The sequence below is a fragment of the Rhinatrema bivittatum genome, chromosome 13 (assembly GCF_901001135.1).
Source record: "Rhinatrema bivittatum chromosome 13, aRhiBiv1.1, whole genome shotgun sequence".
In the NCBI taxonomy this organism is placed as follows: domain Eukaryota; kingdom Metazoa; phylum Chordata; class Amphibia; order Gymnophiona; family Rhinatrematidae; genus Rhinatrema; species Rhinatrema bivittatum.
In genome coordinates this window covers 10401227-10536500 of record NC_042627.1, presented here as the reverse complement: position 1 = coordinate 10536500, position 135274 = coordinate 10401227, and the positions used below count along the sequence as shown (strand labels likewise).

Sequence of the window (135274 nt, the reverse complement as noted above, 5' to 3'; positions counted from 1 at the left end):
AGTGCTGCGTTTTATGGGCCTGATTTTAAAAAGCATTTACTCGAGTAAAAACCAGGTTTACTGGAGTAAATTCACTTTACTTGAGTAAGTGGGTTTTTGAAAATTGCTACAATATATGCCATTGACTTGTCTATAGGATTTACTCACATAAGTGCACTTTACTTGAGTAAATGGCTTTTGAAAATTGCTACAATAGTAGCTACATTTACGCATGTAACTCTTTTTGAAAATTACCCCCTATAGGTATAAAATACACAGCGATGTCTATCAGCCTATGGATTATCACTTACGGAGTTTGTCATATTAAAATAAAATGAACTAAACCTATGTTAACTTGATCCCTTTCCAACCAAATTAAGGGCCCCCCTTGCTTAAGCCAGATGTTTGCAGCAATCTTCTGATAGTCCTTTGTCCTGTCAATCTTTCCATCCTCAGGGGGAATTGGAAGTAACTGCCACTCCATGCAGATTACTCCCACACAGAAATGTTACATCTAAAATTAACATAGGTTACCCCTTTTATTCATTGCCAATCACGTTGACTCTTTAGGCATTAGCAATGTTTATCCCATGCTATTTTAAATTCATTTACAGTTCTCCTCCTCACCACCTCTTTCAGGAGGTCATCCCAAACATTTCCTGAGGATGGTTCTGAGTCATCCCCTCTGGAGGTCATCCCAAATATTTCCTGAGGATGGTTCTGAGTCATCCCCCCTGGAGTTTCATATTATGACTCCTAGTTGTACAGTATCCTTTCCAATGAAAAAGTTTTGATGTTTGTGTATCATTAATACCTTTCAGGTATCTGAACATCTATATCATATCTCCCCCTACTCCTCCTTTCCTTCAAGATATTCATATCTAGATTCTTCTGAAACTGACCCATTATTTTGGTCAACTTCCTCTGGTTATCTCGCCTCTGCTCTGAGATCAAGGGGTGATCTCCAGTTCCCAGCCCTCTCTGTTGAGGTCCTGGGAGGGATCTCTAGCTCCTTCCTCCTAGCTTCTTCAGCTGTACCTATCCCTCTATCTATTGAGCATTCTCCAAAATATTTTATACCCCCTTGAAGCCTATCCACCCCCAAAAGGTGGGGCTCTGGCAAGGGGCGGATTCAAAATGCAAACTCACTTCCACTGCCCATAGCTATAAAAATCTGGGGATTATATTTAGTGTTGGACATAGCACCCATCACAGATCTCTGGTGCTCAGGTGGGCATCCATTTGTGAGCTCCCTCATGAGTTCCATCACCCCTGGAAGGCATCCACAGTCCCTCTACTTTTACAGATACTGCAGCAGGAATACTCCAGCCTACATCTAGCAGATTAAAATCTCCATCAAGCAACACTTCTTCCTTCCTTCCCCACTTTTTCGATGTTTTTGGACAGATCTCTGTCCAATTCCTTTGCCTGAGTCGGGGGCCTGTAGACCACCCCAGTGTAAGTGGATGTGTCATCATCTCTTTTTAAGCCAGCACTTCCTCCTTACCTCACGCCCCCTTTTCTTCAGTTACTAGGATATAGTTTTTGACATAAAGAAATACTCCTTCTCCTTTTCTGTCCTTTCTATTCTTCCACAACAGGTTACAGCCTGGGTGGCCGCATCCCATTCATAGGACTCGCTGAACCAGGTCTCTGTAACAGCAACGATATCCAAGTCTGCTTCCACCGTTAGGGCCTGCAGATCTGGAGCTTTATTGCTCAGATTACGAGTATTTTTGTACCTAGCTTTCCAGCTTTTCTCACTTGCCTTGCTGCTCTTCCTGGAAATCTTTTCTGCTCTTTTGCTTAAGAGTGGACTCATTTTGGTTTTTTTCTCCACCCATTTCCTGTATTTGTAAGTGTCAGGGTTGACATTCCAGTGCTATTGATGTTCTTCTGTTGCCCGCATCCTCTAGTTTAAATGCCTGATGACACATGGTCTCAGTTTCTCACTTAGGAGTCTTTTTCCTGCCACAGACAGATATAGGCCATCTTTACCCCATAGTCTTTTATTATTCCATAGATGGCCCTAGCCCCCAGGGCATCCAAATCCTCCTTTACACCAGGTTTTGAGCCAGGTGTTAAAGTTGTCTATATAACTTGGTCTTTCTCTTCCCTTTCTGGGAACAGGTAACATTTCTGCAAAGGTAACCTGTGCCCAAGCTGCTTTCCCAGAGTCTGGAAATCTCTTTGTATTGTTTGCATACTGTTTCTAGCAAGGTTATTGCTCCCAGATGGATGACTTCAATTTTATAGTCCTTACATTCTTCCTTAATGGTATTAGGGTGGATAGGTTTAGGGGTTGGGGGAGATGCTGGAGGGTGTCTTAGTGGGTGGGAGGCATCATGGTTAGAGAACCTGAGTGGGGGGGGGGGGCATTAATGGGTAGGGAGCTATCTGGCTTTAAGGTTCCTGGGTTAAAGGCTATGGCCGAGGGGGGCTCTGGGACAGGAGAACTGAACCAAGGTTTCTGGGGCAGAGGATCTGTGACCTGGAAGTCATGGGCAGAGGGACTGGAGGTCCTGGCTTTGGCTTGCATCCTGGTCAGTCTGATCCAAAGGTTTCAGGGTAGTGGCCCTTTGGCCCAGGGACTCTGATGTAAGAGGTCTCTGTCTTGGTGGTCCCAGGTTGAAGGGTCTTGGTCCCGGGTATCCCAGGCCAGAAGATTTCATGCCTTAGGGTTCAAGGCTGGAGTTCTTCAGGCCCCTGGCTAGACTCTGTGTGCTACAGGTAAGGTAATCCTGGAGCAAACACTCCCAGGCCTGGGGAGTTGATCCCAGGACTCCCAGGCTGAGTGTTCTGATTACAAGGTTCCTAGGGCCAGGGGTGTTGGTTCTGGATCTCCTAAGCCCAAGAACCCAGTAACCAGGTACCAGTACCCACAGGCTCTAACTGTTAATGAGAGTCAATGGGAAGAACAGATACAAAATGTAGGCAAACTCCTGGGACCAAGACTGCTAGACCTTTGACCCTACAAGCCCCGACCTCGTACCACCGGGCCTGAGAGTCCTTGACACTGGATTCTGAGACCCAAAAGCCTCTGATCCAGAACCCTCAGACCCAAGAGGTACCTATTAACCTGTCCATGGACTCCTATTTTACAAAAAAGTGCTTTTGTTTAAACGTGTTTATAAAACAATCCAGCATAAACCACTCAAGGCAATGTGCATTTGGTTTCTGAAATGCATTTTCCATTGTAAACAAGTTAAGGCACATGCATTTTTTTCCCCATCTATCCAGATGAGCAAATCCAACTCAAAACCTTCACTAAAGAAATCGCCAGGCTATCTTCACCCACCCCCCTTTAGCCTAGCTCCATATTTATCTCAGTAGAATTGCACACTTCCAGGTACAGTGGTCTTAAGCCTAATTACAACCATGCATAAAGTAAAATCTGTAAGAATCATTCTTTCATGGGCAATTGAGTATTTCAATCCATGTAAATAGTTGTGATTTTGCTGATTTTGCTGTATCTATTTATTGATATCACGGACGCTGCGCAGCATAGTCAGCTCTATACCCTATCCCAGTTTTAACCTCCTTGTTCTCAGTTACATGTAAGGGCCCTGCCCAAAAGTTAACCTGTTTTTTCAATGTTATATGTAAGGGTTCTGCCCATTTGTTCCTTTTTAACTGTAAACCGATGCGATGTGTAAACGGTCATCGGTATAAAAGAAACTTTAAATAAATAAAATAAATAAAAATGCTCTATGTGGATGCATTTGTATCTACAAATCCCAAGTGTCATGGAAAGCCATCTTTCGCCTAAGGACGCTCCGTTTACCGTATTTTCCATCTGAATAGCACTGATAACACTGTGGAACATATTTCTCCACTGCCAATGGGACTCGCATCCCTTCAACAAATACGATTCACTTCTGCTGCAACTAAGAATGCCAACCCAAGCCTTTAACATTCAGCAACGATCTATCAAATGAGATCCTGTCCACAGAGAACTTTTTATGTTGGTCTAGAACCATGCTCAGGTATCTTATGATCTTGAACTAGAAATTTTGCAGATGAGGGCAGATCCAAAAAGATTGGCGTAAGGTGCCTGTCCCAGCATTCTTCTTTATACACCTAGAAAAAGTGCTTTAAAGTTTAACTTCACCTCCGAAAGCGAAGTTAAAGTTTCAGTGTTAAAACATCTGCATTCATTTAAACACGCTTTAACACACTTTACCTAATTTCAGTGCTTTTTTACTACTGTTTTACCATACATTTTGAGCACAAAAACTAGTATCAAAATTGGCAGTTACTTTATCACACAAAAGTGTGCTAAACAGTAGTAAAACGTGTGCTACATTTATCGCATTTTATTACATCATTCTCAAAATGGCAAAAATATATCAGAACTTTAGAAACATTTTTGAATACAATAAAAAAAGGTTACGTTTTACTGAGAAACTTGAGTTGGATGTCCAGATAGGTAAGAATTTGCTTTGTCCATGTGTAAATAAAGTTTCTTCTTTGGAATGCAATGCTAATTTGTGGCAGCGTTTCAATGTCCTACATCCCTCCAGTAGCCTTCTGGTACGAATTTAATCCTCAGAGAGCTTGATAGAGAAGGTAATGATTAGAAGAGAGGGTTTTTCTCTCCTTAGCTTTCTTTGCTTCACCATTTCAGCAAAATGAACTTTGGTCCAGTAAGGGGCAAGGAATGCCTTGTATGAATAACTTGTGACTAGGGACCTGTTATGTCTGTGGTCCCTTGGGCCGAGGCAAGATTGACGCAACCTGCAGGGAGGAGCCCTGGGTAGGTTCTCACCATCAACAGGCAGACCCAGGCAAAGCAGAGACCAGTCGGGACATTCACCTATACCAGCCCACATTCCCCTTGGGTTGAGCCTTTAGTCGCCAGGGCCAGCAAGACTTAGGTGGGATCTCTGCTGTTGGCAGAAGGTCAGTAGTTAGCTAGGGTCATAGGCAGGCAGTGGTCAGGTGTATCTGGGTTCTAGGTGGCGGTCAGGCATAGCCGGGATACAGGCAGTGGTCAGAGGCAGGCAGTGATCAGGCATACCCAGAGTCTAGGCCTAGGTCAAAATCAGATATCTATCTGAAGGAGGAGAACAGGGATGGATAGGCAGGGCAAGCAGACAAGGGCAAGGACAAGCAGGACTAACACAGAAGACAAAGTGAACAAGGATTGAAGACAAGCTGGACAAAACTGAAGACAAGTTGGATGCTGGGAAGCAACACACACTACTGAAGAGTAGCTGGACCTGATGCTGAGGCGAGCTGCTTCTGGGGAGCTGCCCTTATATAGGGCAGTACTGATGATGTCATCTTTAGGGGCCGCAAGGACTTTCCAGCCATGGTCCCTTTAAATCCCACAGCACGTGACGACACCGCTCTCCCTGGCAGCGTCTCAGGGAGAGCGGTGTCGTCCCACATGGCCTGGCTGGCAGCATTCGCCGCGTCAACGAACAGCGAGGTTGGCCCGGACCAGGGAGGTGAGTGCGGCAGTTCAATGGAGCAGCCTGCAGATTGCCAAACGCAACACTTGTATTGTGTTTTGCAAATATCTAGACCAGAAGATAGCAATCTTTTATGATCCAGTGCCAAAAAACAGCAACCGTGCTATTTAGCTCTGTTGCCATCCCATGGATGGAGGTGGGAAGATGTTCCCCCTCCAGTCTTGACTGCTGTGAGGGTTGCTGTTGCTGCTCTCTGCCCTAGTTTGGTCCGTGCTTGGAAGAGCTGTGCTAAACATTGCCCATCCCTATGTCAGAGCCTTTGGGAAAGCTGTTGATGTTTGCTGAAATATATTAGAATTTGCAGACTGTTTTGAAGATATTGACATTTGATTATTACAAAAAAGCCCCATTTATTAAAGAAATGCCCTATAATGTTTCTCAAACTGGCCTTGGCGTATCCTCTAGCCAGTAGGGGTTTCAGAATTTCCATAATGAATATGCATGGGATAGATTTGCGTGCAGCGGAGGCAGTGCAGTCAGAATTTATTTCATGTATGTTCACTGGGGCTATCTTGAAAACCAAACTGGCTAGGGGGTACTCTATTTCTGCCTTGAGAAACACTGAGAAAATAAGATATGGTTGCATTTCATTAAATAGAAACTGGTGGCATGACTATACTTCGCTTAATTACACTATGTCTTAAAAATAGTGTGACCTATAATCGCACTACTTTACCATACATTATGTAAACAGATGTGATACCCCAGGGTGAATGTCGGCATATAAAAACAAATAAATAAATAAAATAAAATAATATCAAACACGGGGCCATCCTGTGTCTATGTGAAGAAAGTTTAATAATTTGGCCCATAGTAAAACAGCTTGATCTTCACCTGGAACTGGAAAGAAGCAGCGATGTAAGTGCTGCAATCATTAGACCCGCCCCCCCCCATGACGTCACTAACATCGGACAGTTAAGACAGCCTCAACACCAGGCGTCGTGCGCCGGGCGTCGCACGCCGAAGGGGCGCGACAAAGGGGCGCGACAAAGGGGATCTCCCCTTTGTGCACCCCTTCGTGCAAACCTTTGTGTATATGTAAAAATGTATTTCTATGTTTCCTTTGTTAACTAAGCTGTTTCATTGTATTCGACTAAGGAATTTTTTTTCTGCTTTTTCTGTTTCACTGTAAACCGGCATGATTTGCATTTAATGCAAGAATGTCGGTATATAAAAGTTAAAAATAAATAAATAAATAAATAGTAACATATATAGTAGATGACAACAGATAAAGACCAATTGGACCAATCATTTTTCCCAGTTATTATTGTTATGCTTGCAGGCTTGCGGCCGCTCACCCGACACCACTTCGGGCCTGCCCCCGGTCTCTTCGTTGCTGCAGGGAGCCACTGCCTCTGCTGCTGTTAACCGCAGCTGACCATCTCCTTCCTTCTGCTGCTCCCCTCCTTAGGAGCTGCCGCCATCCCGTCGCTGCTTCCTAGGCACGCGCGCACACCCCTCCTTGATATTTAAAGGGCCCGTGGTGGGAAAGTGCCGGCGGGCCCCACGGATGATGTCACTATTCTTTAATCATTCTTCCCAGTTATTATTCTGGCACTTTTTAAGGCGAGTTCCTACCTGCAGGATCACGCTCCTGTGATCTGTGTGTTGCTCCTGCTTGTCTTTGGTTATGACTTCGGACCGGACTTGACTACGAGCTATGCCATCTGCCACGACCCTTGTCTGGATACCAACTATGAGCTACACTGCCTACCTCTCTTCTGGACTTTCGTTGTCGCAGAGGCCCCACATAAGTCCAGCCGGCCCCGGCACCCAAGGGCTCAACCTGAGGGAACCACGGGCCGGTAGTGGTGAAGCTCCAGCAGGGTGTCTGCTTGTCATCTGCCTCACCAACTGATGGTGGGATCTGTGGGGCTCCTCCCCACAGGTGGCATCAACTCCCCCTCGGTCCAAGGGTCCACCAGTCTAACATTATGATCTACACTGCTAAAGATGTAGCCCAACTACCATCCATAGAAGTTTGACCCCTTGAAGGCTATCGTTCCTTATCTAATTCAATCTTTTTGTCTTCCTCTTTGGTTCTCTACTATCCTGGGCAGATGAGCATACAAGTTCCTATACTTAATCCAACATCCAGCCCTGCTTCCACTCTATCTAACCACCAAGCTTAGATAATCAAAATGCCTATCAAAATTGGTGAGGCTGTTGACTGAATATCCAGCCACCTGGAACCCTGGCTCTTTGCTGGATGGTACCCGGCCACCACAGGCCTGCCAGCATCAACATGGTTAGTTTCTGTGGAGTGGTAGCCTTCTGGTTCCAATTCAGCTACTCCACAACCTGTGGTGTCAGTAGATTATGCTTTCTGCCTTAGGCAGTTAGGCACCTAAATGAGCCTCTTGAAAAGCTGACTAGATCTGGGCACCTATATTTAGATCCCTAATGAGTGAGCTGGAAAGAGGCAAAGCTGTGGCAGGGAAATGGTTAGGGACAGCATAGCACAGATTTTCAGCACCAGGTAGCAAACTAAGGGGGTCATTTATCAAAGGCTTATCGCAAGCGATAAGGGCCTTTTCGCATGCAATAGAATGAAAATTAGGGGGAGGGGAGGAGTTGGGTGGGGAAGGGCGGAGTCGGCGGTGTCTTTGCTGCCGGTGATAATGTTACTAACATTATCGTCGGCAGTAGCGCGCCAACTAGCACCACCTTTCACGGTGGCGCTATTCGGTGTGATAGCTGGCAGTTGGCGCACCGCCGTGGTGCGAAGGCTGCGGGCTTTTGCAGGCCTGCCCCACCACTTCCCGTTTTTGCAGGATTCATCATTCTGCGAGGAATGATGAAGCCAGGGTTAAGGCTTGTAAATGTAAACAAATAAATTGCACGGCTAAATTTAGACCCCTAAATCTTAGGTAAGTTTGCAACTGACAATGTAGGGGCCTAAATCTGACTGATAGGCTCCCTAAATGTGGTCATCTAAAACTTCAGAAACAAATTTAGGCACTGAGCACTTTTTGAAATTTTGTACCAGGTTTCATGACATGTCCATGGTTAAAACTAACAAGGTCATGATTAGGAAGCACTAAGTCACCACTAATCCAGAGCAAGAAATACCGGGAATAATCTACCCTAATACAAATCAAAATAACCCGGACTAGTTACCCTATACATGGGAATAAGCATCAGAATATTCTAAGGTCTCCTGAGAATAATCTGCAGGCTTTTGCCTGCAATGGGCTTCAACCAGCATTGGGCAATCTGAAAACGTGGGATTTTCAGCAAGGACTTGAATATGGTCAAAGAAGGGGCATTTGCTGGCATTTGCTGGCATCTAAAGACGGATATTTTCTCATAAGCTGATTGTGTCCCATATCCTCAGATCCTGAGGAAATATTTGTAAGCACAATATTGTTATTAAGTAATCAGATAATACATAAAAGTAATGAATGTAGAGCATATAGAAAGACATGGTTTAATGGGACACAGTCAACATGGATTTACCCAAGGGAAGTCTTGTCTAACAAATCTGCTTCATTTTTTTGAAGGGGTTAATAAACATGTGGATAAAGGTGAACCGGTAGATGTAGTGTATTTGGATTTTCAGAAGGCGTTTGACAAAGTCCCTCATGAGAGGCTTCTACGAAAACTAAAAAGTCATGGGATAGGAGGCGATGTCCTTTCGTGGATTACAAACTGGTTAAAAGACAGGAAACAGAGAGTAGGACTAAATGGTTAATTTTCTCAGTGGAAAAGGGTAAACAGTGGAGTGCCTCAGGGATCTGTACTTGGACCGGTGCTTTTCAATATATATATCAATGATCTGGAAAGGAATACGATGAGTGACATTATCAAATTTGCGGATGATACAAAATTATTCAGAGTAGTTAAATCACAAGCAGACTGTGATACATTACAGGAGGACCTTGCAAGACTGGAAGATTGGGCATCCAATGGCAGATGAAATTTAATGTGGACAAGTGCAAGGTGTTGTATATAGGGAAAAATAACCCTTGCTGTAGTTACACGATGTTAGGTTCCATATTAGGAGCTACCACCCAAGAAAGAGATCTAGGCGTCATAGTAGATAATACATTGAAATCGTCGGCTCAGTGTGCTGGAGCAGTCAAAAAAGCAAATAAAATATTAGGAATTATTAGGAAGGGAATGGTTAATAAAACGGAAAATGTCATAATGCCTCTATATCGCTCCATGATGAGACCACACCTTGAATACTGTGTACAATTCTGGTCGCCGTATCTCAAAAAAGATATAGTTGCAATGGAGAAGGTACAGAGAAGGGCAACCAAAATGATAAAGGGGATGGAACAGCTCCCCTATGAGGAAAGGCTGAAGAGGTTAGGGCTTTTCAGCTTGGAGAAGAGACGGCTGAGGGGGGATATCATAGAGGTCTTTAAGATCATGAGAGGTCTTGAACGAGTAGATGTGACTCGGTTATTTACACTTTCGAATAATAGAAGGACTAGGGGGCATTCCATGAAGTTAGCAAGTAGCACATTTAAGACTAATCGGAGAAAATTCTTTTTCACTCAACGCACAATAAATCTCTGGAATTTGTTGCCAGAGGATGTGGTTAGTGCAGTTAGTGTAGCTGGGTTCAAAAAAGGTTTGGATAAGTTCTTGGAAGAGAAGTCCATTAACTGCTATTAATCAATTTTACTTAGGGAATAGCCACTGCTATTAATTGCATCAGTAGCATGGGATCTTCTAGGTGTTTGGGTAATTGCCAGGTTCTTGTGGCCTGGTTTGGCCTCTGTTGGAAACAGGATGCTGGGCTTGATGGACCCTTGGTCTGACCCAGCATGGCAATTTCTTATGTTCTTATGTTCTTATGAATTAGAATTCCAGGAACCACTGAATCATCAAGAACTGTAAAGGATGGGCCATTGCATTTTCCATTCCAGTGACTGGAATGGTTAATTATTCAATGCTTTATAATTAGACGATATCACTTAATAGCTCAGTTATCTCCCAGTTGATAAGTGCCCAGGAGAGGGACAAAAGGGCACGAGGTAAAACAGATTACCCTTCCAAAGGCAGCAGTTTCTAAGAGATGCCTGCTTCATTAATTAATATTGTTGTTGTAAATATGAGCTGAAAGCAGCAGCATGACAAGGGATGGGCAAGAAGGGCTCATCCAGGGTTGTGGCCTGGGACGTGATGACTTCTGTGAACCAAAAAACAGACTGACAAAAACAATACTGCTTTTATTATTCCAGGAACCCAGGCTGCATTAAGAAGCTGTGCCTAAAGGTTAAACACCTACACAAGTGCAAATATCCAGAATTAGTATGAACAGTTTTCAGTTACATTCTAACCTTAGAATAAGTAATCATGGATAATGTTAGTTTTGAATTACTGGTATCAAGACCTGGTATACCTTTAAATTATCAGTGAGCTCACTTTCAGGCCAATGTCATATCGGCACACGAAAAACGGGTGCTCATGATTAAGTGCTCGCTTTTCTAATGCGGGCCCATCTTCCTCTCCTGGGCGTGATGCAGTAGGAAAATGAGCCGCCGCGTTAAAATGGAGGCACTAGGGGGAAAGTGTGCATCTGGCACCCGGCGCCCAGGAGAAGTGGCTGTGTGGGTTAGGAAAAAGGACGCTCAATTGCTAGAGGATACTACCTATCCAATATTCATACAAAAAATGTCTGAAGCTATACCATTCAGTCTTCAAGAAGAGGTAGAGAATATCACTAAACTGAAAGGCATTCTTCAATGCATACAACCACTAAAGCATTAAGCGCTATTGATATCCAGAAAAAATGATGGAAAACACCCTTTTCCATAATACTAATGCAAAGAATGTGAATATCAACCACAGAAATGTCCATGACATGAAGTTCAATTACCTCATGATTCCCTATTGTCAAATCAGCCATGAAGAAAGTCAAAAAGGCCAAGATGTATTCAAAAACCTCTTCTGTTAAAGACTCAAGAATCCTTGACACAATAGGCAAGAGAGTATTCCAAGGAATAACATTGCAATCTAGAATTGAAGCCTACCAGTTGCAAATGATCCAATATCTCTTCAACAATCTGCAAAAGCTAAAGAATCATGCAGATTAATTACCAGAAAGAGTTCAAACAATTCACTGAATCATGAAAAATACAGAAGTCTATGAAAAACATTTCATGCACTCCAATTACAACATTTTTGACACATCATCTAGAGTTTCAACAGCAGGCATAGTAGCTGAAAGGTTGACGTGGCTGCAAGTATCTGGATTCAGGCAGGAACTCCATGAGAAGTTAGTGGACATCCCATGTAGAGGTGGCAAATTATTTAGAGACAAGATTAACAAAACGGTGGAGTCAATTAAGACTTAAAGTTCCACCAGTCATTATCTGCATCACAGATGGATACTTCTTCACAGAGAAGATGAAGACACGACACATTCAAAAGTTCCTTATTACTACTCACAAATGAGATAAACCCATATTCATATTACAGATATTGTCCTTTAGTAGTGCAACGGTTTCAGCAACCACAGCAGCACATGCAACAACCACAATCAATACAAAGAGGTCATGTCTGACTACAACAAAAACACCAAAAAGTGCAAAAAATCTCTACTCGTAGGGTTAAACACTTTAACATGAATACAAAAAAAATTTTTAACCCACTAAATATAATAACAAACTCTGAATTGCTTCTTCAAGCTTTGGGGGACACCAGCAGTAGACCTCTTTCCCATCACCACTCAATATCACCACGCAATCAGAAACTACAATAGTATTGTTACAATAAACCAACCGACCAAGTACCAGCAATGGATGGTTTTAAGTTACCGTGGAGCAAAGGCCTACTATATACATTCCCTCCAATTTCCTTAATAGCAAAGACAATTCTTAAATTAAAGAAAGATAAGGAACAATTATTCTAGTAGCCCCATTTTGACAATGCTAAATTGGTTTACATGGCTGCACAGACTTGAAATAGTTATACCTATCAGATTGCCCTTAATATCATACCACCTTAGTATGGAGAAATATTTCTCCAGCCCAACCTCCACACTCTAGCGTGAACAGCCTGAATGTTGAAAGTGAGCTAATTAAAAGACTTCAGCTGCCCAAAGTAGCATTATTAGATCAATTTTGAATCAGTCATTGTTAGGAGGGTGTTTGCCAGCACCACTGAAAGAGGCAACAATTAAGCCAATACAAAAGGAAGCTAGCAAAGACATTAGTGATCTTACCAATTATTGTTTAGTCTCCAGTTTGCTCACCTTGACAAAGATTATTGAGAAGGCAATATTGATACACTTGGATGATTTTATTGAAGAACATGAATTACTCGATGAAAACCAATTTGGATGTCGTAGAGGATATAATACGGAGTTATTACAATAAAGGAGTGCTACTTCAAATTTCAGGTGTTAAAAAGACTAAGACCCCTCCTTCATTTTCAAGACTTCAGATCGGTCTTGCAAGCGATCATCTTTTCTAAAATTGATTACTGTAATGCACTACTTCACGGCCTTCCAGAAAACTCCATTAAACCTCTCCAGTTGCTTCAGAATGCAACAGCAAGGATACTTAAAAAATCTAACAAAAGGGACCACATTACACCGATCCTTAAGAAGCTCCACTGGCTCCCAGTCAAATTCAGAATCCTCTACAAGCTATTATCAATCACCCACAAAGCCATTCTTAACATCTCTTCGCTGGAACTCTCGACCCCCTGCAACTTCATACTTCAGCCCGGCCTCTGAGATTAGCGCAAAGAGGCACTCTTAGAACACCCACAATCAAAACCTCCTTAAGTAAAAGAGCTTTTTCCACCGCAGGCCCCAAACAGTGGAATCTGCTCCCACCTGACCTTAGGCTGGAACAATGCCCAAGTACATTCAAGAAAAGACTCAAGACGCTACTTTTCAGACAAGCCTTCCCATAATTACACGTCCCTGCTACATCCTTCCATGGACTTTTCTCATCCCAAGCTCAGAAGCCCAAGCACATTTCATTCAGCTGACTAAGCTATCTAATTTATGCATATGAGTTTCATTAAATCTATGGTAACCCTCCATCCTCCCCCCCCCCCTTTCCGACCCCCCTTCCAACCCTCCATCCCTCCTTCCTACCCCCTCCTTAGATTACCTTTTCACCCTATAAGCCAATTCTCTTCAGTTCTTACCAGTTTGATACGTTACTTCCCCTTGTTTAAGTTATATCCAAGTTCTCTCCCCTCCTGTTCTATGTAAGACAACAATTTTGTCAGTGTCTGTTTATGGTTGCAATGTAAACCGGAGTGATAATTAACTCTGTTATTTGAACTTCGGTATAGAAAAAGTTATAAATGAATAAATAAATATTGTCTTTGATGAATACTTTAATGTGTTGTCGGGACTAGGGTAGAGTAGGTAATTGATCCAACTTGATGCGTCAAGTGCTTTTGACGCATCAAGTGCTGTGGACCGAATGTTGAAACTGAATGGTATTCACTGATTTAGTTTCTTCTGATATAGATACTTCTGACATCATTTCAACAATATTGTGATGGTGATGTGCGCAACCATTTTAACTAAAAAAATTTAAAATAAGAGATGTAAGCACTTCTGGAGCCAGAATTAAACCTGGCGCCAAACTTTCAGGTTGAAATGAAATGGGTATGGGTAACTGCATATTGAGCTATGAGATGACTGTGCAATATGTTAACACATCTTTTTCTCTTAGAGTCTATAAAGTAATAAGGAAGAATGAATTGATTCCCGTGATGCAGATTTGAACTTGAATCATGGCCCATGTCAGGATTATGGATTGTGGACTATGGAATTACAGGGATGAATGAATAAGTAAATAAGATAAGCAAACTTTAAGGATTTTATTTGCATACCAAAATCAAAAGAATTTTGGAACTGAATTTGAACCGACGATTATTGAAAAAGCAAAGAAGATTGTATAACCAGTAGTGCTTAGTAGTGTAGTGGGTAGGAAAATTGGTGACTATTTTGTTATAGATTACCCAACACACTTATTTATAAGCATAGAAGTTTTACTTATAAGTCTGATAATAAGCAATAAAAGCATACAAGTTTAGAGTTTGCATTAAAGAATATATACACAAAAATACTTTACAGTTTCCAATGTGATATATTTTTGGAGATCCATGAACACAGCATGCCGGGAAACCAGCAACAGCTCATCAGGCACTTCATTAACCACTGGTAATGTCCAAAGCTATTCTTCTGAGTTGTTCTGTCTGATTTCAAACAGCTTGTCTCATGTTGCTCTTTTGAAGTTAATTCTTCTGAGCTTTACTGTAGTTTCTTCTCTGGGCTACTCCCATGTGTTCTTGAGGCCCCAACTGTCTGCTCTTAGCACATTAGCAAGCAGATAGGTATGGCTAAGAGGTTATTGTCCTGTTTTCCTCTGATATCTGCACAGTTAGCCTCCTGAATAACTGCTCTTTAATATATCTGATCATGACTTATTTTTGTTACAAACAGGCTAAGAAAAATGGCATATTTATTCTCAGTACTTATAGGCCTTATATCAAATAATTACACTAATAATATCTCTCTACTTCATTACTTTCTATCATGGTACAATATTCTTCTGCAAGCTAACTCCTTAAAATAATTTTCCAAAGTATGATGGTCCACTAATTATTTATTGATTGTATGAACAGTAACTTGGTGGTGGCTGTTTTGGTAAATAAATATTTCCATGTTAATAAAATCAAGTAGTGTTATAAACAATCCAGAACCAGTATCCTAAATTTGTAAGTGCTGTTAAATGAGAGAGAGTATATTCATATACATGAGATATCTTGATTTTTGCTTGCCCCATATTGAGCATTTCAATATACTCATAGAGCTAGTGAACAATTAATCATGGGGAGAAATACAGTCTTCAATGAATAGATACCCCTTCCTTATGAGTCAAAATAAATTGCTAAGAGACTTATTCACCAAAATAAATCCAACATGTTGTCATTGTTCATTCACCACAGAATGCATGGTCTGTCCTCTTATAGAGAGGGTCAAATCAGATCACTCCAATCGTCAAGGTCTGACCTCCAATGCACAGAGCAACCAATAGGATTGCATTAAATTGTAGCATAGTGAATGTTGGCAAAAAAAGACTAAATGGTTCATCCAGTCTATCCAGAAAGTTGCTCGTGGTAGTAACTGCTACTCTATACAGGTTACCCCCAAGCCATTATTAGCCTACCACTGCCGAAATTCCACCGATTTGGTCACAAGCATTGGATATATCTTGATATTTCCTCTGTTGAAAAAACTCCAGTCAGATTCCTCTTCTTCTTGGATCCTTGATGCCCTATGCCAGCAATATTATAAATCATGAAAAGTGGTGTTAAAATGTTAAATGGCTCAATCCAAACAATGCACAAATTAATAATCAAACATGAGATGTTCTGATTGCAATAGTGCTACACAAAGGCAATGGTCTTGCAAGAGTTGATTTTCTCTTTGATACCATAATCAATAAATATTCAATAAGCTCTATTATATATTTACTCGCATTTATTCCATCCTGCTAGTTTTTTGTTCATTTGACAGTTTTTCTAATAATTAGCTTAGTTCCACCCCCGTGTTCCTAGTTCTATGTAACCCCTGTTCTATGTAATGCTTTTTGCAATGTTTCTGTTTCACTGTAAACCGATATGATATGAAATTCTCCACATGAATGTCGGTATATAAAAGTTCAAAATAAACAAATAAATAAATAAATGTTATAATTCCTTCATTTCTATTATTTTGTCAAATGTTATTGCAAAACATGTTTTTCTATATTTCTTCATGTAAATGGACACATACATCCCTGCTTCTTCTTAAAGGCGTGATCCTTCTTGTGAGCAATAATATTTTCCATAAAATGACCAATAAATTCATTGCTTGTTATTGTAAACAGGGTGTCTTCATGTTTACTATTATTAATGCTTGGATGGAAGAGAATCATTTATGTTTACATTTAAAGAAAACTGAGATTGTGTGTTTTTCCTGTAAACCGGGGCTTCTTTATAATTTTAATAATTGTTCCTCTTCTGGTCAATGGAACTAAATTTCCAGAAAAACACCCAATCTCAGATATCATTAAATGTAAACATAAATGATTCTCTTCCATCCAAGCATTAATAATTCCATAGTCAGGAATTTGGGGGGTCTTATTTTATTGTTATTTAGAGGTGAATTTCAAAAGGCCGGCATGTACCAAAATCGTGAGATATGCACACAAGTCAAGCTCATGCGCGCCCAACAAATTTTAAAAGCTGTCCGAATGCACACGTATCTCCCACAGTGTGCACATCTCAAAAGCTTTCAAAAGGGGTGGGGCATAGATGTGGTCTGGGTGGGGCATGAGCCTTTCAGGGCGTGGCCAAGAGATGCGCATGTAAATACTCATGCGCCTGGGCGTATGCTTACTTCTGCTAGGGAGGAAGTATAAGTTAAAAACTAAAAAGAAAGAGCCTTTTCTCAGGAGTTTAAAGGGTCTGGGGCAACGGGGAAGTGCAGACTATCAAACCAAGGAGGTTTGGAGGACCTAGCTGTTAACTGGGCAAACTGGTAGACAAACTGGTGAAACTGGCAATGGCGCGTGGATGCGTGTGCCTTTTAAAATTTCCCAGCTTACATGGTAGAAGTGGGATTTATGCGCATAGGCTCTTTCCCACTTAAAATCTGGCAGACATGCATACAGTCAGGCTATTTTATCATATGTGTGTGAGTTATGAAATGACTGGGTCCCTGGGCATGCACTGACGCACGTGCGCCAATGTATGCCCACGTGCTGGTATGAAGGTTACGGTCTTAACTTTTGAACCACAAATCCCAGCTATTTTGAAATCAGGTTTTTTTAAATTATGAACTTTGCGTCAATCACGTTACATTTTTGGCTAAAAAAGTTTTTTGACTATTGTAATAGTCTGGATATTGGCCTCCCAAATTCCTATCTTCCAGTTTTGCAAGCGTTACAGAAATCGACGTGACATGATCCCGTTGGGATGCTGCGTGAATTACATTGGCTGCCCCCACAGCAACAGCATACTGAATTTAAAATGTTCTTGTTAATGTTTAAATCCATTACAGGGAACAGTCCTAGATATTTAGCAAAACTGTGAAAAGTTTACATTCCTCTTGGGTTACCTTGAAATTCCATCTTTTAAAGCTGTTCATTTGCCAGAAGTTACGAATCGAGTGTTTTCCGTAGGAGGACCAGTGATGTGGAATTTTGTAGCTTCTTTCTCGCGGGCTATTTCAGAGTTAAGATCTTCAGAAAACAGCCGAAAGCTTATTTGTTTCAGGCAGCATTTGGTGATGTAGTCTGTAGCTGATGGAAAGTGTAATGTATTTTAGTTGTGTTTTTTATATTATGTAATTCTATACATTTTTATGTAATGTTTTCATGTATTGTAACCTACTTAGCACAACAGGGTTGGTATAAGTGGACTATAAATGTTTTTAAATAAATAACAGAAAATATTGTTACCCTATATTCTGTCATTTTTCCTATTTTAAATTACTTTAGAGCACCTGAGGAGAAAGTCTACTGTGCATGTGAAAAATATGTATACCATCTATACATTTAACTGCAAAGGCTCAGCCGATGATCATCTGATATTCCCCCAAATAAAATATATAATTAATCAGCATTCAGTCCTTGTGGGGATGTGAACTGCAATTTAGGGGGTCATTTTCAAAAAGATTTCCGGGCTTAAACTTCGGTTTCCATATGCAATTGGGCTTTTAAAAAATTACCTGCATAACTCGATTTCTCACGTACGTTTCTCCCACGGGAGGCATTTCAAGGGATGCAGTTGGGGCAGGAAACACATTTTTCGAAAGGATGAACATAAATGTACCTGTAGAAAGTGTTGTGCGCCCTGTCCACGCCCAGCCCTGCTCACCTCGCTAGTTCCTCTGCAGGTCACGGGTCGGCCTCCCCAGTGGCAGCCGCGAGCACCTCTAGGCCTCGGCGTCCTGCAGTAGCAGTCGCCGGGCCTTCCACTGCGCACCAGGCCTCACGCTGGAGTTCGGCGTCCTGAGTGGCATTGGCCACGCCCCTACGCACGGGCACGCGGACCGCCCAGCCTCTTGTAGGGCCAGGGGCGGGTCCTAGCTCCGCGGCACGCCCTGATTGAAGGTACGATATAAGGAAGTCCCTGCCTGCACTTCCTTGCCTTGGCAATTGGGTCAGCACTGTAAGTGAAGTAGTTTGCCTCCGCGTTCACAGTCTTGTTCCAGTCTTGTTCCAGTGTCCTACTATTCCAGCGTCCTACTGTTCCAGCATCCTTCTGTTCCAGCGTCTGTCCTGTCTCCCCAGATAGTACCCTTGGACTGTCTCTCTGGTACTGACCTCGGCCTGCTCCTTGACCATCCTGCTCGCTGCCTGCATCCTGACCTCTGCCTGCCTTGTGACCTTGTCTGATCTCTGGGACCTGACCCCTGCTTCATTGACTACTCCTCGGACTGATCCTCAGATTCTGACCCCGGCTGCCATTGACCATGTCTCCTGATTCTGGCTTCTCCCTTGCCTTGTCATCGCCTACGCTGTACTGGCCTTCCTTGGTTCTCCAGACCTACAGCCTAGTGACTGACTGCGCTCCCTTGCTGTTCATGGGCACGCCTCTCTACTACCTCTCTGGGAGACCCTGTGAGGCCCACCTAAGTCCAAGCGGTTCAGGTCCCTATGGGCTCCACCCGGAGGGGAATGCAGGCTTCCAGTGGGGAAGCTCATCCTAGCCTCTGTCTCCTCCTGTGCTCCGCCCCCTGGGGGCAGGTGCTTCCTGGTCCCTACCAGGGAGCCGTTCCATACTGCTCCAGGACAAGGGTCCACCTCCAAGTGCAACAGAAAGTTACCCCATTTTCAGAGCAGGGATAATTTCCCGCCCATGTGTCTGCACGGATATTGGGACAACCTGCACATTTTCAAAATGGACTTTGAAAATTTGGGCTAAAGTCTGCCCACAGACTTTAGCCTTCTGTAGGCTAATGGAAAATTGACCTCTTAACTATCCATCAGTGTTGTAGTTTAGAGATCATGCAGCTTCCCTGTTCCTTTCACACCGTTCCATGTTAATCTTCTGAATGGCACAAAACAGAAATCTTCAGATGTTTGCTCATTCTCCTGAATTCTTATGGAGACTGAAACCTCCATGTTTAGCCCTCTGGAGACTTCAAATGAGCCACTGCCAAAAGTCTACCATGGTACAACCCAATGGTGTCATAGACGGGGCATATGGTCATTGGATCAGGTATTACATTGTGTTCAACTGGTAGTGAACCACTTAGATCCACAACAAATTGTATAGGGGGTTTATAAGAACTTTAAAATAAATAATAATAAATAAATAAATAGTGCTACAGAAATTTAAAAACCTCAGACCGTACCCACTGTCCTGTTTAGCAAACACTATCAACCAATGCAGAACAGTATAGTATTAGCAATGATAGTACATAAGTCCTTTAATAGCCACTTACGTGGTACATACATTTAAATTTTAATCATTGAGCCAATTATCATACTTCAAAGCTAATATTGTATTGAAATGAAAACCCAAAGCCCAAACATCATATTCTCACTCATTCACGCTCACCACCTACAGTCACTCACATCTCATGTGTCAAAACCCCAAAGAGAAATCCCATACAAAATCAAGAAACCTCATTAAAATAGTTCTAAATATACAAAATTGATAAATTCCACAACACAGAAAACAAAAATCACAGTCTCTTCCCACTCTCTCTCAGACAGGGAGGGTATCCTCTTCCACTCTGGGCCCTCCCAGTGCTTGTTTGGCAATGTAAACATTTCCTCCAATGCCCCTTTTTCTTCCTCGCATGCTATTCTAGAGTCTCTGGCTGATGAGGGATGAATCAGTCTGCGACACTGATTACTTTCCTAGGCAAGTTACCCTTCTCCTGGCACCTGATCCACCAAACTGCAAGACATTCTTCTCTTTTTCTCCAACAATTCCCAGGAATTCCTCTCTTGGAATTCCTCTCCTCCTCTCCAACCTTTCAGGATCCCCTCAGTGAGAGAGGGCATGAAGACTACTAGGACTCCTGGGCTTGGAATTCTCACTCCTCATCACAATCCATCCTTGCTGACTCCTCCCACTCAGCCAAGGGAAGCCAATGGAGCTATCAGCTGAGTCTGCAGGAAATCTCATCATGTTTCACATTTTAAACCTAGAAGACTTGTGGATCTCCCCAGGCAATGTTGAGACCAAGTGATTTTCCTTTGCTTCTGCCACCTCACTGTAAGACCATGTGAACACATGGAAAACTGCATGGTCACATGAAAAAATCATGTGGGTTGGCAGCTATGTCTAAACTGATTTAAGACAGTGAGGCAGAAATTAGAGGTAAGAACATAAGAAAATAAGAACATAAGAAAATGCCATACTGGGTCAGACCAAGGGTCCATCAAGCCCAGCATCCTGTTTACAACAGTGGCCAATCCAGGCATTAAGAACCTGGCAAGTACCCAAAAACTAAGTCTATTCCATGTTACTGTTGCTAGTAATAGCAGTGGCTATTTTCTAATTCAACTTAATTAATAGCAGGTAATGGACTTCTCCTCCAAGAACTTATCCAATCCTTTTTTTAAACACAGCTATACTAACTGCACTAACCATATCCTCTGGCAACAAATTCCAGAGTCTAATTGTGCGTTGAGTGAAAAAGAACCTTCTCCGATTAGTTTAAAATGTGCCACATGTTAACTTCATGGAGTGCCCCCTAGTCTTTCTATTATCTGAAAGAGTAAATAACCGATTCACATCTACCCGTTCTAGACCTCTCATGATATTAAAGACCTCTATCATATCCCCCCTCAGCCGTCTCTTCTCCAAGCTGAAAAGTCCTAACCTCTTTAGTCTTTCCTCATAGGGGAGCTGTTCCATTCCCCTTATCATTTTGGTAGCCCTTCTCTGTACCTTCTCCATTGCAAGTATATCTTTTTTGAGATGCGGCAACCAGAACTGTACACAGTATTCAAGGTGGGGTCTCACCATAGAGCGATACAGAGGCATTATGACATTTTCCGTTTTATTCACCATTCCCTTTCTAATAATTCCCAACATTCTGTTTGCTTTTTTGACTGCCGCAGCACACTGAACCGACAATTTCAATGTGTTATCCACTATGACGCCTAGATCTCTTTCTTGGGTGGTAGCACCTAATATGGAACCTAACATTTTGAACTATAGCATAGGTTATTTTTCCCTATTTGCATCACCTTGCCCTTATCCATATTAAATTTCATCTGCCATTTGGATGCCCAATTTTCCAGTCTCACAATGTCTTCCTGCAATTTATCACAATCTGCTTGTGATTTAACAACTCTGAACAATTTTGTATCATCTGCAAATTTGATTACCTCACTCATTGTAATGTCTCTTGGGTATGGTTAAAAGGTTATATTTGGAAGATAAGGGAGTTTTGCTAAATAACTTTATGAAAATAAAGTATTTCAACAGGTGGAGTATAGCTGGACAGAATCACTTTGTAAGGAATTGGTGGGACATACCTTAAGAAGAGGCAGAGAAAAGGGTCAAGTGTAAAAAATGATCATTGTGAAGCCTCCATCAGCAGGCCCAGGATTTACCAAGCTCTATGTGGATGACGAGAGTTTCGTCTTGCTCCATTGACTGCTACCAATTTGGATATAAATCTGCTGATTTTTATAATTTCCTTCAAAGATTTTCATTGGCCCTTAAATTATATATATCCACAGAAGTGTTTTATGGCCTTACTCATGCTGACATTTTTATTAGCCCATAAATTCAAACTCTGCCTTTTCTCATTAGAAATATAATAAATAACTCAATCCTTGAAAGAAAAATGTAACCATGTGTGCAAAGAGCCCATGTAAAATCATGCCTTCTGGCCTTTAATCTGCAAAATTCAAAGATGTGCAAAACATTATGAGCAGGAGTAAATCTCTGCAAGTCAGAGTCAAATATCCCCCTGGTTGGCCTGAATGTCTCTTTCATAGTGTGAGAACAATTGCTGCGGGATAAAGATCTCAAGCTGTTCGGCTAGTTCTAGGGCTTAGGAATTATTCAGTATATGGAGGCCATAATGTTGCTGATAGGAATCATCATGCTTGCACGTGTCTTTTTCTAAATTGTTTGCAGCTGGATAACTTTAAGGTTTGCCATCTAAGAAACATCATGCAGACTCTTGAAAAGCCATCAGACGGGTGTCCAGACCTACCCTGCACAGGAAATTGAAACCAGGAAGCCAACGCTCTCGAATGCCGCTAGTGATTTCACTCGTGTTCTCATAGAGGCAGGAAGGCCAAGTAACATCGGACACTCAACGCAAGAGCAAATTACTGAATAGTCTGTTCGGTCAATGAAAGATCTTGAGATACTCGAGAGAAATAATGCTGTCTTCTTTCGCAGCACATCCTGGGGAGGCAGTGCCCTGAGATATAACTTCAAACCATAGCTCTGCACACTGACATCGTAGGTAACTCTAAATTAGCTGTTCTTCTCCTGTGCCTCCATGTAACCTCAGATAACTGAGTAATAATGTATTATGATATCTGCACTGAACAGTGAGTCATTTTATTCCCATCATTTTCCAGTCTCGTTTGTCACATGATCCTTCATGATGGAGAACGGTCAGTTCTAAGCTGTTTATGTCACAGAGGGATTATGCTTACCTGTCTTCCTCATTCTTGCCTTGATCCTAATTCTCTCTGAGGCAGCTCTTGGCTCTGTCCTATGGCATTTTCTGTATGGGTCCTATTAGTGATATCCATGGCAAAAAAAAAAATTGGTTCAGTTCATTCATTCAGTTTGTTTGGCTCGGCAATTCGTTTCATTTGGTTTGGGGCCAAAAATTTTTTTTTTCATATCATTCAGTCATTCATTGTCCATTAAAGTTAATGGGGGAAGCAATGCATCCTATTTTTGGTCTTTACAATCCAAGTTTAGTGAAACTTGCAGGCAGATCAGCAGCAGAGGGAAGAGCATTCCAAGACACCAAGAGTGGGCAAAGTAGCATTAAACATGGCATGAATAACCCAAGGCACCATGATAGGGCAAGAACTCTACAAGGCACTAAAAGAGAGTCAAAAGGTACCATGAACAGTGGCATGAAAACCCTAAGGCACCAGACGGGGAAAGAACAGCAATAACAGTGGCATAACACCTCAATACACCAAAAGAACATCAAAGCAACCTCAATAGTGGCACGAACACTACAAGGCACTAAAGGAGGGACAAAGGGCACCATCAACAGGGGCGAGAGGACCCCAGGCATTAATAGAGGGGGAAAGGGCACCATCAACAGGGGCAAGAGGACCCCAGGCATTAATAGAGGGGGAAAGGGCACCATCAACAGGGGCAAGAGGACCCCAGGCATTAATAGAGGGGGAAAGGGCACCATCAACAGGGGCAAGAGGACCCCAGGCATTAATAGAGGGGGAAAGGGCACCATCAACAGGGGCAAGATCACCTCAAAGCAAAACAGTGCCAGAAGGGGCAGGAGTTCCTCACGGCACCATGAGCGGGCCAGAAGCAGGTCAGGTAGTAACAGTGGAAGAACACCATAGGGAGAAGGGGTTTATTTTGGAGGGGTACGGGACCAAATACCCCAGTAGATCCAAAGGAAAGGCAGGGTGAGAGGAGCCTGCAGGGCAGCAACAGTGGTGCAATAGCAGAGCAAGGAGCTATAGAAAGAGAGAAGAAGGGCACAAGGGGTGGGCCAGTCAGCCAAGGCAAGAATAGCAAAAACTGTGGGCATTAGTTGACTGCAGCTGTGCACTCAGTCCTCCCGCCACTCACATGCAGTAGAAATTCAAGAAAGACAACAAGAACAACAAAAAAAAAAAGAGATGTATTCTCTACCACATTTAAAAACTAATCAATTGTCTGTCTCACAGGACCTCCCGAAACAGGGTCAGCTGAAGTAAGTAGGGCTATCTTTGACTAAAAAGGGATATAAGAATTGCCATACTGGGTCAGACCAGGGCCCATCAAGCCCAGTATCCTGTTTCCAACAGTGGCCAAACCAGGTTACAAGTACCTGGCAAGTACCCAAATGTTAAATAAATCCCATGCTACTGATGCCAGCAACAAGCAGTGGCTATTCCCTAAGTCAACATGATTAATAGCAGTTTATGGACTTCTCCAGGAACTTGTCCAAATCTTTTTTAAACCCAGCAATGTTAACTTCCTTTACCACATCCTCTGGCAATGAATTTCACAGCTTAATGTTTTAAATGTGCTACTTGCCAACTTTATGGAGTGCTCCCTAGTCCTTCTATTATCCAAAAGAGTAAATAACCGATTCACATCTACCCGTTCTAGTCCTCTCATGATTTTATAGACTTCTATCATATCCCCTCTCAGCTCTCTCTGTTCCAAGCTGAACAGCCCTAACCTCTTCAGCCTTTCCTCATAAGGGAGCCATTCCTTCCCCTTTATCATTTTGGTTGCCCTTCTCTGCATCTTTTCTAGTGAAACTATATATTTTTGAGACTAAGTGACCAGAATTGCACACAGTACTCAAGGCGCGGTCTCATCATGTAGCATTACAAAGGCATTATGACATTCTCCATTTTATTCACCATTCCTTTCCTAATAATTCCTATAAAATGTATTTATCACTTGCAGTTATATAAGGTCCAAATAATATAAGGTCCATAAAAAATATAGCATTTTTTTTAGTCAGTGGAGCTTTATATTGGTATTTTACAAAACACATTTAATTTGCATCTATAAAATTTAAAAATTGGACTGGAGAAACAATAGCGGATAATGACAATTGGTGGTTTCTCTCTAGTTCGAAGCCAGTTGAGTCTCATGTTGAATACGTTTTTCTATTAGGCACGTGCAGAGGCAAATTTTTCATTACGGTTTGTTAATTTGTTTTGTAGGTCACTTCCATTTGTTTGGTTCATTTCAAACAAAAACATTTTTCATTTGTTCATTTTAATTTGTTCATTCATTTACCATTAAAGACAAAGGGGGAAGCACTGTAGTCTAATTTGGGCTCCAAAACTGGGGTTTCCTAATCAATTCTAATAAAACTCGTGGAAAGACATCAATCAGAAGGGGGAAAGAACTCCAAATCACAAAAAGGGGCACAAATTAAATATCCTAAAGCAATTAAAAAGGGGCAGAGGGGCACCAGCAGTGGCAAAGACACCGTGAGAGGAGCAAAGAAGCAACAGGAACAGGAAAGACGCCCCAAGGCTGTAACTGTAGCATAAACCCTGGAGGGCAGCACAAGTGGCAAAGTAGCACCAAGAGTGCCATCAGCATCCGAAGGCACCTTGAAGGGGGAATGAAGCAGAGAAGGCGTCAGGGATAAAACCCAGGGCACCAATAAAGAGACAAAGCAGCACATTCAGGCCGATACGAGAAATCAGCGCAGAAAACGGGTGCTCAGGTTTTGAGCGCCTGTTTTCCTACTAATGCGCGCCCAGCCACCTCTCCCAGGTGCGTGATGTAATATTTAAATGAGGGGCCGCGCTAAAAAGGAGGCACTAGGGACAGTAGCGCACCCCCCTAGCACCTCCTTGGCGGCGGACGCCCAGGAGAGGTGGCTGTCAGCGGGTTAGGAAAAGGGACGCTCAATTTTACGCGCGTCCCTTTACCTAACCTGACCGCCGGCACACTTTTTTTTTTTTTTTTAACCTTTTGGTTCCTCCGATTTAATATCACCACGATATTAAGTCGGAGGATGTACAGAAAAGCAGTATTTTCTGCTTTTCTGTGCACTTTTTTGGGCTGCTCAGAAATGTAACGCCTGCTCTGGGATGGCATTAATTTCTGAGCGTTAAGATGTGCGGATTGGGTGCACATTTTTCTTTTTGTATCTGGGGCAAATAGCTAATAGCCTCATCAATATGCATTTGCATGTGATGAGCGCTATAGGTTTTGGGGAGGGGGGTGGGGGTTGGATGCCCGTTTTGGACACGCTAAACCCCTTATGGTATACGGAGTTGTGGACCCGCGTTCAAAACGCACGTCCAACCGTGAGTTAAACCGTGCGCTCAGCTGAGTGCACTGTATTAGTGGCATCAACACACCAAGACTCATAAGAGTTGCAAAGCAGCCCCAAGAACTCCCCAAGGTGTATGACAGGAAGGCAGAATGACATCAAGACCCTCTTAACCACTCCTTTAAACATTTAGAAGACCCGCTATATGAATAAAGGAGCGGCTAAGAGCCTGGATGAAGGATTATTTTAATTGGATTAATGCAAAGAAGAGCGCTTGATATATAAAATAAACAAAATAATTTAAGCAGACCACTGAAGTTATATCTTTCAGATACGATGTTTCAAAATAAGTAATTTATTGCTCATTAAAGGTTTTAGGAGACATGGGAATTAATGGCTATGTTTGTGATCATATATAGGATAGAATTGTGAGTTACATTGTAACATTGTTATAGTGATTTTGTAAAAACAAAGACTGATACATTGTGCTTTTAATGGTGTGTATGAATGAGTGAGTGAATGTGGTATAGGGTTTGTAGTGAGATAGGTAATTTTTAATGTGTATAGGTAGAATATTTGATAAATGAGTCTTGTGAATATAGATTTGTAAGCTGGTCCACTACCTTTCCTCTACCGATGGCTTTCCATCAGTGGTTGTACTCTGAAAAACACTGGTCCTCCAGAACTGTCTCCATACCTCTCAAGACAACACCAGAAGGAATATCATCCGAGATGAGATGGCACTCAGCAAATCCCTCAATGACATCTATTACTAGCTGTAAGGAAGCACTGAAAGGAGCAGGGAGAGTATCTGCTGCACACCACAAAGCAGCAGCCGGAGGGTAGGACAATTGTTACCCCACATCCCTGCCTGGGACCTGGTGCACTTGTGATAATACCAGACAGTGGCATCACTAGGCACTGTCCCTGTTTCTGTGTTCGCTCCCGATGACACTGCCCTCGCATGGGCTCACAATCTCTTGTGCATTAATCTTTTAGATCCTGCTCATTGAAGGAATTATTTCCTGATGCCCCTTTTTACATATGTTAGTTTACTAGACCCAAATATGGTATAAAAAATTTGCAAGTAATTAAAAGTATATGAAAAAATGTTCCACTTGTGGAACGTTGGTACCTAAAAGGTTAAGGGGCAGGGAACTGCTCCAAAACCTGCATTGCATTTTCATAGGGCCCCTCCCTCACTCCTACCTGCACATCAGAGGGGGGGGGGGGGGCTCACACTCCCACTTCCATGCTTTGAATCAAATAAGCAGTGAGCAACCCCCTCTGATGCCAGAATAAAAGTGCCAGATGGGTGCTGAATCTCTTCATCTGTGGAAAAAAAGTGCCCTGAGCAGGTAGAGGATTAGCAGCAGTGCAAACAGACCCATCCCACTGCAGTAGATCCTGGTGCTGGCACCTACCAAGTGCTTTCATGTGTGCCTGAAAGCACGGACAGTCCGTTTACCCCCCCACCAGAGACGCACACGCCTAATAAATTATCCCTCACTCACTCACGAACCCAAGGGGTGAGCAAAACACAACATTCCCAGATGTGCTGCCAGGGAAGAAATGACCACTCCGGGCAACTTACGGGGAGGAAACAAAAAGGAATGAGCGCTCGGGCTCCTGCTTAACTTCTCGTAAGTGAGAATGCAGTCAGCAGGAAAACAATCAAGAATGGGGACTGGAGGTGGGCGGGGGAAAGGCAGGAGAAGTCTCAGAGATGATTGCAGCCGCTAAAAAAAAAAATAAAAGTGCTCGGTGCAGCCGTCCCAGGGACACTTTGGACCTTGCTCCCCCTTCACGACGTGTGCCATGGACTGCACAGACCGGCGAGGAGCCTGAATCTTCACCTGGAGGAAGTCGGACTGGACAGAGCCTGCCAGACCTAAGAGAAGACTCGCGATGAGTAAGAAAACATTATTCTGCTTTGCAAAAAACCGGAGGGGGCTACATTTTCAAAGGCAAAAACAGCGCGTTTAAAAGGGAATCCGGGCGCAAGATCTTGGGCAGTTTTTCAGTTATTAGACATTTAACACTCCATCGGGTGTTAGATTGGACACCTCTGTAAGACAGATGAGACATCTAATTGTTAGGTGTGCTAAACTCTGGGCACCCTCCCACAATATATTAAAAATGATCCCTGCTATGTTTATTTATGTGTAAAGATTCGGTTCAGAGCTTTGGGGTGGTTATTGACTCTAAGATGCACATGGAGAATCAGAGCATGAATATTGTTCTGAAGGCCATTTCCCCACTTTGCTGTGTACTACACTGTCTCTGTAATTATGTTAATAATTCTGATTTTGCTAAAGCCTTTGATGGCTAAGATTTTATAAGGGTCCGTATTTTATAGCTTTGTTTCAATCTGATGTTTCAGATTTTAATATACTTGATTATTAAGGTTTTAATATTGATAGTTCTATCATTATTTGATAGTTTTGATCATTAGTTTGTTTTGTTATTCCTTATCTTTTGTTTAATTATGGTTCTATTTTGACATGTATTTGATTACTGTTTTATTATATTATCTTGTTTTATTTATCTCCTGTACCTCAACTTGAGCACCTAATGGAAAGACTTGCAATATAGAAACATAGCAAATAATACGGTGGAGAGGAGGCGTGGTATGTACACTGGGGACAAACCATATGTCAATGGTATGAGATCCTTGCAAAAATGATCACATCAAAAGTTCAGTAAGGATGTTGCCAAGTATTTCCAACTTTTATTCAATGGTGTAGTAGATTTCGGTTCCCTACTAGTTGCATAGCCTCAAGGAAAGTTTTCAGTCACGACGGCTCCAAACTCGTGCGAAGGAAATGCAAGTCATATCCCAAACAGCCCTTGCAATAGTGTCTCTGATAGTGAAGGATGAGTGATGTGGATTTTTATGTGTGAGTTATGTGTTTTTATTATTTATAGTGGCCGTACGTAAACCTGGAACAAACAGCATTATTGCATCAAGAAGTTTAATCTGGGGCACTTGTCAGAGCTAATCTAGAAACATGACAGCAGAAAAATACTGTATGGCCTATCCAGTCTGTCCATCCATCCAATTAATTTAGCATTATAATTCCCATCATTTCCTTAGAGATCCCCTGTATTTATCCCATGCTTTCTTGAATTCAGATACAGTTTTTGTCTCCACCACCACCACCACTGGGAGGCTGCTCCATACATCTCTCTCCCTCTCTGTAAAGAAATATTTCCTGAGTCTATATCTCCCCTATCTCACCTTTCCTCTAAGATGTACTTGTCTAGATATTTAAGTCTATCCCCATATGCTTTAAAACGAAGACCACAGACCATTTTAGTAGCCACCCTCTGGACCAGCTTCATCCTTTTATGTCCTTTTGATGCTGTGGTCTCCAGAATTGCGCACAGTATTCCAAGTGTGATCTCATCAAGGACCTAAACAGGGGCAATATCACCTCCTCTTTTTCTTCTGACCATTCCTTTCCCTAGGCAGCCAAGCATCTTTCTGGCTTTTACTGTCATTTTATCCATTAGTTGGCCACTGTAGGATCATCAGATACAATTACCCCCAGATCCGGCTCTTCCTTTGTGCTTGGAAGAATTTCATCTCCGATACTGTTCCTTTCCCTTGGGCTTTTGTATCCTAAATGCATTACTCTGCATTGTTTTTAGCATTAAATCTTAGCTGCCAGACCTTTAGACCATTCCTCGACCTTTGCTAGATCCCTCCTGATGTTTTCCACTCCTTCCTGGTGTTACATCGGCTGGCTGCGGAGACCGCGACTGGTCCCCCCCTCTCCCAGTGTCGTGCCGCCGTAGCAGGAGCGGGTCCCGGATCCCCGGCGATGAAGGCGAAATGTCCCCGACACGGCTTCCTGTCCCATGGCCCTGCTTGCCGCTGGCGCTCTTCAAAGCACGACGGAGACGCCGCCGCCATTTGCTTCCTGCATCTTGGCCCTCTAGGCGCGCGCACGTGTGCCTCCCTAGTTTATTTAAAGGGCCCGCGGCAGGAAAGGGCTGCCGGCCCTTCCTGATGATGTCATTGGTCTGGGACTATTTAAGGCAAGCTCTGACAGGTTCGGCCGAATCACAACTCTAATATTTGATTTGTCTTGTAGACACAATGACAAGAATAAGCCTCACTCTTAAGCCAGGGTATGTTGGATAAGATCTCAGTCTCTTATATTTACTGCTAGTGCTCTGCTTAATACTTGCATTGTGCCAAACAGCTTCTTCCTGGAGCTTGTGCGGTGTAATACATTCAGGCAACATATCAAGGTGAGTTGGAAGTTCTTTTAATCAGACGAGCGGTGCCCAAGCTTTAGGACTATTTTTGCATCTTTAGGTCACATCTTTTTGGTTTCTGATTCCATCTCTTTGTACTCTGTCCTTCTCTCTCTCCATACATAATAGTCGCTTGGTACTGACATTTCTATTACTAATGCTCTTTTTGTTGTTTTCTCCTTTACCACTGTTTCTAGTTTTCTAGCATCAAGCTCTGTTTTGGTTAAGTCTGGAAATGTCCCATGTGAATGAATAATCCCACGCTTTATGATTTGTGTATGACTGACTGTAAGCGTAAAGGATGAAATTGGCAGTGGCAGCTGGGGGGGGGGGGGGGGGGGGGGGGGCGGAGCTGTGGGCGAAGCTTGGTTGATTTGCTTGTATCTCCCCTCCACCACCACCATCCCCCCCACCCCAACCAAAGAAAGAAAGGGGCTGTCCCTTCCCCTTTGTATCTCTCTGCTGTCTCTCCCTTCTTTGTATCCGCTTCATGATCCTATAGAGGAACTTGGGTCTACGTCTGTCCATCGCTAAAGAGAAACTTGGCTCTTGGCCCCCTTCCCCTTTTTCCCCAGCACCTGGGTGAAGCTGAGAGCAGCTCATGTTGGACTTTCACACCTGCAAAGTTTCAGGCGCTCGCTGGGTGCGTTGAAGCAGATCGGCTTTTCATTCTAATGCGTCAGTAATGGAGCCAGTGTTTGAATTCTTTTTGTGCCGGGATTGATTAACTTCTGTATTCTCTTTATTTTTTTTTTCCAGCTGGGAGGAGCACACTTAGGGTCTCATTTACTAAGCATTGGAAGAAAGGAGAATACATTGGTTTTAAACTCTGATAAAACAGAGATTTTGTATTTAGGGAATGGAAAGGTTGATTTTCCTCTGAAACTGATGGGTGTGGAGGTTTCCCCAGAAGAAAGAAGTGAGATCTTTAGGAGTTCAGTTGGATTCAACATTGAGCATGAAGAAACACATATTATGCATTTAGTAAAAAATAGCTGTGAGGATTAAAATGCTAAGGCAAATTAGATCTCTTTTGGATTCTGTGATGCTGAGATCTGTGGTTTATGCCTTGGTCCTCTCGTACGTGGATTATTGTAACGCTTTATTTTTGGGACTCCCAGCAAAACGTCTGCAGAAAGTACAATTGATTCAGAATACAGCGGCCCGTACTGTGACTGGGAGTCCTAGGAGGATTCAGCTGGTCCTCCAGTAATGGATCTTCACTGGCTCCCAAGAAATGCCAGACGTAAATTGAAAAATATTTCTCTGGCATTTAAAACACTAAGAGTAGTAGGTTCAAAGCAGCTGGAAAATTGTTTGAGCTGGTATCGGCCCAGTAGAAATTTGAGATCAATGAAGGGACAGTTATTGATGGAACAGGCTGTTAAAGCTTTCCATCACTCTCGCCTGAAAGCTAGATCCTATTCTGGGATGGCTCCTCAGTTTTGAGAGAGGAGATGGATTTGTTTAAATTCAGGAAGCCTTTAAAAACTTGCTTTATGAGTAGTTTGTAGAAGGAAAGATTGTTTTATATGGTGGATATGTATTTAAACTTAAGTAATTGTGTATTACTGAACTATGCTGTATTACCAAAGTTTGTTGTACATGGCTTAGAAAGATTTTATTAGTTATGCGATTAACAAATGTTTCTAAATAAATAAGTAAATAAAAATATAAATAAATACACACATTTTCCCCTTAGAGACAGAATGGGAGAAAAGCCTTAGTAAATTGGGTCCTTGATCTTAGGCAGTTCCCTTATTTCATACATTCTTATAATATAGATGGTGTGCATTTCAGGCAAAAGAAAGGGAGAGGTTGACCATGTCTTTTTATATATGTATACGTATGAGTGTCTATTCACACTTGAAGAGATCCCTAAATATTGTAGGAGAATGGTTAATAAAACTTATTGAGTCACCTTATCTCTCACATTCATTCTGCATTCAAACTATCTTTAAATTTGTTTCATATATATGCTACCAGTTAGTTTCATGGAGTGCACCTTAATTCAAAGAGTAAATGACTATTCCCTATTGACATCTTCCACCCCACTCGTGATTTCATAAACCTCTGTCATAGCCCCCTCTTAACCATCTTCAAGAGAAGGCACCCTAAGCTGCTTAGTCTTTCTTCATAAAGGAGCTGATCCATCCCCTTCAACATTTTTTATCGACCTCCTCTGTACCTTTTCTAGTTCCGCTCTTTCTTGAGATGGGGCGACCAGAACTGTCCACAGTACTTAAGGGGCAGTTGCACCATGGCTTGATATAGACGCGATATGATAGTTTCCATTTTATTCTCCATCCTTTTCAATTCATCCCTAACCTTCTATTTGCTTTTTTGACCACCACTGCACACCAAGCTGAGGATTTCAAAGTCTTGTCCACAAGGTCCTTTTCCTAGGTGGTAACTCCTAATGTGAAGCTCGGGATCATGTACATGGGGAAGACGGTTTTCAATGCCATTCACATGGGTACATAGCAATTTAACAGCATTAAATGGCCATCTGAAAATTGCCCTCCCTCATGTATGCATGCTGCTCCACGTCACGAGTACTTTTAGCTACATTTAGAGGTGTCACGTTCTGGCTGGAGGGGCAGAGGGCTGCTTAGGTGCTGAAAGAAAATAACGCACGCAGTGTACATTTTCAATTCACATCCTCATGTTCATGGAAAAATTGCTCACATGAAAAGCAGGTGCAAATATCCACAAGTATTTTGTAGCCATGGCAAGTTTCAAAGTGAAAGGAAGTGAGTTCTTTCCCTTTGAAACTTGGTGCAAAGTCTGCAGGTGAAAAGGACACACAGACTTTGTCCCCAGGACAGTTTGGAAAATGTCTGTAGAGACATTTGTTTCAGTTCATTTTGTTTTTCATTTCATGGTTTCGTTTTTTGTTTCATTTATTTCTTTGTTTATTTAACATGGCAAAATAAAACAAAAGGCAAACAAAATACAAAAAAATCCAGAGAAAAGTAAACTAAAACAAAAATGTAAAACATGTCTGGTCCAGAGCCAAACAACTCCTCGTTCCCAGGTCTTTCCTCTCTCCCAGACACTCTTGCCTTGCCAATGCGTCTATTACAAATGGCGCAGGCAGATTGAGGCCAGTACCCTTCTAGATTTTTGCTCTACAAATTGATGCTGGGCTGGAGTCAATACAGAACTCTGGAACACTCCACTACCTGTCTCCCTCCACTGGAAAAAAATGATCATTTAGTTGTATCCTATCCTTCATCCAGTTACCAATCCATAATAAAACATTGCCTCCTATCCCATGAGTGACATTATCAAATATTATTATTATTATTAATTTGCTTTTGATTACCAACATTTGTTGGGGTACATCACATCAGTTCTGAAAATCCAGATACACTATATTGACTAGATCGGTCCTATCCACATGCTCATTTACACTTTCAAATAATTTTAATAAATTAGCAAGGCATGAATTCCCTTCACTAAATCTATGCAGGGTTTTCCTCATTAAGCCATGTTTATCCAGGAACCCAATAATTCTGTTCTTAACACAGCTTCCCACCATTCCTATTGACTAGACTTAAATCAACCTACCTTGGAGAGAAGCTTGTTCAACCACCATCCGTCAGCTCCCCTTCTACTTAGAACAACTTCTTCTCTATTTCCCGCTACTCATATTCCTTTCCAAGGCTCCAAATTCTAGGAATGACTCTCACTTGAGGGATCTAATAGCTCTACTTTCATTCTTTCCCCAGAAACGACTCTCCTTGCTTAGTTCCTCATTCCATCACCCCACCACCTCACCGCATACCAGCTCCCTTTTGCGGCAGCCCTTCACATCATGACTACCATGGCACCTATCTTTCCGCTCAGCTCCTGGCACCAGAATTGCTGTCCTTTCTTGGTGTTAAAACAGTGGTTCTTATAAAACTGTGAGAGAGCCTACTCCTTCTCTCGGGGTCAGGCCCAGACAATCTACCGCCCCCCTAAGCCTGCCTAGTCGGGACAGCTGTCAGTCAATTCCAATGGCTCTCTACAATATTGATAAGTGAAACAGAAAACCTAAAACAAGTTTTACATCTACCACGCAGCTGACACCAGTAACTTGCCATAGCTTCTTGCAGAAATAAGTGGATCTGGTAGAAAGTGATTAATGTATTTGATTTCTGATTAGCTTATACAGTTCTTGTGACCCATAATTAAGTTTTAGTGGTAACTAGGGATATGCATTCATTGAAATAAATGGTAAAATGCATAAATTGACCATTTTTTATTCATTCGTGGACCCCCTCCTCTCCCCCCCCCCAAAAAAAAAAAACAAATGCAGGGTGCTCATGAATTAAACAAAAGTTTTTGTTTCATTGGTGTATGTTTCCCATTCAAATTTTTGGCCCATTGAAAAGTGGTGCAGTGTAACAAATAAGTATAGTAACCAAGAAATTCCTGACTGAGGGAATAGCCAGGTAGGAAAAGAGGGCAAGTAGACAGGACGGAGGACCAATCAAAGCTGTCCTGCTCCTGACGATACACCTTAGGGGTCTTGCTACCATTGGGCCTTGCTGCCATACCCCATGCTCTATACATTAGAGGTCTTGCTGCCGTTTGCTACACATGGTAGTCTTGTTGCCACTCTGCCTTGCTACTAAACCTTGGGGGTCTTGCAACCACTCGGCCTTGCTGCCATACCCCAGACTTTACACCTTAGGGGTCTAGCTACCATTGAGCCTTGCTACTCTGCACCTCACACTACGCCTTGGAAATCTTGCTGCCACTCTGCTTTGCTGCTTTACACCTGCTACACCTGCAGGTCCTTCTGCCATGCTTCTATACTCCTTATACTATATTTTGGGGGCTTTTCTGCCACGCTGCCTCGCTCCCATATCCCATATTCTACACCTTGGGGCATTCTTCTCACTCTGGGTGCTTTGCACCTCTCATTGTGTCTTGGGGTCTGCAGGCCATTCTTTGTGCTGCTTTGATACTCTGTCAGTGCCTGGATTGGTTTTTGTGGGGTTTTTTGCACCTTTCTGTGTTGTTCTCCCTTCATGGTGCCTTAGTGTTCACGCCACTTTACCCTTTTCTGCTGCCTTTGTGGTTCATGCCACTGTTATCCGTGCCCTCTTTTGAAGCCTTGGGTTGTTCTTGACACTCTGACTGTGGATTGGAGAACTGCCACTGGTGGTACCCTTTTACCCCTTTATGGCATCTTAGGTATTATTCATACCATTTTTGGTGCCACTTTGCACACAGTATTAGTGTTGTGGAGTTCTCTACCCACATTTCATTAGAATTGATTATAAAACTTCAATTTTGAAGCTCAAAATAGGCTGCATTGCTTCCTCCATTTACTTTAATAGAAAACAAATGAAATAAATAAACACACCTTTTTTTTTTAATTTGAAATTAATGAAACTAATTTTGCCTCTGCTCATCGCTAGTGATAACTATTATGATAAATTATTACTCCATTTTCTCTCGCTATTTAACAATAACCCACTCAACATATTGGGGCAGATTTTTAATCCTACGCACGCAGGGTACATTTGTGCGTGCTACCCGGCGCATAAGTTACACGCGTAACCCTTTGAAAATCTACCCCGTTTTGTTTCAGTCATAGGTTCCCATACAAAATGTATACAACACACAAACCTGCCGAATTGAGACCTGCAATATCCAATTAACGTCACACAACATGTTGTGTTGATATGCAGGGTTAACATGCTCCATTCATCACCTTTCTACACCTAAACTCAGCTACGTTTGCAAAATGAAGCCAAAATAAATAATGCACAGTTCTGATATATCACAAATACCGAGGCAGGCCAAATGTTATCAGGTGAATTTGCAAAGCTCTACGTGCGCTAAAGCCTGGAGATACGCGAGTATCACGGGCCGGCCCATGTTGGGTGGATTTTAAGACGTGCCGGAGTGCACGCATATCTCCTGGTACATGGATATCTCCCGGTACACGCATATCTCCTGGTACATGCATATCTCCTGGTACACGCATATCTCCTGGTACATGCATATCTCCCGGTACACGCATATCTCCTGGTACATGCATATCTCCCGGTACACGCATATCTCCCGGTACACGCATATCTCCCAGTACACACACAAATGAGAAAGGCAAAAAAGGGGGGCAGAGTGAGGGCAGGGTCTGGGCGAGGCTTGGGCGAGACATGAGCAGTCCGGGCCTGTAACATGAAACGTGCGTGCGAGTATTAATGCACACAGGTGCGCGCCAGGGTCCCCTACCACGTAACTTTACTTCTGCTATGGATGGCGCGAAAGTAATGAAAACAAAAATATGAGGCTCCTTAGCAGGGTTTTAAGGGTTGGGGGTAACAGGGAGGCTTATTAACTAGGGGGGGGGGGGTGTTTTAGGAAGTCCTATCCTTGACCTGGCAAACTGGAACGAACCAGGGGACTGGTAATTGCCACGGTGCCCGTATCTAATAAAATCCTCCCACTTACACGGTAGAGCTGGCATTTGTGCACCATGTACACATGTACAGCCAATTTTATATCATGCGCACATATACGCGCGTCTTTTATAAAATGGCTGCATCCATTGGCATGATCCGGCATACGCACGTACATGTGCACCCACGTGGCTGTTTATTTATCTATCTATCTATTTATTTATTTATTTATTTATTTTAAGTCTTTTCTATACCGTCGTTTGGTGGGGACCGTCACAACGGTTTACATTAAGGCACATAAAAGTAATGATACTACAATTTGTCCGTTTACATAGGTGCCATAAGGTTTGGTAACATAGTTTGTTATCAATGTTCATTGTTAAATGTGATTAATCATGTCCATGTCTTTCCTTCTCAGTTTTAAGTACAGAACTAATTTTACAAATGCAAGTTATCCATTAGTAATGGTGCGCTATATCTTAAAAACTACACACTTAGTGAATTTCTGCAGTGTGTATGGTTGTTTAATTGTCCGTGCTTTGCCCATCCCTGGCTTCTATTCTCCCTTCTCTTTCTGGAAAGCTTGTTTAAATAGCCAGGTTTTTAAACTTTTTCTAAAGGTTTTGCTGTCTCTTTGTAGCCTTAAATCCAAGGGCATGGAGTTCCATAGTATGGGTCCTGCCAATGATAGCGCCCTCTCTCTTACTTGTGTTAGTCTTGCTGTTTTGACTGATGGTAGAGTCAGGAGAGCTTTGTTTGCTGACCTTAGGTTTCTGTTAGGGACGTGTACTCGGAGGGCTGTATTTAACCAGTCTGCGTTTTCGTTATGTATTAACTTATGTATGGTGCACAGTGTTTTGTATTCTGGATGCTTTTCTTCTCTTATTTCTTCTTGTTTATAGATTTCAACGATTTATTCAGGAAAACAAAATGGGGTAGATTTTCAGAGGTACGCAAGGGCGTCCATGTGTGCGCGCTCCCCGGCGCGCACACATGGACGCCCGATTTTATAACATGCGCAGGTGCGCGCATGTTATAAAATCGGAGGTCGGTGCGCGCAAGGGGGTGCACACTAGTGCATTCTGCGCGCGCCGACACCCGAGGCCTTCCCCGTTCCCTCCCCCTAATCTAAACTTCCCACCCCTTCCCCTAACCCTTCCACCCCCTAGCTCTATTCTAACCCCCCCCCCCCCCGACCTCTGTCTTACCTTTTGCACCTCTGGCCCCACCCCACCCTGCGACCGCTCATTTTTTGAAGCCCCGGGACGTAGACGAGACGCCAGGGCTTTACGCGCGTCTCCGGGCCTTTATAAAATAGGCCCGGCGCACGCAGAGCTTTTAAAATCCGGCCCAACATTTCCTGCCAGACAAAATATATCCATCATGGCTAGAAATACATTTTTCAAAAGAAACAAAATAATGTTTCTTCTCTTTGCCTTACATTTGACTTTAATTTTCCTTTGGAGCACAATTAATTGCCACAAACAGTGCAGAATGAGGTAAGAGATTTCCAGGAAATCGTGGCTAGAAAGCTACCGAATAAGGTAGAAGATGCCAGTAAATGACATCCTGTACTGGTCTAGAAGCAGGAGTGTTGAAATGGATATGGTTTCAAATTTGGGGAAGTGAATATGAAAGCTAACAACGTTCACTTTTAAATACTGTAACTGTAAAGAGTAGATGGAAGGATTTTATGTAAATCCATATTAATATTTTTATTTGGTCCAGGTGTTTAGCGACTGGATTACTGTCTGTAAAGTTTATAACGTAACCCAGGGTAGTTTTGTGAGGAATTCTTGAAACTTGCTGGGCAGAGAGAGGTTAATTACCTACCTAATCATGTGAAATCCTATCAAGCATATCAAAGGTCTTTGTCTTTCTAAGGATATTATAAATCACCAGAGGGTGTTGACTCAGTCAGGTCATTGGATTGGCTGAACATTTCATACCCTCTTATTCTGGGTACAGCACGCTTTCGTTCAGAGAAACAGCAAAATAATATAAAGTATTGGTGAATGACATTTGCAGGTATTTATAATAAGTCAGTAGGTGCTGTAATGTCTCCTTCTGGGGGGGTCTTCCTATTTATGGGCAAAGAGCAAGGCAGAGACAGACCTCAAGCCAAGTCTTGCTTTGCTTCCTCCACTTAAAATATCATGGAGAGTAGACCAGCCTGCTGGTTCAGTGGCAGCACTATGCACTGCCATGAGGTGGGACCTGGATTGACTTCTGGCTCATAGGCTCAGGTCTTCCACTCTCTGGGTCGACAGTGGCTGCAAAGGCTGCATACACACTCAGTCCCCTGGGGAGTAGGGGAACCATAGTCAATGCACAATGGCAACACCTAGTGGCAGTATTTAGGTACCATTATTGTGGGGGTTTCTGAAGGAGCCCTGCCACATGATCCTCAGCTGAGGACTATCACTGCAATTAAAGTAAATATGGAGGAGAAGGGAAAAAAATCTATGCATGCAATGGGACAAAACCAGGACTGTATCAACCAGTTCAATTGACTTGGGGTCAAGTGGCACCCATAGATGGTGTTTTTAATACCACAAATGACATCACTAGAGTTGCTACCTTATCCAGGTCAACTCAAATAGGGTTTCCAGACCTGGTTTGCCCCAGGCATGCATGGACACATAGTCCTACTTCTTTTCTTACAGAAACCAACTACGACTCCATGCATGCCATGGGAAAAATTAGGAATGGATCAGCCTTTGGGTTGACCTGGGTAAGATAGCAACCCTAGACATCACTTTTAGAACCTAGCTATATATTTGAATTTGATAGTCACATGTTTTATAGTCTTTTTAAAATTAAAAACTCAAACTTCCTAATTCCTATGCAGTTGCACAACCAGAGCACATGTTGTATAGCAGGGGTGGCCAACTCTGGTCTTCAAGGACCACAAACAGGCCTCATGTTCAGGATATCCATAATGAATATTGTGACAAACTTCTTCTCTTAAGGAAGAGGCCACACTGATTTTATGCTTAAATCCTGACAAATTTAGGTAGCACTTCCTCAGGCGAGTTAACTTTGCAATAACCAAGATAAAGAATTGAAAAGCCACATATTACAGTTCTTATTTAATCACAGTAAGATCCATACAAGATTTCTCAAAGTTTCCAGGTCTAAGTTTTCTTGACAGGAGACTGAATTAGCAAGGAAAACTTCTTGCAAGCTTGTATTTCAGGTTAAATCACAATCTAAGTCAAACACTTCTCTTAGAACAAACCCACAAAAGTGTTCATTCTGCACCTGCAATGTCTTATCTGGAAAAATTACTTTGAACAGTTCTGCTAGTATATGATTATTCTTCAGCTTTCATCAGCTTTTAAACTAGGCACTCTATTGAACACCTCCACCTTCAGCAGTCGCAAAAGACATGCTGACTACCAACCTCCCACACGATGGTTGTATCTTTTATTTCTCAGAACCGAGTTCTCCCTCTCCTTTAATACTGCAAGGCTGACAGGCCCTCAGTGTATTCCATGTTTTATACCCCTACCTGGGAAGGCACATCTTGAAACTCTTTCCATATTTCCCTGCTTCTCTAGCAGCTCTGCTCCAGTCCTCTACTCTGTGATTGACTCTCCTATCTCCACCCAACACCAGCTCTCCTCTACCTTCAGATGATCATTAGTCCGATATATTTTAAATTGTCAAAAATTGTTAGGGCCACGATACAATACCAATTCCCCCGATTTATCGTCAAAAAATCGTAAATCGGGGGAAGGGGGAGGGCAGGAAAACCGGCAGGAGATCGACTGCAGGAGGTCGTTCAGCGGGGGTTCTGGACCCCGCTGAACGACCTCCTGCAGTCGATCTGCCGGCGCCATTTTCCGTACGGAAAACGATTCGCGGCAGGAAATCGCTCCCGGACCCCCGCTGGACCCCCAGGGACTTTTGGCCAGCTTGGGGGGGCCTCCTGACCCCCACAAGACTTGCCAAAAGTCCAGCGGGGGTCCGGAATGACCTCCTGCAGTCGAATCGTGTTGGTCTATGGCCGCCGCCATTTTGCGCCGCCATTTTGCAAAATGGCGGTGCAGAATGGCGCCGGCTGAAGACAACACGATTCAATTGCAGGAGACCGTTCCGGACCACCGCTGGACCCCCAGGTAATTTAAGGCATTTGGGGGGGGGGGTTCAGGAGGGTGGGGGATTTAATTTAAAGGGTCAGGGGTGGGTTTTAGGGTGTTTTAGTGTGCCGGTTTTCCTGCCCTTCCCCTTCCCCCGATTTAGCTACGGACCACCGCTGGACCCCCAGGTAATTTAAGGCATTTGGGGGGGGTGGGTTCGGGAGGGTGGGGGATTTAATTCAAAGGGTCGGGGATGGGTTTTAGGGTGTTTTAGTGTGCCGGTTTTCCTGCCCTCCCCCTTCCCCCGATTTAGCTACGGACTGCCGCTGGACCCCCAGGTAATTTAAGGCATTTGGGGGGGGGGGTTCGGGAGGGTGGGGGATTTAATTTAAAGGGTCGGGGGTGGGTTTTAGGGGGTTTTAGTGTGCCGGTTCACGATTTTAACGATTTTCACGATACTCTAAACACCCAAACGGCGACGATACGATTCCCTCCCCCTCCCAGCCGAAATCGATCGTTAAGACGATCGAGGACACGATTCACATCTCTAGTATGAGGTACTGTAGAAGATCGGCCCGGTGGATTATAAAGTGATCCAACCCGAAAAACGGAACAAGGCCCAGATCTTCCACGTGAACCTACTAAAAAAATGGGTTGCTCCAGCCTGCAGTCTGGTCCAAGAAGAAGACTGGTCCAGATGTTTCACAACATCTTCCGGGCCCCAGATGATCCCATATGGGGACTAACTCTCCACAACGCAGAAAGTGGACCTAGATAAACTGGTGACTTGGAATAAAGATGTCTTCTCAACTATGCCCGGGAGAACTCACTTAACTTGTCAAGACATTATTACAATCCCAGGAGTAATAGTTAAACAACGGCCCTACTGGATTCCCAAAGCCAGGAGGCAGGTTGTAGAAGCTGAGGTGAAAGAAATGCTTCGACTTGGAGTAATAGCGGAATCCAATAGTGATTGGTCCTCGCCCATTGTACTAGTACCTAAACTGGATGGTAGCATCCGGTTCTGTATTGACTTCCAAAAGGTCAATGAGGCTTCGAAGCTGGATGCATACCTGATGCCCCACGTGGATGAACTTATTGAACGCTTGGGAACTGCCCAGTTCATCTCCACGCTTGATTTAACAAAGGGATACTGGCAAGTTCCCCTGGTGCCAACTGCAAAGGAAAAGACAGCTTTCTCAACACCAGAAGGACACTTCCAGTTAATGGTCCTGCCATTCGGACTTCATGGGGCTCCAGCTACCTTCCAGCACTTGGTAGACCGCTTGCTACGCCCACAACAGGGTTATGCAGCGGCCTATCTTGACAACATCGTCATTTATAGTGGAGACTGGGAGACACATCTAAGGCAATTACAGGCTGTACTTACAAGTCTACAAAGGGCTGGACTGACTGCCAACCCCAAGAAATGTAAATTAGGGGGTCAAGAAGTACAATATCTGGGATACTCCCTTGGGAGAGGAAAAGTCCACCAGCAGGTGCAGAAAATAGAAGCAATTACCTGAGTCCCAGTTCCATAGACAAAGAGTAAGGTGAGAGTCTTTTTAGGTCTCATCGGTTACTATCGACAGTTCATACCAAACTTTTCAGAGAAAGCAGAGCCCCTCACATGCCTATTACAAAAGAAAGCCCCAGAGAAGGTTAGATGGTCTGCAGAGGTGGAAGAAGCCTTCAAGGGTTTAAAGAAAGACATATGCTTGGAACCTGTTCTGCTAAGTCTGGACTTTACTAAGCACTTTATAGTACAGACAGACACATCAGAGGTGGGGTTAGGAGTCATCCTCATAGAAGAGAAAGAAGACGAAGAACACCCAGTAGCTTTCATTAGCAGGAAGCTACTACCCCGAGAGAGAGACACTATTCAACGATAGAGAAAGAGGCCTTAGCTATCAAATGGGCCTTGGAGGCTTTTTGCTATTATCTACTGGGCTGCCAGTTCACACTGGTAACAGATCACCAACCCCTTGTCTGGGTCGCTCGTAATAAGGAGTCCAATGGACAAGTAATGAGGTGGTTTCTGGCACTGAAATCATTTGACTTTACAGTTCAACACAGAGCAGGGAAGTTGAATATAAATGCAGACTTCTTTTCTAGGGAAGTCTCCCTTGTACAGGCAGGTGCTCAACTAAGGAAGATTGAGCTGAGGGAGAGGGAATGTGATAGAGCATATGATAGAAAGCTTCAGACTGCCTTAACGGACCGGTTCCAGCTATCTGGCCCAGTCCACCTTAAGATAGACAGGAAAGGGATCCTCGGGTGGGGGCGTTTCCCTGAGGTAAGGGATACAAAGGTGAGGCCCTGAGAGAGTTAGAGAGGTCCCAGGGAGAAGAAGGAAGCTGTAATCCAGTGCTGTGTTTGTTCTGGACATTTTATTTGCATGTCAGTCTGCTGAGGTAAGCAGCCATTTGCTTCTCTTCTGTTATGTGATTTTGAAAATAAAGTGATGAAAAGCAGACCATTCACCAGCCTGGTCTGTTCTGCGGCCTACTCTAGCCATAGACCGCTCCAAGGGCATCATAGGCCTGTAATGGGAAGGATGGTGAGAGAAGGTCGTGGATAGAGAGTTCTGCGCGGTTTATAATGCTGAGTTCAGGACATGACGGGAAGAGTTGGAGGGAACTCACCTGGGTTCACCTGGAGCGGCCTCTCTTCTGAGAATTCCCCTCAAGGGGAATGGCCCGAGGTGGAGAGGTATTTCTCTTTAATGGGACGTAGCCAGGGCACCTGACCTGAGTCCAGGAGGTTTGAGGAGAATCTGGAGGTCCCACAATCGATCAGGAAGAAGCCTCAGAAGGGTGATTGCCAGAAGCACCAGGGAAATCCCTTGCTATTGCTTGGATGGATGTTGGGAACCAAATACTGAATGGTTACAGAATTTCCTGTTGGAACTGAAGAGGACTACTGTGTGTCCAGTGAGTGAGTACTAATGCATCTTAAGTGGTATAATTTGCAATCTGAGAAGCATGGGCTACTAACAGAAATTGTCTGTCTGAAGTGAGGAAATTTAGTTTACTGTGTTGGCTTTAAACTACTGAAATGGAGTGTGGAGAATTATTTGCAAATAGCTCTCTTAAACCAAGGGGAAGGGGTACATAATTGTTAAGAAGCGAGTAGGTTAACCTTTACTGTCGTCTTGCAACTGCTGCAGCCTATGAACCCTGATCAAATCAGTGACTTTCAGTTCTATTATTATACACTCTGACTGCGGGTAACCCCAGAAAATAAAAGTTCTGTTTGTGGGACTATATATATCTTTGGAGTGAGTCTCTAATTCATTGTCTGTAGTGATATTGCTGGGGACAAAGGAGGAGAAGGCAGTCATAGAGGGGAAACCCATGTGGTGGAGGACCCTGTCCAGCCAGAGAACACGAAAATCTAACCCTTGCCTCTGGTCCCAGGTGCACTCTTTGATTCAAATTGCAATTGAATGCCCACTCAGGAGTCCGATCCTCTCTCATTTCATGTGCCTTTCTGTGGAGGGCAACTTAGGCCAGGCATTCAGTCGAAAGCAATGCAAAGTGGTTTACAAAATGAAACATTCGTAATTATAAACACACAACACAAATTAATGGGGTTTTTTTTCAAGCTAAAGAGGCTTGACTGAGTTGGATCCAGTAAGTAAAAGATGGGTCCATGTTATTATCAGGAGCCAACGTTAAAGCTTCGTGGTTCATGGATTACGGCAGCGGTTCCCAACCCCACGCTAGCGCATGCAAATTTTCTCTCATGCATATTCAATGTGGATATCCTGAAAACCCGACTGGGCTGGTGGGGCCCCCAGGACAGGGTTGGGGACCACTGGATTACGGGTATTGACTCCAGTCACATTCAAAGCAGAGAGGCCATTGGCTCAGCAGCCCCTAGCGAGGTCACTTCACGCCGCCCCTTGAAAGAGCCGAGCGTTCTTTTCCCGGTTAATTTCTTGGAGGCAGCGTCTCAATACAAAACAAGTTTGTTCACGAAGATGTAGCTTTCAAAGTCTCTTTTCTGAAGAAAACCAATGAATTTTCACACCTGTCCCTGGAAGGAGTGCATGGGGTATTAACATTCAAAGAATTGTTCTCCTTTGGCTTATTTCCCTTGTGGTTGCCCAGATTTCGGATAAGAAGGGTTTTTGCTTTTATGTTTGAAATTATAAATACATAAATAAATAAATGCATAACCCAAGACAGCAAGCGAAGGGGCTCCGGGGGGACCCCTTAATATCTCTTTCTCTTGTTGGTGGGCCATCTCCCGGAGAATAAAGAAAGGCTGCAGGCAATACCTTTTGGTTCCAAACAAAAAGTCTGTTCACTTACAACAGAGAAGTCGTTATACAGTCTAATCCCCAGGGAATTCCTGTTCCTTCAAGGTGTTAAGGCAGTAGCAGCCATTACCTCCCAACAAGGTGTTTATTTTTTTTATTTTTTTGAGTGCAGCTTTGCAGTATTCAGACTCAGAGTCTGCTCAGGCATAGTTACAGCCCTGCAGGTGGAAGTCCCTTCCACCATGAGCTGATGAGTTTACTCCCTGGATTCTTTAAGGTCTCAGAAATTGTTTAACTTTTTTTTTGGTTTGGTTAAAAAAAAAATCCCAAAATAAAAAAACAAACAAACTAACATGGGCCTCTCTGAGGCCTTCTCCCAGCATCTCACCCCGAGAAGAGCCAACTGAGGCCTCCACAGCCATCGCCAAGCCCCTCCCACTTTCCCTCTCACCCCACAGAGACGATGCAGGCTCAGGCCTACCTGGCTGGGCCTAGCTAAGTACAGCCAGGGCCTCCTCCAGGCCCTTCTGATCCCTGCCCACTCCGGGAAATATTGCCGGGGCCAGGGTGGCCCTCAGCCTCAACTTACACCTTCGGGGCTGGGGATTCCTATGGGTCCCCACTCGCTCCTGCCCAGCTGATGGCAGATTTAAAAATGCCAGTGCAGCCGTCAGCCTAGTGATGCCACTTTGGCCTCTACCTCAGGTGTGGCTGGCGCAGTTATGTTGTATGGCCGGGCTTTATTTTATGGACGCACAACATAATGGGACTGGTCACAGTGAGGCGGGTGCCACAGTGATGATACTTCACGCTGGCCTCAGTGCAGGCAGAGCCATTTCTAAATCTACCACCAGCTACGTCTGGAGCAAGTGCACTTTGTCTCCTGTTGCCTCCCGTACCCACATAAGTTGTAAGCTCTTCAGAGCAGGTAAGTCAGTGTATCTATATGTACCAGGCCCCTGAGGCATTTATTGGTCTTGGAGCCAGGCCGAGCCCCAGGTTTCTCTGCTCAGACTAAGCCAGGCTTAGCTTAGAAATGCCCAGGAGTCAGGAACTCCTCTTGGGTAGACAGAGGCCTGGATCTGAAATCTGCAAGTAGCAAGAGCTGGAGCAAAGCTGGAGCCAGAGCTTACACTCAGGTAGACAGAAACCAAAAACCTGGAATTCGCAGGTAGCAGGAGCCGGAGTGGAACCAGGACCAAGCCAGGGTTGCAGACCCGGAACCGAAAACACCAGGCAAGTCACAAGGCTGCCAGTTTATCCACTTCCAGGAGACAGATTTTTAGGCCAGTTCTGGATTTTTGACAACTCTGTCCCAATGCATTTTGGTACTTAAAGCACTGATTTCAATGGGTAGAATTAGGGGCTACAAATAACCACCATACACTGAGGCGTTAGTTCAAACCAGGACTGGCAAAAGGATCTTGCTCCGGGAACTGGGCAACTCGGCCCCTCTGTACCAGAGCTGCAGACCTGGAACTGGAGTCAAAAAGCAGGTAACCCCCAAGCCTGGAATACATTAAACCTGCAGGCCTGCAGCGAGAGTCAAAACGTGGGTAACACGTCTGGAGCAAGACCTAGCAGCAAACTAGAACTGGTTTCCTGAAGCAGGCAAACTTTGCAAGAAGGCTTCTGCGTGCAGCAAATTCAATAGCAAGTGAGCCGACTAGGGGGGTTGCCGAAAAGCGTCTGTTTGCATCAACCCCAAGCTAGTCCCCGAGGACTAGGAGTGTGGCCTCGGGGGCTCACTAAAGCAGTGCTCTTCTCTGCTGCTTCCACTTGCTTTGGGCTCCTAGCTGGTCTGACAGACGGAGCTTTTATCCTGAACGTCGGGACTGGTCTTGGTTGAAGCCCCTGTTGGGGGGGGGGGGGGGGGGGTCTTTTCCTGACAATGTAATTGATTGTGCACAAGCCTGAGTAGGGCACCGTATACATTTCACTATAGATAGACCAATCATATTTAGTTTAAAGACATAAATAATCTGCCATTTAATTGTCTGCATTAGAAAGGATGCTAGATGGTGTGTTCATTTTATGATTATCCTTACTGTACGGGTAGCTAGATTTTTATTTAATGTCGCAAAGGCAAGATGCCTTCTATAAAGCATTTATTGAAAATAGAAACTGGAAGCACAGAAGCATGAAGTGGAGATAACTGGATCAAAGCCTTCGAACTGGTGTCACAGATGAATTGAGGCCTTGTTAATACTTAGTTCTTTATTAAAATTTGATTTCACGCTACATGCCAATAAACAGCAAAGCGTGGTACAATAAAATCACTTAGCTGAACCAGATGAAAAAGCAATGCTTCCTGTGGGGTTTTAGTGACTGAGATAACCAGGAACTGAAGGCTAAGCTAAGAGCTTCGGTCTGACACTGAAGTCAGAAGTCCCACAATGGACAGCTTCCCACTCTAGACTTGACCATTCACAGCAAAAAAAAATTTCTGTGTTAAGAAATAAACAAAGTAAACTTGTAAATACAATTTTGCAATACAACTACGAAGTACAACACAGATGAAACATAAGAAGCTCTGTGAAAGCAGAACACATTCAGTCAGTGCAAGAGGTTGCGCTGACAATTGTAAAGGCAGAAGAATGAGAGAGAGGAAGAAAGTAAGTAAACTATTTATACCACTGTAAGAGGGGTAACTAATAACTCAGGGTGAGGTTTTGGGGAGCAGTTTTACATGCACAGTCAGAGGTAAGAACAGCACAGTGGAGATCAGGGAAGATTTTATGTGATTTGCAGTGAGGAAAGGTTCACAAAGATGAGATTTGACATCAAGCTAGGTCGAGAGTACATTGTACAAGTGACATCAAGCTAGGTCGAGAGTACATTTTAAAAGCCAGAAATTCTGTGCGTATATTCGCGTGCGCTAGTAAAATAAGATGGGGTGGAAAAGGAGCAGAGTTGGGGGTGGGGTATGAGTGTTACATGCCTAACTCTGTATTTTATAACTGGCCGATGCAGCACACGGTGGCTTGTTAGCCGCATATATTTACTGTTGGTACTGATTAGGTATAAATTTGCAGAAATTGGGTTTTAGGCCTAATATGCTAGGTGAGGGGGTCTGGGTCAACCGGGGGGGGGGGGGGGGGGGGGAGTGCAGGCTGAAGAACCAGAGGGGTCTGGACTGGGAAAACTGATGGACCAATTGTGAAACCTGACTGTGTCCTTCTCCCAGGCAAGTTTTAAAATCCCCTTCCCTGCACGTGTTAACACAGACTGTTTCTTAAGGAAGACACGCGAATTATCTTTGCTCGAGTAGCGTCTTAAAATTTAGGAGCACACATACGCGCACTAGGTGTATTTTAAATCTTAGGTGCATAAATGCGTGCATGATTTACAATTCCAGTGTACGTTCACTTGTGCGCCCATACGTGTATATATGGAGCCTGCGCGCTTGTCTTAAAATTCCTGTACCTTTAAAGCATCAATGTCTGGTTCATTCTACAAAAATGTTAGCTCGTCTGCTTTCTGGCTTGAATACTTCCTTATGGGGGCTCATTCCAAGGTCTCCTTTATTTTTTTCCTAATATATTCCTTTCTTTTGTAATTATGCTCATTTATTGGAATAGAAGGCTGAGGTTGTGTGTTTCACCTCTGATTGTTTTCTCGCTCCCTCTTTTTTTTTTTTAAGAGAACAATGACATAAAAATGGAGAAGGTGAAGGCATCGAATGAAACAAGATACGGCGTAGAGAACAGAGCGTATGATACGGTAAAGCTCCCCCTCTCTCTTGCCTCTGCAGTTTGCACTAATTGTCAATGAAAGGGCAGCAGACAAGGAAACCTAAAATATGATAGAGATAAGGACCATAGGGCCCATCGAGGCTGTCCAAACTACTTTATGTCGCGTGCCATAGGCCCCAGTTGACCTCAGGCTATTTTTCACCTTTTAGCATCTAGGAAGGGATCTCCGGTGCTTATCTTAACTTTCTTGCCTGCACCACTTTCTCTGGAAGCCGGCTCCATGCATTCACTACCCTACTCCTTTCTTTATAGCTCAAAAAGCTAGCGCTTCCAGCTCAGTTAGAATTGGGGCTGAGAGCCTTCATTCACAAATACCCGGGGGAGAGGGGGGTGTCCCCCGTGTTTGATATCCCCTCCCAATTCACTCAGCCCCGTCATCACAATGACAGCCCTCAGCCAGTGGCCGTGCACCAGAGCTCCTTCTGGGATCCTTATAATCAATCATGGGCCCTGAGTCCTGCCGCTGGACCTGACCAGGAAATCAAATCCACCTCCCTCAAGCTTGCCCCTTACTGATCTTCTCCTCGGTGCTTTCACAAAGGGGCCAGTTTACTAAACCCATGTGCAAAACACCGTGCGTCACTGCGCAAAAATCCCTGGGGGATTTACTAAACTATGGACCCTGAGTGCTGCAGTTTAGTAAATCCTCCCTTCAGCCGGGTCGCAATTGCACGTTGCCAGGGCCGGGCACGAGCGGGGTAAAGGAGACCCTGGGGGTCGGCTGGCACCGTTTTGTAGTACGACACCCGCGGGGCAGGAGCCAGCGGGGGATCGCTCCTGCCCCTTCGTACCTCAGGGATAGGAGGTGATCCGGGGAGGTCTCCAGCAGGAATGGGGATCTTTGTTTCACCTTTCATTAGGGGCAGGGTTTAGAGGGTGGGGATTAATCACAGAGGGCTCTGCTTGTCTTATATGTGCCGGGAGCAGGGCAGGAGAAGAGACCCAGGGACTTCGCCCTTGCCCCCATAGATCAACAGGTACTTTCTTTTGGGGATGGGGGCTTATATTAGGGGTTTGTGTCCTTGTTAAAATTGCTAGCGGGGAGCATCACCAGACATCTTAGCCTGGCGATACTCCTGGCAGAAAGTTATCCACCTCTCGAGGAGCAGCTGATTTTCCTGGCATAATGTGACTCGTGAATTTTACTGCGCGCCACAATATTCTAATTTATAGACCTCTCAAGAGGTCTTAAGGCAGACGAGTTGCTTTCATGCAACGCATTTTTTTACTCACTTTCTGCTTGATTTATTACAGTGCTAAGCTGCAAAATCAGCACATATCATGCATTAATTAGCAAATAACGCTCGTTATTTGCCAATACTATACATTATTGCAATTTTTAAGCTTAGAAAATAGGCTCCATAATGCTGTGTTTGCACTAGGATGATTGTCCTGGAGTCCCAATGTCACGCTGCCAGCAGGGGATCTTGTTGGACTTCCCACGCAGGCTCTTGTTTCTTAGGCTGGTTGAGGTTGGGAGTGCTGTTGAGGTAGCACTCTCAGTCCCTGAGGGCGTTTGAAGGGCTGAGATCTGAGATTTGCACCGCATTTATTTCAGTGCCTAATGGCAAAACCGAGAGCAGCATGGAAAGTGGCTTTGAAGACAGCTGCATCCTATTCTCGTAGCCCAGCGAAGTTTTAATATTATATTATATTAGAATTGGGACACAGAAAGGGAATGAGAATAATTCAGATACTACACTTGATAATTCCTTTGTGAGAAGTGAATGGAAAAAACCCAAAGAAGGAGAAAAACCCTGGGGGAGCACGTCTTCTGTACTAACAGTTGTGTGCTTTGTAGGAAGAAGAAAATGATGCTGACCGAACACAATCCCAGAAGGCTACCCACAGAGCTACAAATGAGAAAAATTCACACTTGCTCAGGTACAGTAAGGTCTTGCTAAACTGAACATGCAGCCTAATGAATATTTCCTTTCTTTGGAAAGCAAAATAATGGAATTTCAAAAAAGTTTGAAGAAAATTTGGTGTTTGAAGTCCCAGAGCTGGCCATTACTCATGCAGAGTGTCCTGCCATCTATCTACCAAGCCCAGGGTTTTGCAAATGCTCAGCCAACGGCGACTCTGATCTAGCCATGGTTTTCCAAAAAATGATGAATGAGTTGCATCTCCCCTGTACCATCTTCAAAGAAGAAGCAAGTAACACTAACAATAAGCGTGCCATCTTGAAGCTGGCGAGTTAACAAGCAACCTTGCTCGGAAGAAAAGCATTGGGACGACAACTGTATATGATTTAAGGAAACAGAAGACAAAATTATTTAAGCTGTATTCTGAAACTGATTCTAACAAAGATCTTGCAAATTGAAAGAATATAAGAAAGTCTTTTAGGCTGATGTACTAAAGGGAGAAAAATGTTGTAAAGTCCCCTCTGTGTACAAAAATGACAAATAGTGTGCGTTATTGCAATATTCGTGTGCTTTAAACAGGTGCTCATGATTGAACGCAGGCCGATCCACCTCTCCCGGTTGCCCGATTTACTATTTAATATTGCAAATAGTAACATTTTGTGCGTTTTACACTTGTTATTTAAATTAATAACGAGTTGCTGTGATACAAAATTATGCAAAACAGCTCATTAACTATTAGCACATAGTAAAACTACATGCAAAACTGACTTTGAAAAGCTTTCAAAGCAAAAATATTAAGCACAGCTCAATGAGAAGCAGTTAAAGGTTTTGCAAAAACCTTTTCAGCAATACTTCCCAAGCTCTTTCTACTGGCCTCATTTGTATGTAAATCCCATCAGAAAACGAGCAGGTGGAAAATTGCAAATAGTGCATGAACCTTGGCCCACCTTAGTACCAGGCCCGGTGCAAGGGGATTAGGCACCCTAGGCACCTTCTGCCTTGTGCCCACCCTCCCCTCGTCATGCTGCCCCCTCTGGTCGTGCTGCCGCAACCCTCCGGTTGCGCCACCCCCCCCCCCCAAAAAGGGGGCGCGAGCCATGTGGGGCCATGCGCGGCAGCACCGCGGCAACAAAGAGGAGTGGAGATTGCCGAATTTCCACACCTCTTTGGTGCCGCCACTCGAGGCCCCACATGGCTCGCGCCCTCTAATGCTCGGCGCCCTAGGCTGAGGCCTACTTTGCCTAATAGTTCTGCTGGCCCTGCTTAGTACATCGGTTCTTGAGTTTTCCAAGTTTGATAAACACCTTTATGAGTGGTTCAAACACCACCACAATGAAGATAAGCCACTTTTTGGAGCACTTGGTATGATAAAAACCAAGCTATGTTATGACAGTATTTGTGTATTACAGTACACATATGAGACATGTCTTGAGGTCATGACTGCTTGTGGGTGGGAATAGGTGATCGACAGACTTGTTTTTTCTTAACCAATCAGTGTTTTCTCTTAATTTAGCAAACATATCAGTCTTGTATTGTGGTCTGATCACTTCCTAATCAATTTTAGTTGGTTTGGCTGTTATATCTTTGGAATCTTTGCATGAGCAACCACCTTGTATAAGCAAACTCATATCAACTCTTACTGTTTTAAGGATAAGCTTACGCCATTGATGTTAGATTTTCTAAATGATCCTCTGAAAAATGTGGTTAATGCTGGGCATAACCCTATTCAAGGTGTGGATTATGAGTTAGCTCCCCTAAAGCTAATTATTATAACTGGATCAAAGCCTCTGGCAATAATGCTCGAGAATTATTTTATACTGTCAAGCAACTCTTCAGACTGCCGTTCAGGGCTAATAACTATCCACCTGCAGGCTCTTTATCAGATCTTTGAGAATCATTTGCTGGTTTTTTTTGTAAGTAAAATTGTAACGCTTTGTACTACTTTTCCTGCTTATAGCCCTGTTCACAATGAGAATACATTATGAACGTGCTGGAATGGTTTTGAATATGTTTCATAGACTGAAATTCTACAGATAATTAGTAGCCTAAACTCATCCTCATGACCATTGAATCCATTTTCCACTGCTTTTCTTAAACTTGTCTGTGATGACATCATTGAGCCTATCACAAGAATAGTTAATTTATTATTTGCTTCTGGTAATCTTCCATCTACCTTAAAACAAGCCTCAGTCTGGCCCATCTTCAAAAAGCCTTCTGCAGGCTAGTGGCATAGCCATGAGCGGACCCTGAGTGAGCCATGGTCCACCCACTTTGGGCTCAGGCCCACCCAACCAGAAGAGGCCTGTTGGAACAATGATGTTGCGGGATCCCATCCCTGAAACGACGAAGAGGAGGGCCGAGCTGCAAGGCTGCCATGGGATACCATCCCCGTGGCGGCAGAAGTAGGACTTTGGCTGTGCCTAATGAAAAGGCCCTGCGTGTGTGTGGGTGAGAATGGGAGCTTGAATGTGTGCATGTGGAGGAGAATGGGAGCCTGAATGAGTGTCTGTGCATAAGAATAGGAGCCTGGGGAGGGGGGTGAGAGAGTGAGAGCTTGTGTATGTGTATATGATAAAGCATGTAGAGTTAGAGCTTGTGTGTGTGTGTAGAGAATGTGAACTTATGGGGAGGGAGGGGAAGAGCATATGAGAGTGAGAGTGTGTGTGTATGAAAGAGATTGTGAGAGAAAGCGTGTATGTGTGAGGGAGGAAGGGAAGAAGACAGTAGGAGAAGAGAGACACTGAAAAGGAATTAGGAAATGAGCGACAAGGGAAAAAGGAGACCAAGACCAACTGATTAGAAAAATACAAAGATCAGGCAACAAAGGTAAAAAAAAAAATTATTTTGAGATTTTAGCAATTTGAATATGCCATCTTTGGAAATGTGCTCCACTGGGAGCACTGAGCGGAGAGGATCACCTTGCTGGTGGCTGAAAGGAATCAGTAAGTTTTTGCTTGGGACATTGCCTTTTTTAAAAGTATTGGGGCAAAGTTAATTATTTGGGAATATTATTTAGTGTGTTTGTGCTTTTAATAGTCAGTAAGGCAGTGAATAAACAAGTTAGACTGTTTATATTTTTAAATAGTCAATAAGGCAGCTAGTAAGCAGAACTGAGTGTTTGTATTTAAAAAAAAAACCAAAAACAAAAACACAAAAAAACCCCCAACCCAAAAAGTAGCCAGAAGCTAGAAATAAGCTAGGAGCAGTGTATACCTAAGTAAAAAGGTTGAAAAGTTCAGCTCAGTTACTCACCTTGGAAAGGTGTTCAGGTAGTGTGATTTAGTTTGAATAGGGACAAACATTTGTTAATCAAGAGAGCAGTGAGTCACTCTGGCTGAGAGCAATATTTAAAGCTCTTTCTGTGGGTAGAAAAGGGGGAGGTGAAGGGAGTGCTGAGGTGGGGATGGAGAGGGGGGGGAGGAATTGCAGAGTTGGAATCTTGAGTGTGGGTCAGAGTATTCTGGGGTTGGGCTGGGGAGGGGGAGGGGGATGGGAGTGCTGCGGCGTCCGAGTTTGCTGCATGAGTACACTTTGAAAGATGGTGTAACTTAGGCATATAACAGCAGATGTATGCTGGCTGTTATAAAATCTCCCCCCCCCCCCCCCCCGAGTGGAGTATGTAAACATATAGATATTGCTTAGTCTTTTTTTGTGGGGTGCTTTGGGACTGGCATTGTAGTGTCCTGCAATTAGTTCCTTGTTTTGTTCATTTCATCTTTTCAGCACTGTGTCCCAACCCTTCAGCAGAGCAGCACATTTCTGCAGGGCTCACTCCAAGGTCATCAAAATAATTGCTGTGGGTGTCCTCTGTGCAGGTACAGTTTGCTAAGGACTCAAAACCAGGGAGAAAGAAGTATTTACGCAGTGATTAGAGAAGAAACTGACTTAGCTTGTGCTTGAGCTCCGGCACTGATGTGCAATCTCACCTTTCCTTCTCAGGATACGCTGCCTACTTCATCGCCGCCTGTGTACTGAATTTCCAGCGGGCCATCGCGCTGCTCGTTCTCACCTGCTTGGTTCTCTTCTTCCTGAGCTACGACTTTGTAAAACTACACTGGGGAAAGAAGATACTGAAATTTCTGAGCCCAGTGAGCAAGTGTTTCAGGAAGAACTGGAGGTGGTTAAAATGGTGAGCTGTGAAGAGATAATACCTGCACCGCTAGTCTTTATAGATAGAGCATTGGCCCATCTGCTTACCTGGGAATGTTAGCGCTCTGGCCACACTGAGATCGGTGTAGATTAGCTGGGGGTGTGCAGGGGTAGGGGAGTGCACAAATCTTCCCTCTTCCCCCTGCCCAGCTCCCTCTCTCAACACACACAAACTCTCATACACAGTCTTGCATATACTCTCTCTCTCACACACATATACTCTCTCTCTCTCTCACACACATATACTCTCTCTCTCTCTCTCATACATATACTCTCTCTCCCTCACCCAATCCAGAAGCAACCCCAGCACTCTCCTCTTACACGCTTCCCAGGCTTGAACCCAGTACTCTCACCTTTTCTGCCCCCAGGCCTGAGTCCTTGCTCTGTTTTTCTCTAAACCTCAGGCACAACCCCACTAGCCTTTAATTTCCCACCTTTGAAGCTCTGACTGCTGTAGCTGCTTTGAGCCAGTTCAGTCACTGCCACCACCACGTCCTCCAGTCCATAAAAGTCAACTCAGCCTTCACTGCAGCTTTCTCTGTCCTTGGAACTCCACAGACCAATTCATTTCCCACCGCTGCCCCTTCCTCCTTGTTCTGCTCTGTGCGGGTTGATTCCTCCTTCCTTCAGCCTGTATGGGTCAATTCAGCCAACGCCACCACTTCCTTCTAATCCAACATGTTTCATCCAGAGATTTCTGCCATGTATCTCAAGACCTGGTAATTTTAACAAAATCCTGGAGTCTCTGGATGAAATCCACAAATTTCCAGGTCTGTGAGATTTAAGTAATCCAAGGAATTGGGTTAAGTTTGGTTTTTTTAGTTTATTGCAATCTCCAATGATAGTTTGAATATTGAAAAATTCATTGTTATGGTCCATTTTCTGGGGGATTTTCTTTCTCATAAAGTTTAAAACAGTCGGGGAGTTTTCCAGCAACACTAGGCTTTGCTGTAGTGCTTAATGGAGGGGATTAAAGAAAAAAGAATATTATTCCACGGCATGGAGATGTTGTCTCTAAAATATAATTGTTCAGCTGTGAGGTACATGTCTTCAAGAAACAAAGCCTGTGGAGAAATAAGCCTCAGTATCATAGTAGAAGATGGAGTTAAGGCCAATTTGGCCCATCCTGTCTGCATATTTGAGGATAGGCCCCAGCTGCCAGCCATAGAAATGGGATCACTTGTAGGATATCACTCCTAAGATGGTTTTGTTGTCTTCCTTATTGGTTTTCCACCATCCTGGGCAGATGTATAAACAAGTTTCCATACTTAATCCAACACCTGCAAGTTCCTCTTCATAAACTTCCTTCCTTCAGAGCCAGATTTAAGATTTTGGCGCACATGGGCAAGATCACACTGCAGAAAGAGGGGGTGGGCATGGTAGGGGGTATCCCATGGAGATCAGAGACTACAGTGACTGTAGAGCAAAGTGGAAGTAGGATCTTCTTCTGTCTAGGTACCTGGTGCCGTTATCTATGCTGCCTGTGCCTGAATTCTGATCTGCGAGGTTCTGTCCTTGCCGGTCTTGTGGAGCCACTGCCCACGTGTAGCCACATCTGGGCTGCGTGGATCTCAACGTTATGCTCCGCACTTACATGTGGAACCTCATCGCCCTCAGACTGATTTGCCTGCTCAATGCTTCTTACACAGGGTGTTCTGTGCAGCGATCCTGTTGGGCCTGGTCTTGTGGCTGGCACTGGACACGTCCAAGAGGCCGGAGCAACTGATCTCATTCGGAGGTGTCTGCATGTTTCTTGTCTTCCTTTTTGCCTGCTCTAAGCACCATCGAGCGGTGAGTGCCACACGGATCTACCCCGCTTGCTCGGGGTCTGGGGGCCTCTCCATATTTCCAGTTTATCCAGTGAGAGCCGCATACAGAGCTAACGTCACAACTAATTCTGCTCACTCTCATGTTTAACGTCTTTCAGAAGACTTCAGTCACTGATCGGGGCAGAAGACATAGAAGTTTGAGCCTGGACTAACCTCTCCCACACTGTGGTTGCATATGTCCTGTGTCCTGCTGGCTTGTGCCAGGCCACGGTGCTTAGATTAAATTTCTGGAGAGCGCCCTTTCTTGCACTTTTGTGGGTTATAGCAGGATCCCCATGATGTGTATCGTTAGTAACACACAATGATGTGATTCCTTAGTAACACACAGAGGGAACCGTGCATATCTTTTCTGTCTTGCAGGTATCCTGGAGGGCTGTGTTCTGGGGCCTCGGACTGCAGTTTGTTCTTGGGATCTTGATCGTCAGAACCGATGCTGGGTTTGAGGCTTTCCAGTTTCTCGGAAATCAGATTCAGGTAGAGTGCGCGATGTGTGCACAGGAGCCGGTGGCTCTGGGTCTGTCAGGGGCCTGATTACCCATTGGCTCTGGAGCTTTGGAGGTCCGGAGGGTGATAACGGGGCAGAGAGTCCCCAGATAGTACTCTCTCTTCCATGCCGCATCCTGAGAAACATTTTTACTGTAGCCTCACACACAACGCGATTGAAACTGGTTTAAAGGCAATCTAGACCTCAAAAATCATCTCCCTTCGGTTGTGGCTTCCAACAGTAATGTGCTCAGATGCGAGAGAGCCAGCGGAGACTGAATTGTACTTAAGTTGTACCAAGAAAAGTCATCTGGGAAATCCCCAGAGCCCCCACTCCCCTCCCACCCCCGGCTTTATCTCCCTCCCTCTCTCAAGGTGGATATATGCTCACAATTTTTGGAAGTCAGAGTATGAATAAAACCATACATTTTAAAGAGAGAGAGAGAACAGGTTTTGAAATTAATTTCCACCCCCCCCCTTATTGTGAACGGCCTTTGTTTGTTTTGCGGATGCAGCACTTTGAGTGAAGTAATCTTTGTTAAAAGAAAGTCAGCAGAGTCATTTGGTAGAGATGGTGCCTTCATTGGGCAGGCAAATGTTTTGAGATGCAAGCTATGGCCTGGTCCCCAGGAAATGCCCCAGGGGATCTTGGTGGACCCCATAGCTTGCACCCAACCCAGCTTTTAGCAAATTGTATTTTTGTGAGATTGGCACATGTTACCTGTCCCTGCCGATTACCACGATCCGTGTGACGGATCTGCCTCTCATTTCCCGCAGGTGTTCCTGAATTACACCACAGTGGGGTCCGGCTTTGTCTTTGGGCAAGAACTCATCAAGAATGTATTCGCCTTTCAGGTCAGAGGTCAAAAGTATTTATTCACTGTAAATAAAACCATAAAAGTCAGTTCTCCTTTGAACTAAAGTACAAAAGATTTGCCATACTGGGTCAGACCAAGGGTCCATCAAGCCCAGTATCCTGTTTCCAACAGTGGCCAATCCAGGCCATAAGTACGTAGCAGGATCCCAGATTCCAAGCTGCTTATCTCAAGAATAAGCAGTGATTTTCTGCAACTCTACCTTAATAAAGCTTAATGAACTTTTCCTCCAGGAACCAGTCCAAAACTTTTTTAAACCTTCTACACTGATAGCTTTCACCACATCCTCTGTCAACAAATTCCAGAACTTAATTATGCATTGACTAAAAAAAATATTACAGCTTTTTGATGAATCTAGGTCTAAATTAGCTGGAAGAAGTGATTTTCCATGCCATCTGGCTTAGTTATATGGCTACCTTAAGGACTGCCTTAAAGCCCTAAACTAACTTTCAGATAGCCGGGTATATTCAGCTGAATATCTGGTACAAGCTTGCCAGATAAGTGGCTGCATATGTCCTACTAAAATTTGAACCTGCTTTTCTGGGACATTCAAGGCAATGTACCTCAAATATAAAAATAATTGCCACAAAAAACAGCTATAAAACAAGGACCATCAAAATACAAACAAAGACCCTCTCCTCTACCCAAACCACACTCCCCAAACTTAGTTCTTTCAATCTTCCCACCATCGTACCTCGTCCTGAGACCTGGGGTCCTGGCACACCACCACTCACCTCATGCAGTATCTCCCCCTATCATGGCTCTAGATTTAAAGTATTGTTGGTTTCGAAATCACTATCCAAACATATATACAACCACATTCTATGATGCCCCTTCACAAGATGTTCCACATTTTACATTTCAATAATGGCATCCATCATCCATCATTTCATATCCAGGGTTCTATTCCTGTTCACCACCAACTAGGAACGCCAGGACCATCATCGCCATCATTAGGGAGGCTAATTATACCTTCTGTGTATTTTTACCTACAACAGTGCAAACAGCTAACACAGTACACAGCTCCCGGGAAGTACTGCAAATGCTCCTAACCATTTCTTGAAACATAAGCAGGGTAAAACAGCAGTGGAAAGTCAGTTGCTGCTTTTCCCTATGGATACATTTCACTTAGTACTTTGACAAAACATGTGTACCTGCTACATAAAAATCACAGGTTCCCCTTTATAGTTCACCCCCCAACTAGATAATTAGGGATAGTATTTCATTGATTTAGTTCATGGAAAATGCATTCTGATATTTTATGGATTACAGCAGGAACACTATCCTATTTTTTGCAAATATTTGTTTGCTTGCCCACATAAGGCTGTAAAATCTATGTTATTGAGAATACAATGCTCAGTGTACCAGTTAGTAGTGTGATGATATTTCTCCATTCTTGTGACTGCAGTGCTTAAAATCCTGCTTGAAAACCCACCTCTTCTACTTTACTTTTAAATTTAACAAAATCCCCAATTCTTCCTTATGTGGACACTCTCAAGTTGAAAAAGTTTTATTGTAATACTTAAGTGATTACTAGATATGATGTGTCTTCTCTGTGTCTCTCAAATAGATTGTAAGCTCCATGGAAAAGGGACTGTCCCTGTTTTATTTATCTAACTGCACTGCATATGTCTACTAATGCCTTAGAAATGTTAAGTAGTAGAAGCAATAGTAGTTGTAGTAGAAGTAGTGAAAGTAGTAGTAGTAGTAGTAGTAGTAGATGTTGTAATTGTGATAGTAGATGAGGTAGTAGCAGAACTAGAAGTAGTAGTAGTGGGAGTAGTTGGAGTAGTAGAAGTAATAGTATTACTTGTAATCATGATAGTAGATGAGGTAGTAGCAGAAATAGTAGTAGTAGTGGGAGTAGTTGGAGTAGTAGAAGTAGTGACAGTAGTAGTAGTTGTAATTGTGATAGTAGAAGAGGTAGTAGAAATAGAAGTAGTAGTAGTGGGAGTAGTTGGAATAGTAGAAGTAGAAGTAGTAGTATAATTGCACGTTTTATTCATAGAGCTCTGCTTGTTTCATTACAGGCTCTGCCCATTGTAGTCTTCTTCAGCAGTGTGATGTCCATCCTTTACTATTTTGGCCTCATGCAATGGATTATCCTCAAGGTATGTTCCAGATTCTTGGACAAGTAATCTGTGGGCAGAGATAATAGGAAAAACAGCTTCTATTTTACTCTACTTAAGGGAAAATTTTAAATATGCCATGCACAATGCCCAAAGAATGATTTCAAATTGCTTCTCTGCACACTACGATCACCCAAGTTGTATGCATGAGCTGTTACATCCTTAATATCTTTGTTAATTGTAACTTTATGTGTCCTGCACTTTTAATCCTGGGGGTGTCCTAACTATAATAGCATTCCCCCAGTATACCTCATGGTTTGAGTTGGCTCTGACTCTCACCTGGTTTAACTTTGGTTCAGCTCATGCTCTTTTTCAGCTCCTCCATGACTGTAGCTCCCATCAGCTCTCTGGCCTAGACCCTTCCTCTCAGCTTAATCCTAACTTATCCATTAAGTAATATCTTCAATTTCCCCAGATCTCCTGGTTGATGCAAGTCACGATGGGTACCACAGCCACTGAAACGCTTAGCGTGGCGGGGAACATATTCGTGGGACAGGTAATTTCGTACATTTGCACTGACTGAAATCATCAGCTGGAAATAAAAACAAATCCTGTTGTTTTCTAGATTTCAGGGTACTGTAATAAAAAGTGATGTAAGAGTGGCGTTCCCACCAGGTGACGTGGGGGAAAACCTGCCGCCATTGGCTGGAGATGTGCTGCAGCAGGAGATTCTTCCAGCCCCCATATAGTAGGGCTAGATGGGGGTTGCAAGTTTTTTAGATACTGGGGAAATGACCCAAGCACCCTAGATTTAATGCAGTTAGTACACTTGCAAGTGTAAAGCAAAATCTTTGGCACAGTCCAAGTGCTGCTGGAGGTGGCTCTTATTCATATAACTATGAGCATCTAGTGCAGGAATACATCTTCAGGGAAACGCTCTGATTCTCACTGTTAGACTCAAGATTTAGACTGTTTTGTTTCTTTTTTTTACTTATCTCTGTTGGCTCCTTTAGCTGATGAACAGCACCCCCTCCACGGAAACTGCAGCCAATGTCTTCCGACGTAGGGGAAGATAGCGAGGGAGGAGTTTATTCCCAGCTCCACCCTGCACTTTCCCTTTCACTGGTGTTCGGCAGGGCTCCTTTTGGTGTAGCTCACCTCCATGAGGTTATTGTGTGGGATTCAGACTAAAGCCAGCTCCTTGTCTCCTTCCACTCCCAGCTGCCCTTGCTTCTGTCCTTTTTCCCCTCAGCAGGAGCCTGGGTCTCTTCTTTTCCTCCTTACTTCCCCATTGGTCCAATACATGTCCTGCAGCATTATAGCTCGGCTGTCCTCAGGAGAGGAGGGGGAGGCTTTGAAGAGCAGTGAACATTTATTTTATATTCACTGTCAGTTCTCTGCAGGCTTTCCTATTTATCTCAGTAAAGGGCTGTTATAGTAGATGGATATTTTCCCTGCATGGAACTTAGAAGCAGCATATCAAGATTAAGTCGCTCAAAGTCCTTGTGCTGCTTAACCCAGAAACATAGTCACGCTCATGGGGGCAGGTACGCTTGTCATACAAATGTCGAGTGTTTCATGTGTGGAGGCATTCAGACCAGCGTAATACAGTACAAATAAAGTCTGATCAAATCTTGACTGGATCAGGTGTGGCCAGCCAATCAGAGCTCTGACGTAGAATTTGGAAGAAATCCTGAACCAGATGACTGGGTCTTCCTCTTTCTCTCGCCCTTCCTCTCTTGAAGTCAAACTGCGTGATGGTGGCAGGTTAGCATGCTCTCATCCGAGAGCTCTGCTTTGCCTGCATCACAGGGAGGGTCATTTTCAAACAGCCCCCGAGGTGGGCTAGTCTGTGTATGTGTTGTATTCACACACGTAACAGAGTATTTTCAAAGTGAACTTATGCACATAAGGGATCTGTTTCCCTGTGCCAGTCCCCCAGCTCCTGCAGTCCTTGAAGTGAAGGGATATGTCTCCATGTGCCAGTTCCTTGTGCTCTCCAGTTTTAGAGACAAAGGACTCTTTCCTTGTGTCATGCACCCAAGTTGTCCAGTCCTGGAGGTGAAAAGATCTGTCTTCACATGCCAATTACTGAACCATTCAGTCTTCTGTTAATTTGTAAACAGTTACTTTACAATTGTCTGTTTAGGGTGATCTCACTGTAAATAACTGAGATACAGTGATGTCCTGGAGGTAATGAGAAAACATAGAAACATGGAATATGATGGCAGATAAGGAGCATTAGGTTCATCTAGTCTGCTCAATGAATTTTTGGTGCCATACCAGAGTCTCGGTTGATTTCTGGCTTTTCTCCATCACCTTCTTCCCCCCAACACTTCCTCCTCTTGTCTACCTCTATCATCCCCCTCCTCCCTTCTACTCCCTCGTCAGGGCCTATTTTCCTAGAAAAATAGTGAATGTATTTTTACATGGGCGGGGAAAATAGATGTAACGGCATGGGAATTTTCTGTGTACCTTGCTGGTTAGTTATATTTCATTCACTTCTAATCAGACAGAGGCTCCAATACTGATCCGTCCATACTTACCAGACATGACCAAATCGGAGGTCCATGCAGTGATGACCGGGGGCTTTGCCACAATAGCTGGCAGTGTGCTTGGAGCTTACATCTCCTTTGGGGTAAGGAAAATGCTTTAAGAAAACCATAAATTACATGGCTGACGAGAAAACGCTGCCTGCTAGAAAATATCGTAAACGAACCCACTTGGACGAATACTCATATACATCAAAAGTATCAATTCACCGCATATGTATAGAAGACTATAGTAGAAAAGTTTAAGATGATCATCGTATATACAATGACGCTATTGACACGCACTTAGAATCCAGAGACGCTGTTGGAGGAAGCCATGTTTCACGGATGAATTACTGAAACACTGGAGCAGTGTCGGGGGGCAGAGACTTGCATAGAAAGAGACTCAAGAAGTATCTTTTCATAAGATAAGTTATTCTAATATGCAAATAAGAACATTATTTAAAAAATGGACTTTAATATGATGGCCTACGATTATAAATTATAGACACGGTCAAAACAATAACCCGATACACTCTTCTAAGTGAGTGTCAACATCTTGAAATTTTTCTACTATAGTCTTCTAAACATATGTGGTGAATTGATACTTTTGTTGCTAGAAAATTTTGGCAAAGCATAGGAACATGTCTGGACACTGAAGTAAGAAAGAGTATATGTTGTATTGTATGTAGGAAACCTATAGGAAAAATGAGAAAGATGGTAACAAAATAAGTAGATAAGTTCTTATCCAGATAAAGACATAGCTGGATATGTAATGGGCGGGCAATGGGCAGACCAGGGAGGAGTTATTTATCTGTCTATCATAGCTGGATAAGTGGCAATATTCAGACTTATCCGCCTACAGTAGATGGATAAGACATCTGCTCAACAGCAGTTCCAGATGTAGCTGGATATGTTATCTGACTAAGTGGCAATTTCTATGGGAATGTTCAGCAGCATTGTCGATTTCCCACTAAACCTGGGCCCAGAAAATTGGGGAGAGTCCCTGGTGGGGGAGGTACTGTTAGACTCTGGCTGCCTCCCCAGACTCACTGGCATCAGAAGTTTCCTGCGTGGCAAGGAATTGCCATTAGATACTCTGATACGTGCACTACCAGGACATGACAGAAGGACGCATAGGTGCGCATGGGTGCCTACTCACACAATTCATGCACGCATTGGTGAGAAAGCTCCTGACTATAAATACCGGCTTGGACCTGGACTCCTTGCCTCGGCAACAGGTTCTTCTTCACCTGTTACTGGCCCCTGCCTTGACCATTGTGTGTCTGGTTCTGGACTATTCCTCTGCCTGCTCGCTGCCAGTCTCAACCCTGTACTTTTTTGGATTCCACTTGTCTGCTGGGTGCCCTGACCTTGGATCTTCTATTGGACTCTGTTGCTCGCCGCCTACCTCGACCTGTATTTGGACCTGGATTCTCTCTGCTATCTTACCACATAGAGGTCCACGCCACCTACAGTCAGTCCAAAAGGGCTTACAGAATGGTCAGGGGGATGGCCCCCTGACATCTGCAACAGCTGCTCTCCTAACATGGAGGAAGTGTGTAATTGAGATATGTGATGGTAGAGAGTGCATACTGAGCTCAGGTATGCTGTGCGGTAGTAAAGAGTGGACAGATTATTCAAAGAGAGAGGTAGAGCTGGAGAGTTCAGCCAGAGAGAAGGGCAGAGGTCAATTTTCATATGTGGTAGTAGAGAATGGATTGGACAATACAGAGAGAGGGGTGAAGCTGGTGTGGAGCTGAAGAGTTCAGGGAAAGAGGGAGTGGAGCTCAATTCCAATATAAGAGAGAGAGGGGTGGAGCTGAAGAATGGGGTGGGGCTGGGAATTACAGATAGGGAGAAGGGCAAAATTAAATTTGCATAGTTAGCTATGGGTACCTGGATAGGGGGAAATCTGTATATTCTAAGATATGGGTACCTGAAGGGGGGAATCTGTATTTTGTAAAGAATGGGTTCCTAGAAGGGGGAGGAAGAATTTGCATATTATAAGTTATGGGTTCCTGGGTGGGGGAATCTGTATATTATATAATATGGGTTCCTAGAGAGAGGAAAAGTAGTATAGCATATAGGTACCTGAAGGGGGGAATCTGAATATTATAAGATATGGGTACCTGGATGGGGGGAAATCTGCATATTATAGGATGTGAGTACCGGAATTGGAAAGTCCTGCATATTATAAACTGTGTGTACCTGGAGGGTGGAGGAGATCTGTACATTATAAGGTTTGGGTCCATGGAGGTTAGGCCTGCATATTATAAGCTATGTGTACCTGGAGGAGGAGATGCAAAAGGTGTGAATACCTGTGTTTCAGATCGATGCCTCCTCACTGATAGCAGCCTCAGTGATGGCCGCTCCTTGTGCCCTTGCTCTGTCCAAGCTGGTCTATCCAGAAGTTGAAGAATCCAAGTTTACGAGTGAAGAAGGAGTTAAAATAGAGAGAGGGTATGTGCTGATGGGCTAGCTCTCATTTTTCTAGTATTTTTATAGCAAGCCTTCCCTGTAACCTACCTTGGTTTGTTTTCTTTCTATTTAATCTCCCTTCTAGTGGAAGCTCCCTCTCAAAAAGGTTCCTATACACTTCTCAAAGCCACGCCACTTTCACTTCATTTGTCCCTTTTTTTTTGCTCTCTTTTTCTCTAGAGATGAACAGAATTTTCTGGAGGCCGCCAGCAATGGGGCATCACTATCTATAGGGCTGGTTGCCAACATTGCCGCCAACTTGATTGCATTCATGGCCTTGCTGGAGTTCATCAATTCTGCCTTCTCTTGGCTGGGAGGGATGGTGAACTTTCCACAACTAACACTGCAGGTAGCACATACAGAACAACGAAATACAAATGTTGGATACGTAAATCAAGTGAAAACGTAATTCAGGACAGAACGGTATCAGCAGAGCTCCAGCCAGGCTTGCAGCTGGGCTTAGAAAGATGACCAAGAACAGAAATATTGCAACACTTTTTTTGTTTTAAATATGCAACCTAATTTGATGAACGCGCACAAAGTCTAGCAGTGCAGCAAATTAGTCCAGCAAATGTTTTTTTAAAAAACCTGCAGATTTCTCGATTCGGCAATTCTGCTTTGCTGCTATTCTAGCAGATTTGTCTGATTTGAGGAATATGCACCAGTCAGGTTCAAATCCAGCATTTCAATCAAACTGGAACCACACTGACATTTGCTTAGTTGGAGTGTGACAGTGAATTTTATGCACATCTTCGTCCAAGAGAGCCTTCAGCAGCATGAATCTTGTTTCCCACCATATTGTTCTCAGATACTTTGAATGAAATGTAACTTATTCCGTATACACTGTGTGTGTCAATAGCCACAAACTCTAATGGAGTCTCAGTCATTTCCCTACATCACTAGCTCAACATCCTTGGACAGAGACATGGGCTCACACACTGTAAAGTAATTTTAGTCCTTCCCAAATCACCAACTTCATGTTCTTTAATGGCATCTCAGGCATTACTCGGACATCTCACTTGTTCCTCATCTTTCTGCTCTTAAGGCAGTCTCATGAATTCTTCACATGGTTACGCTCAAAGCGCTTCAGTGGGGTCTCTGTCTCTCAGTCCTTCCATCACTGACCTCATGCACTTCAACAGAGTCTCATTCAGAGACGGCTAAGACATGGCCTGTAAGACAGGGGAACTTTTAACTAATGGCTCTGGAAAAACCTTAGCACCCCAGGAGGGTAGACAAGATATGCTGTGCTCTGGACTGGTTAGAAGAAGCTTGGGCTAAGCAAAGCCAGTGTCGATTAATTCAGATTAAATCCAGAAAAGGACACCGCCCTGAGAAGATTGACTATATAGGGTGGGATCTTAATGAAAATAAATAAATCTTGCTCCTCCTTCCCTCTCCACTGCTTTTTGTCCCATTCGCTGTTTTCATCAAGCAAATTGCTGCCTTTGGTGACACTTAAAAGGTGAAAATGTGAAATTATGCCCTTAATCTCAGACGTGCCCATACAGATCAGGAGCAAGTGCGAGCCTAGGTGAATTCCCACAACACTCATAGCACCAGGTGTACTAAGCAAACCTTTTCCTACAGGCAGAGCTTGGGAAAATCTGTGTTTTGTATCTGCCGAAATCTTGCATGACTTTGAGGGGTGGGGAGGCCTTGGTGCCCTAGAGCAGAGACACAGCTCCCTCTTCTAAATGTCTTTGCCTTCTTTATCCACCCTGGCGACGTTTGCTCCTTCAGTCCATCAAGATCGCTCTCTGTGCTCCAGGTCATCCAGCTTATTGGAAGGCTCCTCCACCATGTATGGCTTCCTCCCGGGATGCAGCTGCTTATAAAGCCCCTTGGAAAGTTGCTGTTTTGCAGGAACCTTTCTTTTCTTGTTCCCTGTCTCTGGGCATCTCGTTATATATCCATTAACCCTTCTTTGTTCTTTTTTTTTGTTTTCTCTCCACCAGCTCATCTTATCCTACATCTTTATGCCTGTGGCGTTTATGATGGGGGTACAGTGGGACGAGGCACAAATGGTGGCTGAAATGTTAGGAATCAAGATCATTCTGAACGAGTTTGTGGCTTACGAGAAACTGTCGGCTTACAAGAAGACGCGTCTCTCTGGTGTGGAAGAATGGATAAATGGCAACAAGCAATGGCTTTCAGTAAGTGAGATGTTGACTGGTAATGCTGGCGGGGCATTGGGTCTGCTGCGGCAGCTTTTATGACAGGATATGGTCATACAGGATACGCCTATGGATGTGGCGTCTCTCATTTTGGTCAGAAGTAGACAATGCTTGTGAACATGTACTGCAGAATACCTAGTGCATGTGAGTGAAGCTCTAAGATGCACCTCTTTTGCAGGACACACATTGCATAATATCCCAGTTTGAGCTAAGAATGCATAAGGCATTGCGCATGGGCAACATCACCATGAGATGGATCCTCAGTGCAATCATATTTATGCGATGCCTGTTTAATTGTAACCCCTGCTCCACTCTTTTCATAGACATAGGAGTGCAGCTGGGAGCTGTGGGGCCATCCAGCACCCCATGAGCACTTCCATCAGTGAGAGGAGACACTTTCTTCAAGGCACGTGGGGTGATGAGCCTTCTTTTTACTTCCAGTAAACAAACCACACCGTCACAACAGTTTGGGGCTATTCCAAAAATAAAAACTTTTCTGAGATACTTGTGGAATGACAACAGTTTGGCAAAATGTACACCTCCATCTGATAACATCTATCGCAGAAAAAAATCCAAACTGCCCCATAAATACAGCTCACCTGTTGTGTTTTTGGCATGTTTGTGGACCCCTGGTTGTTGTGGCGATGATTCCTCCCACGGGGAGGGGCCCCATGCGGAACCTCAGTAATAGGCTGAACTCTTGAGTAAGCAAACACAAGGGAAGGAAGCTTTATTGTACAGCAATGTAGAACTGCCCGAGGAGCGGGCAGCTCACTTCACCCCAGAGTAGTCTCAGATGATGTATACAGTCCAAGCACTGATGACACGAGTGCCGAGTTGTTCTCACCCAAGGCTGGGCAGCAGAGGGTCCGGTAGTGGTCCGCGGAGCGGGGTAGGCCGAGAACCCAGTCCCAGAGACATAGACGTTGAAGACAGATCCAGTAGTGGTCCTCACGGTGGAGTACGCCGAGAATCTGGTCAATGGTAGAGTAGAGAGACTGAAGAATGAGGTACTCACGAGGCGGGTAAGCGCTGTTAGGTTATAGCTTCTGCAGTAGTAAGGTAGGATGCCGTGGTCTGTGAGGTGCAGGTAACCCAGGAAGAGGCAGGAGTGGGCAAGGCCCTCAAGGAGAGAGTGCCAAGCTGTCCTTCTAGGCAGGGTCCCTGGAGGAAATAGAAGAGAACAAGACCCCCGAGGAGTAGGTGTCCTGAGTTGTAGTGAGCAAGATAACCCCGAAGGGTAAATAGGAGAAGAAGGGCCCCCGAGGAGCGGGTACCCCTAGCGTCCTGAATCAGCGAACCCCGGAGGGTTGTAGGAGAAGGAGTTCTGAGCAGGCATCTCAGAAGCGGTCGAAATTAGCTGGACCGGAATCCTTGCTAACTCGTAGCAGTGTTGGAGATCGGAGGCTAAATACCCGGAGGTAGTGAAGTCATGTGGTGGGGACACCCCCGAGGTTCCCACCATGTCGTATTCATAAGGAAGGGCAACGTGCGCGGCCCTGCACAGAATGAGTGGAAGCAAGACCCCAATGTAAGTCCAATTTTAAAAAAATGTAATAGAAGGTATAAAGATCGTTTTATTAGAAGAGTGACAATAGACAGTAGAGGCCTTCAATGGCATCCACAATTTGGACTGCGTGCTCCATTCCACCCCCATCTCCTGAATCAAGATCTTTCCCAGGAACTAAGACCAATTAAATTAGCTCTTTAAAAGAACAAATGTATCAAAGGCCAAAAGTTCACTGGAACAAAAAAGCTTTGGGGTTGATATTCAACTACTAAGCGACTTGCTACGTTAGTTGGATACACTTATCTGCTAACTTAGCCAGGATATTTAGTGGCTCGACAGCACTGCTGAATATCCCTGGCTATCTTAAAGTTAGGATAGCCCTATGGCACTGGATAAGTTAACTGGCTAACTCCAAATATCAGAGTCAGCCCATTAACTTATCCAGCTAACTCTGCTCCTCTCTGGAACGCCTATCACCATCCCTACGAACGCCCCTGACTTATCCGGCTAAATTCTAGCTGTAGAACAAGTTAAACAGATAACTTTTCAGTTATCCATCTAAATGGCTTTTGAATATCGGGCTTTTTATGTTTACCTCATGGGCAAAACCTCAGACATCCTGCCAACAACAATAATCACTCAGAAATGATGTTGGATTACAGGAAAAAAAACATCATAGGTAAAAAAAACCCCTCTTGTGCAATTTTAATGTGAAAAAACTTAGCGCGAGAGAAGAAAGTTCATTAACTTATGTCCCAGTATTACAAGATACTTAGCTTGCTCAACTGTAATCCCAATTTCAGGCATCAGAATAAGATGTTCTACAAATGTAATGGCTTCATGCACCAGCAGCCTGAGATCATTCGGCTGGTGGCTCCGACCCAGTCAAAGCATTTGTTTTTTTCCAGTGACCTTTTGGCCTTTGATATATTTGTCTTTTTACTGGGAGAATTTTTTGTTTTGGTTTTGATTTATCTTTAAAAGAGCAACCTCTTCCTAAGCCAAATTTTGTCTTTTGCGGAGAAGCAGCCTCATTTTATGGCCATTGTGTAGACTGCAGATCTGGACTTCCTATAGATTGGCTTTTCCTTTCAATTTTAATTTAAAGAGCCATCCACTAAGGGTCAGAGTCGCCAAGTTCATTCTTACAAGGAGCAAGCCCTAAGGGGCCAATGCAATATTATTCACGGAAAGCGGGCGCTGACTTTTCAGCGCCCGCTTTCTTAACGCATGCATGGCGCCCACAAGGGGGGGGGGTTCCATACAATATGCAAATTAGGGGATCATGCTAGCCAAGGAGGCGCTAGGGTCGCTGCAGCCAGCCGGTTATGAAAACCGATGCTGAGCATATCGGCATCGGTCTTCAAAGTGGCTGGCAGAGATTTTTTTTTTCCTTTTAAAAAAGTACAGAAAAGCAGGGTTTTTTTTGCTTTTCTGTACTTTTTTTTCAGTGCCCTCAGCTATTAACGCCTGCTCCAGGCAGGCGTTAATTGCTGAGTGATAAATGTGTGTCTGTGACGCACATTTATTTTTTTGCATTTTGCATTTGGAGTGAATGAGTAATAGCCTCATTCACGTGCATTTGCATGTGATGAGCGCTATCTCATTCACTCCGCATCGGACGCGCGTTAAATAGGCGCTAATCTCCCTATTGCATTAGGGGGTGGAATAGGGCCTATTTAACCCGCGTCTGACAGTGGGTTAAACAATGCGCTCAGCTGAGTGCACTGTATTGCATCGGCCCCTAAATTAGGTGGAGAGGAACTCTATTGTTCCATGAATGTGCTAGTTTGGATAATAGCTGTAAACTCGCTGGTAGTGCACATAGGTTAGGCAGGAGAGCAGTTTTATGCAAATCCTTCCTGCTCACTGGTTTACAAAGTAAACATGAACTGGATTAGAGCTAAATCAAAAAAGCCTCACCTACCCCTGATTCATTCCATGTTGAGTCATTCACTTCTTGTCTTCCAGATGAGAGCTGAGATTATTACTACCTTTGCACTCTGTGGATTCGCCAATATTAGTTCTATCGGCATCATGCTAGGAGGCTTAAGTAAGTACAGAGGTCAAAAGGAAAGTAAACATTATTTCTCTGTGCAGACCGTACCTTATTACATCAGTGGTTCTCTATCCAGTCCTCGGGACACACCCAGCCAGTCAGGATTTCAGAATATCCGCAATGAATGTGCCTGAGATAGATTTGCAAACAATCAAGACTGCACATGCCTATTCATTGTGGATATTCTAAAAACCTGACTGGTTAGGTGAATCCCAAGGACTGGGTTGAGAGAACCCCTGCCATGACCCGGTGCTAGCATTACTGTGCCATTTGCTGAAAGCTTGCAGGCACAGAACGAGGCACACCATTGGCAATCCCACTGAACATAGTATAGGACTACCTGTGGTTGCAGATGCCTACTAGTTTGGAGAGCGCAGGAAAACAGCTAAATATTTCTAACATTTTATGTCTGTTCAAGCTTTAGAATTGCTTTTTGTAATATGAATGGAATCCAGTTATACAGTATCAGGGCACTGACACCTTGTATTATACAGTATCAGGGCACTGACACCTTTTATTATACAGTATCAAGGCTCTGACACCTTTTATTATACAGTATCAGGGCACTGACACCTTGTATTATACAGTATCAAGGCTCTGACACCTTTTATTATACAGTATCAGGGCACTGACACCTTTTATTATAAAGTATCAGGGCACTGACACCTTTTAGTCCCTCCTCATTTTCTTTCACGCTGAAGCCTTTGCCACATCTTCCCCCTCAAAGCATCCCTCTCCTAGTGTACCTTTCTCAGCCTCGCTCATCCATCCCCAGTGCTCCACCCAGCCTCACGCCTCCTCCCCTAGTACCTCCCCCACCCTCACAAATTCTCCCCCAGTGTCCTCTCTTGGCATCATTCATTCTCCCTCAGTGCCCTCTTCACAGCCTCACTTTTATTTATTTATTTATTTATTTATTTATTTAAAACATTTCTATACCGTTTTTTCAGCAATATTACTGTTCAAAGCGGTTCACAATGGTAACATAAGATAGGAGTATAGTTAATACTAAACAAAATAAAATAAAAACCCAAAAAATAAAAAATAAATAAATAGAACAACAATAACAGTAATAGAATAAAGTAAGAATAAAAATACAAAGGGAGTAATATCAATAATATAACTTATAATGATAGAAAAAAAGCAAATTGGCGATTATTTTATAAAAACTCAAAGGGAAGAAATCGCTTATCCTCCTCCAGTGCATTCACTGTAGTAGTGGGGGATCCCAGGCCCCTCTCCCCCTTCCCTAAAACCATCACAGCGGGCGTTTTTCTCTCGCAAAAGTCGCCAATCCTGGGCCCCTCCGTGTCAGTGTGAGCGGCAATGGTGACTGATCATGAAGAAACATGGCCTCTTCTCCCAGGCTCCACCTCTTCCTAGCTTTGGCAAGAAAAGCCAGGCCTGATAAGGAGCACAAGCGCTGACTCCGTTTCCACCCATTGCTTCCTGTGCATTGATCACAACTGTTGTGAGTGAGAGGCCCTTGGCGGAAGCAGCAGTTCAGAGGTGGCTGTTTAGGGTAGGGGGAGCGGGAATGACTTGCTGGGTAGGCCATCCTGCAGCTGATAATCCCTGCTCTAGAGCAAGAGGTCACGCTATGAGGCTACAAGGTGATACAGTCAGTCATAGCATCATAAAATATTGGTGGTGGACGCACGGAAAAGCCTCCCAGTGGAGACGTAAAGAGTAACAACATTGCAGAAAGCCTGGAATAAGCACAAAGGATTCTTGGTTGCAGTGAAGTGACGAGACAGCCAGAGATCAACTGAGCTCTATAGCATTGCAGTAGGAATGTGATTGGGCAGACTGGATGAGCTCTAAATGGTTCTCATCTGCCGCCTTTTTCGCTGTTTCAAATATACCTTCCCAGTACAGGCCAGATATCAGTTCCCCCTTGCTGCCAAATTGTTTTTCTGCTCATAAAATCTGATCTGCCAAGAGTGCTAACTTTAATCTTAATAGGGTTGCCATCTGGCTCCATTCCTGTTGATTAGGCCGATCCGGTCCGAATTTTATCCCGTTGCCTGCTGCTACTTTTCTGAAGGAAATAAAGAAGCCACTGAGACTGGATCGGTAGGAATGGAGCCAGCTGGTGACCTTAAAGAGCCATTGGCCTGTGGCCATTCATTTCTCGGTGCCCACGTCTCAGCTGCTCTCTGACCTGAAGCATGGCCTAATCAAAGACCTGCTCACGGAAACCGGGGCTCACTGATTAGACGCCGCTCGTTAGGTAACAGACAAGATGAGAGTGGAGAGCTGGAACAAGGCATGAGAAATAACGTCTGTAAATTTACAAAGTAAAACTGTTTTATAAAGAAATATTTTAAATTAAATTCAGAACAGCCTCATTTTTGTCAGCCAGAAACAAGAAACTGTGTGTCAGGACGAATAATCCTTGTTTTTATTTAAAAGATAGATTAAAGTTGAAATAAACTAGTCCTTCCTTCCTGACATTGCAACCCAATGGAAAGTCAGAAAGCTGCCTCGGGGTTCGGGATGCACACACACTAACCTCCGAGGTGCTACCTAGAACCCAGCGCTGGATAGGGGAGATTAAGAAGCCATGTTCCCCGGGACACAATTAGTCAACTCCTCTTAATTAGTTGAGTATCCGTTCAGAGGACACAAAGCATGGAGATACCATTGGGCAGCAGGGAGAGGACACTCAGACCTCTGCCACTGGCCCCATTTTCCAATCGGGGGAGCCACTTAACAGCAAATCCTTACTTCCCTGTGCTGGACAGAGGACCCTGAGCCCTGGCACGGATCTGGGTTGTCCCTAGCGTAAAGCGCTGGTACCGCGTTTTCGTGCCAGCTCTCCTCCCTCAGTCTAGCTTGCCAGGGAGCCTCATGGTTATACTAGCAGCCTGCCCTTCATTGTCTTTTGGTTCTGCCCAGCTGCTATGGCTCCTCAGCGGAAAAGCGAGTTTGCACGGATCGTCTCCCTAGCCCTCCTGACCGGTGCCTGTGTCTCCATGGTCAACGCTTGCGTCGCAGGTACGTTCTCTACGCCCTGAGTGCTGAATTTGAGTGACTGGGACGGCGTGGTGGTGGTGAGGATGTCTGAGCGCATCAAGGATAATGTGACGTGGTGACTGGGGCTGATACTTGAAGCTTGAAAAAGGACAGAAAAACCGAAGCAGCAATAATAAGAGGTTGTTCAAAATAACTATTTGTGTCTCTCTTTGTTATTTTGTTTCTAGATCTCCTTTTTAGTCGTAATTATTTTTGTTTCTTATACATTATAGGGATTTGTTTCCAGTTTTGTTTCAATCTGTTTTAAGACCAAAGTGAAAGAAAAATAAACAAAATTTAATTAACTTTCTTTCATTTTGTTTAAAAAAAAAAAACCAAACAAACAAACAAACCCTGCAACCAGACCCAGCCTTAGTTTCCACCCCCTCTGTCGAAAAAACAGAGCCACCAACATTAAAAAAGGAAGCCCCCCCCCGACCCAACTTACCCAAGGTGTGGGGGTGCAGAAGAGCGGGTGGGGCAGGAAAGATCCTCGCTCGCTCGCTTCTGCCCAGCCGGGTCCTTGGTTGAACACGGTGCCTGCCGGCCTGGCGCCGTTTGTACACATAGGGGTAGCTCTACCTCTGTACTGCAAGATGCTGCCGGCTTCAGAGCCAACCGATGACATTTCCCACTAGGGACCCGGCTGGGCGGAAGCGAGGGAGGATCCGTCCTGCCCCACTCGCACTTCTGCACCTCCACAGCTCGGGAATGGTAGTGAGGGGAAGAGGAAAGCCTGGGGCCCTTATGGTTTTTTTAAATTTTGGATGTGCTTTGTTTCCACAGGCGGGCAAGGGAGGTCTTCCTTCTTTCCTTTTGTTTTATATCTTTTATTGGGGGGTGGGGGGGGGGGTCTTTTTTCTTTTCATACGCCTTGCCGTACTGGGTCAGACCAAGGGTCCATCAAGCCCAGTATCCTGTTTCCAGCAGTGGCCAATCCAAGTCACAAGTACCTGGCAAGTACCCAAACTAGAGTTCCCAACTGGCTCAGATTTTCAGGACAGGTTGATCCACACCTGGTTTTACCCCATTGCATGTTGGGATGGATTCTGAATTCCCTATTGCATTCCCTAAGAAAAGCAAGACTACAAGTACCTGCACGCAATTTTGTGTAAGCAACATTTTTAAAATCGACCTGTAAGAACTCATGGGATTGTCACATGGTCCTCCCTAGGAGCTAACAATGCTCAAGTACAGAGTTAGAACAGCTCACAGGTCCAACATTTCGATAATTCAATATAATAAAACTGTCTACAACCATTCAGAAGCCTCCCAAAACTCCTACAGACAGATCTCCATTTATACTTTGAAGACACCTTGTGTGCTTTCTCTTAAGAACTCCCGTTGAGTACACCATTGAGAACTGTGGTCTGGATGATTGGAAAATACCATTAAAGGTAACCAGGGTTACTTCTGTATACCAGATTTCTTGGATTTAATTGGAATCTCATTCCCTGTCATAGTAAACGGGTCTTCAAGGGACTATTCCAACCTTTCTTAGTCATTCATATCCTCTGCATAGAGGTTTCTATGTGCTGGATAGAACCTACTCTGGCATGTCAAATCCCTTTGCAGATGATATGCACAGCCCACTGCAGCAGAAATCAGGCCATGGCATAAGAAGATGACTTAATGGCACTGTGCCACCATGTTTCAGGATAATCTGACATGCACGGTCTTCGGCATCACTGTCCTAAGGCTCCTGTTCTCAGCGCTTCTCTTTCTCCTTAGGTATCCTCTATGTACCTCGGGGTGACGTGCAGTGCCTCTCCTTCTTCAACACGACGGCCATTAACGGCACCAATTACAACGTTTACATCTGCTGCAGAGAGCTGTTTGGAAAGTAAGTCTGACTGTTTGTCCTAGCGCCATCCCCAAACCCTCCTGGAGACTGGGTCTGAGCTCTGCTTGCTCAGCTCATTCCTGAGTAGGTATATTCTGAGCCTAAGAATCCAACATTTCTATGAGAAATTAGGACATCATTGACCGCAATGTTTTGAGATGAACGAGGGAAATCTGGGACTATAAGAAAATCTGCATTTGATACGAAACTGAGACAGAGGAGTATATAGTGAGCTGATAAAGGTTTCCTAAAAGCTAAGCTAACAGGGAGAATTCCTCTCTTTGGACTTCTATGGTGCACAATTTTGTTTGCTTAAGTGCACCTCCTTCATAGGTCAGGGTTAGGCTGTCACAGCCAAAAAGCTTTTGAGTGACCCAACAACGCAAGTTTCATATTGAAATGAGATCAAATGCTGAAATGGAGATGGGTAGTCCATTAACAAGGGTCAACAAGGCATGTTATGGTGAAATCTGTCCACATTGATGAGATGGATGACATGAGGATTATTTAGGACTGGTGTGACCAGGTGTGCAATTATCAGAGGAAAATTATCGGAAGCCTTGGACTGTAGGAAGAGTCCTCTCTGTTTCTCACCAATGATCAACAGACAGAGCAGGCTGCTGCTTATCTCCTGCCTTCAGCTGATTGGTTTCACTCTGCTCAGGAGAACCAATCAGATGGAGGAGGTGGGACAAAGCAGCCATGTGCTAAGGTTACTGTTGCTGATGCACAGAAGGGAAGGCTGGCTGAGAGAGGAAGAAGGGGAAAAAGTAGAGACAAGAGGGGAGAGTGAGTGGCAAAGATAAGGAAAGGAGTAAAGCAAGAACAGAGAGAAGAGAGGAAGTGCATCAAACAGAGGCCACAGAGAATAGGAAAAAGAGGGGAGGCATGAATATTGGGGGTGGGGGGGGGGGAGTGGGGACATGAGGAGGTGGTGAATGCTAGGGTGAAGTGAGGAAGGGACAATTATTATAGGAAGGTGAAGAAGGGGTAAATGTGGAGAGTTGGGGGAAATGTGAGGAGGGATTGAATGCCTTCTTCCTGGTTAAAGTTGCCAATGCATACTTGGCCTCTCTGGCACCTTTTTCTCCCCAAAATCCACATCATATATTCTGCAGCAGGTGTGAGAGGTCTGAGGTAGGAAGGAATAGAGGGGATCAAGGAGAACCACGAGAGAGGTAAAAGCATGGAAGGGGTGCGAGAGAGCATCTCTGGCAGTAATGGAGGAGAGCAATGGCAGTCAGGGAGTAGAGAGCCTGCATGAGATTGCAGCCCCCAGAGTGGCCCTGCCTCGCCCGTGAGGTTTCTTACTGAACAGGAAACCTGTGTATGAGGAAAGGGCAGGGCCACTGAAGGATCTGTGAGTGAAAATGCAGTATATTTCCATAGTAACTATGTGCCCCACAGATGTACAAACATTTCTGAAACCTGAAAAGGTCATTGGTAACCGAATCTCTAATTTCAGTTCCAGACTTCCCGATTGAGTTAATCTTTTGTACTAAGGGCAAAATGCCTGGTTTCATTTTTGCCTGCAGTCTACAAGTTCCACTGCATTTTAAAATAGGTGATCAGATGAAAAAAGGGCCATTCATGTCCAGTACTCAACTTGTGCTGTTCTAAAATATTTGGAGAATGAAGATAACAGGTTTCCAAACCTCAGGATGCGTGGGCATAATATCAGATGGGAGATAAAGGCATAATTGGTCCATCTAGCCTACACAGTTGAGGTTCTTCCAATTTGAACAGAGAAGCGTATAAATTCCCATTAGCAACCCAACGCCAGCTCCTCCACCCGTATCTCGTCTTTACATGACCCACCACTATCTTCCATACCTATATTCAGTTCTGTATCCACGCTTATATACTGCCTTTCTTAAAAAAAAAATCCTTGACCCTAGGCAGGTTGCATAGATCAGCATGGAAATACAGAGGAAAAAAAGGCATCTTTAACCTACAAATCCCCGCCTCCAATCCTGGCTGGAAATATATCTCATGACTAGACAAGGAAAATGATTTTCCCTCATAATACAAAATAATAATAATAATGTGGGAGATCCCCAAATTTGTGTCCCTTTCTTTTCTAGTAGTGCAAGATTTTTTGGGGAGGAGAGACTCAGGAATTTCCAAAGTCTTGAAGTGTTATTAAAAATGTTTGATTGTTTGAACCTGCACTACTTTGGAGTGACCACTGGATGGCAGTGGATTACCGGGTTATGGTTATTGGTATGTGTAAAGGCATCTGAGTGTTAATGTTTTGAGTGATGTTGAGTCCCTTTAAGTTTATGGGAGGTTTTGATTGGTTGGGAGATGTCCTAGGGTCAGATTGGCGGGAGTTGCCCTTTCTAGGTTGAAGCTTGGGAAGAGAGGGATCGCCAGTGATGTGGGGTCCTGGAGTAGCTGACCATTACAGGGGCTTCTACCCTCCCTCACAAGGAAAAAGACCAAAGGCTGAGGAGTGGAGTGGAGAGCTAGCGATTTCTTCCCCTGAGTAACTGCATGAGGAGTTGTAGGATAGGCAATTCCTACTCCTAAGGAAAAATGGCCTGGAAGAGGAGATGAAGGGGTGTCCTGAGATGAGGGGAATGCCAGGGAGAAATGGAGTGTAGAGGAGACCAGGGAAAACCTGCACATTGCCAATGGAGAAGGAAGAAAGGTTCCTGAAGTCATAAGGTTGTGAGTAGCCCTTGATAGTTGGTGTGAACAACTGAAGGGGTATTTAGAGATGTAAGCTCCATGTCCCTAAAAGTGGAGAGACAAAAATATGAAGAGATGGGAAGAAAGTATGAGGAGCTGGAATAAGAGGATTGTAAAGATCTAAATTTTGTTCAAATGTTGTTACTTTGATTGTGTATCCCATTAACTTTGAGTATTCAATACAGAATGTTTACCCTAAACTAAAAGGTATCTAGTTGCTGGTTGTAAAATCCAGAAATAAAGTTAAGAGTTTGGGATATACCTTGGAGTGGTAATACTTTGCTTTGTGAGACTTTATTTAATGAGTACTTATAGAGAAATGCAGATTCATTGAGGGAAGACCGGCTAATGTACTCTTTGATCAGTCAAGAGAAAGTGAGCCACCCCAGTGCTTCTAACAGGGTCCACTACCATCTACAGGATCCAAATCTCTGAACCCACTAAATACATTTGAGAGACTGAGCCTCATCATTAGGGAGAGAAATTATCATTTTATGTGCCCGGTCAGAAATGGGGGTTATAATAATTAGAAGGAGCAACATTCTATCTAGCCTCAGTTCCAATCCTAATATATGTTTGATAGCAAAAATCCACAACTTTGTTCCCGTCTATACCCCCCAAAAGCACTCCCCAAGTTTAAAAACTAAAATAGTCTAATGTCCGTCCCCCCTCCCCCCCCCAGTGACAGCTCCATGTGGTCAACCTAGGGCCAGACATTCAAAAGTAATAAGGTAGAGGTGGGAGAGTGACACACACACACACACACACACACACACACACAAAGATAGAAACCACAGCACACACACACACACACACACACACACAAAGATAGAAACCATAGCAGATACAGTCATCAGTCCGATCTGATATGTCTCGTTGCCTTTCTTTTCAGTACTCTGCAACAGAACGGGACGCAGGAATTCACCGGAGGCTGGGAAGGACTTGCAGATACCGCTACGGTTCTCCGAAACTGCTGCGCTGCCTACAATAGCACGGCCTGCTAATGGCGCCCCTGGACCCCCTCCTGCTCCAGGGTGGCAGACAAAGGCAGACTCAGCCTGGCTCTTCATGGGAGTGGGGAAGGGGGTCGGGTGTCCATGAGACACTGCTCGATCTAGTGAGGTCCGGGAAAGAGCCAGCCCTCCAGCCCACCACATGGACAGAGAGCACTTGTCAGCCGTTTGCTTGCAGTATCAGTACACTCAGAATGTGGAAATTAGCCGCACACACTAATAAACACAGGGAGGGCAATTTCTGGATTGCGCATGCTGCTTGCAGGCCCAGGAATTGGCCACTGTTGGAAACAGGATACTGGTCTTGATGGACCTTTGGTAAATCTTAGGGTTTTGTGAAGGTGGTCCTGCAGGCTGATTTTCAAAGGGAAACTCTCCATGGAGTCTCCCTATGAAAATTCAGGCCAGCAGGGGGGGGGGGGAAAGCAACTTTGCACCTGCTTCAAAATAGGCACGGGGATTTCAAAATGACATCCCCGTGCGTGCTTTCCCTCCCTAAACTCTGCCCACTTTTTAAAACCTGCAGGAAGTGGGGAGGGGGTAGTGTTCAAAGCATCTGTCTCATGGATACTGGCACCATTGAAGTCAAGGCTCAAAGCAGATACATCATGAAGAACTGAAAAATGGACACAGGGGGTTTAAACACAGGGGAGGTGCTGGGGGAGGAACAGGCCATAATACAATGAGCATAACTTTTATTCAAAATGTTTGTAAATGCAATAGATAAACTATTGTCGGATAAAGGAAAGAGCCCTAGGAATAAGACTGAAAGAGGAAGCAACAGAGTCAAGAAACAGACACAAGGGTGTTTTAAAGACTCTAACTAGTGCTGCTGCTTTAAGTGAGGTAGATGGCTGGCCTATCGCTGCCAACTACAGATTCTTGTTTTGTCTTCAGCTGACTGCAATCTCCTTCCCGCCCTCCCTCGCTAGAACGAGATATTTGGCTGGTGCTGCATGAACCTTCCCTTCAGTTTGCTCAGTTCACCTCATGACCCCAGAGCAGTCTCTACCGCCGGCCCTGACCTCTTAGGACCAGAATCAACCTCGACGAAGCTTTTCTCCGGTTTCTGATTCTATCCGTTGCATTGTTCTTCCAAGGGGCACTAATCGAGGCCTGATGTACTGAACTTTATCCCCATAGCTACCAAAATTCGGGAAAAAACCCTGAAGAAAATCTGCTCCTTGTGTCCTGGGCTCCGTGCACTTTGTTATGCAACCAGGGTGGTGCTCTGGCTCACGTGGGAATAGCATAGAGCTCTCACTTTCTTTCTTTTAAGCAAATTCTTTAAAAATAACACAGTGATATCGGCTGCTCCATGCAGGCTACCCCAAGCCTTCTGCTAAGAGGAGTGGCGAGTCTGAAAGGTGATGATTTTGTGCTTCATGACATTGGGAAGCCTGGGCCTAGTAAGACTTGTGTCCCTGTAGGGCCTGGCAGGGCCTGGCTACCCATGATGCACTTGCTCAGGCAGACTGTTAGATGTTTCCTGCTCCAGGTACGAGGCCTGGAGCACTGAACTTAACCAGAATTTGTGAGCCCTAATTTCGCACTGTACAGACGATGACAAGTTTAATAAGGATTCTTACCTTTTTCTCTAGGATACATACATACTCCTAAAATGAGCAGCACCGCCTTTGTACTGTTCCTCAGAACCCTGTCTTTGGCTGATGTAAATATTGTACAATTATAAAAACTTGACGATTCATTGTGTGGGCCTCCTCCCTCTGCCCTCAGGTGAATTCTGCTTTTTCCCACAAGATGATTGACGCAGGCATTAACAACACCGGCCACTGTGGATATGGGGTACTCGCCAAGAAACAAATACATGCTTTGAGGCGTTTTCTTCACTTAAATTATTATTCCCAGATACAATGATACAGTAAAAGCCATAAGCTGGCACAGCAGTGGCACCGCTAAATCAAACAGTCGGTGCAATACGCTGCAGATTTTCATTTGAAATTAATTGTACTCTACAAATATACCAGATCTGAGAAGCACAGCTAAAGTAAAAGCTGAGACGTCTTGCTGGCGTGCCATTTTGAAGTCGGATGAGCTAGAGAGTTGCTGTCTCGAGACTTTGAGGTTCCTAGCTGCATTGTTTCTTCACAGAATTGCAATGAGGCCCTGGAACATTTTGCTGTCTGATATCTGAAGAATAAGCTGGGCCTGTACAACATTCCAAAGGCTGAATATGCTGAAGACAATTAGAGGTCCATCTTCAAAAGGTTTTGTCCAGGTAACTTTTGAATTACCCGGACAAAGCTCAAGGTTTACATTTAAGCTAAATTGTACTTGTGTAAGTCATTGCGGAGATATAATTTAGCCCAAGCAATTGGAAGGCATTCTGGGTATTTCGGGGTGTGACTGAGTTATCCACATAACCTACCCGGATAACTCTGTTATTCAGAGTTATGTGGCTAAGCTATCCAGATAAGTCTGGTTGTGCTTCAGATCAGACCTAAAATTGTCTGGGTAGCTTTAGTGCTGCCCAACAATATTCAAAATATAGCCAGGTAGCTATAAAAAGAAAACCCTTACATGCCTGATGCCCCATCCTCCCATCCTCCAGCCCCCAAAATAAAATATGTCCAGGTGTAGCAGCCGACTTCACCCTCCTAGCCCCCAAAATAAAAAAAAGACAGGTCATGGTGGCCAAAGGCCTGCCTCCATACCCCATGATATTTAAATACAAATCCCCAGCCTCCCTCCTGCCCCCTACCCACCCACAACCTCTACCCCCACCCTCCTGACCTACCTAGACCCTACCAAACGTCTATATCCAAGCCAGGAGCCGGTATTTACTGATCTCTCGGCTGCCTCAAGGGTCTTCCTTGTCAGCGACGTTGGTAACGTACTCTGCCAGAATCACACTAGACGCGGCCAGGAGCATGGTAAGACTACACCGGCTCTTGACTCAGGTCTAGGAATTTGAGAGAGGCTGGGTGGGACGTGAGGTTGGGGGCAGTGATTGTGAGAAGGTGAGGGGTAGGAGGGGGCTCCACATTTTAATTTAAATATCATGGCGGGGGCCCCTCAGGCCTTGCGGCCCATTCCTTTATTTTTATTTTGGGAAGTTAGGGGAGGGAGGGATTGGTTTTATGCCTGGACATATTTTAAAGAATTTTGGAGGTGGGAGGGCTTGGGGATCAGGCCTGCTGGCTTTCAAGGGTTTTGTTTTAGTTACTCAGCTATATTCTGAATATAGTTGGGTAGAGTTAAAATTATCTGGGCAGATTATCTGGATAATCTGAAGTCTACCCAGCTATATTCAGAACATATTCAGTTAGGTTTAACGTTATCCAGTAGGGGATGTGCATTTGTTTTAAATGAATGAATAAAATGCAACAAATCCAACCGTTTTTGGTTCATTACAAAGGAAACTGACCAAAAATTGTTTCCAATGAAAATAAACAGATTTGTTGGTATTTTCATAATTATGTAATTAAAAAATAAAAAGCAGGCCTCCAGAGGAACAAGGCCTCAGTCTGGTCCTGTTGCTGAGGCCCAGGCCTATGCATGGACCCACTGAAATGTACATCCATACATCAAAATGGTGCCTTCCACTAGGGAGGAAGGCACCGCAGTGGCATCACTGCAGCATGTCTTGGCAGACGGAGTAATTTTTATTTGATAAAAGAAGGTGGTGGAAGATCCGGTCCGGGATCTAGGCCTATGCTCAGGCCTTCGCAATGGGTCCCAGCCTCAGACTGGGCTCTAGTGTTGGGCATAGGCCTGAGACAAAGTGATGGGACCTAGCCTTAGGCCAGGACCTTGCATCGTGCCTGGATCTAGGCCTCGTTGACAGCTTCAGATATCACTGAGGGGTCTTGGCCTAGGCCTTGGCGATGGGACTCAGGCCTAGGCCTAGAGTCAGGTGTCAGTGACCAAACCTGACCTCAGGCCAGGCCTCAGCATTGGGCTTGGGCCTGGGTGACAGGTCCTGGCCTCGAGCTGGGCTCCAGCAATGAGCATGGGCCTTAACAAGCTCAGTAATGGGTCCTGGCCTTGGGTCAGGCCCCTTCATCAGACATAGGCCTGGACCTTGACAATGGGAACTGGCCTCTGGTCAGGCTTCGACATTGGGTCTAGGCCCCATCCTGTTTTTAATTTTACAGTAAAGTCAATGGGGGCCTATGGATTGTTTCCACCATTGACGTCTATGTAAAACAAAAAAATTAATGAAATGAACAAATGAAAATTTGTTTTCATCATTTGAGACAAACCTGACAAATGACTATGACCTATGAAATGAATGAATGAACCAAAATGAATTTTTTGACTCTGCACACCCCTATTATCTAGGTAATGTTTTTGAGATAACTTTAGCTGAGTTTTTTCAATGGAGAAATTGTCCTGATGAATAGCCGGATAACTTGCCTGCTCCTAGGCTCACTAAATATGGACCTGTAGGACTTTCACTATGAGTACTGTGCTAATATGTGTAAAACCATCTGTAATTATTTTATTGGCCAAGGAAGATGGGTCACATTAGAGAATAAATAAATATTCTCTGAACACAGATAAAGAGGAAAACATGCAGGGTCTTTTATCTGAATGGGGGAAGACAATGACTTTCCAGACCCCCTGCTCCATGCCCTCCAGAGTTCCCCACAATCTGCAGCTGTACCGTTTTCTATGAAGCTGATATACCTGCAAAACAATCCCCAGAGCCCAGCACACCCATCCAATAGGTTGGCAGAGAAAAATAACCAAACAGTAAGTAATCAACTGTACTTATTCAATGCAATAAAGTCAAGTTATGACAGATATCAGCACATACAGCATAGAGCATCTACATTATATATAATCACACTGAACCACAAATATATGAATGAATAAACATGAGAGATTATACCTCCAGTTATTAACATTTCAGACAGTCCTTTCAAACAGTTCTAGATATGGAGAAAAGAAAATTTAAAAAAGCCTTCTGAACAGCTTGTAAGCTAGAGACGTAACGCTTCTTCTAGTTGCGGTGGATAGCGGATAAAGACAAAGTCCTTAGAGAAATATGAAGCGAAAACGGTCATTTTCTGATTAACTGACTGGTGCGCGCCTGTTCTTTGCCCGTAATCTCTCTCTCTCTTTCTTAACCCAGAGGCACCAAGGCTGCATTTCTGCCTTACAGAGTTGTCAGTAGGCGGCAGAGGTAGCTGGGGGTGCGCTTTCCTCTCATGGACCCAACTCCCCCTACTTTGATTTGGTCTCCACAGGAGGGATACCACCATGGCCACGGTCAGGGCCTTCGGTTCAGGCTTTCTCCAAACTTGCCTCAGCTCAGGAATACTCAGAGCCGGCATTCTGCACTTCCTCTCTCCCCGTAGGTTTTACCCATATACTCACTGCACGAGCAGCCTCCAAACACTGCTCAGCAAACACGGGATGTCGTTCTTTTCCCATATCCCTCTCTAGCTGATGCTGGAAGGAAAGCAAACAATCGTGGGCCATCTTAACAGCCACGGGGGGGTCCTCAGGTAAAAAGCACAGTGGTCAAGTCCCAGTGGAAAGACTATTCTGTGACTTCTGATTGGATGGTGGCACTGACCTACTGCATGACACGTTAGGATGGTTAGATGGGCTGCACCACATTAACTGTTTCCATAGAGGTCAACTGGACCAAAGAAATGAAGAGCTCATAAGTGGAACCCCTGGTCTAGTGTCCCCCTCACAGGATCCCAAAGACCACAACTCAGATAAGGGTTAAGCTGTTAGAATCTTCTCCTGATGGTAATTCAATCTGATGTCCAAGATTCCCTGTCAAGGGGGAACATCCTCGGCCCTGAACATTGTTTAATAGAAATTCAGTACCAAAATCTCTTGTATACAGCACTAAGGATGTTTCCCTACTTAACTTTTACTACTGATTAAAGATGGAAAGTCATTAAAAATACTCAGTGACTAGTGTTATGTTATGAGTAAAGTCAATAGTGGACCCTTGGGCCGGCTGAGGTGGACAGCGTCCACAGGAGTTAATAAGCCGGGAGGCGGCACTCAGCTGGAGCGGACTGGTGGCGTCTTCACCCTGGAAACCCGAGACCCCCCCAGGAGGAGCCCGTAGGGGTCCGAGTCGCTGGGACTTAGGAGAATCGTGAAAGAGTCCAAGGTTCGAGGCTGGCAGAAGACAAAGGAGAATCGTGAAGAAGACCAAGGTTCGTGGCTGGCTGAAGACAAAGGAGAATCGTGAAGAAGACCAAGGTTCGTGGCTGGCTGAAGACAAAGGAGAATCGTGAAGAAGACCAAGGTTCGTGGCTGGCTGAAGACAAAGGAGAATCGTGAAGAAGACCAAGGTTCGTGGCTGGCTGAAGACAAAGGAGAATCGTGAAGAAGACCAAGGTTCGTGGCTGGCTGAAGACAAAGGAGAATCAGGAACCGGAGCTGGAGTCAGGATATGTAGACAGCAAGTGGAGCCCAGAGCTGGAGCCAAGGCACAGCAGGACCAAACAGAACCTGACCTGGAAGCAAGGTACGGCTGGGACAAGCTGGAACCGGAGCTGGAAGCAAGGCACGGCTGGAACAAGCTGGAACCGGAGCTGGAAGCAAGGCACGGCTGGAACAAGCAGGAACCGGAGCTGGAAGCAAGGCACGGCTGGAACAAGCAGGAACCAGAGCTGGAAGCAAGGCACGGCTGGAACAAGCAGGAACCAGAGCTGGAAGCAAGGCACGGCTGGAACAAGCAGGAACCAGAGCTGGAAGCAAGGCACGGCTGGAACAAGCAGGAACCAAGGCTGAAAGCAACGCTGGGAAGCAACTAAGCACTCAGGAGAGCGACCTCGTTGCAAAGGCAAAGCAAGGAAGTCAGACGATGGTTTAAATAGCCAGCCAGCGTCTGACGTCAGGAACAGGGCGGTTCAGCACTTCCGGGTGCTGGACCTTTAAGAGCCCCCTGCTCACGCGCGCGCGTTGCCTGGCAGTGGGAGGAGTCAGAATCGTCCTTCGGCAGCGTCTCCACGTGGAGAGAGACGCTGCCATGCGGCCCTGCAGGCCCCCAGGAGCAACGGATTGCAGCGAGACCGGGGGAGGCAGGAGAAAGGTAAGGACCCGGTCGCTAGCCTAGCGACCGGGACTGCAACAGTACCCCCCCCTTTACGCCCCCTCTTCAGAGGGCTTGGCCTGTCAGGATGGTCCAGATGATATTGCTGCAGAAGAGTCTTGTCCAAGATGTTGCGGGCAGGCTCCCACGTATTGTCTTCGTCTCCACAACCTTCCCAGGCTAGCAAATATTCCCAACGTCTGTTGGCGAAGCGAGCATCCAGGACCTCTCGTACCTGAAACGTAGGATCCTCATCCGTAGTGATGGAAGCGTCCTCAAGAGGCCTGGGGTGGAATCTGGAAAGAATCACTGGTTTTAAGAGGGAGACGTGAAAGACATCATGAATGCGTAAAGTGGTTGGGAGTCGTAGACGGTAAGAGACCAGCCCTACCCTCTCTGCAACGCGGAAAGGACCACAGAACTTGGGTGAGAGCTTCTTGGAAGGTTGCCTCAGATGAATGTTCTTTGTACTAAGCCACACTCGATCGCCTGGGAAAAAAGCGAATGCCGGTTTTCGGTGTCGATCATAGTAGCGTTTAGAAGTGCGTGCGACTTTCTGAAGTCGGTGTTGAGTAGAGGACCAAAGTTTACTCAATTGGTCCGCGGTCAATTGAGCAGCTGGTGAGGAGGTTGGTACTGGTAGAGGTAACGGTGGTTTGAGCTGTTTACCGTACACAATTTGAAAAGGGGATTTCCCCGTCGCCGTATGTATTTGATTATTATAGGCGAATTCTGCCCAAGGCAAAAGCTCCACCCAATTATCTTGTTTGTGGTTAATGAACGCTCGTAGGAACAACTTTAATGAACGATTCATGCGTTCGGTTTGCCCATTACTTTGCGGGTGGAAAGCGGAGGAGAAACTCAGCTGGATCTTAAATTTTTTGCATAAGGCTTTCCAATACCTGGCTGTGAATTGAGGGCCTCTGTCAGATACAATGTCCTGAGGCAGACCATGAATACGGAATACATGGTGTGTGAACAGAGAAGCCAGTTCAGTGGCGGAAGGTAATTTGGGCAAAGGCACAAAGTGAGCCATTTTAGAGAAGCGGTCCACCGTGACCCATACCACAGTCTTGCCTTGCGAAGGCGGGAGTTCCACCATAAAATCAGTAGCAATATGTGTCCAGGGTTCCGTGGGTATAGGTAACGGTTGTAGAAACCCTCTCGGAGGGCCATTAAGCGGTTTCTGCAGGGCGCAAGTGGGGCAAGAATTCACGTAAAGGGAAACATCACGTCGAAGACCAGGCCACCAATAGAAACGATTTATAAGATCCAATGTTCTTAGTCTACCAGCATGTCCCCCGGTCAAGGAGTCATGGCCCCAAGACAAGACTTTCCTCCGAAGCCTCTTAGGAACGGTAGTCTTATTTGAGGAAGCAATGGAAGTGGTAGTTATTTGAACACAGGCAGGATCCAGGATGGTTCGTGGAGAGTCGTCCTCTTCTTCCGGCTGATAGGTACGAGATAGAGCATCGGCTCGAACGTTCTTCTCAGCTGGTCGAAACTTGAGGATGAAATTGAAACGACTGAAGAAGAGTGACCATCTTGCTTGCCGCGAGTTTAGTCGTTGAGCTTGGCCAAGTACAATAAATTTTTGTGATCAGTGTACACTGTCACCGGATGATTAGCCCCCTCCAGCCATTGCCTCCACTCCTCGAAGGCCAACTTGATGGCTAAGAGTTCTTTGTCTCCGATGCCATAGTTACATTCAGCAGGCGAAAACTTTTTAGAGAAGTATGAACATGGCATCAATTTGCCCGAAGTATCGTGTTGACTGAGCACCGCTCCAACAGCCAGATTCGAGGCATCGACCTCCAGGATGAAGGGTCGTTGTGGATCTGGGTGTCGTAGGCAGGAAGCGTCTAGGAATGCTTGTTTTAAGTCTTCAAAGGCAGCCGAGGCGGTAGTGGACCAATCGTGAGCGTTAACCCCTTTGCGAGTAAGCGCCGTGAGAGGAGCTACCTTCTGGGAGTAATGTGGTATAAAATGCCTGTAAAAATTGGCGAATCCAAGGAATCGCTGTAGCGCCTTCAGGCCAGACGGGCGAGGCCATTTGACAATGGCCGCCACCTTCTCTGGGTCCATCTGGAAACCGGACGAGGAAACAATATATCCCAAGAACGGAAGCGACTCGCGCTCAAACTGACATTTTTCAAATTTAGCGTATAGATGATTGTCTCTTAGAGCCTGTAAGACCTGTTTGACGTGTTGGCGATGGGAGGAGAGATCTTGGGAATAGATCAGAACGTCATCAAGGTACACTATGACGAAAGAATGAAGCATCTCTCGGAGTACCTCATTCATCAGATTCTGGAAGACAGCAGGGGCATTACATAAGCCGAAAGGCATTACTAAGTATTCGTAATGTCCATCTCGCGTGTTGAACGCTGTCTTCCACTCGTCACCGGGACGAATACGAACCAAATTGTATGCTCCACGTAAATCCAATTTTGTAAAGATCTTGGCCCCCTGAAGTCTATCGAGCAGTTCTGGGATCAGAGGCAAGGGATAGCGATCTTTCTTAGTGATGGAGTTCAGACCTCGATAGTCTATGCACGGCCGGAGGGAGCCATCTTTTTTGGACACAAAAAAGAATCCTGCTCCTGCAGGAGAGTGCGAAGGGCGAATGAACCCTTTGGCAAGATTCTCCGTAATGTAGTCTGACATTGCATGGGTTTCTGGCAGAGAAAGAGGGTATACCCTACCCCGCGGGGGAGTGGAACCAGGTAGTAAATCAATGGCACAGTCGAAGGGCCGATGGCATGGAAGCAGTTCAGCTTTTTGTTTGGAGAACACGTCAGCGTAATCCTGGTACGGCAAAGGAAGGTCCAGGGCAGAGTGAGAGAGTAATATCTCCGGTCTAGGAACGGGATCCAGGCAATTCTGGAAACAGGAAGGACTCCATTGCGCAATTTGGAGAGAGTCCCAATGGATCACCGGAGCATGTTGTTGCAACCAAGGGAGTCCCAGGACCACAGGGTGCACCGATTTATCCAGTAGCAAAAAGGAGATTGTCTCAGTGTGAAGCACTCCCGTCCGTAAAGTGAGAGGCATCGTGGTTTCAGAAATGGATCCAGGTAGAGGGGTTCCCCGGATAGAGGTAACCCGTAACGGAGGTATCCGGCGCTTAGTAGGTAGTCCTAATTGGTGTACCAGTTCTCTCCAGATAAAGTTCCCTCCGGCTCCGGAATCAATGAAAGCTAGAGTCTGCAAGGAGCCACCTGGATATTCCAGCGTTATAGGAACTGTACATTGAGGAGTAGCATTAACATAGCCTAGGGGAACCTCCTCATCTCTCCCTAGACTCGAGCATTTCCCGGTCTCGCAGGACATTGACCCAGGAAATGACCCTTAGTGCCGCAGTATAAGCACAGGCCCAGAGTGCGGCGTCGTGTCTTCTCCTCCTCGGTTAGCGGTGCCCGTCCAAGCTGCATAAGTTCCCCTGAGGAGCTGTGGGAGGCTGATGGTGTCTTGTGAGGTACAGTCAGAGACCTGGAGAAGGAGGGTGCCAATGAGACAGGCCGACGAGGAACTCGACCCTCCTTAGCTCGTTGCTGCAATCGCCGGTCAATCCTCCCGGCCAAGTCTATCACCCCGTTCAGAGTGAGGGGCAGGTCGCGAGCCATCAGCTCGTCTTTGATACGACCTGCAAGACCTTCCAGGAAAATACCCCACAAACAGTCATCCTGCCAGCCGAGTTCCATCGCCAGAGTACGAAATTCAATAGCGTACTCCGCCAGAGAGCGGGATCCTTGTCGTAGCTGTAGAATTTCAGTGGTAGCAGTGGTAGCACGAGCTGGCTCATCAAAAGTCTGTTTGAAGTGAGTCACGAAATCCTGCAAGTTGTGCAGCATGGCGTCCTGTTTCTCCCACATGGGAGAGGCCCATAGCATAGCCCTCCCATCGAGCAGAGACAAAATATATGCTACCTTGACGGCATCAGACGGGAACTGCCCTGGTAGCAACGTGAAGCGGATGAAGCACTGATTCAAAAACGCCCTGCACGATCTGGCATCCCCGGAGTATCGAGTAGGCGCTGGAAGCTGAGTCTGTGCGGGAGCTTGAACCGCCAGTGGAGGCGGGGGTGGTGCCAGCGGTGGAGGATTGGCGTCCAAGCGACTGGCTAGGCGATCCACCGTAGCAGCCAAGACTTCCAGACATTGCTGTTGCTGCTGGATTCTTTGGGCCATGCCAAGGATGGCCTGCATAGGAGCGGAGTCCGCCGAGTCCATGGCCTTTGCAAACTGTTATGTTATGAGTAAAGTCAATAGTGGACCCTTGGGCCGGCTGAGGTGGACAGCGTCCACAGGAGTTAATAAGCCGGGAGGCGGCACTCAGCTGGAGCGGACTGGTGGCGTCTTCACCCTGGAAACCCGAGACCCCCCCAGGAGGAGCCCGTAGGGGTCCGAGTCGCTGGGACTTAGGAGAATCGTGAAAGAGTCCAAGGTTCGAGGCTGGCAGAAGACAAAGGAGAATCGTGAAGAAGACCAAGGTTCGTGGCTGGCTGAAGACAAAGGAGAATCGTGAAGAAGACCAAGGTTCGTGGCTGGCTGAAGACAAAGGAGAATCGTGAAGAAGACCAAGGTTCGTGGCTGGCTGAAGACAAAGGAGAATCGTGAAGAAGACCAAGGTTCGTGGCTGGCTGAAGACAAAGGAGAATCGTGAAGAAGACCAAGGTTCGTGGCTGGCTGAAGACAAAGGAGAATCAGGAACCGGAGCTGGAGTCAGGATATGTAGACAGCAAGTGGAGCCCAGAGCTGGAGCCAAGGCACAGCAGGACCAAACAGAACCTGACCTGGAAGCAAGGTACGGCTGGGACAAGCTGGAACCGGAGCTGGAAGCAAGGCACGGCTGGAACAAGCTGGAACCGGAGCTGGAAGCAAGGCACGGCTGGAACAAGCAGGAACCGGAGCTGGAAGCAAGGCACGGCTGGAACAAGCAGGAACCAGAGCTGGAAGCAAGGCACGGCTGGAACAAGCAGGAACCAGAGCTGGAAGCAAGGCACGGCTGGAACAAGCAGGAACCAGAGCTGGAAGCAAGGCACGGCTGGAACAAGCAGGAACCAAGGCTGAAAGCAACGCTGGGAAGCAACTAAGCACTCAGGAGAGCGACCTCGTTGCAAAGGCAAAGCAAGGAAGTCAGACGATGGTTTAAATAGCCAGCCAGCGTCTGACGTCAGGAACAGGGCGGTTCAGCACTTCCGGGTGCTGGACCTTTAAGAGCCCCCTGCTCACGCGCGCGCGTTGCCTGGCAGTGGGAGGAGTCAGAATCGTCCTTCGGCAGCGTCTCCACGTGGAGAGAGACGCTGCCATGCGGCCCTGCAGGCCCCCAGGAGCAACGGATTGCAGCGAGACCGGGGGAGGCAGGAGAAAGGTAAGGACCCGGTCGCTAGCCTAGCGACCGGGACTGCAACAACTAGTTCTTATTATTTATAATTCATTTACTATCCATTTTAAAGCTTCAGATCTCCTTTGTGATCTTCAGCTTCCAGTTAATGTATTCTGTTACTGATGTCAATTGATAGGTCTTATTCCTGATTCCTTCCAGCTCATGGGGTAGTTTTGGAACTGCCTTCCAGAATTTTGTGGTTAGGATAATCTTTTCCCAATTTAAGTGTTCCCAAGTAAAGTAATTTCTCATACCTTAGGTCCAGTTGGTCAGACATTCTTCTTACTTCCCTTGTCAGTACCGGGAGGATGCCTCCATACTCATCTCTTCAAAATCCTGATGATGTAGACGTGGTTAACACCGGACGGGTGCCACGGACCTTCTTCACTGCCTCTTTCTCCCCAGGAATGAACCCAGATTCCTTCCTCCATCAGTCCACCTGTGCTCTCTGATTGAGGAAGACCACTCCTCTGAGATGACACACACTGAGCTCCGGGGCCCTGGGGGTTACTCAGACACGTTGGAAAAACAAAAGTCTTACAAAAGGGAAACAAAAAAAAAAAAAATAGAGAAAGGGTGGAATAACTTCCTCCTCTAAAAGCAAAAAAAAGTTTCCAAAAGGTCAAAGTCACGTTAGGCAAAGGCCCTCGTTCCTAGAGGACCACGGTTCCTTCAGTAAGAAACAAAGAAAATCCGGGGAGGGCATAGTGACACGCGGCCCCTACAAGGGCTAACTAAAATGGTGGCAGGGTTTTATATAAGCAGCACCATCTCAGGCTCCCACATGGGGTTGCTAAATGCTGCTAGGAAAAGGCAGAACCAGCAGTGCAGTGGGCCCAAGATTGACAGGGAATATAAAGCAATCGAGAGACCATGCATGAGGATTAATAAAAGTAGAGCCTGGCTTAATCCTGGCTGCAAATTCATTCACCAAACTGTCTCAGCGGATCACAGGCATAGATCTGGAGCCCCAGGCAGTCAGACGCTGGGGGGTTAGCCACGGGCGATGGAAACCCCCTTGGATGATCCAGCTGGCCAGCTCAGGTCCTTCTCAGGTTACACTGGACCTCGGAGAGAGCTCCTGCTAGCAGAGCAGCAGCATGGAGGGCCGAGGCACATTGGCGCTGCTGGGCCTGGTGCCCCAGAGGGCTGCACATGCCTTGCCCACCCCCTTCTCATGGCCCTGGCTGTCTGTTCTGCAGAGGGAGGGCACTGAGGAAGAAAGAACTGGAAAAGTTCAATAGATGCAACCTGTGCCACCCAGCTAGCTGTTCATACCTGAAACGTTGCTTTCCCCTTTGTTTCTAAAGCCCCCTTATCCTTTGGGTGTAAGAGAGACTGCACACGGGCTGAGTGCATACAGTACATGACTTTATTGCATCTAAAACACAGCAGCTTTTTCAATACACATAGATGTCAGTATGTACATTTTTTCTTTTTACAAAAGTGGAGGAAGAAATGTACACTATATATAACAGTGCAGAATACTAAGCAGGCAGAGGGGAATTAAAAACGAGACTCAGTGCAGCTTCACACCAGAAAGGGGCACAGAGGAACACTGCGGGCTGCGGCTCGGGCCTACGTCGGCTCAGTGCTACTACTAGCGACGCGCTGCGATTGTCCAGCTTAGCACCCTGTTTAGAAACACATCCCAAAAAGGACAAAAAAAAAAAAAAAAAGTCTAGCAATAACAATTTATCCTAGCAAATTCTCAATTCTTCACACCTTACAGTACAGGCTTGCGAATGGAGTGAAGAGGCAGCACAGAGTTTGCTTGGGGCTTCATTAATTCATTGGATAGGGAGGCCACTGAGCTCTGCCTGCTTCTTGAGTACGGCATTTTGCTCGCTGGACCTGCCGCAGAGGGAGGCAGTTGCTTAGGCTGCTCAGTGAATATCTGACTTCTGTGCCTCCACTAGGTGTGATCAGGTGAGTGTCGCCTTTAGCGCGTGCACGCACCCCGTGGAAGCACGGGTTCGGTTCAGTGGAATAAACCACCAGACAAACCGTGCTGTCAGCAAATCTCTTCACACAGCACTTCGGTCTGATTGTACCGGAACATTTCCCATATAATGCAACAAGGATGAGCGTATCTTGGCCATCATATCATCACTGGCAGAATGTAAGCAACCCCTCCCAATGGAACAGAAACCAATTTTGGAAAAAGGTATGTGCATGTGTGTGTGTGGTGGGGAGGCTAAAACGTATCCTGGGTCGTTCTTAGGGGAGGGAGAACCCGATTTACTAAATTTGGGACTCAGGATCCCATAGGTTTTAATTGTGGCCAATAAGTAAAGAGGTAATGGGTAATACTGGCTAGAGCGGGAAAACATTTAACCATCAGAAAGGTTTCTTCCAGCTGCCCATGATCCCTTCATGACTGGCAACGAATTCAAGTTGCCCGTAGCTTACTCAGCATCAGCCCCAGGCAATGGCAGGGGAACAGGATGAGCTGTGGAGGACTTGGGGGTGAAGAAGAACAGAAAGCGCAACTCAATGGTTCTTTTCTGTCCAAGCTACAATTCTCTTTCAGGTCACCATTACCATTTCTTACCGTATGAAAGCAGGACAACATTTTACTCCTACAATTTAGCAGAGCTCCAAAGTGCTTCTAAAAATCCAGAATGTTTAAAAAAAAACAAAAACCCATCTAAAACTATTCAACAACCTTTTCAAATTATCCCTTCCCTTATAGGGGAAGGGCATGAGAGGGGTGGTTGGCTGACATTTTCTTCCTGCTCCTTCGTACTTCCAGCTCAATTGGACCCAGGGCTGGAATCTGGACCAGTAATAAAACCTTCATTCATACCTCCCTGGGGGATTCCACCCCCTCCCCCATTGTGTACACCATGCCAAATCAACTAACCCAGTCGTGATGGTGACATCCCTCAGCTGAGGGGGTCATGCGGCAGGGCTCCTCCCAGAATGCTGCCATCATGGGGCCTAAGTTTGGCCACTGAGTGTTGCAACGACTGGAAGGACCTGACATGAGAATGGAAGCCCGGGTCTTCTGAGCTGCAGGGCCACGGAGTCGCTGGGCTGGCAACGGTCAGGCTTCAACGCACCCGGAGCCCACGCCACAGGGCTTCACTTCTCAAAATGGACCAAGTGGCAGCCTGACTGGAACATTTTTAGGTATTTCAATGTTTCAATAGGTGCAGCGTTCAGCAATCCAGATGGCACATTTTATTTATGTTTAAATATCATCAAACCTTCTTGAACATGCAACACTTTGACAACAGATATGCTGGAGAAAATAAAGCTATGAAACTGGCGGATGCATCCAGGAAAGAGTTTTGTTTCACAGATACAGAAAAGGTCTTAGCCCTTGGAAAAGTCCTGCCAAAAAAACACCTGTTCTGCCTAGAGAGGGCCCCCTCGGATCCACCAAATCAATGCTAAGAGAAAGAGGAATGAGTGGGGGAATCAGACTTAGCACCCTCGTCCCAAGCAGACTCTGCCACTGCCGATGCCAAAACCCCAACCTCTGCTACCAGACACGCTGCTGAATCTTTTTAAGCTAAAATACAGAAAATGAACATCATCTCATCTAAAGTGAGCAGGAAACACAACAAATCACTTTATGGCACTGTCACCCAAACGTAATGGTGCACTCTGGGGGTACTATGTCCAGCCATCCCATAATACTTAGCCGATCTGCTGCACTGAGGAGCCACAAAGCAATGAATCGCTCTACTGAGTATTGAGCCACCCTACAGCAAAGAAATCTGAAAGGAAGACTCCTTCCTGAGAGAAAAGGCACTTGTATGAGAAGAGATTCTGCACTCCATCTGAGCTTGGAGGGCGCGAGCATTACCGTACCGCCGGCCTCATCACTTTATGGGCTTCACGTCCCGTCTCTCCATCATTCATTACATCGTGAAAAGCACCGCCTCCTGCAGAATCTGATATTTCCACCGGGCGAGAAGAGGGGTCTTTCTCCCCCCATCATCCCTTTGATTTTGAATAACAGAAACGTCATGGCACCTGGAAATGTGAAATTGGTAGGCGCTTTGCAGTAAGCTCGCAGGCATGGTAGATGATGTCTTATGGCAGTAGAGATGTTGTCTACGGCGGCAAGCCATCACTCAGCTTCAGTCTGGTGCCTGCCCAGACTGAAATGAAAATGCTCTCTTGCAACTTGTCTACAGTGGATAGGATTCACCTGTTAGCTCAGCTAAAGGAGCTGCTCTTTAAACGATACAGTGGTAGAGTACCTGGCTTGCAACTGGAAAGTTGCAGGTTCAAATCCAGATATTCCCCCCCGTTGATAAAACAGGCTGCTGCAATGTGGAATGCACAGCAAGTGTTGAAGCTTCCTACCAGTGGTTCTCAAATCTGGTTCTCCAGACCCTCTTCCCCATCCACCCACCCAAATAGCTCTGATATTGAGGATATGTAATGAATATTCATGAGATATATCTGTACACATTTGGTCTAAGAATGGGAATAATTTGTGCATATAAACCTATATCTGTTGGTTGGTCTTGCAAACTGTATTTGAAAACCACTGCCATCATATCTAACATCAGTTGCTTTAGTATGGATGGAAGGTTACTTTGGATGGGTCAGTCTACTGACACCAATAAGAAGATGCATGCTTGGCAGTAGACCGGTGCTCAATAGGAAAAGAGGAGGGATGAAAATGCCAAAGAGGGTGACAGCACTGAAGGAGTGCTACTTTGTAAAGCCAAGGCACAGATGTGTGTTTTTCGGTTTTTATAGAGTCCCTTCTTCATCCATCTCAAGGACCTCCCATAGTTCCAATAAAATTTCCCACATAAATACTGGCATTTGTGCAATTACATTTTTTTTTCCCCTTTCAACACATGGTAGAAACTACTTCACTTACAGATTGTACATGGAGCTAAAAGATATAGAATAGTAGGCATATTCTAGATTTTCAAGGCTACACTATGTTGTAATGGTTTTTACTTGTTGTACACTGCTGGGGAGTCTGTCTTAAGCAGTGATAGATAAATAAATACTATAATTGTGGCCTCAGATTTTGAAAAGGGGGTGTAAGGGGGCCATGAACTTAGTGTAGCATGAGGTGTGATGTCAGAATAGAGGAGGAGGGTAAGAAGAGATCTGGCACTCCCCAGTGGGAGCTGTCACAAGTTTAACAAAGCTCCTTTGCCCTTGTGGTTCAAGGTCTTCAAGCTTCTCTTTCCAAGAGAGAGGGTCTTCAGGTGTCTCCTTCCAAAGGTTGTTCTTCTTCAGGGGTACCCCTTTCAATACAGAGGTGCTGATGCAGGGTGGTCTCTGCAAGGGGAGCCCTGCTTCCTGGCCTGGGAAGGGGACTGGGCCCCAGGTCTTCAGGAATGGGGAAGTCATGCCTTGGGGTCCCAGAGGGATTCCTGGGACTTTTCCTGAGGATTTCTAAGTTACCTGAAGCCTTTGCGGGAGTTCAGAGGGAAAACTCCCATCAAGGGAATGTTCTTGGTGCTACTGACTTGACAACGAGAATCTGAAGTAAAGAGAAACAGGAGGAAGAAGAAGAGCCTGCAGGTAGCAGGGGGAGTGCCCAGAAGGAGGGGGTGCCAAAATTGCTACTGTTTGAGAATCTTTTTTGTGCTACTGGACTTTATTTTTTTTCTGCATTGACTATGCATTAAGCTATAGTTTTCCTGAAATCAGTGATCGGTATAGGGTTTTTATTCTTTGAACAACAGCTACAGTGTGGAGGGTGTTGTTTTGGTTCTTTACGGGACTGGTTTCAAAGGGCTCCTGCTGAGAGAAGCCTTTAAGGGTCCTCAAAGACGGACTCTCCCCCCCCCCCCCCCCCCCCCGTGCAAGAAGAATCTAGGAACATGAGCACTATTGCAGCCCATGACCTCACACCTGAGCCCCTGCATGCCAGGAGAAGTTGGGGCAGGGGCTATAGAGGTAAATATGGCCTCCGCTACACACCACGTATTGCATGAGTGAGGACATACATCGCATTTAAGAGATTAAGCATACCTTGCCTATGCTAATCCCTGCGTTCTTGAATGGCTGCACCTCAGAACACCGACTCAAAACTCACCACTTAATTACCTTCCCTTTAGTCTGGATTCTGCACTTAATATTAAAACTAGATCTTGCCATATAGTTTCACTCCTGGTATACTAACAATGACCTCCTGCCTGGTTTCATTGACTGCTTTTGGGAATAACTGCCTACCGCTTCACACTTTACCTATGCTGCAGCACATGTAAAGCTCCTTACACATCTAGGCCTGGATTTAGGAACATTAACATAGGCAGCCGCCTAGGGCACCAGATTCGGAAGGTGCCAAATACGCGGGCTGAAGAGGAGCCTGCTCCCGTTTTCTGGCGCCGCTTCAAAGGGACGCTGCAGTGGCGCTCTGGCATCTCCCCCTTGATCTCCAATCTCCAGCAGAGGCTGGAGGGAAACCCTCTTCTCTCTGGTTCTGCTCATGGGCAGCAGAGTCTTAAATCCAGCCCTGTACACCCCCAAACTAGCCAGGGCTTATCAACTATGTTTCTCTGGAAGAAACGAGTCCCAGATCAATTTGCCTGCGTGGAGCTGGGTTTGTTTATTCCAAATGCTTTCCCCAACGGACCATGCCACAGGCTCACCATACCCTTTGAGAAAGATGGTTTCCCCATCTTCCTCCTAATTTCACCCTCTCATGTAAAGCCGGTGTACGTTGTCCTAATTGCTTGATATGTGAATCAGCATGGATTTCAGGAATAAGCTACTTGTGGAACATTATCTCAGAATTTGCTTTGTAGGCATTAAGCGTCATGGGCAGGTAAGATGAAGGTCTAGAAGCCCATTTGCTATAATACAGCTTCTGGCATCATTAAATCGAATTGCTTGATCTGAAGGTGTTCATGGATAAGCCGGAGTGGCCAGCTGCTTTGTAATGCTCACTGTCATAGCAGCAAACAGCTGCATGAACTACACGACTGCATCATTGGCCTCCCAATTGGCGCCACCATTAATATTCCATTTATGGCTTTCGCTTCCAAAGCTGGGACCATGACAAGCAACCTCTGCCTTGTGAACTGTCCTCTTAAGGAAAGCCAAGCACAAAACAGATCTTTTTACATAAGTCTCTACTATGAGACCTTGAACAAAACATACAGTAGGAGCTTTTGTCGGTCATTTCCTCCTTATCATCCAGTTGCCACATACCAAGGAATATTAAATATCCATCTTCTATGTGCCAGTGCTATTCTAATACCCCTGTATCACAGTTTCCAGGAGGAATCCTTTAAACCAGCTTACAAAAAAGCATGCATTGCAATCTGTTTTCCACCCTGAAGTTCTCCCTATGCTATTACTTAAACTGGACTTCTAAATCAAGAGACATCACATTCCAGAGGCAACTGCTGCTGCTAACCTCTCCCCCCAACAAGGCTCGAGGGAATTAGTGCAAGAATGAAAGGTCAGGCCCGTTGAAATACACTGAATGAAACTGGTGCATGGAAGAGCATCCCCAGGCAAGCAGTCTGTCTTTCTTATGGAGGGCTTTTCCAGGAAATGTTTTACATTGTGCAGAGAAAGCTCCAACAAATCTTTTTTATCCAGGTTTTCAATTTGAATAACCGGTGAGAGGTTTGATCTTCTAACCTCATTGGTAAAGATTTAATGCTCAGACAATTGCTTAGGTAGTTCATTATTCAGCATAGCCTTTATTCCCCAAGAGCAGATTTGCAGATGAGAATGACAGGGGAAATGGTATTAAAGCTCTTTCTGACTCGTGGGATTTGATAACAGGAAGATGTGTAATTGGAAGGCACGTTTAGCAGGTTGTTGACATGAAACCAAGGATTTGGCTTCCAATGACATAACTGTTTTTCATACAGATCATGAGTACCTTGAGAAAGTTTAAGATCATAAAAACCTAAAATGCAGTACTGTCCTACAGCCGTACAATGCAGAATGTCTTAGCTATAGCCGCACAGCCGTGGGTGTGCTGATGAATACAATGTGTCATCCCAATGATCTAAGTGATAAGAACACAAGGACTATATTATTGGGTTTACAGAATGTTCTGTGACCTAAAAACATTAATGTTTTAACTTTTGACATTGAATAAATATCAATGCTTTTTATTTTCCATTTGTTCAAAGTCTGAAGTTAAAATTTCAGTGAGGTCACCACTGTGATGTCACCAGCCATTATTAAAGCTACCTTGTCACTGGCTGATGTCTCAGAATATTCTCGCTGCATATTGAAGGATTTCCTTACATGCTCAGTGATGCCATTTGACAAATAAAACTTGGGTTTTTTTTATCAACCATAACACTTTCTATTCTTTGCAGCATATACAAGCTTCTCCAAATACTGTAAAAAATAAATCAAAAACAACCAAACTGCAGAGAAAAGAAAAACATCAGAGAGCTGAAGGGAAGAAAGCAGCATTCTGCAAGGGGCGGTGAAAACCAGGAAGAGACTTAAATGTGACTACCAGAGGAGTGAGAGTGAGTGAGGGCCTGGATTCCAACAGAAGGAGATCTAAGAGAGAAGAGGAATGGGTCAGGAAGGAGCAGAGATGCAAGTCATTTCCAAAGTAAAAAAAACCCAACAAAAAACCAAGAACGAAAGCAATCAACAGGGATGAGGAGCACCAGGAGGGGCGGGAACCTGTGGAAATGAAGACTACAGACAGCATTATCACAGCCGGAGCTTTCAACGTAACATGCGCGCCTACTGTACTGTTCACTCCTTCTACATACTCTTTCCATTTATTCTTTACCCGGGAGCATCAAATAGAGCATTATCTGGCTCTCACAAAGAGGGCCACTGGCCCTTAGGTTTGGCACAAAATAATCATTTCCATGCTCCGCTTTCAAAACATCCTCCCACGCTCATGCACTAAATAATTCTTTTTACGCTTCTCCTTCACTTTGTCCAAATCCCTTGTCAACATTTTCAACTCAGCAGTCTCCAACTCAGGTTAGTTTGAGTCCACTTAGAACCGTGTTTCCTTTTAAAGCAGTGGTGCCCCCTACACACAACAACATTCAGGAGGAGGACAATCCTTATTACATGTTAAGAAAGTCAAATAACTGGGCCATAGTTTGTAAAATGGCCCCATTTTAGGGAAAACACAGCCATTGGCACCCGAAAGGAGACCTTTATGAAATGAGTTGGGGGTCTCACCTCAGTTCCCACTGGGCTGTGTCCTCCATATCCCGAAAAAGAACACCACAGTTTGGGACCAAATGAGACCACCGGCAGCAGCAGAGATGCCAAAGAACTGCAGAGCACTGGAGAGGGCATTGCCCTCATCCCACAGCACTGAGGCACCTTCTGAGCTGCCGCTACTATGGCTTCACCGATTTGCAGAAATCCGCATCAGACTTTTATAGAAAACTAAAGGTTTCTGCGAAAATCCGATACACATTTTTCGCAAATCAGTGAACCCCCGTCAGCTTTGGTCTAAATTCGGTGATTCACAGAAGCCCACAACAGGCAGATCCACATTATATTTCCATGATTTTTTTTCCTGGTGAATCTAGAAAAAAAAAAATCTGAAAATTTCAGTGACTCGGCTTCTAAATTTCACCAGACTCGATTTATATGGAGAATGCTTTGCACATTTTGATCCAGCACCTTTAACCTGCATTAAATTCGCGTGACTTCCTCTTCCTTCCCACCCTCATCCCCTCACCAGTACCACACACAAACACACACAGTTCCAGCCAAATGAAACGGAAACTGAAAAAAAGAGCAAGGTGGGTCTTCAGCCTTTCTACTCTTCCTCTCCCAGCTACGATTCTTCAGTCACTAGCAAGGAGGAAGAGGAAGACCAATCGCTAATTTCTTGGCGTCTCGTTAATTTTGCCAGAAGAACAGTACATTTTACAACAGGCCCACTATTATTATTATTAAGTAAGAGCTATCCTCCTGCTTACAGCATATTTAAATATCCCTGTGAGTAGGACGTATTGATGTGCAAAGTTAATCACCAGCTAATTCTCAACGTTTTGCAGTTCAGAACTTCAGGGACTGACAACCAGTATTTCCTTATTTTCTGGAGCACAATTTAATTCCTTGCCCCACTGCACACAAATCCCAGTCCTTCACCCTGTCACTATCACAGTATTTCTTCAGCGGCATAGTCCACATATCTAACAGTCCATGAAAAGCACTTAAAAAAATCCATGTGTTTTTCCTATCCTTTTGACCTCATTTAACGATTCCTACCCAACCACACCAAGAGGTTTATTAAAAATCTAAACTGCAGAAAAAGCAGCAGCTGCGCCAGCCTTTGGAGGTGCATGCACATGCGGTGATGCGGGGTTTACTCTGATGCAGCCCAGCCATTCTTGTAGTGTAGCAATGAACTTGGGAGTCTTTTCCATGAATGGGAAGAGAGCCTTGGGTTTGTGGGGACCTTGCCTTATGCTATCAGCATCATGGGCGATACATAGTATGTCAACTGTCAACAGCCTGTCTGCTGCTTTTGGCAAGGGTCATTGCACAGAAGCTTGGATGACGAAAGGCTTCTAGATGTAGCTGTTTTGTAACTTGTTGAGTAGATGTCTACTCAAGTATTTTACATTATGAGTTTACAAGTCTTATTTCTTTTGTAGTACAGTCCACGATCTGAGGTGTCCAGTCCACGTACTTCTTTTTTTTAAAAAAAATGCTCTTTAAATTTTATCGCATCCTCACTGACCTTGGGATCTCCACAGTTCTGTGTTTTGAGGCTGGTTGTGCTTCTGCTGGGTCAGATGTCTTCCTGGCAGTTTTCGGGCTGCTGCCACATTTCCGGGTACCCTGGGGGCTGGCTAGGCCTTTCTTTGGCATCTGGGGGCTGGACTGAGCTGAGCCAGCCTTCCTTCCCGTGGAGGGGCTCTTGGACCCCTTGGGTTTGGTTGACTGCTGCATAGCATCAGTGTTCTTCAGTGACTTCAGCCCCAGCATCTCACAATATCGGTTGCACTGATGAACTGAGGTGAACTGATCCATAAGGGCAGGAAAGCAACTCTCCTTGAGGCCTTGGTACCTGAAAAATTCATATAAAACAAATATAGGCACCGGTATGCACATTTCATTTCTTCATAGCTTTGAGCATTTACTGCCGCTTCCCCCAGTCTCTTAGTATCCTGATACTCGGCTCCAGCTACCATGCACTGCCAGATTCTGTTATGAATATTACACCTTGGCCCTAGATCTCCTGGAAAGATACTTAACTCTTCCACAAAGATGATTTTCACATCTTATGCAATAGCTGCTTCCCTATGGCTGCCCTCTGTCTTTACACGGTGTTGTCCATCAAATCACCAATACCTAAATTAAGGGCTTTTTATGTCTTCAGGTTACTTTTAGTGGCGTCATCTCCTACCCTATAGTGTAAATCAACTCCCGCTTAACTAATTTAAAGACCAATTGAAATTCTCCAATAAAATCAGTTCTCAGGGAAACATTTTTATGTAGTGTGGGGACTGCATACAATGCACTGTACTGAACACACAAAAAGAAGATCATCTTTTACCTACCCCTTGGATTTTGTAGCAATTCCTATGTTTGTGATCCTCCATCCAACACCTAATGAATGACATCACATTTCAGAATTCTTCTTTTAAAACTGATCATTTTGCTTAAATAAACGGTAGCTGTTTTTCCCAACACAGTCACATACAAGCATGCTATCTGCTCATTCTCCTTCATGAAACAGGACTACTAAGATTTTCCAGAGATAAAAACGCTGTAACTCCACTGCAAGCCATTGATTTCCATGAAAATGCAGTAATCCATAAAGGCGAATGTACTAACCTGCAGTAAAATTGGCCGATAATATGGGTTATAACGTGGGTTATCAGCCAGTTTTACAATGGGCATTATTTACTCATTAAAACTCCAAGTTAAATGTGAATATGTTAAAGGGTATTAAACTTTGGGTTTGCAGGAAGCAATACTTGCATTACCAGTGGCAGCACTGCATGAGCCTTACCCTTCTTGTGATGCAAGGGTTGATGGGGGCCATGATGTCCTCTGTACACCTCTCTCCTGTGGCCCCTATGGGGCTGGTTCTCCCACCCTCCCACCCCCAGCGTAAGCCTTCAGAGGTCCAGGAGAATCAGTGGGGGTGGGAAAGAGTGCCCCCCCCCATCCTGACTCACAAAGGTAGAGTGCATGATGGCATAGGATGCTATTTTGTCCTAAGGCACTAGCAAAGCAGGATGAGGGAGCACTCCCTCCTGCCTCCAGACTTCTTGGTCTTCTGAGGAGGTGAGCTGGAGGGGAGAATACATCGGCATTGCAGGGACTGTTGCTGTACTCGAGTGGTGAGAGGATCTTTTGTTCTCTTGGGGAGTCTTCTTGACATCCTGGGGGTGGGGGTTGGGGAAATCTTCTGGGCACGGAGGGCAGGGATTTGTAGGGAACATTGTGACTCACAGTAGACTTTGCATTAGCTCCTGGAGTCTAACCCACAAACTTAACCACACTTCAGAGAGGTGTAATCAAGCTTTTTGCATACCGAAGGGTTAATGCAAATCATTTTTGTGTTAACCATATTTAAATATTCATGAGCCGCGTGCAATGCAGCTTACTAACATTTTTATCGTGTTAACGCAGCGTCGACACGCGCATTAGCGATGTATTTAATAGGTGATACCGCATTTTCTCTTTTCTGCTCTTTAGTACTTCAGCCGTTTTGGGATACATCCCCGTGATTAATGAGAAAACAGCTTGTATCGCCATCATGCAGAGTGTTTCTCCGCAAGTCATCTTTCTCCCACACACAGTTTAGACAAGGGTTAGGATCACTGTTCCCGGTTTGTTTCTGAAAGTACTAACGGTTACATTAGGATAAGATACAGGAACTTGTTTCCGAAGACAGAAACTAATAAAAGAAAGGCCCTGTTCAAGGATCCATACTGACAAATATTGTGGTTTTTTTTACTGTGCCCTGCCTCCTGGGAAACCAATAAATAAAATATCTACAGGAAAAATGTATCCTGTGCTGAATATTCTGCAAGAAACAAGGGTTCAAAATGTCTTCTATGTGGTGAGATCATGCAGGAACTCCCAGCAAAAGAGCATTAAAAACGACTGCCTACTCTATTTTCTGCACTGCGCATGAAAGTGTCATGCACAGCACAGATAAGTGTGCACCTCATCTACCAAACCTCCCCAGTTTGTCCCACTGATTAATATTGCTCTTTCTTTCTGCCAAGTTCCTGTGATACGATCTCATAGTAGGGGGATATTTCTGAGGCAAGCTGCCTCTTCAGTTGCATATTGTCCAGAAATGGATATGCCCCAGTGGGCCATGTCTGTCTTAGACATATCTCAGACTGATTTTTCTCTTGCATTCACATTGTATTTTGTACCTAAATGTACTGTGATTGGTAATCCTGGTTGTGTTGCCCTGAAGCTCACGGGACTTGCCAGCAGGTGTCTTCTTGGGGTTCAGGCAAATATTTCAAAGGGAAAGATGCCCTTGGCATTCTCTGTTGTAGAATTATTTCTCTTCTTAGAGGAATACATATTTTCCTAGGGTCTGAGAGTTACAGCTATGGGTGAGGATGTTATATAGCCCAGGACATTCTGGATTTAACCCAAGACAGAACTCCAGTAGGGCCATTGAAGATGGAGCCCCTGTATCATGTGCAAATCTCTCTCGTGCTTTTTATTGTGCATATCCTGAAAACCAGAGTGACTGAGTGTGTCCTGAGGACTGGTTTGAGAACCACTGCTCTAGACAAGGACTTCAATATTTAAAAACTATTCTTGTGTTCTCCTGGCTGTCTTTTGTTTTTTTGAGCTTGTTCATCCAGATTCCTCCTCCTAAATGATCTGATTATCTTTTTCGTGTCTGTCGGCTAATGGCTGCAAGGGATTTTTCCAGAACCGGTGCAAGCATATTTGGTGCCCTAGGAGAACCTTTTGGCATTCACCCCCTCCCCCAGCGTAACTACTGGCTGCAGTGGCTGCAACACAAGGCTTCCTTCTTGGATGTTATTGGCTCTGGTACAGGACCTCTCTCGACCTCACACTGGAAGGATTTTACCAACCTCAAAATCTTGGTGCTTCGGGCGACGGCCTGGTTTGCCAGCCCTGGAAGAAATGTGGGCCACTAGGGTCCTGCACGCCCATTGTCCCTTCGCCACTGTGTCTGCAGCCCTGACTTGTATTTTTGGTTGGCTCTTTCTGTGTTGGCTTTTCCCTGATTTGCACTGCTGTGTAACTGGTTGTCTCAATTCAATTTCTACTCGTAGTTTTGATTGCTTTGTATTGTTTGCATTCTCACCTCTCAACAAAACCTAGTTGAGGCCATTTTAGCACCAGATTGCCCATTTTAAGGAGAATGCAGGACCCACAAAGGATCCAAGTCTAGTTTGCGTAGAATTTTCCAGTCTAATCTCTCGTAGAGAAGGAAGTCTCAATAGTTGATCTTTAATAGTTACAGTTAGTCTGTTAGTTTAGGATAAGGTTTATTTGTGGGAGACTATTTGTAATCCATGAGAACTCTCTGATCTCGGAGGACTCTGTATAAAGAAATTCCAAAGGGAGACTGAACTGTACTTTTGTTCCACCGAACACCTCTGTATTTTCACTGATCACCAGTTACCAGAGGACATGCACACGGCCAGGAAGCAAGCTACGGCCTTTTCATCTCCATGAAGACACTGTCCTTTGATCCAGCATAGATTGTTGTCAGCTCCTTCTCAGACATCTACCAAGTTATCCACTGCTCGAAGCACGGTGTTTAGTTATTTTGCACCATCAGTTTGGAATTCTGTTCTTTTTCAGCTTTGCTTTAAGAGGGATTGTTTGCGATTCAGATAAAAACTCAAGGTACCGTATTTCCACGACAATAACCCGCCCACACACATAACCCGCAGGTTTTCAAAATTTATGTAAGAAACCTTTAATATACCCCGCCTCCTCATATAACCCGCGGGCAGACAGGGCGCTTGTCCAAGGGGGCGGGGCCGCCGGCACACTGACCTTGCGCACTCTGCGCGCCGTGTACAGCCCCATGCCGTCCTGCACGCTGGACGCCTTCAGCGAGAAGCGCTCCGGTACGTACATGCCCAGCATTTTCATGGCCTGCCCCGGGGTGCGAGCCGCTCCCTCTCACATCGCCGGCGCTTTGCTTCCCGAGGGAGTTTGACCCTCCTCTCTCGTTGTCCCCTCGTTCCTTCCTGACCAATCAGGAAGCGGCCGGGCGCAGGGATAGGACGGACTCCTCTCAGCTGCAGCCTATCAGATGCGCGCTCTCCTTGACGCTTTGTTTTGTTTCCTCCTTCGCTTCTATTCAGAGTCGGGAAACTTTATTGGTCGGAAAGTTTGTCCACGTGTAGCCGAGTCAATGCCCGCGGCGGAGTGGGCGGAGGGATATACAGCGTGAAGCGCCGGGGCGGGGGGAGAGAGATGTTAACCGCTGCTGTAAAATTTTTTCTGGATAACCCGCCCACGTTTATACCCCGCGGGGGGCATGCGGGGTAGGTAAAAACGCACATTACCCGCGGGTTATATGCGTGGAAATACGGTATTTCCTGCATCCTAGCCACTTGGCTCATTTACATTTAGCTATATAAGGTTGTCTTATTAGATTAAATAAGTATGAGATCCCCTACATTTTATTTTTGGATAAATAGTCAGATAAAAAGGAAATCATGCTGCGTTAGTTGTAGAATAGCGTTTCTGAATTTGAACTGGCATTAGGATTTATTATTATCATTTTCATTGTAGAGATCCTCGAGGTCTCCCTAGCTCAAGCTGTGGGTTAGGCCATTGGAATAGATGGGAGTGGGGCATTCGCTGACCAGCACGTCCAATCAGGTTGCTGGACTGGTCAGCCCAGTCTGTATAAAAACAGGCAGAATGGGAAAGCCGAATGGCAGTTTCAGTTTGGAGTTTGTTTTGTGGGAAAAGGAGTGCGCCATGTTTGGAGTTTCCCCAGTCTGCAACATCAGGCCCCACAGCCTGGTACCTAGGAGAGAGGAAGGGGCACATCTCTATCTAGTATCTGCCCAGTCTGGAAGGGGTTGTCTCAGAGAAGAGGAAGATGGCTTTAGAGATGTTGCTTTTGGGAGCGTCTCTGTGCCTGGTTTCTGGAAGTTCCCCCCCCCCCCCCCCCCATCTAGTTGAGGTCAGGGAAAGAGCTGTAGTTCCCTGCCTGCCATACAAGGAGGGGAAGCAGTGTCTGGCCATCGTAGAAGTTTGCTGTATTTTGGAAAGGAGTGTTCCTTGATGTTGGGAGGAATTTTTGACGGCCATTTCTGTCTGGGAGAAGGAGCTGAGGCGCATAATTTTTGCTGCCTTCTTGGAACATCAGAGGAGAACAGAAGACTCAGGGCCCCCACTAGAAGCTTGGATTCCAGCACCTGGGAGGAAGGGTCCACTAGGGCCGACCAGCCTGAGGGGCATTCACATGGAGGAAAAGGACCGTGAATGTATTCACCTCCAGATGTGGTTACTGAAGGTTAAATGAGGAAACTAAGCCAGACCTTTGACTGACCTTGAATATTTGTTACAATAAAGTTTTGTTTGGAACGCCCGACTCGAGTGTTCTGGGAGTCCTTGGTGCTGGGGCAGAGACTGGGTAAAGGGGTCAAGAGAGACAGAGAGAAAGAGATTGTTCCCCCCTGTAAGCCTTAGGCCCTGGAAATTTAATTCCCCCAGCCCCCATTTGGAGAATCCACACCCCAGGGCTTCAGTGACACCGTGTGAGGACTTAGTTCTAGGACTGAGTGTGTCCCTTGTACTGTCCAGGCTACAACCCCAAAGCAAGGGGGTTACATATTATTATGTTGTAGTAATTTGGTTTGTTGGTTAAATGTACATGTTTGTAATATTATTTCATGAAATTGTATTCCATTTTGATCTGCTAAATGAAAGGCAGAAAATCAAGTTTTAAATAATAAAACAAATAAATACATTTCAGGCCTCAGCCTAATAAAATGCAGTGATCTACAGAGGCCATTACTTTTAGTCCTACTGTGCCATCTGCTGAACATGTGCTGAATAGCACTTGCTTTATTCTTAATATCAGGACAAACATGGTGGCCACCGGGGGTGCATCATGCAAAATGCAACGAAACGCTCCATTTCATTTGTCTCTAAAAAGAAAAATGGGGCAGAAGTGATTCCCAGTCGCTCCTGCCCCTCTAGATCCATGTCAAAATGACATTGGCTGGCCATTTTAACAATGAGATCCAGCAGGGCAGGAGCGACTTGGGATCACTTCTGTCCCATTTCGACTTATTCAACCCTACAGATGGGGTGAGATCATGTGCCTGAGAAGTTGCTACCAAGCCATTCAATGGAGGAGTCTCCTATTGGTTAGAGCAGCGGGCTATAGGCCAGGGCTCAAATCCCACTGATGTGACCTTGAACAAGTCATTTCACCCTCCATTGCCTCCGGTACAAACCTGTAAGCCCTCTGGAGCTAGGGAACTACCTAAAGGTACTTGTACGCAATCCACTTTGAAGTGGAATGTAAATGAAAAATGATGTCTAATGACTTTCTGAAGCCAGCTTGTTCTTACCTTCTAAGACTGTGACCAGGAAGTTTCCATTTGTCCACTGGTACACCCAGTGCTGAAAGGTGCAACATTTCTGATCAATCTCCGAAGAGCTCTGCATGTGCAGGGCTCCGCCCCGGTCCTTCGTGCAGTGCTTCTCAAAGTGCCCCACCAAATCCTCTTCAATCGTGGCGTAGGGGACGTTATTAGCTGGCCGATAAATGAGATTCAAGGGAATTATCCTGGAGAAGCAGCATGGAAAGAAAAAAAAATAAAAATCAAGTTTCACAAAAAGAAAAATCCACACTCAAGGCGACCAATATTTGAAAGGGTCCCTTGAAGACCTGCGTTTGCTCATCAGGTCATTTGGGACCAGAAAAGCTGTGGAAGGGAAGACCGGGTCAAGCACTACTCCAATAGATACTGTAACAGCAGCAAAACAGGAAAGGAAGAGGCTCCATAAGGACTCAGCCAAGGGAAGGGAGTCTCTTAAGTAACCCATCTATGCAGGAGAAGGGCAATTAGAGGAATAAGTGCAAAACAGCACATGACCATGCTGTATGTCACAGGCTAGGATTTCGCAGGTCTTAAACTGAAAAGCCAAACATGGAGGAGTTCAACTTAAGGGCAATAACTTCATCTGGGACAAGGACTCACACAAGCCCCTTTTCTGCTGATGATTATTTCCTGAGCCTCTGAAGGGATGAATGGGAAGGTGGCCTCCCTAATCTCCCTCTCACCTTCCGCCCCTGAAGCGAACCCTCTGCAACCCTCCATGCCCTGCTCCAGAAAGCAGAAGCACAAGCACCAAGCTCCCATGCGAAACTACTCTACAGTGCAATAATAACAACAACGACAGGCCACTCACTCTGGTACTTGTCCAAAATCTGGAATCGCCCGAGCTTCTGCAGCAAATATCTTACAATATTCCCTTGTAGTATTCTGAATTTTACATTCCTGGGAAATTAAGGGGGGGAAAAAAAAATCAAAACACCAGTGACAATTCGTTTTTCTCAACGGTCCCGGATTAGGTGTTCTACCTGAGCAGCGCTGGAAGCCCCTGGAGGTGGAAGCACATTTCCTACAGTGACACCTGGTGGCTTAACTAAAGAGAAAGACTGAACACAGGGACCTATGTGTCGTTGCAGCTCATGCAGGTTAACGGCTCTATGTACACTTCTTCCTGGTTCAGGAGAAGGCTTTATATAACTTGCAGAGATCCTAGTTTTTCCTCGAGATCCAGAAATGCTCCTGTAACTCTCATTCCATATCCAGAAAGGGGTTGGCTGCATGGAACAGCCTCCTAGAGAAACGGTGAAGACAAAAGCAGTAACAGGATTCAAAAAAGCCTGGGACAAGCACGGAGGAGCCTTAGTGGTGTGTCGATGAGGATAAAACCAGGATTAAGTAACCAAGTGATACTGTGCCAGGCAGGGATGGATGATTGCTTCACAAAAGGTCACATTCAGCCACTTGTCCATCCACTCACAGTCTCTGTGCGTTAATAAACTGCCGGCATTGTAAAGCTCCTTGCAGAACCTGTTTTATAGGCAGGCTTTTGGCTTTCTAAGGTTTGTACTTTATTTGTTTTATGGTTGTGTTTCTAGCCTGATAGCTTCATTGCTGCTCATCTCCGGGCTTGCCAGCTCAGGTAGGCTCTGGATAGCAGAAGCCTTCACTCACTGCAGCAGGTGTTGGTTTCAAAAGACGAGAAGCAAAATGCCCCATGGGAGCCTGCACAAATGTCGAAATGGAAAGCCAGGGGCAGCTGGCAAACGCTGAATATCAGAAGGAAGAGCATGGGAGCGTTCCTCAGGTGTCGGCGCTTTGCACAGCGTTCGACCAGCAAACACCTTGCTGGGCAGACTGAGTGGACCATTTTGGTCTTTATCTGCTGTCATTCACTGTGTCACTGTGGATTTTTGCTCGGAAACTTTCTGTGGGTGTGAAGGATCCGCAGACCTCTGCATCTGCTTTCTGTGTGGTAGGTTTTCTACGGAAAATAACGCAGGAAGGCTCGGCAATCCGATCTCCGTGCGTTATTTTCCAACCCTGCCTCAAACCCATTCCCAGGAACGACTCACTGAAAGCAGGCAAGTTCTGCGTAACTGCATTCAGCCGCATTTTAGGCAGCTGTTGTACGTGGCTGAAACACTTTATAGCCACGTAAATGGGTTCGAAAATTGTCCTGCCCAGCTATTAAAATAAGGGTAAGGAATCGTGTTCTCTTATGCCCACTTCTATTACCAGGGTCCCAGTCCAAACGCTTTTTGTGAGACAAAAAAAAAGTGTTTCATGGCCAAAGTGCAAATGAAAGTCAAAACAAAATCATAAATGCAGATGAATCCTAAAGGTGCACGTCCAGAAGCAGATGTGACTCATTTTGCAAGGATTTGCAGAAAAGCTGGAGGGCAAAAAAATGAACCTTGGGTTTCGTGTCCAAACGGTGGCGGCTTTTACTTGTATGATCTCTGAGGATTCGGGCGCACAGTGAATGATTTGGAGTTCACATCTGCTTCTGGGAGTGCACCTTCAGTATTCGGACCCTGAAGTAAGTTGTGAAATACAAAAAAAAAAAACAAGGAGAAAGGTAGGCAATAGGTGTTGGGGAGGATAGGGGAAGGGGAAGGGAGGTTAGGGTAGGGGGTAGGGAAGCTCCCTCCCAGTCCGTTCCTTAATTGGAGCGGACTGGGAGGGAACTGGGGAAGGCCGCGATGCGTCGCCAAGCGAAAATTACAGAAATCTACCCCCTTTGAGCGCACCGTGCGCACATGCACGCACAGATTACAAAATCCGTTACGCATGTGTGCACGGCCCGCTGATTTTATAACATGCCTGCGCCGAGTAGCGCGCACACACGGACCTATTAAAATCTACCCCAAAGGTATTTGGACTAAGACCCTGGACAGAGGAGTGGATAGAAGATAAATTGTTCCGCACCTTTTTTTTTTTTATAGATATACCATTCCTTCTGATAGTCAAACACTTATGAGTTTCCTTCCTCCCTTCTAGGGCTTTTTTTTTCCCCCTCCTGTTTTTGCTCCTTCTGCAATCTAGCCATTGAAGCGGTGATCCTAAGCCAAGAAGCATGGGCATTGGCTCCTCTTGGAGCCTGGTACGTCCGCTCTATGGCTGGCTGGCTGGCAAAAATCGCTCCTGAACGGTGGCGAGGACTCCCCCAGGGGCTCGATCAGAACATCTGAAGGATGTTCTGATCGAGTGCACTTTTTGGCGATAAAAGGAAACACCTGCTAATTTCTTCTCAAGGCTCTATCACTGCAGATTCAAGGACAAGAAATGGCCACCTGCAGCCGGTGCCCGTTTTCCATGCTAGGGGGACGTCCCTGAAGTTGGCGCTCTCTGTGAAGAAAATCCCCCTCTCGCTGTCCTTTTCTGCTTAGGCTATGGTGGCTGCTGAAAGCTCTGTGCAATGACAAAGCAGAGTCTCACTCAAGCTGAATATGCAGCATAAAATGCGGCCGGCTAAGCAGTGTTGGAAATTTGTTATCTGGGAGGGCGCCTGCACACAGGGCCAGTGAAGCCCCGGTGATGAGATCACTGCTCCGCACCTGGCTTAACACAGGCAATTTTCGGCATCAGTTACAAAATCTGATGCTTTACCTTTTGATTGCACACTACTGCCTAATACTGTTGGGAGTGTTGGCATTCATGCTGGATCTGGCGCTCCCTATACTCAAACTGACATTTTGAACAGGATCGGGGCGTGAGTTCTCGCGACTGCCTTACTAACTAGAGACATTTTTGCCAGGATCGGGCACAGTGCCGGCATCTTAAGGTCGCCGACAACCCACGGGGAAGCCGCAGAGAGGCCACAGGTTGCCATGGCAATGCCACTGCAGCACAACTGGGTTCCAGGGGCAAGCCTGGGGCAAGCCTGTGATGCCAACCAATTGCCCTGCAGCTTTCAGCTTTAAGCTGCGGATGCTTTCCTTTGAAAGCAACCGATGCTCGATTCAATACAACTCCAAGGAATTTTACCAAAAAATGGATAATAAATAGCATAATGGCCAAGGCTTTTAAACTCAACCCCAGCTTTAAGCATGAACATAACAATTTCAGATGGGAAATGGCAAATATCGTGGGTGCCTTCATGTCATTTTCAGACAGCATCCCTACTAATGTTAACACTGAAAACTAAGTTTTTATTTTTCCCCAAATATCTGCTTCCTCTGCATTTATTTAATTTTTATCCTTGGTAGCTCCACACTCGTGACTCGATTCTCTTTCATTGAGTGTCCCAACGAAAGCTGCCTTGATGTAATGCAACAAGGAGGGACAGAGGGCACTTCTTCATGCAGTACGCAAGCCTCTCATGCGGCAGGCGCTGAGAAAGGCGGCGTTGACGCGCACAGGGAGAGATTTATTTCTACCTGAATAGTGATGTCGTAATTCTTTTCGATGAGGGTATTCTCGTTCTTGGTCCCGAAAGTAATGAAATTGCGGATTTTTAGGAGGCAGGTCTTGCCGGATTCAAACATTGGCTCCAAGCCGTAGATGACCTTTGCCCTGCACACCTTCCGCAGGTACCCTTCGCCCACGTTCCCGTCCTCCGTCACGATTCTTCCAAAATACTTGTCACCCCAGTATCCAGAATCAGCTAATCCTTTGGCAAAGACCATCGGAGTCATTTCGATTTCCTCACCAACTAAAAAAAAACAAACAAACAGAGGACAAAATAATGAAGGCAAACTAAACTATTAATACACTCAGAACAGTATGGGTCCCATAAGGTGCTTGTTATTTTTGGAAGGTTTGTAGAGGTTTGTGGACCCTCACTGACAGTCCCTATGTAAGGTGATCCTTTTGAAGGAGGTGGAGTGGAAAATCAGGGAAAGAGAGAGAGAGGGGGGGTAGTTCATTTCTTTTTTTAAATGAAACAGAATGAAATGCGAGTGTTTTGTTGTATTTTCCATTTTCTTTAAAATGAATGCCCATTCCCCTACTAGGCAATGGAACTTCATCTGCCATAGACAGGGGCTCCATCACTGCATCATTTACCCTGCATGCCCAGCAGCCAGACTCTAATAGAATGGGTTCTCCTTTCATCTATTCTGCCCTTGGCAGCCTGTGTCACATCCATTTCGTATATTGGCATTATGCATTATGGAGTAGGACGCCTTGCGCACCTCCAGCTGTAACTGTTCTGAACGGGGATGCACGCCAGCACTCGTGGCACGAAGGGGGGGACATTAAGAAAAACTACCGCTCTAGTATTTGACGTTCAAAACAGAGACTTTGAATAAAATGAGGAAAATTGAAAAAAAAATAAAAAGATGCAGAATGTTAGAAATTATTAGGAAGGGAATGGTTAATAAAACGGAAAATGTTATAATGCCTCTATATCGCTCCATGGTGAGACCACACCTTGAATACTGTGTACAATTCTGGTCGCCGCATCTCAAAAAAGATATAGTTGCGATGGAGAAGGTACAGAGAAGGGCAACCAAAATGATAAAGGGGATGGAACAGCTTCCCTATGAGGAAAGACTAAAGAGGTTAGGGCTGTTCAGCTTGGAGAAGTGACGACTGAGGGGGGATATGATAGAGGTGTTTAAAATCATGAGAGGTCTTGAACGAGTAGATGTGAATCAGTTATTTACACTTTCGGATAATAGAAGGACTAGGGGGCATTCCATGAAGTTAGCAAGTAGCACATTTATAATCGGAGAAACTTCTTTTTCACTCGACGCACAATAAAGCTCTGGAATTTGTTGCCAGAGGATGTGGTTAGTGCAGTTAGTGTAGCTGAGTTCAAAAAAGGTTTGGATAAGTTCTTGGAGGAGAAGTCCATTAACATCTATTAATCAAGTTTACTTAGGGAATAGCCACTGCTATTAATTGCATCACTAGCATGGGTTCTTCTTGGTGTTTGGGTAATTGCCAGGTTCTTGTGGCCTGGTTTTGGCCTCTGTTGGAAACAGGATGCTGGGCTTGATGGACCCTTGGTCTGACCCAGCATGGCAATTTCTTATGTTCTTATGCATTAAATAAAAAAGGTAGAAAGAGGGCCAAACGACTGGTTAAAAGGTGACATGAAAGGGGCTATTTTAGCCAAAATAACTTCTTTCAAAAAATGGAAGGAGGATCTAACTGAGGAAAATAGGAAAAAGCATAAGCACAGGCAATTTAGATACAAAACATTGAGAAAAAAAAAAAAGCTTGCCGTAGAGCCAAAAAACTCAAAAGTTTTTCAAGTACATCTGAAGCGAGAAGCCTGTGGGGGATTCAGTTGAACCGATCTATGATCAAAGGGTTAAAATGGGCACTTAGGGAAGATAAGGCCATAGCGGAAAGATGAAGGGCCAGATTTTATAACATGCACGCGGGCGTAGATTCGTTCGCGCAACTCGGCGCAAACAAATCTGCGCCCGATTTTATAACATGCGCGCGCTGCCGCACGCATGTTATAAAATCCAGGGTCGGCGCGTGCAGGGGGGGTGAACAACTGTGCGACCTGGGCGTGCCGAGCCGCGCAGCCTGCCTCCTTTCCCTCCGAGGCCGCTCCGAAATCGGAGCGGCCTCGGAGGGAACTATTTAGCATGAATTAAGCCTCATTCCTGTTTACAGAATCGGATTCTCATCGCCCTTGTTGCCAAAGGATTTTATCTGTGAGGAAGCATCTATGCCAGCACAAAAGGAGGAGTGCAAACCAGAAGCAGGGAATGTCAAAACCACAGAGAAAACCTTCTCACACCAGCAGAGGGGAGAATTGGCAGAACACCCAGAGCAGCCTGGATCAGAAACTCGAGTCCAACCAAGAACGTACCAGGGCTTGGGTGGAGAAGAGAAGAGGATGTGACAGAGAAGTGGGGGGAGCAGAGCTGGAGAAAAGGAGAGAGGGCTGGGCAGAGAAGCGTGCGATCCACAGCCCCCTCACCCATGGACCTGTCTCAGTCTCCTTCAGCACACTGCGGTGTGTACTCGGTCCCAGGCGTGCGGGCCTCTCTGCCTGCTGTCGCCTCAGCGGACCCAGTCCCAGGCTCATCTGAGAAGAAGGAGGCCCGAGGTCGGCCCTGAGATGCCACCCCGGGGAGGAGCCCCTGTGCCGCTCTTTCATTCTGAGCACTTACACTGTCTTTTTTTTTTAGAGTGACAAGAAAACATATTTGTGCATCGCGTTCACTCTTTTCTTGGGGGTCCTTAATACCTTTTTCTGGACATCCCTGAGACCATAAAGTTTAAAAATCACTGCCTCAGCCAGTGCAGGTTACCTTCAGCTTCTTCTCTTGAGATAATTCCCGATAGCACTAAAAAATAAAGTTATGAAAAGTTACCAGTCACCAGACAGAAAGAATCTGTACAACCTTATTTCACTGAGCCTGGTTCAAATCCTTTAATTCTGAATTCAAGGTTAATTAAAATTCATCCCAATAGCACTTTATATATATCATAGGGGACTTACAGACACCCAGTACAAAAGACGGTAAATGTACATCATGAGCGAATATAAAAATGATTCTATAGCCAGGGAGAAGATGCAATCACGTTTTATTACATAAATAAAACAAATAAATCTCTAAAAATAATTGCACATGAGGATAATACAAGACTGAGGCATATTTCATCCCGCAAGGCTCCAAACTACAAGCTCCAGAAGCTTCCTTTTTAGCTTGGCCCCCAAACTGTGTTTGAACAGTGAATTCCATGAATGCAATTTCTTGTGCATTCTCACCAGAAGTTCACGTTGTAAAACAAAATTAATACGAACCAACATTGTATTTAAAGCAAAGATGCCTTAGAGAGCTAGGCACATCAGATAGCGAAAATGAACATTTTGTATCACGTCTAAAGTTTTTTTCGGGGGGGGGGGGGGCGCCGGGAGGTCCGAATTTCATTTCTGGTCCATTTTATTCTTGCAGTTGGAAATCTGTGACTGCGCAACCGATCACCCCCTCTAAAGCATCGGCTGCGCACCACCTCTAAAGCATCGGCTGCGCACCACCTCTTTCAGCTTGGCTTCAAATAGGGCTGCCAGCTGGCTTCAGAGTTTCAGGACAGGCTGAGCCAGTCCTGCTTTTCCCCCACTGCCTGCCGGGATGGGGAAGCTTTGCTTTTCACAGGGCATGAAATAGGGAGATCAGAAGCACGTGGCCCTGCATGCAGTGGGGGAAAACCAGGAATGACTCAACTTTCTGAACATCTGGAGCCGGTCAACCACCCTAGGTCCAAATGCATTTGGGGCTCAAAGTGAAATGCATTTCAAACCTATTTATCAGGAAAATTAAATTAGGTCTGTGCTTCATAATCACTCGTCTATAGAACCGTATGCAATTTGCATCTTCCCTAATACCGATAAGAAAATGCAGATTAGCTACATCGCAAAAATGTAGAAAAGCAGAAAAAAAAAAAGTCAAAAACCTACTGAGATATTTTTATAATATCTGACATGCTTTGTTAAACAAATACCAGAGAGAGACCCCCATTATAATTGCCAGTTCCTGCCTACTGAACTGTGTAACCTCATTATTTTCTGGCTGTGGGCTTCCGGCACCTGCTGCTTATAACAATGGAAGCGCGGGGTGGGAATTCCGATTCTCAGTCTCGCACAGCGCAACACTGGGTTTCAGTTTTCCTTTATGTTAAAAAGAAATTATCGCAGTGCATAAAAAAAGGCGGAAGTGAGTGGCTCCTGCCTTAAGAGTCACTAGATGGCTCCCTACGCCCAGAATTTGGCTACGTTGGAATTTTGCCCCATTACATCCAGGCTCTTGGCGTTCTGCTTTTCTTAGGGGGGGAAAAAAAAACCTGACACAGCAAGTCGATATATACGCCATGGGGTAAAACCAGAACTGGCATGGAGCCCACTGCACTGCGGGGCCACGCCTCCCACGCCCCCACGCGCATGTGCTGACGGTGTTGGCACACTCACCCTCAGCGCTGAGTAGAAAGTCGGTGGAATCCGTGCCGTAGACGTTCTGGATGGCGCACTGATATACGCCGCAATCTTTTCTCGAGGCCTGCACGATAGCCAGCGCCACCTGACCCTCATCGCCGGAACTGAAAGGGAGTACAGCAAGGAAAGAGGCGTCATTTAACGTCAGAAGCAAACTCGGAGGGTCAAAATCTAACCTTTCCAGGGCCGCCAGGGAAAACATCTTCTCAGGGTTTTGAGCTACTTACAGACCTGATGCTGGAGGAAATTGACAATAATGGGCTTATAATCGGAGGTGCATTGGCCCTGGGGAAAACTGGAATCTTTGTAGCTGGTGAATACCTTTTATTGGACTAACAAAAGAATTATCAAAAGCTGAACTTATACTAGAAGAAGGCTAGAAAGAATCAGGGTTCAAGTTTTGAAACCACCCTAAGAGAGATGAGGTTTTTAGGAAGGATTTGACTATGGTAAGAAAGGGAGCATGATACATATGTGATGGGGGACCAAGCCATCATTAACATCTCCCTTGTAATTTGGATATTAAGAGGCTGTAGGAGGGGGCTTGTATAGTCTAATAAACCTGTATATATTTGTACATACTGCCAGCCTTGTTCACAGTCCCATTTGTTTCCTGGGGTGAAGGGGGGGGGGAAATCCCACCCAATAATACCAGGTGGAGGCACCAGGCACCAAGAACGTGAGGACTAACGGAGTCTGCCCTATGGGGGCTCCTGCCAGTTCAGTCCCAGAACCAGGAATGCCCCGCAAGGTAAGCAGTCAAGGGGGCATTACAGGTAGAAGAGAGCACTCTTAAGGTGAACTTCTAGGGAAATTCTGCTCAAAAGGTTTAAAACTTTGCATCTTTCAATAATAACTTTTTTTCTGTATTACATTTTAAATTAATTACTTTTTTGTGTTATGTTGACCAACAAAGTATGCAGAATTTTGCAGAATTTTAAGCTTTTGTGCACAGAAGTTTAAATGTTTTTGCACAGAACTCCCCTAGGAGTACTTGATTTTTGGTATCGTGGAGTAGATTATCCTTTTTAAGTTACAGGAAAGACTATTTTATTTAAACACCATTTTTGGGCCACAGAGGAATTTTTTCCTGAGTTTGCCACACTTTTTAGTGGATGAACTATACGGCTGGACGTTGGTGTGAATCCATGTATATGCCCTTGTTGCTGTTAATGTCTTCATTGCTCCTTCTCTCGACTGTTCGGCACCTGTTGGAGGTCCTCTACCTCCAGTGTGAGCATTGAGTGTGAAGAGTGGATAGACCCGCCAGGGCCCCCAGAAGATTATTCTTCCTCCCCATCCAGACTGAATCCTTACCTGTACCACCCCTAAGTGATGGCTAAAGCACCAAATGGGGGGACAGGTTACATAAAGTGGTGCCCAAACAAGGACCTGCTGGTATTAAGTTTTTGGACAGGGTGAAAGAAGAAATCCCTGGATTTCTTTAAAATTTGTGTTGATTTGCAGTATTTTTTGACTTGTTGACACATGTGATTGAAAGAGCATGTGTGTGTGTGAGCATGCGTGTAAGTGAAAGAGCATATGTGTGTGTGTGTGTCTGTGACTGGGAGTGTGTGTGTGTATGTAAGTTAGAGAGGCAGCATGTGTGTGTGTCTGTGTATGAGAGAGAGAGAGAGGAGAAAGTTTGCAAGCAAAACTCTCCCTGCTAATTCATGACAATCTCATTGCATCTGGAAATCAAAAGTTCCCAGATATGGAGAGCAGAGGATTTTTTTTAAATACTTATTAGTTTTAATTATTGGGTCTTTCTGTCTGCTATTTTGAAATATTTTATTGGTGTCTAGAAACTTTTTATATGAGTTTTAAATTATTGGATGTTTTGTTCATCAGCTGTTTTTAAATATTTGCTCTCTTTAGTAGCATGGTTTTACTACTGTTGATTTTATATTTCTTGGTTTTTTTTATGAGGACTGATGATGTTTCTGTTTTTCTATTGTTGCACTGCATACAGATTCTGGCTTGTTGCACTTTACAATTCAGTTTTTATCTGAATGTTTGTCTTTTGTACCAGGGAAGTTTTTGTAACATATATTTTATGGATGTTTTAGTTTGTTTGCCACGTAGGCCTTGATAGTGTTAAGTGACTAATATATTTTAATAAATGTAAAATAATGTTTTATGGTCTCTTTACTCTGTTAGGTGAGAGTCTGTCTGTGTTCTGCAAGTGTGAAGTGAGATATGCTACTAGCATGTAGGATCTCTAACAACCTGGCTTGTGCTGTTTTTCTAATAGGAGGTGTATTGCTGATTTATTGCCTGGTATAATATTTGCAGTGTTGCTTTTTCATAGGTGGGGTTGCTACTGTTTGAGTCCTGGCAGTAAGTACTGATCTGGTAGGCAAAATTTACTATGGTACATGTGGGTACCAGTGACATAGGAAAGTGTACGAGGGAGGTTTTGGAAATCACATTTAGGTTTTTAGGGAGGAAACTAAAATCCAGAATGTCCAGAGTTGCATTCTCAGAAATACTCCCCATTCCACGATTAGGACCACAAAGGCAGGCAGAGCTCCAGAGTCTCAACGCATGGATGAGACAATGGTGCAGGAAGTCAGTTTTAAATTTGTTAAAAACTAGGAACATTTGGGGAACGGGAAGCCTATTCTGATAGAATGGGTTCCACCTTAACTTGAGTGGAATCAGGCTGCTGGCACTAACGTTTAAAAAGGAGACAGAGAAGCTTTAAAACTTCATCATGGGAGGAAAGCTAATGGTTGCTGAGGAGGACATGGTTTGGAGTAATATATCTGCTGAAGATATTGACATAACAGGGAAGTTAGAATGTCCTGATAGAGAGGTTGTGATAAGTGCTAAAGTAGCCTTACAGTCTGTTATAAAATTACCCTTAAACTTTGTGGGTAAAAAGCACTCACAGTTTGAAAGTTGTCCCCATAATAGGTATCTCAGAGACCCACTGGTTATCCTACCTCCACTAGGACACTGTGATACCAGGGTACAAATTATTTCAACACAACACGACAGGGCTGATCAAATTGGTGGAGAGGTGGAACCTTATTTAGCATGGTTGAGGCATTTAGCATAGATGAGTTTAAAAGGGGTTTCAACAGCTTTGGGGCAGAAAAGTCCATAAACCATTACTAGCCAAGAAGGTCCGGGAAAGCCAGCACTGATCCCTGGGAGTGAGCAACAATGAATGGATCTACTCTTTGGGATCTGCTGGGTACTTCCTAGTGACCCTGACTGGCCACGGCCAGAGACAAGCTGATCTTACCCAGCCTGGCACATCTTGTATTCTTAGGAGGGAATTCTCCAAAGCATTCACCTGTGTAAAACAGGGTTTTACCCACAGAAATGGTCTTTCCACGTGTAAATGGGCTTTTGAAAATTGCTACTTTTACACGCATAACTCCTTTGAAAATGCAGTCCCTAGGGCTGAATTGTCAAAAGGTTTTACGCACGTAAATAGGCTTTCCAAAACTGCGGCCATGTATGCTGTTTCTACATGCGTAGTTCTTTTGAAAATCGCATTCTAAGTGGGCATCTCTGTGGGCTAGTGGTGCTTTATTACTGTGGTTTCCTTTCCGCTTCACCGGGCCAGTGGAAAGGTGAGACTGAAGTGCGGAGCTTCTCTGTGTCTGCCCCCAGCCGCCTTTCAACACCGCACAGCGCCAACTCCAGTTCCCGCTCAGAGAAGGAGCTGGTGCCGGTGTGGACACAGAGGGCCCGCCTCCTCCCTCCTTTTCAAAGCACGGGAATTGCAGGCGGCAGCTCTCACGCACAAGAGGAACCAATGGCGGGATGGGGGAAGTATAAAATGTGTTCCTTCTTCATCAATTAAAAACCAAAACCAAAACAGCTTGATCTCTTGGAGGGCTGAGCAGGGACTCTCTGGTTTACAGATCAGATATTGCGCTGGATCCTATCATCTTCTTTTAATTCTCTGCATACATTGTCCTGTGAATGTCACGCCGGAGAAAGGTTTCAGTATGCAAACAAAGGGTTTCATTTATCCTTGCAATGCTAATATGAAAGGCTGTTAACCCCAGTGCCAATTGCAAACAAAAAGTGGTAATCACTCTCAATAAAAATTTCCAGCACAGCCTATCTGCATAGGCCATGCCAAACGAGCTCTGGTTCTGACTGCCCACAGATAGCATCAATGAAACGCACATCATGGCAAAGGTTACTAAAAGTGAGCTGCTGCAAATACACTTTTTTTTGTCTTCTTTTAGCATTCATTTATAAGAAAACTGCGGCTTCAGTTTCACCAGCTCATCAATAGACTGATGTAGTTAGTTACTGCTGTTTTGGCATGTGTTTTCCAAAAGAACTAACTGCAGAGGGCACAAGAGTGAATCCGTGTTTGCTCACTGGGTAGCACTGCTGCTTGGTTGACCTTTTTCTATCATAGCAGTGGGTTGAGTGGCTGCTGGTTTCTCATACTATGCTTCCCTGGGTACATGCTTGCTGTGTGACCCGCCTTCCCGCAATCTCTCTCTCTCTCTGTTTTCTGCAGCCAGGCCAGGTGCCAGGAAAGTGGAACTTGGGTCTTGCCTTCATCTGGTTTTGCTCGGATCTTGTGAAGGGAACTGAATCCTTGTGGGGCAGGCAATAAGTTGCAATTCTCAGTCACAAATGACGCTATGCTGAGGTGGAGACGAACCCAGCAGAGGATAGCAAAGTGCTAAAGCAGTGACAGCCAACTCCAGACTTCAAGGGAAGCTTTTCAGAGCAACTAAATCATGCAGCTCAGCCTCTTGGTTACAACTGTATGCAAAGAGATTTCATGCATATTATTTGTGACTATCCTGCGAGCCTGACCTAGTCTCAGGCTTTGAGAACCAAAGTTGGTTATCCCTACTGTAAAGTGTGCTGCACTGAATAGAAGTCACCTAGTGAAAATAAAAATGTACACATAGTCTTTCATACAAAACCTAAAGATAGTAAATCCTCAAATATTCACACTTTGATTCTTACACTAATATAATCATAAATGATCATAGGAAATATATTGTATCAAGCATTTATTAAAAAACATATATCATGCAATACATGAATTCAAAAAGAACCTATATTAATCAAATTGACACCACAATCCTTATATATCTTTAAAACATATCACAAATATTGTATATTAAAATCCCCCTCAGTCACATGACCATTACAACTCACACCATCCTACATTCTTCTCACCCATTCACTTATCCATACCATTCATGCAATAAAACAACACAATGTTAAGGTGCAACATAGCATTTCCTCCAAAGCTTCAATATTGTTTAATGCTTTTGTTCTACCGGCAAAACCCTTAACAGTTTCCCGAAATTCACAACCATTCAATCGATGGCGGTTTGAAGATATCTTTTCACAAAACTTCAGGATTCATGTGGTGATCATTTATGATTATATTACGGTAATGATCAAAGTGTGAATGTTTGAGGATCTGCTCCCATTAGGTGTTGTATGTCACATAGCCTTTCATCCAGAGAGGATCAGAGCGAGGCTGATATTTAGTGCTGCTCAGCCGGATAAGTGTGGAGTTATTCAGCTAAGTGGAAGCCGCTGAGTCTCCGGCTATGTGCAGCAGCCACCACTAGGCTGGATAAGCATTTATGCAGCTAAGCAGATAGCTGGGTATCTTAGGGATGGGCAATGGGTGGATCGAAGCAAGACCTCTTATCCATTTATCTTAACCAGATACGTGCCGATATTCAGCCTTCTCCAGGTAAGTTAACCAGATAAGTTAGACCTGCCGTAGAGCAAGCCTTATTTAGCTGGATTTAATCTATCTGGCTAGGTAGCAATTTGTATACGGATATTCAGCAGCATAGCTGTGTGGCTGAATATCCCATTTAAGTTAGCCAGATAAGTCTTATCCGTCAATAAATATTTCGTTTTTTAATCTTGGTCCCAGTATGTTTAAACAATTAAATATTTCAGAGGCATCCATGCAGCTACCTCTGGGGAGGATGACATGACCACATAGTTTTGGTAGTCTGGCAGCATAAAAACTTCTAAAAGGAAAAGTAATAAAGGTCAACAAACAAGTTAGAGGCAATACCTTTACTGGACTAACTTTCTATATGCATAACTAGTTTTTAAGTGTTATTCTCTAGCCCTTGAAAGCTGGTCACAAATGAATAAGTATCACGTATGTTCTTGTGGTTGACCTGCCAGCTCGCTGAAAACTATCCGCCAGATGCCCAAGTTTCTGCCTCGTCCATAGCACCTGGATCCATAAGGATTTGGACTCCTAAATGCGCTTTGCCAGTGCGCGTGGGCTTTTGAAAATTGCTGTGCTATAATACTACTTGTACTCACGGAAAGCCTTTGAAAATGACTTCCTTCGTTTCCTAGCCCTACTCATCTGGTTATGCCTTCCTGGCCACCACACAAGGGAAGTGGCTGGTGAAGCACAAGCTTCATTCTCTCTTTCTTCTCTAAAGATGTCATAAAGAGGAATAACAAAGGCTTGACCGGAACAAGCCATTGAGCAGCGAGACCGAGGGTAAAGAGGAGGTTTGCATCAGGAGAGCAGATACACACTGAGAGTTATTTATAGAGCATGAACATGCATGGAGCCCAACTACCTCATTTTTGCAAAGGGATTTTAAAACATGCCATGGGCACTTCAATGAGGTGATGAAAGAAGATTGTAATGTTCCCTAGGTAACAGCGCAAACTTCCGTTTTTCCCTACCCAGCACGCCAAGTGACTAATAAGGAAACAAGTGCTCTCTTAAATAACACCACGTTGCTTGTCTTAGAATCCCTGACTAAACATTTTTGAAATCGTAATTTTTTTCACCACCACCACTGCAATGCCTTTCCCGCCGTTCTTCCCATCCAACATGGCCTCCAAGGATTTCCTCTGTTTCTTTCACACCTCCGTGAGCTGATCAAGGGCTGCAGTGCCCTCTCATGTGTCCAAGAGCAAAGGCTGAGGTTCATTCCAGTGCTTTTTTTTTTTGACCAGCCACAGACGACCGCCATTACAGCACAATTGGACCGGGCCCCTTCTAGAGATTCAGAGTGCTTCCTCTGCACTTATTTAACATTTCAATGCTCAATCTGTACTAGGTCACAGGATAAGAAAAAATACAAGGTAAACAAAAAAAAAAGTCTTGCTACTTACCATTTTTTAACTTCTGCTACTCGGTAATCATCCTTGTACCAAGTTATCACAGAGTCACTTAGAACATTGAAGAACTGGCACCAGAGTTTCAGGTTTCCTGCAGATACGTCAGAAAACTGCTCTGCTCTTATCTTGCGAATCACCTGTGGAGCTGCAGAGACAAAGACAACTTCTGAAATCACATAAGTCACATCCAGTGGCCGTGCTACACTCGCCAGGCAATGCACTATCTTTTGGCATTCACTGGCAAAGGAAACAAGCTAGAATCCCATCTAAAACAGCAATGGTACCTTGGCATCACAAACTCACTACTCCTTGGTTCCATTTTAACATTTTTCAGAATTATCCTACGATCTCCTTCTTTGGTTTGAAGGAGTATGGAAGAAAAGCAGAGGTTAATGACCATGACTCCCTCTCCCTGTGAAAGCTACCTCTGCAGTATTCCTATTCCTGGCCATCCTGGGGATCAAGCTGGGGATCTTCTGAATGGCACTGCACAGCAAGTACTAACTGAGTCACTCTAGCCCCTCTGATCATTGACTGCTCTTTGTCTTATGCAGTGTCTCAAAAGTGTACATGCCAAGGTGTTATTATTTAATTCTTCCTCCCTTATAATTTTCATGAACTTCTGAGATTCGTCAGTTGTAAATTATCTTATAATCATTGGATTGGATTGGTCTGAATGGGCTAAGATATTCATAAATGGCATTACACATGCACAGCATGAACCAGACTGAGCTCTATCCATAAGCAACAATAAGCTTAGCTTAAAGAATATAAAAAGTAAGTAACAGTGTGGCAGTAATATTTTCTAATGACATAGGACTCTTTGTAGGTTCTGACCATACAGACCTCCTCCTCAGATGTAAAGTAACAAAGCATGAGTAAGAGATGTGCATTGTTAACCCCTATCGCTTTGTTTTCGAGCCCCCGCAGGATATTTTGTTTTTCCTGCGGTTCTTTTTTTTTTTTTCTTTGTGGGTCCCGATTTTCGTGTTAGTGCGCGCTAACTCCCATCAGTGCGCACTAACACGAACTACAAATTTTTCCAAAATTTTGGAAAAATTGAGTTCGTTTTTCGGTGCCCACGAACCATGATGAATGCACATCTCTTGAGTATCACTTCTGGTTCTATGTGCATATATTCAACTGTATACATCTGGAGTATGTTGCTGCTGTTAGCATTAAATCCCCCTCCCCCCCAAACACACTCAAAATTGCCCTTATCCACAAATCAGTATATATTCTGAGTAATATTTCAATATAATCTGCTAAAGAAAACTAGCTGCTCATAAGTAATATATGATACCTAATAAACTGGCAACTAAGATTCAGTTGCTAACAAAATGTTGGCTGAAGAGTTCAATATGATCTGTACTCACATGGCACTTTTCTCTCACCTTTGTAGGGATCATTGATTTTCTTGGGTTCTACACCTTCTCCTTCATCCTTGGCATCAGCATAAGAATCTTTAGTTTCTAGTGTGATATCTTCTGTGGTTTTGCCTTTATCTACTGGCTCTTCATACATATTAGGAACCTCTAAGGTTGCCATCTTCCTGGCCAGGTTTGGAGAACGTTTCTCTGTAGGTGGAGATTGAGGGGTCACAGGACACTGTAATAATGTTGTATACCTCCTGGACATGCCCGGGGACACATTAGGGCTCTCTCGCTTTGTATGAGTTTGGGCAATTGGGGAATCTAGGGCTTCAGGTTCAACATCATTCAGCTGTTTGGGTTTAGGCAAGTATATTTTTCGACGAGCACCAGAAGCCAACTCTTCTGGTGTGGCTGAAGGTATTAGTGCAGTATTTTCACCAGATTTTTCTTTCAAGCTGCCATCAGGTTGCAAATCAGAAAGCTTAACACTGCCCTCCACTGCTATGTTGCCCACTACTATAGCAGGGACTGTTAAGACAGCAGACCCTTCTGTTTCAGAATCCCCCTTTGTTGTCAACTTTCTTGAGGCATCAAGGCTTAATTGCAACTCCTCATTATTCAATCCAGCAGCTTTTCTAGCTTCTCTGGGACCCACTTGTGCAGTTAAGTCATTGCTCTGTATTTCTGCATTTTTCCCAGATGTGGTGGTACTTGACTGCAACGTCTCCACATTCGGGACCATATCTTCTTCAGACGATGGTGTCATTAGTCCAGATGTTGAACTCGAAGGCATACTTTCTGCACTTTGGAAAGAATCGTCATTTTTAGGCGTTTCAACTATTTTATTTGACATCACTGGGAGTAACCCTCCAATTCCCATGTCAGGGAATGCATGGTCAGTTTTATCTGGCGGAAGTTGATCATCTTGATTGTTTTCAGTATCTAGCTTGTTTTCTTCTTTAACAACATCCTTCCCTTTATCTGTTACCATTGGAGCCAAGTTTAAAAGCATGAGCAAAGAATTCTTTAATGAGGCCATTAGTCCACTGTCCTGTTTTCCTTGATCCATTGATATGATATCATCCTGACCTAGCTCTTCTTCGTGCTGAGCCCGAGAAACCAAGGGGACGGTTGCAGCTCTGCTCATCGGATCTTTTGTTTCATAGACCCTGATAAACTTCTTTTTGCTTTCCAAAGTTTCATCCTTCAATTTCAGTCCATCACTTTGTGGCAAATCTTCTCTGTCACCTTTGACTTCCTCTTCAGACATCTGCAGCATTAATTCTACTTCAGAATCCTCCATAGGTGACATTCTAACTGGCTCACGTAAGGCAATGCCAAGCCTTTCCTCTTTAGGAGCTACAGACTCATAGGGCTTTTGGATGTCCAGTTCCTTTTTCACATTGCGTAACAATGTGGCCACAGACTGGTTCCTTGAATCAGCTGGCCCTCCATTTTCTTGCGAAGCTGTTCCTGACACATCTACCTTATGTGCAGGAAGCTCTTGGATATTTGACAGGCTAGAAGCTGGAGGCACTATTTCACCAGAGAGTGACAAAACTATTCCACTTTGGGTTTTGTTGATGTCTTCTCCTACTCCTGATGCCCAGCTACTTATACTGTGACTGGCATCCCTGCATTTTTCCTCTCCCACTGAGCCACGAATAGCTGTGCTCAGCAGACTCTCTGCTGACAAGCTTTCTGGTTTCCCAGTTCCTATCACCACTTGTTCAACTTGCTTTGTTGCCACCATCATTTCCGCTTCAGAATGAAGTATGATTACTTCTGACAAAATTTTTGATTCAGGCTTTGGAATAGTTTCTGTGAATGTTGATATTGTTGTCTCTGGTTGCTGTGAAGAGTAATCTCTCTGATGGTCAGCTTGCACTGCAAATAATGGTAAGGCATCTTTGTCTCTTACTTCCATGCCCATTGTATCATCTTTGTCAAATCTTGCTCCTTCCTTGGAACTGTGCACTTCATCAGCTAAGGGGGTGCCAAAGAGCTCAGTGGAAGGTGTTTTGGACTTTTCAACTATGTATTCAATATGTTCTTCTTGCAGAAGATTTTGTGAGACTGACTCTGGCAAAAGGCTGCTTTCCCCCATTTGAGACAGTTCTGTCTCCATGTACACGGGTGCACTTTCATCTGAAAAATCTTGTAGGCTTTTACTTCTTTCTTCCATTGGTTCAGGAACTGCCGGAGCTCTGGCCTCATCACTGGTAAGACCATTGTCTTCATCAGAAACCTGTAACACAAGGAAATAAGCAGCTTAATTTTGTTAACAATTTTAGCGTATAAGCAATGAGATAATGCCGACCATTTAGAATGGCCTCAGGTGCACATCTTCGGTGACGGTTACCCACTGTGGCTCTGGTGGCTTCAGCTCCTATTTGAATGGGATAAAACAGGAGTGGCTCAGTTGGCTCTTGATGTAGCCTCACAAAAAGAGAAAACATTTCTGTCTACAGACATTGAATAATCCTATAGAACATGCCAGCCAAGGAGCAGCATCTTGTGCCTATACTTCAAGAGTGTGACTAGCTTCATGACAACTCCTTCCTCTGTGTCTGAATGTTTCATTACACAGAACCATGTTAAATCCTCACCAAGTTCCCATAAATATGTCAGCTGCAAACAATGGTAAGCTCATTTGTATATAATCAATGCCACGGATTGCTTGGCAGTACTTGAAGGCATCATGTGCCATGCTGTTCTCACACAGCAACTGGAAGCAGCATCAGGTAGGAACAATCAGCAGTAGGAATAATTTTTCACGTGCTCAGTCACTAACGTTGAATCAGGGTGAATCAGGATGCTACAGTGCGAACAGACAGAATGGAAATCTCTGCTGTTTAGTGAAAAGGAATTCAAATCACCAAGTTTCCTCATAAAGCAGAAGCTGCTTTGCTTTCGTAATTTGCCAACTCAACCACAATCTCAAATATGCATGGAAGTAAACCACCTATGGCGCCATCCCAGGTCTGTACACCCCTTTCACCCATGGCCCTTCTGTGTCTTCACCTCCTGTCTCCACCTTTCTAGGCCAACCTTCACCACCGCTTTGCTTACTCCAGTACTTGGCAGTGTCAGCAATAGGAGAGAAAGTCAGCAGGGGCCTTGTCAGGAGGCTTGAATCGCCTCTGCATTGTCCCGGTCCCTCCTATGGATTTTCTTGTTAAGCCCTGCAGAAGGAGGGGGCAGGGCTGCTGCAGCCTACGGGACCTGTGAAGCGCAGGTGATCAGCTGTTCGGGGTTGCAGGGAATGGGGCCATGGTGGAGGTAGGAGGGAAATGACACAACAAGGCCGCCCTTCCTCGCTTCATTCTTGGGCCTCCTGTTGCTGGTGGAATTTAGGTTACTGTCAGTGTGCAAACAATTTTCAGGCCCTGTTTCTGTCTGTGCCATGGTTTGCCCATGTATTTCTATGGCTTGACTCCAATATGTGCTGCACTGCTGCCATCTCTTGGCTTGTCTAGGCAAGTGCATAGAAAGTGTGAAACTTATTTTATTGGGCACGTACAAAATCTGGTGCCATAGACAGTTTCTTATGTTGCTGGAAAATAATTCTGGGCCTGAACTGAGGCATTAGCTAGGGATAATTTCAATGGTGTTTTTAGTGACACGGCCACCTGCTCATCAAGAGAAGAAGAAAATCCCGAAGTCGGTCCAGGTCTACCTGTGTGTCTTGCTTAGTAGGCTGGTTGGCTCCAAGCTGTTCCTGCAGCAGGGCATAGGCTCGTTGCAAAGCTCGGTACTCAATTTCCAGTTCATGAAATTTTATCAGTGTTTCTTCTCTGGATGTACTCTGAAACAGAACAGGAAAATCAAGAAAAATTAAGTTTTCAGGATTCCGTACTTTCACATTCAGATATATAAAACCTGAAGGCCCTATGCTTTTGCCAATAACAAATGTGTCCTTATACAATATTTCTAGCCAAAAGGCCTATATATATTTTTTAAAAAGCTGAGTACCTAAATTAAGGATCCTAAGTTAGGTTCCTAAGTTTTCAGTTAAAAATTCAAATTTAGGTATCTAAAACTTAGGTCTTAAATGTAGGCATGTGTGAAGGAATGTCCCTAAAAACCCTCCTTATAAGTTAGGAATGCAAGAAACTCTGGGTGCAAGTCTCCTGAGAGCAGGCCTAGAGGGAGTTCAGGAGAAGGCAGGTCCTGTAAAATAAGCCATTTTACTGTGAATCCTGAGCCCCAAAACAAGTTCCCTCTGGCACAGGTTTGGCTTCCTGGTCCAGAAACGTTCCTGCCTCAGCTAAGCACAGATTGTTTAACCTCCAACTTCCCAGGCTGTACCACACCCTCTACTTCTCCCCTGCTCTCAAGCCTCTGGGGATTTCTAAGGGGAAATTATCCCCGCACCCCTGGCTGCTCCCTTCTGAGATCCTGGGTGAGGATCACAGGTCCATCCGGCTTTCTTTCCTGGCAATCTGAAGCAGCCACGGACTTAAGAGAGTCGGGGCCTTTTATCACTTCTGCCTTAATGAGCGAGCCCCTCAGGGGGATGAACCCCCTTGTCTGTCAGGAAGGCAGCTGACCTAGGGCTCCGGAATATTCCTGTCCTGGCTCCAGATTAACCTCTTGCCCCATGCATATCCTGTGCACTTCCAACTGCTTCCAACCCCTCACGGCTCCCATAAAGAGGAAGCCTGTATTTTTTATCATTAAACCTTTCAGCACCTTTAACCTCTATGCACTTTCTGTGGCATAGGTGCCACATCCCTGTCAGAGAGAGAGAATAAAAGGGAATGTGTAGTATTGGTGTGTGATGAACAGAGCGGGGGTCTTGAAAGGAAGTTTCTGCTGCTAGAAGGTTTTCTGAAAGAAAAGAGAGAAGTTGGAACTGCAACAATTTATTTGCTTAGATTTAGGCTCCTAAGTTAGGTATCTAGTGCTGAAAATCAATGCGAAGCACCTAGAAGTCCATATTCAGAGGCATTTAGCCAGATACCCTGGGGCATTCCAGGAAGAGTTATGTTAGCCGGCTGGGTCATTCAGCTAACTCCAAGAGTCAGAGTTAACCAGATAACTTATTCAGGTAAGTCTAGTCGTGCCATAGAGCTGTCCTAAAGTTAGCCAGATAAAGTTAACTGGCTACATTCAGTTGTGCCGTTCACTTTTGAATATACCTCCAAAGTGAGCCGGAAAGGTTTATCTGCTTAACATGGTTGTCCAGACAGTGACTGAATATGGACCTCCTAACTTTTTCCCCTGCCCCCCGTAGTCATCCATCCACTTTTTAGGATTCTAGTTTCACTATGCTCCTTAATTTAGCACGTTAGTATGCACTAATGGGAGTTAGTATGCACTAATGGGAGTTAGTATGCACTAATGGGAGTTAGTGCGCGCTATCCTGAAATTCGGGTCCCCCAAATTACAAAGGCCCGAACCGCGGGAAATCCGAAGTTTCCCACGGCGGGCTTTGCACATCTCTGCGGTATACGCACCCGGTCACGCCAGGCCTGGGTATAACCCTGTTACTGCTGTGAGTGCTGAAAGATGCCAAAAAATACACAGGAGACTCTGTATTAGTATCCAAAAGTAACTTTACTGAGGGTGAATCAAATGAGTAACTCGTCTAGTTCAGAAGAGTCCTTAGCAGCACAGCGAGCCTCTTCAGTTTACAGTCTTTCCCCTGTCTGTACAAGGGTCTCACAGTAGCAGGGCCAGGGGGAAACTCTCATATTCAGGGCCTGGAGAAATGGGGTTCCCAGATGGACAGGAATAGAAATCCCCCTCCAAGCTGGCAAACCAGTCTACAGCACAGAGACTCACAATTTGTCCTCCCTCCCAGGGGTGAAGACTCCAAGTGGGAGTCCTCAATAGGTCTCAGATAGGTCTTCCTCACATTTCTCCAGCGGTTGTGCTCAAACTCTTTCTCTCTGAATCCCCAGAAGGAAGGGATCCACACTGGAACACTTAGCTCTCGAAGGGAGCAGCAAAAATCTTCCTCCCTGCTCTTCTAATCAAAAGGTCAACACCACCAAAATGTCTCTGTGGTGGGTCACCACCATTCCTCCTTCTCCAGGCGGTTGCAGAGAGGCAGGTCTTCCCTACCCAGGGCCCCTCCGAGGAAAGGTTTCCCGTGACCTCTCCCCAAGCAGCAGCTAGGAGAACTGCAGGCTAATTACAAAGAAAATAGGAAAATCCCGAAAGCAACCCAGAGAACCGTCCCACAGCCAAGGTGTGCAGGAAAGCGGTACCTGAGTCCAGGAGCAGGCCAAAATCAAAACCAAAGCAGAAATTCCCAACATCTCCTCTAACTACAAAACCAAATTGTACTGCCACCCGAGCTCTCAGGAGGGTGTGGCTTTCATTACCTAGCAGAGGGACGGCCAACCAGGTTCCATCAAAGGGAAAGGCTGTAACGATTAACGAATGACACATTGCCCCCACACACTATTCTATATGTCCCTATCTAAAGGACTTACACTAAGAACATAAGAAATTGCCATCCTGGGTCAGACCAAGGGTCCATCAAGCCCAGCATCCTGTTTCCAACAGAGGCCAAACTAGGCCACAAGAACCTGGCAATTACCCAAAGGTACTATCAGTAATTAACCCCAGTGAGTCATTGCACAAATTTACAGTTTTGCCCAGGGCAGCTTCACATTCCATCCAAAGATAATGAATGAACCTTGAAAGAGAGATTAAAGGACCACAGAGCAGAGATTTATTGATTTCAGTTGAATGATGCATATTACTAAGAAATATTATCATTCTTCCCATGTTGCATCATTTCTTCACTAAGGTGTATGTTGGAAGTCAAGCTTCTTTATTGACATTCAGAAGAAAATACGCTTAACACTGAAGGCTTGGAGGTTTATTCTTTCTCCATTATGGAGAATCCAGCATTGAGAGAAAAATCAGAGTGGAAGGAAGTGGCAAAGAGGTGCCCCGTTATTGACTGAGTAGAGGTGACGTATTCTTGACTCCGTGTCTCCTGCCATTCACATTTTACTTCCCACATGGTCCCCTTTCTCTCTTCTCCCATCTGTTTGGTTTAGAGCCGTGTGTTGCCCATAATCCCACACTCCTCTTGGAACACGGCGAGAACCGAGCGGGACTGTGGGTTCCACGCTGCTCAAAAATGTAGCGAGCCCAGCAAAGCCAAGTTAAGTCCAACTTTGTCTCCCTGTTCAGAGCTGCTGCCTCCAGGGTCACAGAAGGGGGAGAGGTGACAAATTCAAAGCAGGGTCACAAGAGGTTCACCTGCAGGCCAGGGCTTTGGGACAGTGCAGGGCAATTTTGTGGGGGTTCAGGGGCTGGAACAGGGCCGCGACCTAGTTACGGACATGGTGTGACCCGGTAATGGGTGACAGCCCTAAGCTTGCAAAACGCTGCCATAAAGAACTCAACTGTTCCTGAACTGGTAAGAACCATGTCCGCCCACTCTGACCCATGATATGCAGGCAAAAATCGAGTAAAACCTATGCAAGGAAGCTATAGGTAGGTAAATGGATTTTTTCACTCAACAAAGGGGTGGATTTTTTGGGGGGAGGGGGCGTTTTATGAGTGTATGTAAAATGTACGCATGTGCCTTACATTTTCAAAAGATACGCTCAGCTGGCATGCCGCTAACTCACTTTTGCAGTCAGTTTCTTTAGGCGGCATTTACCTATATTTATTTATTTATTTATTTATTTAACAGTTTTATATACCGAAGTTCTGGTAACAAAGTTACTAATCACTTCGGTTTACATTACAACAATAGATTGACAGTATATATAATAATGTCTTACAATGAACAAGGTAAATAGAACTTGGAAAAAATAAATAATAATAAATTAAAAAGGGGAAGGAGAGTAATTATATACAAAGTTGTGGACCGTCATGGAGATCAAAGCTTAGATATTGAGTAGTTGAAAAAATGTTAAGAAATGTGTTGAAGAGGATCTGGCCTCCCAGCCAGACCAAATCCCCTGAATCCTGACCACTATCCATCTGACCATGCCAACAGCGGATGCTAGAAAAAAAATGTGGATCTCTTAACCCTAACTCTCCCATTTCCCCCAGTGAACATCTTCCCCCCATCCTTCCCCCTCAATTTCTGTTCCCCCTTATTCATACCCCAACAATCCTGTTATCCTCTTCCCTAACTCCTCCCCCCCCCCCCCGCTCCAGTCCCTGCCCTGACACCCCCCCCCCCTGCTTACCTCCCCATGTCTCCTCCTTCCACAGGATATATTATGTTTATGCCTCGCTACCCTATTGTTTTTTCGTTGAGTATTGTAACACTCTC

General features: G+C 44.8%; 2 protein-coding genes and 1 long non-coding RNA gene across 6 annotated transcripts in view; 1 reads left to right on the top strand and 2 right to left on the bottom strand.

Annotated features, from left to right (window-relative positions):
• Positions 1 to 15615: 15615 nt before the first annotated feature.
• LOC115075128 lies at positions 15616 to 23155 on the bottom strand. The gene is made up of 3 exons (XR_003852440.1): positions 23078 to 23155; positions 17548 to 17731; positions 15616 to 15721 (listed from the first exon to the last, which is right to left on the bottom strand). It is a non-coding gene; the product is annotated as an uncharacterized LOC115075128 (long non-coding RNA).
• A 4677-nt stretch (positions 23156 to 27832) lies between these two features.
• Positions 27833 to 82730, top strand: SLC28A1 (solute carrier family 28 member 1). Its single transcript, XM_029575170.1, has 18 exons — positions 27833 to 28279; positions 49033 to 49112; positions 50946 to 51028; positions 54733 to 54824; positions 54949 to 55138; positions 56808 to 56949; positions 57348 to 57461; positions 58248 to 58325; positions 60376 to 60456; positions 60890 to 60970; positions 62927 to 63052; positions 65278 to 65408; positions 65607 to 65775; positions 67385 to 67582; positions 71085 to 71166; positions 74074 to 74172; positions 75922 to 76033; positions 79620 to 82730. The coding sequence occupies exons 1-18, from the start codon at positions 28276 to 28278 to the stop codon at positions 79729 to 79731; spliced, it is 1974 nt and encodes a 657-aa protein (XP_029431030.1). The 5' UTR covers positions 27833 to 28275; the 3' UTR covers positions 79732 to 82730.
• Positions 82731 to 93515: 10785 nt separating this feature from the next.
• ALPK3 (alpha kinase 3) overlaps positions 93516 to 135274 on the bottom strand; it is a 115442-nt gene continuing 73683 nt past the window's right edge. For all 4 annotated transcript variants that reach the window (XM_029574384.1, XM_029574382.1, XM_029574385.1 and 1 more), the window contains 10 exons: positions 130697 to 130825; positions 127039 to 129265; positions 125639 to 125789; positions 118499 to 118626; positions 116841 to 116876; positions 114000 to 114274; positions 110477 to 110565; positions 109633 to 109850; positions 103627 to 103675; positions 93516 to 103133 (listed from right to left, as the gene is read on the bottom strand). In XM_029574384.1, coding sequence (XP_029430244.1) covers positions 102785 to 103133; positions 103627 to 103675; positions 109633 to 109850; positions 110477 to 110565; positions 114000 to 114274; positions 116841 to 116876; positions 118499 to 118626; positions 125639 to 125789; positions 127039 to 129265; positions 130697 to 130825 — 3651 coding nt within the window. In that variant the 3' untranslated portion in view covers positions 93516 to 102784. The remainder of the gene's footprint in view (positions 103134 to 103626; positions 103676 to 109632; positions 109851 to 110476; positions 110566 to 113999; positions 114275 to 116840; positions 116877 to 118498; positions 118627 to 125638; positions 125790 to 127038; positions 129266 to 130696; positions 130826 to 135274) is intronic.

Bases quoted from the DNA above. Each gene is read 5' to 3' on its own strand.
- SLC28A1 (XM_029575170.1), top strand. The intron at 51,029-54,732 runs GTACAGTAAGGT...TCATCTTTTCAG, and splicing joins AAAAATTCACACTTGCTCAG to CACTGTGTCCCAACCCTTCA. The intron at 67,583-71,084 runs GTAAGTGAGATG...CTTGTCTTCCAG, and splicing joins GCAACAAGCAATGGCTTTCA to ATGAGAGCTGAGATTATTAC.